The sequence below is a fragment of the Rhinolophus ferrumequinum genome, chromosome 12 (assembly GCF_004115265.2).
Source record: "Rhinolophus ferrumequinum isolate MPI-CBG mRhiFer1 chromosome 12, mRhiFer1_v1.p, whole genome shotgun sequence".
Classification (NCBI taxonomy): domain Eukaryota; kingdom Metazoa; phylum Chordata; class Mammalia; order Chiroptera; family Rhinolophidae; genus Rhinolophus; species Rhinolophus ferrumequinum.
In genome coordinates this window covers 9,860,619-10,004,797 of record NC_046295.1, presented here as the reverse complement: position 1 = coordinate 10,004,797, position 144,179 = coordinate 9,860,619, and the positions used below count along the sequence as shown (strand labels likewise).

The 144,179-nt window shown below is 41.1% G+C and overlaps 1 protein-coding gene and 2 pseudogenes across 1 annotated transcript; all 3 read left to right on the top strand.

The window, feature by feature from the left end:
* The window catches only part of LOC117032069 (28S ribosomal protein S15, mitochondrial-like), a 743-nt pseudogene extending 194 nt beyond the window's left edge, over window positions 1-549 (top strand).
* A 34,169-nt stretch (window positions 550-34,718) lies between these two features.
* Window positions 34,719-35,090, top strand: LOC117032322 (40S ribosomal protein S24-like; annotated as a pseudogene).
* A 46,682-nt stretch (window positions 35,091-81,772) lies between these two features.
* On the top strand, window positions 81,773-138,202 carry ACO1 (aconitase 1). Its single transcript, XM_033122310.1, has 21 exons — window positions 81,773-82,045; window positions 102,117-102,235; window positions 103,336-103,504; window positions 104,509-104,646; window positions 111,967-112,036; window positions 112,164-112,347; window positions 112,863-113,002; window positions 114,693-114,864; window positions 117,780-117,880; window positions 119,049-119,165; window positions 120,269-120,428; window positions 121,509-121,644; window positions 122,068-122,152; window positions 122,960-123,116; window positions 124,318-124,442; window positions 126,364-126,468; window positions 127,240-127,382; window positions 129,011-129,158; window positions 133,158-133,280; window positions 136,218-136,403; window positions 137,334-138,202. Exons 2-21 carry the CDS (start codon window positions 102,139-102,141, stop codon window positions 137,445-137,447), a joined length of 2,670 nt encoding a protein of 889 aa, XP_032978201.1. The 5' UTR covers window positions 81,773-82,045; window positions 102,117-102,138; the 3' UTR covers window positions 137,448-138,202.
* Window positions 138,203-144,179: the final 5,977 nt, after the last annotated feature.

Sequence of the window (144,179 nt, the reverse complement as noted above, 5' to 3'; positions counted from 1 at the left end):
AGAAAAGAACACACTCCCTCCCACGCTGCTCAGATAATCAGAACATCCTTGGAATAGAGAAAGCTGATGATGTGGTGAAAATGCTCGGGGCTTTGGAAATGGCCAACCGGAAGGAGAAGCTAAAAATCAAGCAAGAACAGCTGATGAACAAGGTCATGGCAAACCTAAGGACACCAGCACCCTGGAGGATGGAATTGTTTCCTTAACTGTCAAGATCCACAATTAGAAGAACACATGCTGAGACATGGAAAGGTCAAAGCCCAAAAGCGCTGTCTGCTGATGAGCAATGACCAGAGGAAAAAGATGCTCAAAAACCTCCATAAGACTAACTATAATGTCTTTGAGAAGACGTGCAAGGAGCTGGGGATTGAGTACACCTTTATCCCTGTGTACTACCACCTCCGCTGGGCGACCAAGAAGGCTCTGTGGATTCGTGTTTTCCAGGAGGCTCAAAAGCTAAAGAAGCAGAAAAGTGCCTTAAAAACCGTAGCAGCAGCCCATGCGAGTCATGCCAAAGACAGGCCAGAGGCAATCAAGGAAAATCAATAAATTTTGTTAAAGTTAAAAAAAAAAAATTTTAAAAAGGATGAGACTCCAAGATGATATATCTTTGCTTTAAGTTTCAACATGGTATGACTTTGGCAAATCACTAAATATTTTTTAAACCTATAAATGCTTATCACCAAAATAATATACTTATTCTCAAGAGCTGTGAAAATTAAATGATAATGCTTGTAAAAAAAATCACAGCACATAGTATATTATTAGTAGTAGTACAATGTAATCATTGCTGTTGTGATTACTTAAGTATCTTATGATTACTTAAGTATGATTACTTAAGTATGCTTACAAAACAATTCCTAGTTGTCCTATATTTCACAGAAACTTGTTGAAACCAAGGAATTATAATCATTCAGAACGTGCTTTGCCCAAATCCTAACCTTGAAAAATATAATTCTTCCCTCATGTGCAGTTACTTTCTAATTGTACATATTCTAAGCCTAGCTAATATTTCTTATTCCTGCTCTTAAGTGTATTAACCTCAATAAGGTTCATGAAATGCAAGTGAGAACATACAGATTTGTACCCTGTAGAAATACATACTTCTCAAATTTATTATTCAGAAAGATCTTTTTTTTTTTTTTGCACTGATGACGTTTAACAAACAGAAGAAAAAAAGATGTGTCAAGTACCACAGACACCAGACCATCTCAAAGGGGCAGGTAACCATCTGCTCAGACTCATAATAACACAGCCTTCCCTTCAGGACAGAGGAGTAGGACAGCTTGTTCTGGAAGGATGAGGACATTTGACTACAGATTCTGTCTCAGATGATGTCTTTTCTAGGCAGACTATATTGACAGTTGGGGGTGAGTGATAAAGAACTCTGTTTTAATCATAAAGATGATGAGATCCTGCCTGGTTCTTCCCTGCAGCTTTCTATTACGTGGAATGCAGCAGAATGTCTGAGATTCTAGACCCCTAAAATGAGTGGGGGAATGAGGAACTCTTGGCAAATGACTATAGCACCAAATTGTTGAATCGATGTTTACAGAACACCTTGTAGGAACTTACGTCTAAGAAGTCATAAGCTTCTCAGCCACGATAAGAACAGATAAGATTCCAAAGAAAATCAAACAGTGGAATTTGTCTCAATTGCATTTTCAGAAATAAGCAAAATACAGTAAGTATTTAGGGAATAACTAAAACTCCTGAACCAAACCTCCAAGTTAGTTGATTCTTCACTGTTTTTCCATCTAGATTCTCAACCCAGAGAGACAAAGGAAGACCAGAAAGACAGAAAGAGTGAAACACTTTAACTGCAGGATTCTATGCTCACTAGAAGTTTGAAAGCCTGCGTCATTGGAAGTATAATCGGTGCCTTTTACGGCAACACAATTCCACTTAGGACAGCTTTCTTTCTAAGTCCGTCTTGGCAAATGAATTTAACCCAAACAAATGCATTTGCTTACTATTCTCTTAAACAAGCAGATTGTTGGTGTGCTTTGGCATTCTGGAATAGTAACCCTAATTACATTCTCTGTTGTTAGCCACAAACTTTGACACTTTCCTGTCAGTAGCATTATACATGTAATTCATCAAAACTTCAGTTCCATCGTAAACTCCTAAACACACCTCGCTTGTGAAGTATTCTCGCTGGCTTTCTTCTGTTATATCACTTCGAGTTAACTTCCAGCTGACAGACCTAGATTTTTTTTCTTTTCTGTAACCATTAATCTTCACTGAAAAGCTGTTCAAATGCCTTCCAACAGCTTCAGGGGCAGAGCCTCCTGCTGGAGCTAGTAACTCTCATAAATATTATAGGGATTGTGCGTGTACGTCAGGCAGAGAATTTTAACCCCAAAGAACATGAAAGGAGCACCAGCAGTCTCATTCTGAGTTTGAGTTGTGCAACAGAGCACAGGAGAGAATGTGTGCAAAAAATTAGCTGTAGCAATTGAAAGGGCAAACAGGTGTTCCATGCAGGGTCTGCTCCTAGGGAAGAGTTAAGAATGTTGCAATATATTGTGTATTATTACTTAATACATCTTATCTCCTCCAGTAAATCATAAACTTCCTGCAAGAAACATCTCTGTATTATTTATGTAATACCTGGCTGATAGGCATTCAGAGGATATTTATTGAATAAATGAATGGGTGAGTGGGTAAAAAGGTGGATGGGTGAATAGCTTGTGAAATTACACTTATATTATTCACATGTCAAGAAAATAGTTACCAGTAAGAATATACTCCCCAATATCAAGATGAGCAAAACAGTCCAAGTTTCTTTTCAAAGAACTATCACATTATTTGTAGGGTGTATGTGTGTGATTATCCCTCAAAGCCATGTAATTTTTGCAACTGACTGTTTTAGAAATTAAAAACACTACTCTATTTTGAAAAATCTTGATGTTAGTTGCCTGGGCATGTACTAGATCCTTCGGAGCATTTTCTAAAAAAATACTGCTTACAGAAATTAGTGAGGGAAGATTATGACAGGGGGTAAAAAGAAACATTTTAAACGAATTGAGTCAAAAAAAAAACTATAACATCCTCCTTTAAAATCATAGTCAAAATTATATAAATTAATGCTCAGAACATTTATGTAAGAGCTAGAGGAGAGATAAAGCTCATGATGAGGAGATTATGAATTTAGATTCATGGAATTAGGCTTAGAACATTTGAGTATTCTAAATGAGAAAAATATTCTAACCGAGTTCCAGAGTGTTTCTTCTGTTTTGTTATTTCAATTTTACTCCCAACAAGCTGGCCAAGGGAGCTTGTTGGTCTGTGATGTTCTCTACAATAGAGACAAGCAACTCTGGGCACTGCTTAAAAAACTCTGCAAATTCTAGCTTCTGCCTCAGACATTGGAACCATTTGACAGAAAATTTAAAATAATTTTGATTAATATATTAAAAGTTCTAATTGAGAGGATAGAAGGCATCCAAGATCACATGGGTAACTGCATTAGAGAGATGCTAGAAATAAGTAAGACAGTAACAGAGATAAAGAATGTCTTCAACTGTTCATTAGTAGATTGGCACAACCAAGGAAAGATTAAGTAGACCTGAAAAAAATGTTGATAGCAATTACCCAAAATGAAACTGAAGAAGGAAAACAAAATGGAAAAGATTTTTTAAAATAGAACATCCAAGAGCTGTACAACAATACTCAGAGGACAAGAAAGAGACAAAGGGCTGGAAGAATATAGTTGAAGAAATAAGGGCCAAGAGTTTTCCAAAGTAACGATAGTCATGAAACAACAGATCCAAGAAGTTCAAACAACAGAAAGCATGATTTAAAAAAAAAAAAAAAATGCTCAACCTATTATAAACAAACTGTTAAGAACAAAGACTCAGAAATTCTTGAAGACAGCCAGATATAAAAGAAACATCATATACAGAGGAAGAAAGATAAAAATTACAGAAAACTTCTTATCAGAAACATCCAAACTAGAAGACAATACCATTAAAGTGGTGAAAGGAAAACTGTCAACCCAGAATTCTATATCCAGCAAAAATATCATTCAAAAAAATGAAGGAAAAATACTTTTCAGACAAAAACTAAGGAAATTTATTATTAACATACCTACTCTATAAAATAGGTTAGAAGTTCTTCAGGCAGAACTAATAATACTGAAAATTAGATCTACAAAAAGAAAAACAAAAAAAAATGGAATAAATGAAGGTAAAATTAATCTTTTCTTATTTTTAATTACTCTAAAGCAAAAACATAGTAGCAATGCTTTCTATGTTTATAACATATGAAATATTTTAAAGTATTACAACAGAATAAAGGATGGGAAGAAGGAATTGAGAAATTCAGTTGAAAGGTCCTTACACTACTCATGAAAGAGTATATCATTTGAAGAGATTATTAGTTAAACGTCAATATTATAAGACCTAGGTTAACCACTAAAACAAATTTTAAAAGAGGTATAAACAGTAAGTCAATAGAGGAAATAAAATAGAATCATAAAAAATGTCCTAAGCAGAAAAGGGAGATAGCAAAGGACAGAAGGAACGAATGGAAAATAACTAGAAAAATGATAGATTCTAATCCAACCATATCAATAATCACATTAATTATGAATGATTTAAATAGTTTAAAAAACAATAACTTTCAGATTGGATAAAAAAAGCAAGACGCAAATATATTTCATCTATAAGAAATCTACTCTAAATTTAAGGAAGTATATACCGTGTTTCCCCAAAAATAAGACCGGGTCTTATATTAAGTTGTGCTCCAAAAAACACATTAGAGCTTATGTTCAGGGGATGTCATCCTGGAAAATCATGCTAGGGTTTATCTTCCTGTTAGGTGTTATTTTCGGGGAAACACAGTAGATAAAAAGGAAAAGGATGGGGCCAGCCCGGTGGCTCAGGCGGTTAGAGCTCCATGCTCCTAACTCCGAAGGCTGCCGGTTCGATTCCCACATGGGCCAGTGGGCTCTCAACCACAAGGTTGCCAGTTCAATTCCTCGACTCCCGCAAGAGATGGTGGGCAGCGCCCCCTGCAACGAAGATAGAACACAACACCTTGAATTGAGCTGCTCCTGAGCTCCCGAATGGCTCAGTTGGTTGGAGCGCATCCTCTCTACCACAAGGTTGCCGGTTCGACTCCCGCAAGGGATGGTGGGCTCTGCACCTGCAACTAGAAAAGGGCAACTGGACCTGGAGCTGAACTGCGCCCTCCACAACTAAGACTGAAAGGACAACAACTTGAGTTGGAAAAAGAGTCCTGGAAGTACACACTCTTCCCCAATAAAGTCCCGTTCCCCTTCCCCCAATAAAATCTTTAAAAAAAAAAAAAAAAGGAAAAGGATGGAGAAAGATACACCATGCACACATTATACAAGTGAAAGCTGGACTAATTATATTCATATAATGTTAAGCACGCTTCAAAAAAATAATATTGGGGATAAAAAAGGACACTATATAATAAAAAGGTTAATCCTCCAAGAATGCATAACAATTTATGTACGAGCCAAACAACAAAGCTTTAAATATATGAGCCCCAAACCGAGGGAACTTAAAGAGGAAATTAACAAATCCACAATACTCTCCTCAGCAGTTGATAGACCAAGACACAAAACCATTAAAAATTATATCATAGAACCAAACAACACTATCAACCAACTAAACCTAAATAATATATAGAACTCTCCACCCAACAACAGCAAAATGTACTTTCTTTTCAAGTGCACATGGAACACACACCAAGATAGATCATATTCTGAGCCACAAACAAACTTCAACAAATTTAGAAGAATGCATATCATACAAAGCCTTATTATCACGAAATGAGAGTGGAAATTTAGGTTCCCTATTCAGTCTTTGCTAATGGGGATAGCAGGGTACCTGTGTTTTTCTATATTTTGTTGCAGTAAGGTAGTTATTGAAAAGTTTTCTGTCTTGCTAAATTCCCTCCTCCCAGTTCTTTAGAGAGGGCAGGCTTTTCTTTGGGCTTTTAATCTGTGCCCATTGATCTTTACCGGATGGAGGTCACTCCAGCACCCAATCTGGGATATATGGGAAGCAAAAAGAATTCTCAGGGAACTCACTACTGTGTCATTCCTTGGGTCCCAAGGTCTCTATAATTAATCGGCCTTTTTCTCTCCACCTTTCAGAGTCTTTTTTCTTATTTTTAAGATAATTATAGTACATTATAATATAAGACATACTACTTATATTATAAAAAGAGAGGATAAAGAGACATAAATGGAGGTTTCTACACTTCAAACTGAACCTACAAAAATGTTTACAGCAGTAGACTGATTATGTATGCATAACTGCAATCACTAAAAAATCTATATAGAGATCACTCTGTCAACTGTAATTGAAAAATAAAAAAAAATTTAAAAAGAGAAGTACTCAAAAATACTATACCTGAATCAAAATTAAAAATTACAAAATATGTTGAAGTAGCTCACTAAAGGCAAGCAAAAGAAAACAGAGAAATTAAAAACAGGGGAAAACAGAAAGCAATTAAATGGCAGGCTGAAGCCTATATCAAAAATTACATTAAATGTAAATAGTTTAAATATACAATTAAAAGACAAGAATTAACAGAATAGATTAAAACAAAAATGACCCTACTCTGTGCTACCTAAAAAAAAATCACTTTAATCATACCCAATTGAACATAAAATGATGGAAAAAGACATACCAAGCATTAAGGAATATAAGCGTACCTATATTAATATCAGATAAAGTAGACTTCAGAGCAAAGAAAATTTCCAGAAACAAAGAGGGATATTACATAATTATAAAAGGGTCAATTCACAGCAATCCTAAGAATGTATGCACCAAAAAACAAAGCTGTAAAATAAGTGAAACAAGAACTGGTGGGACTAAAATGAGAAATAAAAGAAATTCAGTTATAGTGGAGACTTCAAAACCCCTCTTGACGATTGACAGGTCTACTAACAGACAATCAGCCAGGACATAGAACTTAGCACCATCAACTATGAGGTTCTAATTGACATTTACAAAACACTCCACACACGAACAGCAGAATATATATTTTTTCAAGGAAATAAGGATATAGACATGCACTGAAGCATCTGCTACATACAATACACTTTCTTTGACATTTTTCCAACAGGAAAAGTAAAAAAATGATAATAACCAGAGAAATAATACAATGATATATAAAGATAAATCTAAATACAAAGATCATGTCAGGCCCACTCCTCTACAATTCCAGACCACATTGTTATTGTGCGTATGAATGATCAGTAATCAATGGAAAAGAATGAATGGTCTTAGCAGCCTCTACAGCAACAAAGAGAGAACGAGGGAGTCACTATAACATACTGAACAAAAGTACAGGCTTTAGCATCCAACATAACTGGGCTGAAGTCCCACTTCTGACATTTACTGGCTGCCTCTGATATTTACAAATTCTCAGATTCTCTAAGCCTCCATTCTCTCATCTGTATAATAGGTTAAGAATACCAGCTATAGGACCAATCCAAGATGGCAGAGTAGATAAATGCTGTGCTAACCTCATCCCGGGAACATGTCAAAATTATAACTAAATTATAGAGCAATCAACCTGGAGAACCATCTGAAGTCTGGCTGGACAGTAGTTTTATAACAAAGGATATAAAGAAGCCACGTTGAGACTTCTTTAAGAGGGACAGAGACACAAAACAGGCTGGCCCCAAACCTCCGTGTGGTAGATGAAACCTGGGAGAGATATCCCAACCACAGAGGTACCCCACAGAGGAGCAAGGGACGACGGCCTCACACTAGTTTCCCCAGCCAGGATTACTGGTGCCAGAAAGAGGAACCCCCACAACATCTGGCTGTGAAAAACAATGCAGATTCTGACCACCTGGACAGGACAGAAGGCTACAGGAAACCCAGGTGTCTGCTTCAAGAACCCACACAGACTCACTTGCTCGCAGGTACTCACTTAGGGCTCCATTGGAGGAACAGTGACTTGGGGGGCATCAGAGGCATACAGGGAGCTGAGGTGTGTGGCTGTGGGAGGAGGACTGGAGAATGGTTGTTATTTTCCCTGTGTGAGGTCCTCTCTGGTGCAGCCAGCAGGCAGGCACCATCTTTCCAGTGTTGAGCCCATCCCCACAGGCCAAATCTAAATCTGATTGGCCTGGTGAGCTCCATTGCGCCATACTGCTGACTCACTGAGACCTGGCCCCACCGAACTCCATACTGCAAGAGTCTTTATGGGCAGCTAAACCTTACCAGAGCCAGCAACCAGCAGCAGGTGGCAGCAGGCCTCGACGTGTCCTGGCTTTTTGCAGAACTACTCCAGATTTGGTAGTGGTGGCAACCATTCTCAGTTCACTGTATGGCCTCTTCGACATGCCTCCAGGTCCAGCTTAGGCAGTGACCAACCATGGATCACTTTGTAGCTCCTACCAGGCAGTCCCAGCTGGTCACAAGCAATGACTGACCTGGACCTGCACCAGAGCCCCTCTCAAGAGGACCCAGAACCACACTTGGTGGTTGACTTCAGACCACAGCAGAGCATCACCCAATTAGCCCCACAAGTGGCACACCCAAAGGGTGGTCTCAATAGGCATCAGAGCCCACTGGGGCGAATCCTGCTCCATGTGATAAGCCCTCCTCCCCTACCCCCTACCCCCACACACACAACAACCCATAAGCTGTGGACATGGCCAAACCTCACAGCCAGTAAATCCCTGAGAGTAAATCCCACCCACAGAGCCTGAGAGTAAATCCCACCCACTTACATGCCAATAGCAATCAAAGCTCAACTATAACAGGAGGGCACACACTATCCACAGATGGGACATTCCTGGAGCACCCAGCACAGGTGACGGGGAGACTGTGTCACTGGGCCCCACAGGGCACCTACTACATAAGGCTACCTGGCCAAGACTGGGAGACGTAGCAGATCTAAAACATAGAAACAAACACAGAGAGGCAGCTAAAATAAAGAAACAAAGAAATGTGTCTCAAATGGAAAGACACGAGAAAACTCCAGAAAAAGAACTAAATGAAATGGGGGCAAGCAACCTACCAGATACAGAGTTCAAAACAATGGTTATAAGGCTGCTCAAGGAACTCAATGAGAACTCCAACAAAGAGATAGCAAGCATAATAAAAAGACATAAAAACCATAAAAAAGAGCCAGTCAGAAGAGAAGAATACAATAATTGAAATGAAGAATGCACTAGAAGGAATCACCAGCAGACTAGACGAAGCAGAGGAGCGAATCAACGATTTGGAAGACAAAGTAGCATAAAACACCCAATCATAACAGCAAAAGGAAAAACTAATCCAAACAAATGAGGACAGTTTAAGAGACCATTGGAACACCACCAAGCATAACAACATTTGCATCATCATAGGATTACCAGAAGGAGAAGAGAGAAAGCAAGGGATTGAGAATGTGTTTGAAGAAATAATGACTGAAAACTTCCCTAATCTGGTGAAGGAAATGGATATACAAGCCCAGGAAGTGCAGTCTCAAACAAAATGAACCCAAACAGACCCACACAAAGACACACTGTAATTAAAATGGCAAAGGTTAAAAACAAAGAGAGAACCCTAAAAGCAGCAAGAGAAAGGCAACCAGTAACTTATAATGGAGCTCTCATAAGATTATTAGCTGATTTCTCAACAGAAACTTTGCGGCCAGAAGGGACTGGCAGGAAATATTCAAAGTGATGAAAAGCCAGGATCTACAACCAAGACTACTCTATCCAGCAAAGCTAACATTTAAAATCGAAGGACAGATAAAGAGCTTCCCAGACAAGAAAAAGCTAAAGGAGTTCATCATCACCAAATCAGTATTACAGGAATGTTAAAGGGACTTCTTTAAAATGGAAAAAAAAAAGCTCAAAAATATGAATAAAATGGCAATAGCTATATATCTATCAACAATTACTTTCAATGTAAACGAATCAAATGCTTCAATCAAAAACATAGGGTGGCTGAATGGATAAGAAAACAAAACCCTTATATATGCTACCTACAATAAACACACAAAGACTGAAAGTAAAGAGATGGAAAAAGTTATTTCATGGAAATGGAAATGGAAACGAAAAACAAGCTGGGGTAGCAATACTTATGAGATAAAATTGACTTTAAAACAAAGGCTATAACAAGAGACAAAGAAGGACCCAGTAATCCCACTTCTGTGTATTTATCTGAAGAAACCCAAAATGCTATTTCGAGGAGATGTGTGCATCCATATGTTCATTGCAGCATTGTTTACAATAACCAAGATATGGAGGCAGCCTGGGTCTTCATCAATAGATGAATGGATAAAGAGGAGGTGACATATATATATACATATATAATGAAATATTGCTGGCCATCGAAGGACATAGGTTCTTGCCCTCTGCCACAGTATGGATGGACCTGGAGGGTATTGTGCTCAGTGGAGTACACGTATGTCTGACAGAGAAAGGCAGATGCAATGTGATTTCACTTATATGTGGAATCTAAAAAAGAAAATAAACAAAAGAGAAACAAAGTCATAGATACACAGAACATTTTGATGGTTGCCAGATAGGAGAAGGATTGCGGGGGTCGTTGAAAAATGGGAAGGGACTAAGAAATACAAATTGGTTGTTACACAGTAGTTATGGAAATGTAGGGTGTAGCATAAAGAATATAGTCAATAATATTGTAATAACTATGTATGGTGTCAGATGGGTACTAGATTTATTGGGGTGATAGATGGGAGAGGGGTTGGGGGCAGGGTGAAAAAGGTGAAGGGATTAAGAAGTACAAATTGGTAGTTAAGAATAGTCATAGGGACGTAAAGTAAAACATAGGGAATATAGTCAATAATATGGTAATAGCTATGTAGAGTGCTAGGTGGGTACTAGACTAGTCAGGAAGATCACCTCTTAAATTACACAAATGTCCAATCATTATGATGTACACCTGAAATTGATACAAAATAATATTGAATGTTAACTGTAATCAAAAAACTAAAAACGGGGGAACATAAAGAAAAATAAGAGGTTCAAATTTCCAGGTATAAAACAAATTAGTCATGGGGATGTGATGTAAAGCATGGGGAATACAGTCAATAAATATTGTGATTGCATGGTACGGTGTCAGATGGTTGCGGGACTCATGGTGATGACTTCCTTAGGTATATAAATGTGAATAACTATGGTGTACACCTGAAACTGATATAATGTTGTATGTTAGTTACACTTTTTAACAAAAATCTTTTTAAAAAAAGAATACCAGCTACATTATAGGCATTCCTTGTATCTTTCTTAGAGACTTCACATTGTCTCGCATGTGCTTCCCTCTAGATTTGTTCTCTCTTCCCTCTGCAGACTAGAGAAAACAAAATGGGGAGGAACTTTTCCATACATCGTATGGCAAAGTTTGAGAGTTCTTACTACATAAATTTCAGTATGAAAAACATGAATATGACAATAAAAAGATTGACAAAGAACATTAACAGGCAATTCACAAAAGAGGACAAAGGGCCAAAAACGGTATAACATCCTCAATTTTATTCAAATATCTGAAATAAAAATACAAATAAAAAATTCACTCTAGTGACCAAAGAAATGAAAATTAAAACTATGATGTCAATTTTACTTATAAAATTAGCAAAAAATGAAAGTAGTACTGAACATGCAGCCCAATTTATATTTGCTTATACTATTGATAGGATAAGTTGATCCACACTTTCTACAAGGAATTTGGCAACATCTATTTACAAACCTTTAAAGTATTAATCCCCCTTCTTGATATTTGTATATCATTTTTACTTAATTTAAAGAATTATACTGCAGAAAACATCAGAGATTCACACAAAGATTTATATAGAAGATATTTACCAAGTTCTACCTATAGTCTAGTGAAAAACTAGAAACCTACATTTACAACAAGGGGAGTGACAATAAAATGAATTGTAATATGCACATATGACATAATACCAGCCATTAAAATCATGTTTTCTAAAATTATTTAATGATATGAGTAAATGAATACAATATAATATTAAGAAAAAAGCAGTATAAAAGTCATACATAAGTATATGTTAAAAAATACATGTATATGATTTAAAAAAATCAATATTGTGAAAAGTTATTTTGGGGAGGTGTGATTTTTTTTTTCTTTCCTTCTTTATGTTTTCATGTCTCTTAGACTTTTCTTATTTTTTAAAAAACTAATCTGTTCATCCCTCAGTATTTTCTACTGGACTGTGGGCTCCTTGTAGAGGAGCCGTATTGTCTTCATAGTGGTTCCTTCCATCAGAAACCATCACAGTACTGATACAAAATAGGAACTCCCAAACGTTAAATCAAGAAAGCAATTGCTTTTGTAACCAAAAAAAATACAATAAATTTTATTCATAAATTGGTTATAATTTATTCAAGGGAAAATTATTTTATGTAAATAGATTACAATCGATTAAACTTAATTGAGCATATGTCAGTTATTTCTGGAATTTCATATAAGTTGAAAATCATAAAAGAGGAAGACTATTAACATTATAATAAACTAAAGAAGGTTATATTTTTTAAATATTCTTATTTTATATATTAGCTCTCATTCCAAAAAGAATTTTAAGTGGGCTAAATAAGAATTTACAATAATAGTTCATATTTATTAAGGGCTTACTAAATGTCACATTTTCTTCTAAGTGCTCTAACTCTATTAAGTTATTTAATCTTCATGACAACCCTATTATTATTCCAATTTCACAAACGAAGAAACTGAGGCCCAGTGTTTAGTAAAATATATAAGATCACACACTAAGAAATGGACGAGTTACGATTAAACTCAGACCCAAAGAGAATTGACTCTGGGTGGTGAACACATGATGTATTACAGAATTGTACACCTGAAATCTATGTAGCTTTGTTAACAATTGTCAATCCAATAAATTTTAATTAAAAAAAAGAAAAAAAAATTAAATCCTCTGGCTCCAAAGCCCACACTCTCGGGGACTACAAAACTGTCTCTACGTAAGTAGAATTTTGAGACAGTCAGAATCAGCTATGTTCTGATTATTTTAAGCGCGATGTGACTTCTTCATATTCGATATTCAGCCATTAAGTACAACAAATTGAAGAATGAACCACACTGACCAAACACTGAGTTGGACAATGTTCCTATTTTTGGCCCAACCTTCTTTCAATCCTTAACCTCTCCCTTTGTCATAGCCTTCTCTTCCCAAACGAACACCTGTGTCCTCATGTCGTGCGGGGCGTCCGGTGGGGTCTCTGGTCCCACTCCCCACATAAGAACGCAGGACATGGTGAGGCCAAAAAGGAACACCCACGGAGCCATAGGTAGGGGAGTCATACCACTATACTCTCGCTGGCGGCTGGGTTGGAGAAACAGGAAATAGGAGCCACACAATTCTCAACCCTCACTGCGCCGCTTGCAGGCTCAGCCACCATCTTCTTGCTAGCTCCCCTTTTTTTCTGCTAGCACAGCCACGGCAGTTATATTAGTGCCCAATGGCTCACTGGCTACAGCCGACGGCCAACCAGCCACAGCTGATGGCCATCCGATCGCAGTCGATGGCCACCCACTACCCGAGCCAGCACCCCCCCACGTGAGGCCGAGAGCCTGGAAACTGCTTTTTGGGGCTCTGTCCCCACACTCCACCCCTACAGGGTCTCGCCTCACAATCTACGCGACAAGCGTCTTCCGCGAGGGGCCCTGTGCGAGGAGCCTGGAGGTGAATGCTATTTCCTGGACACGGCCAAGCTCTCTGGTCACAGCCAGGGTTTCTCAGGGCACCACCAGTACTTCTGGGCACAGCCAGACTTCCTGGACTTCTTAGGGTACCACTAGTCTCCCCGGGCACAGCCAGGGTTTCTCAGGGCACCACCAGTACTTCTGGGCACAGCCAGATTTCCTGGACTTCTTAGGGTACCACTAGTCTCCCCGGGCACAGCCAGGGTTTCTCAGGGCACCACCAGTACTTCTGGGCACAGCCAGATTTCCTGGACTTCTTAGGATACCACTAGTCTCCCCGGGCACACGAGGGCCTCTCAGGGCACTGCCACTCTCTCTGGACACAGCCAGACTTCCTGGACACAGCCAGGGCTCTCAAGGCACTGCCACTCTCTCTGGGCTCAGCCAGACTTTCTGGACTCAGCCAGGGCTCTCAGGGCACTGCCACTCTCTCTGGACACAGCCAGACTTCCTGGACTCAGCCAGGGCTCTCAGGGCACTGCCACTCTCTCTGGGTCTCTCATGGCACTGTGCTGGAACAACAGCGGCTCACAGTCAAGGTACTTACATATTCTCAATGGTGGCCGGTCAAGACACAAAAGCAAACATCCGCCAGTTCCACTACATGGTGGTATGTTCCCAAACAGTCAAGTGGTCCATTAAATTAAGGATGGAAGGCAATTCCCCATAGTCCATAGTCATTCGCCAGGGCTGTCCTGGGGGTGAGGGATGACCTTGAACTCACCCTTAGCTCCCACGGAGGACTCAGCAAGCGTTTCCTCCTGGGACTACAAGTCCTGCATCCGGGCTGCCTCAGCAAGCACTTCCCAGCTCACAGGGCCGCAACAACCTTCGCTTTCTCCGGCCTCTGCTGGTTGGGGAACCGTCCACGTCTTCCCACCCCTCCACGGGGGTCCAGCTCTCAGGCAGCTGCTCCTCCTGGTCTTCCTGCAACTGAGTGTTCATATGCACAAACTGCTCCACTGTCCTTCGGGGAGCTTTGGCCGACACCGTACCCTGCTTGCTGCGCCATGTGTAGTGCAGGGGATCCTGCCGACTACGCCAAGTGTCGTGCGGGGTGTCAGGCGGGGTCTCTGGTCCCACTCCCCACATAAGAACGCAGGACATGGTGAGGCCAAAAAGGAACACCCACGGAGCCATAGGTAGGGGAGTCATACCACTAAACTCTCGCTGGCGGTTGGGTTGGAGAAACAGGAAACAGGAGCCACACAATTCTCAACCCTCACTGCGCCGCTTGCAGGCTCAGCCACCATCTTCTTGCTAGCTCCCACCCTCCCCAGCGCAGCCACGGCAGTCATATTATTGCCCAATGGCTCACTGGCTACAGCCAACGGCCAACCAGCCACAGCTGATGGCCATCCGATCACAGTCGATGGCCACCCACTACCCGAGCCAGCACCCCCCCACGTGAGGCCGAGAGCCTGGAAACTGCTTTTTGGGGCTCTGTCCCCACACCTCATGTTCTCTCTGTCCTCAGCTCCATCAACATTTACAAACATGAAAAAAACCTTTCCAACTTGTTTGTTCGCAAGTATAAAATGACTGACACGACATTGTTACCCCTTCCAAAGAACTTTGGTTTTTAACAAGAAACAGGTTCTTAAATCAACAGACCAAATCTGTAACAGTGTAGGTTTCAAAGATTGGCAAAGCTATGAAGGAGATAGTTTAGATATACAGAATTTCCGGTAAATTATATCTACAGAAGAGACTGTCTGGGCTTCATGAGCTTTGGGGTCTACCATTTTCTACCTGTGTGAACATAGGAAATGTAGTTAATTGGGCCTTTATTTTAGTTCTTATAGGAAAACGCAGTACCTACTTTCCAGGGATGTGACAAGATTTAGTGATAATGCATGTAAATTAGCACCTGCAATGTCTGGTATAAGGTTAATAACCCATAAATTATTTAGTATTCATTTTGGTATTACTATAAGCATTAACGTTAGGGACATTAACATTAACATTAATTAACATTAATGAAAAAGTACTGAAGTTAGCATCAGAGAACCTGGATTTGAGCTTTAGCTTTGCCACTTACCAGCCTTGAAAGCCTGAAAACATCACTTAGTCGACGCTGATCTGTTAGGAAAGGCAATCCCCATGGACTCTGAACACCCTGCGTTCTTACTGGCTGTGCCAAGAATGGAAGACCCTGATGGCTCTTTATGGGGGGGGCCATTTCTCAGGGTTGTTAGTGCAAGAAGCAACCTTGAAAGATAAGGTAACCTTTCCACCCAGACCAAGAGCTGGTTGGCTTACTGCTTGCTATAAAAACAACAGATCCCTCTTCCATAGCACAACCCACTGCATGTGCAGCACCCATCTAGGCCCATCTGTGTCACCCCTCGGGGGCTGGAGGCCATGGGGAAATGGGGCCAACATCATGCTCAAGCTCTGTACTATGCTGCCGCCTTTGTCTCTGACCTAGGAGTTTTATGTCTTGTGCCAGCAGCATCCAGAGAACAGTAACATGCCAGCCTGATAGCTTACACACAGGGTAAAATCTCACAGCCTTCACAGGTCATGACAGACTCTGAATTTTCTCATTTACCATAGGAGAATAGTACCACCTGCCCTAGCTCCCTCACAGAAACACTGGAATAGCTAAATAAAACATGCAGATGGTCCATTTGTATGTAAGATGTGAGACTAGTATAACACAAGTGACTGCAGACCATAGGAGAACCTTGTGTCATAGCACTGGGAGACTCTCAAAATGTAGTAACACTTTATTGTTAATTACAAATCAGCAAGTGAATATTTTTAGGCTCTATCTTAAAAGCACCCCTTGTGGTCTTGGTATCAAGAGATCCCAAATACTGAGAATAATGGCCTATGAGTGATACACTCCAATCCATGCATAGGTAACTCATAAACTGAAACAAACCAAACGTCTCCAAGACACCAACCTTCCTCTGCTGAAACCACATCATCCCTTTTTATTATCATTTGGATATAAGAGCGAACATAGTCATTTTTCACTTAATAAAATGAGCTTTACACTGTGGGGATTCTGCATTGCTTTCTGGAAGTACTTCTCCTTTTCCTCTGGACGAAAGACCATGTTGATTCACACAGAAAGCCAGATTTACCCTGAGCTTCCTACCTCATATGCATCAAGGCTAAAGAAGAAAACATCTGCTCTGAGACTCAATGTCAACTGCAAAGACCATTGGAAAACCAGCGCCCTTGAGTGGTACAAACACTGGGAAGAGCTGGAATCTACCAAGTGATTGCTGGGTATGTAATGACCCGCATGCTGAATCTTCACATGGCCAGATGGGGCCTGCCCAAATTCAGAGAACCATGCAGGGTCATTCAAAATCACTATAACTAGTACCCTTGACATTTACCAAACCGTAAACCAAACCTGGCCCATGTGAAAAGTGATTAAGTGAAAAGTCATTAACACAGCTTTAATATTTCATGAGAAGCCCCTAATTCAACGGCAGCCTTTTGTTTCAACAGTAAACCAAAATGATCAGAAATCCATATGCATGTGAGCATGATGAATGTTTTATTAATAACAAATGGTCCAAATTGAGATCCAAACACATCTATCTGCAAATGTCTGCTAAAATAGTAGGAAGCCAAAAGGAAATAGTAATTTGCATGAATCAGTTTGCAAGTGAGCTTTTGGGTGTTTCTTGGTTTTGGTTTTGAGGGGTGAAACAAGGAGCTTTTGAGTGCCACTTTTAAAAAATCCAAGAAATGAGCAAGAGAATATAGTGCACGCATCTCCCCTTTGCCACTGGACCCGTGAGCACAGGCAAAAGCTCTGGGAAATATCAGAGCAGAAAGACTGTAGCTTTAATTCCAAGCAACAGAATGAAACCTTGAAACATGCAGTCTCCCTGGCAATCAGAAATTGTGTTTGATAGCTTCTGTTGCTGTAACACTAACATTTTAACCATGTGTCTGGTCTATTTGCTCTGGTTCAATGATCCTAGACAGTAGACTTTAATGTGAAAAACAAGTAAACTGCTCAGCATTACTAACTGAACACTACAATAATTTGTTCAAGGTTTGAGGGGCTTCTTTGCAGCCTGCATTTTCTCATAATAATAGCCAATCACTAGAGTGGAGAAAATGAAGGAAAAAATGAGAGGGAGGGAGAATGAGAGAAAGAAACAAAGACAGCAGTAGCTAAGAAATTAAATTCTTAAAGTACTGTTTTTCAGTTAGTCTTCATAAAGAGAGCCTTATTTTTCATTTCTTCTGTTTACCTTCAGTTTTTTACGTATTGATACTATCTTACATAGTCTTCTTTTACATAATTAATTTCCTCATAACTATAACAGGGCATATGTTGCTTCTAGTGTGGATCACTACTCCTCTGAGAAACAAAGTCACTTCCTCGTCTCCTGGCCTCTGGCACTGACTCGGCCCCCTCTCCCACCCACGAGACATTCAGGTACTCAGTAGATAAACTGCTCAAAAGTGAGGAGGGCAAGTCATGCTGTTACAGGAGGCTGTTCTTGCCAACGCAGTGAAGCATCAAAGGTCAGCAAGCTGATTAATATGCAAGTAGGGTTTATTAGTGATACGTTCTCAGGGAAGAGAACGGGCCTAGCCGAGATGGGGGCGGGGTGGGGGAGGAGAGGGAGAGAGGGAGAGAGAACGTGTGGGTGAGAGAGCTGGTGCACAAAAAAAGGGCAAGAGAGCTCCTGTCTGGAGGACTTACAGTTTGCTGGGTGGGGTTCGGGAGTTACATATTGATTTGGTGGGAAAAGGTGGTGCATGCTCTTCCACTGGGGGTAGAAGGGGGACCTCCTAAGATGGGTGAAGTTCTGTTGACTCAGATCCTTACCTCATTCAAGACCACCTCTTATCATCTGTTGTTGTAGAAACAGATACATGGCTGGATGCAGTTAATCAAAGCTAGTTACGAGCTTTTTCTGTAGGCACTATGGACCCCCTCCCACCGCTCCTCCTTCTCCTACATATTCTAACTTCTACCTAACAATGCCGTTCAGCCTCCAGGTCCCTCGGAGGATAAGAACTGTAACCTGCTCCACTGTAACCTGCAGTCTGATCACGCAGTTCAACCCTTCTAACGCTGGAGACGATTCTTCTGTTCCATAGAAGGTAAGTCTGGAATAAAGAGATCCGAGTCTTTTAACAAGGAAGGAGACCACTGGATGTCTGTTTTGTTCTCCATTGGTGCTTTCTTTAAAACGCACGTGCACTGCACTTAATTTCCATTCATAAGACTTGCGGTGTACCGGCTTAGTGAGTGGTCAGAAGTTTGTAGGCATGGATTTGTTGCTCTAATTCTTTTTTGTCATTTATATCTCTCATCTGTCACATACCAACATAACCCCAAACTATACTGTAAACCACCATTCCTAGGCCACGGGAACCTGAATATTCGATGAGGACTACGAAATGTGGTAAGAAATTCTCAGGCTCAGCCTTCCCCAGCAGCACCACTTCCCAGCCAATGGCACTCATCCCTTGTAGTAAAGGAAGTTGTAGTTGTCTGTCACTGCTCATCAAACGTGCTCCTCCTGACCCCATCCCTAAGTCCTCATTGCCTTTGGCCCTCAGAGAGTGTACTGCTTGATGCCGGTCATGCAATGTCTTTTCCACCAAAGTTCAGTAAAAATGACCAATGTTCTCTATACCTTGTCTCTGCCATGATTCACTGTGTTCTGCATGATCTACTTTAAAACCTCCCTCTAATAAATATTCTAAATATGATAACTTTCATTTCCTACTATAGCTCCCTTGAGTAGGGGGGATCAGAAAGTATGGCCAGTGAAATCACAGAAGCGGGGTTCAAGTCTGGGCCTGCCACTTTCCAGGTGAGGGATACTAAACAATAACTTTTCTCCATCCCAAGGTGTTCACCTATATGGGGTAATTATCTACATCAAAGGTAGTTGTCAGTGTTATTTGTTAAATTGTCAAATTCCCTCCAACACTGTAAAAGTCCTCTTACCTGACACATTTGGGACCAGAAGTTCATGGGTTAATCAAAAAAGACAGAAATATGGGGAAATCTTATGAATTAATAATATATATCATGATAAGCAAAACAGTCGTCTTCCAAAAATGTCCACCTCCTAATTCCCAGAACTTGTGAATATGTTATGTTACGTGACAAAAAGGAATCACGATTGAAGACATAATTAAGGTTGTTAATCAGATGATCTTAACACAGGAAGATTATCCTTGATTATCCTGGTTGACTCAGTGTAATCACGAGGTTCCTTAAAAATGGAAAAGGGAGGCAAAAGAAGAACAACCAGAGAGGTGAAAGCATAAGAAGAATTCAGCCTGATGTTGCTGTCTTTGAAGATAGAGGAATGAAGCCACAAGCCAACAGGTGCAGGAGTCCTCGAAAAGATGGAAAAAGCAAGGAAACGGTCTCTCCCCCCAGAGTCTCCAGAAGAAAAGCACCCTACTGATACTTTGATTTTGGCCCAGGGAGACCTATTTCAGACTTTTGACCTACAGACCTTTTAAGGTAATAAACGTGTGCTGTTTTATTTTATTTTTTTTTATTTATTTTTTTTTAGGGTCAAGTTTTTTTTTTTTTTTTAATTTATTGGGGTGACAATTGTTAGTAAAATTACATAGATTTCAGGTGTGCAATTCTGTATCACATCATCCATAAATCACACTGTGTGTTCACCACCCAGAGTCAGCTCCCCTTCCATCACCATACATTTGATCCCCCTCACCCTCATCCCCCACCCCCCAACCCCCTTACCCTCTGGTAACCACCAAATTACGTTCCCCAGATTAATTTTCAAACCCGTGGCCATCCTGTGGTCACCAACTGCCCTCCAATCCCCTCACCCTCCCCCCCACCCCCCACCCCTCCCGCCCATCTAGCAACCCTCAGTTTTTCCTCTTTGTTTCCAAAACTGTTTCTGTAAGTCACTGTGTTGTGTACCTCATCACAGCAGCAATAGGAAACTAGTACGTATATAGTTCAGATTAAAATATGCAATTGCTCATTCACATGCCAATCTTTTGATATGGTACCAAACCTTATATTGGAATGTACATCACAGATTGGAATTATATAAAGTTCTTCTTAATTAAGTCACACCCATATGTTTGGCTACAATATCCAGTTCAGTTTCATAAAGTGAAGCAGATATTTGCTAAAAGACTGCATCCAAATATAAAAATGACTCTTACAACTCAATAAGAAGAAAAACAATCCAGCAAAAATAGGCAAAATAGTTCCATGAACATTTCACAAAATAAGTTATAGGAATGGTCAATGAGCATATGAGAAGATGCTGAATATCATTAATCAGAAAAATGCAAATTAAAATCACAATGCGATACCATGACACACCCATTACAGTGACTAAAATTTAAAATACTGACAGTGGTAGCAAGATTAGACTTTTAATTATGCAGCATTTGAAATAATGTATTTTATCTTTTCTTAGAAGTTACATCAATATTTCAACTGACTCTACAATTTATTCAAGAAGCAAACTGATGGATTTTCCAAAAGAGATGTTACATAATTTTTAAGATTGAAATTATTTTAAGATGTATATTCAAAGAAAACAATATCAGACTAGGCATGAGACTTCTTTCTCAAAACAGTACTTCAGAAGACAAAGAAGCAAGATGAACAGAGTTTCAAGGAAAGAATTGCATGCATGACCCACCATTACTGTTCATGTGAAAGGGAAAAAATAAATAAATAAATCATTAAAGAAACGCTGGAGAGCCAGGTAACAAAGAAGAGGAGGAGGAGGGAGAGGGCAAGAAGGAGAAAAGAGATGGGAGGAGGAGGAAAGGGAAAGACAGGGATGAAGGAAGGAGAAAGGGACAGAGGATCCCGGGGAGCTGTGACAGTCACTCGTGAGCTGAAATAGGAGGATATTTGATATGCTTGTGGTTTGTGTTAGTCTGTGCTGACGTAGATAAATTACCAAGTTCTCTCATTTTATTTTTCTCTCACTTCTCCGTAGTCACAGAATGCCCTCGTCTGATGTTCATGTTCTGTGAGATGATTTCCGTCCAACAGGAGAACACTTTGTCAGTAGCTGCTTTTCTCCTTTTCAATAGTTTTCTCCAGATGGTGGGGACCAGGTGAGAGCTAATCCTGATGGCCTTGCTTGTACCTCATGTTCTTGATGTTTCATGTGCTTGTAAGAGGCACAAATCTGGCAAGATTTCAGTAATAACTACTTTTAAAGAAAAAATGTCTTTGTAACTAAATGAATGAAACAGTTCATTTTCTTTGTGCAGAAAATGACGAGCTCTCTCCCACTCCTCAATTCCCACAGAGAACCTCTAAGGCGTTTCCGTTCGCAATAAATATGTAGGCTTTGTTTACTTGGTCTGCTCTCATAGTCACAAATATTGATTTATATCAGTAGATTTATTTAAACAGCAAAAAAAGAGCTTCCCCAAATGAGCACTTCTAAGCCAAGTTTCTGGCCAGTGGGAATGTTTCCCTTTCACTTATAATTCTCTCCAAACAAGGTACTATCAGGTGAAGTCTAAGGAACAACAAGCGCAACTCAGCTCACTGTGGCTTTGTATCAAGCTTCAGCTCCAACAGGGGCTGACTCCCACAACACAGAACCAACAGAAACGAAAGGTTCCATTCCCATTGGAAAGAGTATCTCCCAGGTCTCAGTGAACAACAAAGAGAAACAGTACTTCTCGGAAAATGAGGCTTTTTCTACCCCCAGATTACCTTCATAGTGTTGCCACTCTGAGCTTTCTTACCATTTTAATCCTCTCGGCTCAAGGAAACCAAAATAAAAAGAATAGCCTGGTACGTTTGGTAGCTATCTTCTAGACTCTCCTGTTGAGTTGGTCACAGAAGACGGCCAGGCTCGATTAGGCTAGTGTGCCTCTGCAAAACTGGAGATCCTACACTCGGGACAGAGCTGGAGCTCAGCTGTGTCAGCCCAGAAATACAGAGACACTCGGGGCAAAGCAAGCCGGTCTGGGGATGCGTCCTGTACTGCGATCAGTGGCAGGGTTGGAGAATTCACTTTCTGCCGTTTTCCAGCCTTTTCCCATCCCCTGCTCCTGGACTCACAGGCATCTTCTCCAGTCCCTGGTCAGTTGGTCAGAGCAGCCCTTCCTTCTAGTTTCTAGGACATTATTCCATGACAGACCCTTCCAGGAAAAACTTCACAAGAGGTTGGTCCCTGCCTGTTTCTCTGATTTTGCCTTCCCCAGCTCTTCCCAAAGGAAACACCTGATGACCTATTTACATACAGCCCCAGATTGGATGTGGCAGGAACAGGAAGTACAGCAGCAGCTTTGGATTTCAAGGTGGTACCTGGACCTGATCCCATGGCCCACGGACTTAGGATCCGCCCTGGGTCAGCAGGTAAACCGCTTGTCACAGCTTCCCTGTCTGTCCCCACCCCAGCCCTGCCCCACTCATTCCCTGCCCTGCAGTGCTGATCCAGACTCTGGGACATAACTTCTTTGATGTTTCCTGTTATATTCCACTGCTCTTTAGGTCCACCTGAGCCCAAGGAAGCCTGATTAGGGCACAAAGGTCATGCCAGCCTCTTCTGGGAGACTAGGTACTATTTCAACTCCCTGTCACTGGCTAAGGACCTCATTTAAGTTAAATTGGCTTTATCCTTTCCAAAGTCAAGCCTTTCACATTTATTCTGAACGGAACCAGAGATTTCCAATCCTCTATTCTTCTTCAGAATATGTTGTACTGGCTGGGAAACAAAAATCAGATACTCTACAAACCTCAAGTCACTGACGTGATGTGATCATGTCACCATTAAAGGAGGGTACCTGTAATAAGAAATCAGTTCTCTGTGAATGATGAGTCTGAACCCGGTTTCCACCCCACGTTGAAACCGGGTTGGTAGTGTAGATGGCCCTCAATGAACAGGGAGCTCAAATACCTGAAACCAAATGCCTGCTTGGAAAATATCCACATGTCAATTGTGTGATTAAGCAGCTCCACATAAAGGTCACATTATAAATATCAGTATATATGCTAAAGTTCAAAAAAATATGGCCCCTTCTAATGTGGAGACTCACATCCTTTGCTGAATGTTAAATCATGATTTCAAAGGGCTCGCACTCCTTCTCCCTTTCCCGCCTCCCAGGATGGTTTTGAGAGTTACCCACTTGCCCTTGGCAGTGATGAATGGAGTGTTGTGCCAATGCTGCGGGCCACCATTATTCATGCCCCATCCTCTGCGCAGGACTTCCAGCTGCAGCATCCTAGAAGCAGAAGCAAAAACTGTATTACAGGAAGAAGAAACTTTCGTCTTCCTGATTATAATACCTGACAAAAGGCAGGCTTTTCTGTTAATCTCGGGTACCTTCCGTGATTGGAGGGGCGGCGGGGAAGCAGCCATTCACCCGTCATACACGTGCAAGGCCCACGTCCAGGCAGCGGCACACAGAAATGGAATGTGTGGTCCTTGGGATCTATAACTGCAGCCTGAAGAGGCTGAGCTGGTAATCATAACAGTCCACTGTCACATCCTCAATCGGGCTGTTATGGGTATAAATCAAGAATGTCACTGGACAGAATCTGTTTCCCAGAATTCCTCACTGCCAGGACCCAGGTGAGCTCGGCTGAATGTAAAGTATTCCAGCATATTCTACTTCTCTGATTTCAGCCTATTATAACCCAATTCACACTTATTCAGAAATGCACAAGATTTGTCAGAGTCATCTCTTTCTCCTTTTTTAGCTCTTAAGGCAATACCCAAAATAGGGTATTCAGTTACACAAATTATATCTGAAGGATATTGGCCAAAGATACATTGTTCAATATGTATAATTACAGCAACTTTTGTCATAATTAACAACGAGGCAGAACAAGTGACAAGCCCATCAGAGCACAATAAAAGCATCAATTTGGATTACAAGACAGTCCATTACTATAGTTGATCATGGTTTCTATTAAGTCTTAGAGCTGCAAAGGTTGTAACTTTGCCATCTGCCATTTCATCAAATGGTTTATAGGAAAGCTTCTGGCCTGGAGACAAATTGTAATGCAGCTGCAGGTTGCTTGCATCTCTCTTTTTAAATTGAGACCTTTCAAAAAGTCTAGGATCCAATCCAAACTGTAGGAAAAAGGTAAATGACTTTATGTAGCACAGTGCCCACAAACCCTGGAATTCACAATTGTAAAAGTTCGACCATGATTTATTTTGAACTTGCTGTACAGGCATACCTCATTTTACTGTGCTTTGCTTTATTGTGCTTTACAGATACTGTGTTTTTTATAAGACCCTTGACCAGCAAAGAGATTACGACTCACTGAAGGCTTACATGATGGCTAGCATACTTCAGCAAGGCAGTATTTTTAATTAAGGTCTGTACATTGTTTTTTTTAGACATAATGCTATTGCACACTTAATAGATTACAGTATAGTGTAAACATAACTTTTACGTACACCGGGAAACCAAAACTGTGTGGCTGGCTTTATTGCGATATTCACTTGATTGCATTGGTCTGGAACTGAACCTGTAATCTCCAAGGTATGCCTGTATACTGGGCACTGTCCTGGGCACTGGGGACACCTAGATAAAGGACCTATAGTGAGACCTGGCCCATTACCCTACTAAGAAGTCTTTGCAATCGCTCTCTCCACATAGACGCAGCAAACCTCTCGCCAGGTTGCCAACACTGGAAGCCACTACCCGACCTCTTTATAGCTGTGGAGACATTATGAGAGGAGGGTAGAGGCAGGATCTTTGCTCCTCCATCTGCCCTGGCTCTCCTCCGACTCCCACCCCTTTTCTGAGTCCACAGTAGAGTTAGTCCTGTTAGTCCAAGACTAACTCCTAGAGCATAGACAGATAGGAGAGAGTCATGGGCCCGTTCCCAGATTATATAAAGACCAGTGTCCCTAAACAGGCAACTTCAAGTTTCTTTAAGTGGCTTAGGTTTTACTAAGTAAAGCGTCTTTGGGGCGGCCAGTTAGCTCGTTGATTAGAGCCCAATGCTCTTAACAAGGTTGCCGGTTCGATCCCCACATGGGCCACTGTGAGCTGTGCCCTCCACAACTAGATTGAAACAACTATGTGACTTGGAGCTGACGGGTCCTGGAAAAACACACTTAAAATAAATAAAAGTTTAAAAAAAAAAGAGTCTTTGTAGCCCTAAGACTGAAGAGAAAATAATCAACTACAGCTTCAACTGATCTATTTAAAAAAGAGTCAGGGTCAGAGAGCAAACAGGGAATTACTTATCTATAGTGCCAGGAACTGGCCATTTTCTGACAATAGGCCCCCTTTTCTCAAGAGCTAAGGATGGATCCATTCCGTTGACATCTGAGGAAAAATTGGCTACACCACCTCATGGTGGGGCATCGTCAGAAGAGATCCCAGTTGGTGGAAATGGCCGATGAACTTTAACAGTGGCTTCCTACTCTATCCTTTGATCTCCTTCGCTATAAAAGCTACAGTGTGTGTGTGTGTGTGTGTGTGTGTGTGTGTGTGTGTACACAGAGGAGAGAAATTAAAACAAGCTTTTCGAGTCTCTATTCCTCCAATCTCGTAGTCCAATCAGTGAGATGGACAAGTAAATTGCAATAATTGCAAGAGTGTATTTAACTTCACACAGCAGACATGTCGTGTGGGCACTGAGGAGGGCATGGTAAACGCTGTCAGGTGAAGGCAGAGAAGGCTTCATGGAAGAGGTGATGACAAAATTGACTCCCGAAGGATGAATAGGAATTTCCAGATAGGGTGTCAAGGCCATTCCTGCTTTGCTTAGGTGAGTAGTCCTCAACCTTTAGTAATGGAGAGTTTGTTAAAGCACAGATCGCCGGGCCTCACTCCAGAGCTTCTGACTGAACAGGTCTGAAGTGGGCCCACGAATCTGCATTTCTCACAAGTTCACAAATGATGCTGATGCTGAGAACTGCAGCTTCGGTGCAGGGTGAGGAGAAGAATGGAAAGAGATATGCTGGGAAATAAAGGATCCTAAGGGATCCATTCACTATCTGGACGATAAGGACTCAGAGACAGGTCTTTAAGCTACAAAGCACAAAATCATATTTATGTTTGAGGAGGACAACTCTGGTGGAAGTGTAGAGGGGACAGGTAGTTCTAACATGGTTCCAGTCATCCATTCAGGAAATGATGAAGTTACAATAAAAGCCCAGGGGAGTGATGGGAACGTCAGGGATGGATCTGGGGTTACTTAGGTTAAAATGAGAACAAAAACCTGTTCTCTTGAGCAATCCTCTCAAAGAGGGAAATAAATCACTGTCTCCTTTGTCTCCAGAAACTGATATTTGCTCTCTTTCCTTATTAAAAAAATGCAGGATGTATCTTCTGGGAAAGGACACACAGATTTTAGTATTATTTACTTAACAGCCGAAAAAAACGTGTTCATTTTTTTTCCCAAGAAAAAGGGAAGCATCCTTATTTGGTGAAGTCAGAGCAGCCTATGGGTCTTCCACATGCATCTCTGTGACGTACAAAGCCCTGAGTTAAGGGTGCCTGGGAAATGAAAGGGGTAGGTTTGGGAGAGCCTGTATGTTCACCATTTGGGCAGAAGCAGACCAGAGAAGGCTGGAGTAGCACAGGCTAGTGATGTAGAGAAGGCAAGAGTGGCAGAAATACCAAAAGCTGGTGCTTCTACAAGGAACAGAATGGAGATTTCAAGGAAGCCTGAGAAACATTTGGTAGGTAACTGAAATTCCTGCAGAATATATATTAGATGAAGGAAATACAAAATATTAGCAGTGACATTAATAAAAGCTAACATTTATTGATGGTTACTGTCTTAGCCTGGGTTCCCCCAGAAGCAGAGCCTGAGACAGAGGCTTACATGCTGGTTGATTTAGGAATGGGACCCAAGGGAGCAGGAGTGTGGAAGACGGGAGTGGCTTAGGAGCCAGGAAAGCCAATCCCAGGCTGCGGGATAGAACCGACCACCACTCTGGGCCATTGCTCACTCCATCCCTTAGGATCTAGTTTGCAAAGTGCTTCTCAGGACCATCTACCCAGGGAAGAAAGGGGGCAGGATTCACCCATGGACTGCTTTCTAGTGGTCAAGGCTGACTCACAGGACATTAAATCTCTTGCACTTCTGAGTTGCACACACAGGAGTGCCCACACAGAGAAGCCCTGAGCAGAGAATGGTAAGGAGATTTCAGGATGCACCTGCACTGTGTGTCAGCATCAGAGGTGAGGCCAAGAGCATATGTGATGGTATGTGAAGTGCCCAGTACCCTCGCCAAGGGCCAGGTCCTGGGCCAAAGGCTTGGCGTGTGTTCTTTTATTTAACCCGTACAACAAACCTGTAAAGCAGGCATTGCTATCCCCACATTACAGATGAGGAAAAGAGGGTTAGAGGCCCAAATGAGAGAGCTGGAAGTGGCAGGGTCAGAATGTAAATCAACTTCTTCACACTTAACTACAACATTAGGGTGTACCCAATATATCAAACTAGATGACAACTTGGGAAGTCAGTTGAGGAAGCCATATCAACAGACTTTAAAATACTTATTAATGTTATTTCTATCCTAGAAATCTAACTTAAAGAAATAATCAGAAATGTCCACAGATCAATGTTTATCCCAAATTTATTTATAATGGATAAGATAAATAGATAGATAGATAGATAGATAGATAGATAGATAGATAGATAGATAGAAAGAAAGATAGATGATAGAGACAGACAGATGATAGACAGATATTCAGGTAGATGTATATAAATATATGGATAATGGAATATCATGCAATTATTTTAAATGGCTATGAAAAAACATAACAACATAGAGAAATACTTATGATATGAGGTTAAGAAAAATATATACCTACACAACATATAGTATGACCTTAACAACATACCAGATATAAATACATAGGAGAAAAGACTGAAAGGAAAAGCCAAGATAATACTAATAAAAATTTTTTTCTTCATACTTCTCAATATTTTTTCAATTTTCCACAAAAACACATATTACTTTTATGATCAGTGCCATTTTTATGTTATTTTAATATGGAGCAGGTGAAGTGACTATTACCCAGCAGGCGCTCCCCACTGATGCCCAAGGCCCCCTGTAGCACCCACTGAGTTGAGCAGTCTGTAGGCATCACAGCAGCTGCCGCCACTGCTGTCACTGAGGGAGCATCCTTTACGGCTGAGAGAAGACTACCTATGTGTCCTTCACAAAACATCTCCAAACACTGTGCTTGGAACCTAGGACTGCGCCTCTACTCCTAGGCTCCAGAAACATCTCCACCACCCCAAGCTAGGCATCCATGCAGCCTGGCCACTACTCTTTGCATCCACAGCAGGGCTAACACTCCTGGAATGCTTGTGTAGGAGAAGAACTGAAGTGGGGGCAGCCCGGCTGCAGGTCTGGCCTGTCAAGATGAGCTCTCTGTCCTTGGCAAGGCTAGAACTCCTGCCTTCCTTTAAGTTCCGGGACTCTTCCCGGTGCCTAGAGGAGATAAGAACGTGGGAGGGAAAGAGGGCATTGGGTCTGCACCTTCTCCCCCTTTACTAATTCCTCCAGTGGTCCTTCTACTTTCACACCCCAGCCCGCCCAATTTCTTCATTCCCCATGGAGAGCGTCTTATATCGATAGGATTTCCCACTTCTGAGCCTGCCAATTAATCTCTTCCTTTTTGTGCTCTTTTTAGGAATAGAGGTGCCCCTTGCTACATCTCTCCCATAATTGCTATGTGCCCATTTCCAACATTATTTGATCTTCTCTCTACTTCCCTTCTGGGAATAATTCCTGGAGACCCAAACCTAGGAGAGTACTGTACTCAGAATGGTCACAACCCAGTGCTTTACATTCACGTTTCAAAAGGCGACATGTTTACCTTTCGTCTTTTAATAAACAGTGGGAGCTATTTCAGGGAAAACAGAGTTGCTTGGCAGGGTGTCCAATGGAAGAGACACGGCTGTAAATTCTGGCTATAACCTGAAGAACATTTGCAGTTCTATCTCACTCTACATTATCAGACATCAAAAGACAGTTTAATGAGGGAGTCGTTTAGAGGAAAGCCTGAAAGGAACGGTTTGCTATTTTAGTGGCTATACAGCATACTTGTATTTTAAATAGCATTCCTATGTATCCACAGAATTTCACATATTATGGGGTCCACCTTCCCTAAAAAGATGTGAGACTAAAATACCCAGCATCCTTTGCAATGTCATGGTAGATGTTTCACAATCCGCTTTCCAGGGAGGTAAAAAGCCCTGATTTGTAGCAATTGCCAATTTCTATGGTGTGAATACTCCTACTATGCCTATTTCAAGTTACCAACAGTTTAAAAACTGGCCTATAAAATCATTGACACTTAACAGTCAGCTCTCATAAGCTGATTTGAGCTAGCTTCAACATACCACTGCACAGGCGTGTGACTTAGTAGATTCCATAATCTGGTGCACCTGCATGAAACAAGCTTTGAAGGGAGACGAGAGAAACATGAGGAAGCAGGATCCACATGGACTCAGTGCTTTTGCAGTGTGGCAGAGGAAGTGTCCTGTTTGGAGTGCAGAGGACACGGGGGTTCTAGTGTCCTGTCCTGGCACAGAAGGATGAGCTGCTATGTCTGTTTCCACAGCCGTGGCAGCAGGGCCATGCCTGGAGCAGATCCCAAGTGTGTTTGAGCATTGTTCCTGACTTCAGGATATCCCATCTGTGGGGACAGAGTCACAGAGAGCAGTTTCCAGGCTCTCGGCCTCACGTGGAGGGGTGCTGACTCGGGTAGTGGGTGGCCGTCAGCTGTGGCTGATTGACCGACAGCTGTAACCAGTTAGCCAATTAGCCACTGATATAACTGCCGCAGCTGCACTGGTTGGAGAGTCAAGTCGCAAGAGTCAGTCGAGTCGAGAGTCGAGTCGGTTGGTTGGCACGCAGAGAAGAGGACAGCAGGTTGCAGGTAGTGTGACTCAAGCCTCCAGTGAGACTATAGTGCCACCAGCGAGACTATAGTGGTATGATTCCTTATCTATGGCTCCGTGGGTATTCTTTTTGGCCTAGCCATATCCTGCGTTCTTATGTGGGGAGCAGGACTAGAGACCCCGCAGGCCGCCCCACACGACAAATGGCAGAGCAAGCAGGGTCTCCCACATGACACCATCCACCTGGAGATTCTGTGAATTTCCTTATATTCTTTAATAAATCCCTTTTGTGCTTTGACTGCATAGAGTGCATTCTTTCATTTGCAAATAAAAGCCCTCACAAAGTCTGTTTGAGGCAGAGATACTTGTAAGCAGAATTAAAGACGCTTCCATGAAATCTGTCTTTAGTTTGATTTTCCCCAGGGGGTGAGTTTCATTCAATCCCATGTGCTCCCAGATGGTAGCAGAGGTGGACAGAAACCACTGCAAACTTGGACCACTCTGCACCCCAAGATGTGGGAGGGGTGCAGCTATATTGCGCAAAGAAGCATCCAATAAGAGTCCTAAGAAGACTTGGGGAGAGCGAGGAATAATTCCCTCCACCTCAGCAGTGTCAGTTCTCACATTCACACACACACACACACACACACACACACACACACACAAAACCCACAAAATATATGAAAAACTCCTCTGACTAGCAACACAGGAACCATGACAATTATGCATCATGTACATTTTGATAACTTCTAACAAATAATTAATTCATCAAACTTAAAATATTGTTCTAACACTTTATGGATTACCTGCCTCCAGGATACCTAAAATTCTTGTTAAAAATTATTTCTGCTTTGCCAGATCTCCTGAATCAGAAATCAGAAATTTACATTTTCAACTTGTGCTCACAATGTTTGAGAACCAGACATTTTTGACCAACATCACAGAAAAGGGCACTCCCCCCCTAAAAAATATATATATTACAAACTGTAAGAGAAAATGCTAGGTATATGATACAAATTACTACTTGGACTGATACCAAAGCCCACATCGCTTCATAAACCATGTATTCATTAATTCCTTTATGCACAAGTCCCTTCAAATAACATTGCTTAGGCCTGTGCTTTTGCTTTGTGTATACGCATATTCAACAGGACACTGATAGGTGCAGGATGTAGGCATGTGTTATCAGGCCTGTGCTTGTTTTTTCTGCAAAAGCAGAGATGTCTACTGCCTAGCAATCTGGGCAGTCGAGCTCTCTCTTCCTCCATGCTCTTTATCTTTTTGCTCTAAAGCGCAAGAGCATGGCATCTTTTCACATAGGAATAAATGGGATGCAGAAAGTTTCTCTTCCATTCACAGTGTCCCTCCCATCCCTCTGCCATCTGTGCATTGGCTGTCTGGCTCTGTGTCTCTCCATATTGTGCTATCCTGAGACTCTGTCCAGAACAGAGAGCAGTAAATCAAGTCTCTCCAAAAGCCACAATGAAGAGTAAAACAGACTCAGATAAAAGACTGTGCCTTTGCTGACGACTGAGGACTGCCAGCCCCACCAGCTAAGGTAAGACTGATTGATGCCTTTCTAAAGAAATGCTGTATGGATTTCATTTCCCAGCTTGCCCTCAGTGCCCCCTCAAGTAAGCTTTTTTCATGCCTTTCTGACATTTATTCATAAGAATAAACGAATTGTTTGATCTTTCCAGATTTCCCTTTCAGTGACTAACCTAGAAAACAAAAGATTTAAATACATAATTTCCAGCCCTCAAACCACTGGTTGCAACTGCAAAGAATAAAAAATGAACAGACTCTATTCTGTATCCAACCAACGTGTTTACCATTTATTATTATGTCTTATATGCCTACCTACAAGCTTCCTGCCCTCAAATCTCATGGACTAGAGCAGGGCCTATCAACCTCAGTGCTACTGACATTTGGGGAGGGATAATTCTTTGTTGCGGGGAGCTGTTCTGTACATTGGAAGGTTTGGGTAATATCCATAGCTTCTAATCACTGGATGTCAGTAGCACTCCCCTCTACAGAGGTGCCAAACAAAAATATTTCAAACATTAGCAAATGTCACTTGGGGGACAAAATCGCCCCTGGTTGAGAACCACTGGGTAGACAGACACGTAAATAAATACCTATAATGAAATGAGAAGGTGGCGGAAGGCAAAAGTGTATCAAGTGCTACAGAAAGAAAAATTCATTCCACCAGGGAAAATGAGGAAAACAGAAGAGAGGACAAGTGAGTTAGAGTTAGAGCTTCTATTGTCAGAACTAACTCCGTATTTTGCACTCAAATTAGCCTGCTTACACAACTACTATGTTGGTCTAGCCTCTCTCATTTGATCCTTTGAAGTTAATAAATTCAAAAACCAGTCATCTATATAAGTATTTCCCAGGTCACAATGACACTGTCTGAATTCACTACTCTGGACTCTGGTCTTGAAAGAGAAGATGGGGACAACTTCACTGCTAGAGCCTCGGCCACGGTCAGTGAAGAGGAGGGCAAAGAAGAGAGCAGGTCCTGGGAGAAAACTTGAGAAAGCATCAGTGGATCCTCTATCGCTAAGCATAAGCCTCCAAATTCATATTAAAAACAGAACAAGGAATGTATAGATGATTTGTTATAGAATTGTACACTTGAAGCCTGTATAATTTTGTTAACCATTGTCACCCCAATAAATTTAACTGAAAAAAAAGTCTGGATAAGAACTTTAACAGTCTGATGTATTTTTCTACTGTGAAATCAAATGAAAGTGATCTGTAGCTATGGAATGTTTTTGAATGTCATAAGTTGGAGCCACTGCATTCAGCGCTTACCCAGAAACTCTACGCCTGCGACCACTGTTGTCAGCTAGTGGTATTCCCTTTGCTCTCATTCCAGGTTTTAACTGTTGGCTCCTCTCCAGGTTAAGAAAAGTTCCCACTGAAACGGCAGGTGCTCAGACACTCATTGCTGCAGGCCACGCATGCCAGGCAGCCACACAGCATTCACTTATTAATGTTAATAAGTGAACAAAATATAAATGAAGGGACTGGAGTGAAGGCCTTGGAGAATGGTGGAGTGAGAACCTCCAAAAATCCATTCCTCCATAAAAGCAATGAGAACATTGGCAAAAAACACATGCCCAGCGTCAGCCTGGTGGCTCCGGCGGTTGGAGCTCCGTGCTCCTAATGCCAAAGGCTGCCGGTTCAATTCCAACATGGGCCAGTGGGCTCTCAACCACAGGTTGCCGGTTGGATTCCTCGACTCCCGCAAGGGATGGTGGGCTCCATTCCCTGCAACTAAGATTGAACATGGCACCTTGAGCTGAGCTGCCACTGAACTTCCAGATGGCTCAGTTGGTTGGAGCGTGGGCTCTCAACTACAAGGTTGCTGTTTCGATTCCTCAACTCCAACAAGGGATAGTGGGCTGCACCCCCTGCAACTAACAACGGCAAATGGACCTGGAACTGAGCTGCACAACTAAGATTGAAAGGACAACAACTTGACTTGGAAAAAGTCCTAGAAGTACACACTGTTCCCCAATAAAGTCCTGTTCCCCTTCCCCAATAAAATCTTTTTAAAAAAAAGTAACTTTGTCAATAAGTCAACAAACAGCAAGTGTGGCAAGGATGTGGAGAAAAGAGAACCCTTGTGCACCATTGGTGGGAATGAAAAGCAGTGCAACCACTATGGAAAACAGGTTTCCAAAAAAAAAAAAAAACACACACACATGTCCAAGTAAAATTTTTCAGAGCTCTATAAATTAACTAAATTAATTAATGATCCAATAATTATTTATTCAAGAAAAGTGGCTGGATCTCGGTAAAAAGGGCACACGCTGTGTGTGGTGTTCGAACTTGTTCTATTACCATCCTGTTTCAAATCAGCAAGTTTGCACCATTATTTGTTGAACAAATGGATGCAGTTTGCTCTGATGGATTAAGCATGAACTGGTTTGTGTGGTGAGGTCAGCTTATAAGCACATAGGAATTTTTTTCATGTAATTATTCCTTTCCTTTTTCTCATAAAAACCCCTTGCTTTCATCCTGTAATCGGGACATTATTTGGGTTTCTGTCAGAATCTATGTTCCCCTAATTGCAATTCTTTGATCCCAAATAAGTGCTTGTTGTTGTTGCTACTCATTTTGACTTTTTAACTTTAGGTTAATATACCAAAAGATGCTCTTATCGTTTTCTCTCCCTGGCTGCTTGAAGGTCCGCCGCCATCATGAATGACATAGTAACTATTCAGACCAGGAAGTTCATGACCAATAGACTACTTCAATGGAAACATGGTCATCAATGTCCTTCACCCTGGGAAGGCAATAGTACCTAAGACAGAAATTCGGGAAAAACTAGCCAAAATGTATAAGACCACACCAGACGTCATCTTTGTATTTGGATTCAGAACCCATTTCAGTGGTGGCAAGACAACTGGCTTTGGCGTGATTTATGATTCCTTGGATTACGCAAAGAAAAATGAACCCAAACATAGACTTGCAAGGAAAAAGACCTCAAGAAAACAGCGAAAGGAATGCAAGAACAGAATGAAGAAAGTTAGGGGGCTGCAAAGGCTAATGTTGGTGCTGGCAAAAAGTGATGTGGAGATTAGATGACAGAAGGAGTAAAAGATTCGGCAGTGACTTTGTGGATTGACCAGATTTTTCATGAAAGGACTAATAAACTAAAAACTAAAAAAAAAAAAAAAAAAAAAAAAGATGCTCTTATCATCGCCCTCACTCAGAAAATTTCAAGTTTTAGAAGCTCTGTGCCAGGATCTAGGGACAAAGACCAAATATCTATTTCTTATTGTATCACAGTATCACAGAGGCACATTGATTCTTTCACTAAAGAGAGAACCAGTCTACCAAATGGATGTGAGTCTCACAAATGAACTCAGCTGCACCCAGTCCAGAACCCAAAGAGAACTCAGTGTGAAAGACTATAAATAGCTTCATCCCAACTAACAAGAGAGGAAGTTGGGGGAAAGTTTATAATCTCCCATGGAGCCAGGTCCTATTTCCTGTTGAAATTATTTTAGAAGTTCCTGAATAAAGTCCATGTTCCCTTTCTGTGTTGTGAAGAACTGCTGCCCAAAATGACAGGCTGGGATTTCCCATCCACTCATCCCACCCCACATCCACCACCATCTCTAGCTCAGTTGGACCCTTGACATGTAATACTTGCTAGTAACTTTAGGGCAGAGGTCCTGTCTTATTCATCCTTATATTGTAAGCACCTACCACAGAGCCTCAGCATAGAAAACTCTCAATTATGTTGGAATGAACGGTACTAAAATACTTGTTGAATGAGGTATGTGTGTCTGGGCTCACAATCATAAGAACTTGAAAGTAGCTACAGTGAGATATTTGAGGGAATAGGTCCACGTGCCCATCCCAGGCTGAGCCTGCTCAGTCTGATGGAAAGAAGGATAGCAGATCTGAGTAGAGTGGCCAAGAACCAGAACCTTCAGAGAAGTCAGAAGGCCACTGGCCAATCCACATAGTACCAAAGAGTTGAGATCATACACGAACGGCCTTTGCTACTGGTTTCAGGATGTAGACTTGATCCAATGTGCCCTGAATCTGTGTATTCTTTGATTCAACATGCAATAAACCCAGGTGCAAAACCCCCGTTTGAAAGACACAAAGAGAATTAGGGCCGTCCAGAGCCAGCAGAGATCCTTTGGAGATGCACTGAGATCGCCATAATACAAAGTCGAATGGGCACGTGCCATAAGAGGGAGATAAATGAAATTCTACTTGACAAGAGGTCTGTTAACAATCATCTTCCAAGACAATTTTGATAAGAGAAGTTCTTTCTCACTTGTGACTTGTAAATATATATGCACAGTAGAAAGGAATTATGAAGTGTTGTTCAGGCTGGTCCCTCTGCTTAGAACACTGGCCTCTCCCCCACCCCTCTCTCAGTTAACTTCGTTCATCTTTAGGTCTCAACTCAGAAATCAGTTCCTCCATAATATCTCCTTTCATCCCCCCAAGGTCTGTCCTACATGCTCTGGGGCACGTAGCATTTCCCTTATCAGACTATTTACTACACTGTATCCTAATTATTTGGTAATTTTCTGTCCTTCTGATTAAAGTCTGTGAAGACAGAACTGCACTTGGCCGGGTCACCCTGTATCTCTGCTCAGGGATTGGTGCATAGTAGGCACACAGTGAATGTTTGATACGATTTCAATGTTTGATTTTGTATCAGTCAATGCAGAGCACATTTAAAGAGCCTCAGCAAAAATCAAAGTGGAATAACACTGAGTGGCCCATCTCCTCATCAATTTAACTGGAAATGAAAATGAATTAATGCAAATTTTCCACACCAAATATATAATTCAAGGCTATAAGCCCTAACCTTCACATATGGAAAGGTGTTCATTGGTACTAGCAGTAAATCATAGAGGAAATGAAGGTAGAGAGATAATTGGAACCCCAAATTATCCAACATCCGTCTATTCCTACCATTAGTCTCCCCACCACAATACTTTTTAATACAACCACTAATAAAGAAGGAGGGAAACCATACTGGGAGTTTCTTCTCTTCCCTCTTCTGCCTTCTGCCATCCGGGAGCCTTGAGAACGAGCTAGCAATAAGCACAAGAAGAATGAGGAATAAAACGAGTGAATAATCCCTGCATCTCAGCTTTCAGTTGTCATGCACTGTCAGTTTCTGACAAAAGATCAGAGTCGTGTCCAGTATTCAGGATTCCGTGTCTCCCGTCCTGGATCCTCTGCTCAAGAGGCTGCCCCAGATATGCTGCCTGTGCACTAAGAACCAGGATACCCTGGGAAGTGGGTCCAACTCCCATCAGCATCACTGTCACACACTCCTGGACAGCCACTGAATGTGACCCTGAGCACTAGGATGCAAAAAACAACCCGCGTCACACTTTTCAATGTAAATGCTCCGGTTTGATCTGTATCCGTGCAGACTGCTTTTTCTATAAGCCTGTCGCTGCATGTGATGCCTCTATTACATACACAGCCTCTGGCACCACGGACAAGGCTGAATTGCTGCCCAAAATCAGAACGTGCTCAAGCAGATCGAAATATGAAACAGTGCTTAAGCTGAGGTGGAGAGCAATTCAGAGGCACAGACATCTAACCCTTAACTCTTTCTTTGCTTCTGTCATTAATTTCCAATTGGACTGCGGCCGCCTAACTGGATGCAACATCACCACCCTCCTCCCTGCTCCTCAAAACCATTATCACCACCAAAAATCACCCAGATTCCACTACGTCATACAATGTGATTCACTGGATTCTAGCAGAGAGGCAATGGAAACCAACATGCATCTTCCATTTCCAAACAGAGTCCGGGAAAGCATCCCTCCTCTAACAAATGCTTGTTTTCAGGCACTCCCAGCCATCCCCAGGGGGTTCCCATGCACACCCAGATGGAGAGTGGACTTTCCATGGGTCACCCCCAGAAGGTTACCTCAGCTAAACACCAATTGTTATAGCAATGCCCACAGATTAATAAAGCATGTACAAAGAGACAGCCCTCTAAATAATTAGACTTCCTATTGCAGATCATGGGAAGTCATGCCTGATCCAAGACTGCCTGCAATTCTGGCTCCTTTAACCAGCACAGCTGGGGGCAAATAATGGTCTTTTGTTACGAATTTCAGGTGACTTTCTTAAAGCACAGGTGAGAAGCGCAGGACAGAGTAACTTCCAGTTCTCACCCGAATGCAAATGTGTTTCTCGGTCTGAGCTGGAAGGCACGAGTTTGGTGCCCATCAAAGCTCCCAACTAGAATGAATCCACGTTTGGGGAGGGTGAGAACAAGGACTAATGTTAGACTTTCTTGAATCCATATTTGGGGTGGCATGAGAAAAAGAACTGATAATGGACCTTGTAGGCACTGATTCTTGCAGCAGTTTTAAAAAAATATTGCTTATTACAAAAGTTATTAATGTTCACTGTAGAAATATAGACAAGCATAGGAAAAAATGAATAAATTAACAAAAGTCCACTTCCCAAAAGTAAATCACTTTTAAGATTTCAGTACAATTCATCCTTTCCATTTATGTGAGTGTGTGTGTGTGTGTTGTTGTGAGTACTATTTTGCAATTCATGTTTTCACTCTATAAAACTGCTATATTAACAATATTTTTGTGCAGTTTTAGAGACCATACATATGGGTACTAAAAAAAGCTAACATTTATTGAGCTAGGAACCTTGTTGTATTATCTCTCATTAAAAGATGAACTGAGACATTTTAAAATGTTTAAGACTTTATTTGAACAAAAATCAATTCAAATCAGGCCATGCCAAACTGGAAAATTAGGAGCACTCCACCAACAGAAAGTAGGGGTGACTTTTACAGAGAAAAGGTGGAAGCAAAATAAGGAAATTACTGATTGGCTCTAGCTTAAAATCTAGTTGGCTGTGGTTGGTTGGTTGTCCTTAGGTTTCCATTTAACTTGAGGCATTTACAGGCTTAGATTTGGTTTGGTTACCTACGGGGCTAGAGTCACATCAGTCTAATGGCCTCTTTGTTTAATTACCTTAACACTCTCTTAATCTTCACAAGGACTCCAAGTTAGACACTATTACATTTTACCATTTTTGAAATGAGGAAGCAGAGTTGTAGAGATAAGCTTTGTGACATCTATCTTCTGCTCCTCCTTGGCTTCTCCTCTTTCCCCTACACGATCCTCACACAAAGCAGACAGAAGACAGTTCCCGTCCCCTTCTCATACCTCTCCAAAACAGCTACCCTTCGCCCTGTGAAACACGTCACCAGGCAGCTCTTCCAGGACCATCTCTGCTGGGGCAGAGCATACATGCAAGCAACACAGACCCCAGGCTCTCAGCCACAGCCTCCTGACACTTTTTTCCCTGCTTCCACCCAGTGTCAGACGTGGACTCAGTTCTATTACTAATGTGGGGGACACATAGCACCATTTTCTGTGCAGTGTTCCCTGTGTATCATTTGTAAGTCGTACTTCCTGGCCTCTACTTCTGTCTGGCTACTCCAGAAATTTTGTTTCTATCACCTATTATTAAAGAAGGTGTTGAATTTTGTTCTCCTCCTTTTTATCTCTTGTTTTGAATTCCTTTTCTTCCATTTCTCTTCTCTTTCACTCTATTCTCATTACCATTTAAGTGTTTGTAAGACTTTGTTCTCCCTTCTCCTTTTGTTTCGTATGTTCACTGCATCTCACCCTGATCCAGTCCCTTCCACCAACTAATGATTTCTCAACTTCATTTTCTGTAGATATCACTTTGGTGTAGAAGGTCCCCTTCCTTTTTCTGTTGCTGGTTTGCTCATTCAAGGCTGCTCTTGCCATATGGAGGAGCCAATGAGACCAAAATTGACAAATCCCGGCTGCATAAAATAAAAGGTGGTAGAAAATTATCCCATCCAGAAAAACCTGCTAGCTGTTGCCTAACACAAACACTCATTCCCTGATCAAGTGAAAACTGTTTCCCTGACTGTCAGTTTGTCTGCATTCCAGTTACCATTTGTTCCCAGTAGAACTAAAACAAATGTGATGTTTTTATGCTGAAGGGTCTTTCCTAGAGCCGCTCCTCTGGGTCAGCATTCTGCGTCACGACAGTTTACACCGCATTAATACAAATAGAGTAGAGTGCAGAAAGGTTACGATGCACCCACCGTGCCACGGAGTCAGCTCTGTTCAGCCTTCTAAGAAGGCCGAGTACTCCTGAGACAGTTCACTGCAGTCCAACCTGCTACTTAGAAACTGGGCTGCTTAATTTCACTTGTCACCGATAACTCAGCTTTAGGAGTTAGAACAGTGCAAGCAGTTTAGAGTGAGACGGGGGCAGCCTGAAACGCCATTCATTCTGCTTTGTGGGCTGACTCTCCAGCAGAGCATTGGAAGCACCTTTTCAGTTGGTTATATTCCTTTCCCACTCCACGGTCTCCAGTTCCTACTGTCTCTTCTCTGTGGTCCTGCCTGGCCCTCAATTTTCACATGCACGTGCACACACACGAAAATATACACCCAAGAGCCTGACTTTCAAATTGTACTCACTGACAGGAAACAAGTGCTGTTTAAACAGATCTTTTGTTGTTGTTGTTGTTTTTCATTTGTACCACAATAGAAAATAAAGAAGTAAAGAAAAATAGAGCTTATAAGGAGGACAACTCCCGACATATCTGCTAGACCTGACCACTGAAAATCTCAGACAACTGGACAGCCCCCATGGGACTGGTCTCCACAGGCCTGCTGCTTTAGGGTCCCAAGTGGTTGGCAACCTCACCTGAAAATAATGAACGATCCAAGGCTGCACGTTGTGGCCTGCTTTCTAGAAGTATATCCAATACTGACCTGTCCTCTAATAGTGACACTGGAGAGCCATTCCGTAGACATTAGTGTTGCAGTGACCAATAAAGAGGCTCCCATTTGAGTAATATTACTATAAGATCAAAATCATGTTGCTGCTTTATTTCAACATACAGTCTCTAAAGCAAAGCTAAGGGATAGGTGGTGCGACTCCACTTTTCACTGAGCTAGGAAAGAACTGGCATGATTTTCTCAAGGATGACAGAAACATGCAAAATATGTCAGGATACAGATATCTCACTTAAGACCAAGTGCACAGGATCAAGACAAAGTCTGTGGAGAAATAAGAAGAATCATTGCTTTGGGAAGATCTCAAGCAGGTAGGAGTGAGAGGCAAGATTTTAAATAGCTACTGCCAGCTGTAAAAATAAATGAACTGTAAATTCTTCTGACTGTGGTCTCCTAAAACCACAGAGACAGAAGTATTCCTAAGATCCTAATACAGGGAAAGATACTCAAATAAATACTTCTTAAGGGAATTGATGCATTAGGAGGAAGCATTTGCAGCCTAAAAGCCACATAATACACAGAGGTTGCATCCTGACAGGATACTTGTTAAAAGAATCCATTTGCGGCTCTAATATTCAGGGTCAGTAATTTCTCAGAAAAAGGTTAATGGAAACAAAACAGAATTCAGGGCACATTCTCCCAACAAGTGTGCAGAAACAAGCAAAAATACATCCTCGGGTATAGAATGCAAAATTATTGCAACATTCTACTGAGTACAATTTGTGATCAGTGCAGTGGACAATCGCGGGAGGCTGGATGCACGGAGGCATGTGTGTGTGACTGGGCAGGTGGACTAAGTGACCTCCGGTCACTTCTGGCCAGAGGTGGAAATGATCCCATGTTTGAAGGCAGAGAGTATGGACGTGAATAAACCAAGCAGTGACCGGATAGAGCTGGAGAATCTTTCTCAAATCAGCCTCCAGCCCAGATGCTGCTCTGAAAATGTTGTGAATGTGTCACAGATTCACAGAAACTAGGGAGTTGATTGAGAATGAAGCCATAAATCTGAATGGCTGTGGTCTAATCTTCCTGTCTTGAAAGAGAGGAAACCTGATCCGGGCATCAGTATTCTAGAAAGGTCGGGACAGTGCGAGTCTGGTTTGGGTTGCAGGTCTAGAGCAGCAGTGTTCTCTGGAACATCAAAACCAGTGAAGATCCCAACAGACCAAGAGAAGGATCAGCAAGAGAAGATGTCGAGAGGGAGTCTAGAAACACCAGCAGGACACAGGAGCCTTGGGCACAGAGGTTTGGAACAGGAAGAAGGAGTGACTATTAGGCTGGAGGGAATCCTTCCAGAAGGCGAAGTCAAGGCTATCTCAGTTCAATGACTTTTGAAAAATACACCATGGCATTTAACAGGCCACACAGGTATCCACACAAGTCAGCCACAGCGGGTATTTCCATCCTTTGGCTGAGAGCGGTGCATGGTCAGGCCTCCGTGGATGGCTTTTAGTGAGGCCTCACCACCTTCCAGGTGCAGAGCTAAGTGTTCTACATGCAACATATTAGTGAGTCTTCACAGCAGCCCTCCATCCTTACCAAACCCCTCAGAGAAGTAGTATTTATCAAGGATTGATGGATTCTAAATTGTAATCTTCAATAAATGAGAAAATCAGAAAGCTAAACTACAGGAATGTTTTGGGCACATGGTGTTTACCCTACCCCCTAACCTCAAAATCCTTTAACTGAATAACATTTCGGCATTACGGCTGATATTGTAAGAAGCAGTAGTGGGAAAGAAATTATTGTGCTTCATGTAAGGGTATCATCTATAGCAAATGCTTTTGATGAGTCCCCAAGGGACATACTCCTTAGAATTAGGAGGACTAATTCTTAGAAGGACTTTTATAGCTCTCTTAGCAGCTGGCTTGTTTTTATATATATAGACCCCAGATCATGCAATTGATCCTGTTTCCCTACTTGCTTTGGCTGCCAGGAAGCTCCAGGCCAGATCTGTGGCCCAAATCAAAGTATGCAAATACCCTAACTGCATTCCATCTTTCTTGTTCCACGTTTTCAATTTACTTATGTTTTATTTTTTTATTCTATAAAATTTTGCACATTGTTTAAAACACTTTTGTACAAACTCAGATATAAATACATACGTACATACATACATACATATGTACAGATCTAAAAGTGCTATGGCCAAATTGCAAATACAGTGCAGGTAATAATGGTTTCATGTATGTACCATTGAAGTTAGTGAAATTCCTGTCCCCTGTGAAAATTATTTGTTAATATTTATAAGTAACCCAGTTTTCCTACTTCACAGTTTTATTCCATTTTCAACTTGCCAGAAACCTGAATTTCTTAATTCCTCATATAGGAGCCAAGCCCTCTATTTTATATGGAACAACTTCTCCACCTATTGGCACAATTTAATATTGCAAATAATATCTTGAAAGCAAATGTTCCCACATTACTCTGAAAAGACTTTCCCCCCATTAAGCCTCTCAAAAAGTTCACACTGTCAAATATTAAATACATCTCCTCTGCATTAAGCTTTTTGCCTTCAGGGGTCAATAAACTTATAGAAATTAAATTCATGGCATGACCACTGACTGGGCTGTGAGGCTTCCTGGATCCCAATCTCTACCTCTTAAAGGAAGTCAAACCAAATTTTCCTATTTAAGAGATAAAGGAATGAAGAGGTAATAAGCACAGATAATCTACATCATGTTAAGATGTGATAATCACTTTTAAATCATGTTTAAAGGCTGAGTGAAACACTGGAAGTGCCTACATTGCAATCCTCATTGGGAATAGTTTATAAGTGACAAAATATATGGGCATTCAAAAGGGCCAATCTTATAAGTATTTATCGTAGCCCAATAATGAACATGAGATGGAATCAGTCTCACCACTCCTCACCTATCAACAAATCTCTACTTTTGAGTAAAGCATTCCCTTTATCTGACCAGGCAATCCCACTTTTCTTGTAAACAAAATACATCACTCTTGACATTTTTTAAAAGCATAAAATGTTCTCAAAAATCCCCATAACGTTGCAATCTCTATATGACTCTGTACATCTGCACTGAATTTATTTATGTGTACATCTCTTGTGTTATTACCCAACAGATCCGAGCTTAAAACCCACCTCTTCCATTTATACAAAGTGTGCAGCCTTGAGCAAGCTACTTTTACCTCTACAACCTTCTTTTCTCACGTGTACATGAAAATCATACTGATTACCTTATAGGACTGTTGCAAAGACTAAATGGTACTTTTTTAAATGTCTAGCACTTAGTAGACACTCAATAAATGGTAAGTTTTAGTGGTTGTTATAGTTGTCATTGTAGAAAGAAGAAGAGAAAGCTTTATTATGTTTTTTCTATAAATACCGTGACCTCTCAATCCTTCTCATATTGAATCTCTGGACTGAATAAACAACTTAAAGGATCTGAAAGTAGGGAGGTTCACAAACAATAAAAAATAAAGGCCTTGATGAAAACTATGAGATTTCAGACAGGAAGATGCAAATGGGAGAAGAAAAAATAAGAAGAATTAGAGCAAAAATCAATGGTATTGAAAAATAGGAAATCAACAGAAAAAAAATTAATAAAACCCAAGGTTAGCTCTTTGAAAAAAATCAGCCAAAACAGTAAGCCTCTAGCCAGGCTACGCAAAAAAGAGAGGACACCAGTTACTAACATCAGAAATGAAAAAGGTGATTATCACTGTAGCTCTCATGGACATTAAAAAGATAATAAAGAAATACTATGAAGAACTCTATGACCACAAATTTGATAACCTATATGAAATTGACCAATTCTTTGAATGACACACTCTGCCAAATCTCACACAAAAAGAAATAGAGTATGTGGATAAGTCTATAGCTAGACGGGTTCACAGGTGAATTCCACTAAACATTTAAGAAATAAATATCACCAATTTGTCTACAATATTTTTCAGGAAGTGGAAGCAGAGGAAATACTTCCTAACTTATTACATGAGGCCAGCATGATCCTAAAACCCAAACCAGACAAAGACATTACAAGAAAATTACAGACCAACATCTCTCATGAACACCGATGCAAAAATTCTCAACAAAACATTAGCAAATCAAATTCAACAACATATAAAAAGAATATGATTTCACTATATGTGGAATCTAAAGATCAAAATAAACAAATAAACAAAACAGACTCATAGATACAGAGTACATTTTGAGGGTTGCCAACTGGGAGGGGATTTGGGGAGTGGGTTAGAAAGGGGAAGGGATTAACTACAAATTGGTAGTCATGGGGATGTAAAGTATAGCATAAGGAGTATAGTCAACAATATATTGACTATAGTCAATATATTATTATACAGTCAATAATATTTTAATAACTATAATATGTATGGTGTCAAGTGGGTTTTAGATTTATCAAGGTGACCACTTCATAAGTTATATAAATGTCTAATCACTATGCAGTACACCTAAAATTAATATAATATTGTACATCAGCTGTAATAGAAAAATAAAACAATTACTTTTTTAAAAAAAGAAAAGAAGCAATGAACACTGAGGGCGGGAAAAGAACATCTACCTAAAAACCTATAGCTAATTTCATAATGAAAAACTCAAAGCTTTCCCCACTAAGATTAGGAACAAGGCAAGGATGGCCCTTCTCACCACTGTTTTTCACATCTTATTGGAAAGTCTAACTAATTCAATAAGAAAAGGAAATAGAAGGTATACAGACTGGGAAAGAAGAAATAAAATTGTCTTTGTTTTCAGATAACTTGACTGTCTATGCAAAAAATCCAAAGAACCAAAAAAAAACCTCCTAGAACTAGTAAGTTATTATAGCAAGGTTGCAGGATACAAAGTTAATACATGGAAGCCAATCACATTCCTATATGCCAGCAATGAACAAGTAAAATTTGAAATTAAAAACACATTACTATTTATTACATTAGCACTCAAAAAAATGAAATGCCTAGGTATAAATCTAACAATATATGTACAATGTCTATATGGGGAAAAGTACAAAACTCAGATGAAAGAAATCGAAGAAGTAAATAAACAGAGACATATTCCATGTTCATGGATAGTAAGAATCAATATTGTCATGGAGTCACTTCTTCCCAACTTGATCTTTAGATTCAACACAATCCAAATCAAAATCCCAGCAAGTTATTTTGTGGATATCAAAAAGCTGATTGTAAAGCTTACATGGATAAGCAAAAGAGTCGAAATAACCAATTCAATGTTGAAGGAGAAGAACAATGTCAGAGGACTGACTACCCAACTTCAAGACTTACTATGAAGCGACAGTAATCGAGACAGTGTGGTATTAATGAAAAAACAAATAGATCAACGGAACAGAATAAAGAGCCCAGAAGCAGGCCCATGTATCAGCAACTGATCTTTCACAAAGAAGCAAAAGTAATACAATGGAGCAAAAATAGTCTTTTCATGACAATCTCAAGAGATAAGTCAGACAAAAAAAGCCAAGAACCATATGATTTCATTAATATGTGGGAAATAAAAGAGAAAGCAACAAACAAACAAGACAAACAAACAAACAAAAACTCATAGACACAAACAACAGTTTAGTGGTTACCAGAGGGTAAGGGGGATGAGGGGTGGTAGAAGAGGGTAAAGGGGGTTAAATATATGGTGATTAAAAAACTGACTCTGGGTGGTGAACACACAATGCAACATACATAGATGATGTATTATAGAATTGTACGCTGGAAACCTATATAATTTTACCAACCAATGTCACCCCAATAAATTTAATAAAAATTTTTTTTAATTGTCTTTTCAACAAATGGTGTGAAACAACTGAATATCCATATGCAAAAAAAAAATGAATTAAGACATAGATCTTACACCCCTCACAAAAAAATTAACTCAAAATGAATCACAGACCAAATTGTAAAATAAAAACTATAAAACTCCTAGAAGATAACATTGAGAAACCTAGATAACTTTAGGTATGGCAATAACTTTTTAGCTACAACACCAGAGGCCTGATCCATGAAAGAAAGAAGTGATAAGCTGGACTTAATTAAAATTAAAAACTTCTGCTTTGTAAAGATAATGTGAAGAGAATGAGAAGATAAGCCACAAACTAGGAGAAAAATATTTGCAAAAGATAATTCTGATAAAGGAGTGCCATCCCAAATATACAAAGAACACTTAAAACTCAACAATAAGAAAATCAACAATCCAATTAAAATTTGGCAAAGGACTTGAGGAGACCTTTCACCAAAGATACACAAATGACAAGTAAGCACATGAAAAGATATTCAATACAAATGTCATTAGGGAACCGCAATTTTACACAGCAATGAGATACCACTGCATACCTATTAGAATGTCTAAAATCCAGAACATTGACAACACCAAGTGCTGGTGAGGATATGGAGCAACAGGAATGCTCATTCATTGATGTTGATAAGGCAAAATGCCACAGCCACTTTGAAAGACAGTTGGCAATTTCTTACAATTCTAAACATATCTTATCACACTTTTTTGTATTTACCCAAATGAATTAAAAACATGCCCACACAAAAACCTGCACAAAGATTTTTAAAGCAGCTTTATTCATCATTGCCAAAACTTAGAAGCAACCAAGTTGTCCATCAATAGGTGAATGATTCAATAAACTGGTACATCCAGACAATAGAATATTACTCAGCACTAAAAACAAATGAACTATCAAGCCATGAAAAGACATGGAAGAACTTTAAGTGCATATTACTAAGTGAAAGAAGCCAATCTGAAAAAGCTGCATATAGTATGATTCCAGTCACATAAAATTCCAGGAAACTCAACACTATAGAGATAGTAAATGGATCAGTGGTTGCCAAGGAAGAGAGAAGGATGAATAAGAGCACAAAGGATTTTTAGGGCAGTTAAACTATTCCGTGTGATACTACAATGGTTAATAATACATGTCCATATATATTTGCCAAAAGCAAGAAATATACACCAAGAGTACCCCTAATGAAAAGGATGGACTTGGGGTGATAATGATGTGTCGATGTAGTTCATCCACTGTAACAAAAGCACCACTCTGATATGATGTCAGCAGTGTGGAGTTTGCGTGTGTGGAGGTGGGAAGGAAGGATACACAGACGGTATATGGGAACTCTCTGTACTTTCCACTCAGTTTTGCTGTGAACCTAAAATGGCTCTAAAAATATATAGTGTACTAATTTTTTTAAGTTACCGTACATTTGCTAACAGGCAATAATCAATACAATACAAAAGATATTTTCATGTGGTAAATATGTGCTCTGAAGGAAATAACAAAGAGGTTATGTTACAGAACGAGACTGAGGGGAGGGTGTCTCAATATTTTTCCTTTATGATTTATGGTTTTAGTGTCATATCTAAGAAATCTATTCTAAATAAACATAAATATTTTCTCCTGTTTTCCTCTAGAACTTTTATAGTTTTAGATGTTAAATTTAGAGATCCGATCTGTTTTGAGTAATTTTTGACTATGATACAAGATATGGGTTGAAGTTGGTTTTCTTATATATGGATACCTAATTATTCCAACCTTTTTTCCATTGAATTGCCTTTGCACCTTTGTTGAAAATCATTTGTATTTGAAAAAAGACACACATACAAGTTTATACGCATGTTTATTTCCAGATCCTCTACTCTCTTGTATTGATCAAGGTGTCTACTCTTTTGCCAATACTACACTGTCTTAAATAATATAGTTTTACAGTAAGCCTTGAAATAAGGTAGAGTGAATGCTTCAGCTTAATTATTTTTCAAAATTGTTATGGCCATTCTATTTCGTGTGCTTTTCTACATAAATTTTAAAATAACCTTATCAATTTCTACCAAAAAAAAAATCCTGCTAGATTTGATTGGTATTGCATTGAATCTGCCATTCAATTTGGAAAGAACTGTCATCTTAACAATACTGACACTTCAAATCCATGAACACTGTATAGCTCTCCATTTATTTAGCTTTTCTTTGATTTCGTTCAACAGTGTTTTGTAGTTTTTGGCATGTAGATTCCACACATGTTTTTTGAGGTTTACAACTAAGTACTGTATAATTGTTGTAATTATTATTATAAATACTATTGGTTTATAATTTCAATTTCCAATTGTTCATTGCTAGTATATAAAAATAAAACTGAATTCTCTATATTGACGTTGTATCCTAAAATCCTGCCAAACGTATTCATCAGTTCTAGTAATCTTTTGTAAATTCTCTGGTATTTTCTACATCGTTGTTCATGTCATCTGCAAATAAAATAAGTTTTATTCCTTTCTTTCTAGTTTGTATGCCTTTTATCCTTTTTCCTGGCTTATTTTACTGGGTTGGACCTAGAACAAAATTGAATACGAGCGAGGACAATGGACATCCTTGCCTTGTTTCTGATCTTACAGGAAAAGTATTCAGTCTTTCACCATTAAGAATGACGTTAGCGGTAAATTTATTGTAGATGCCCTTTATCAGGTTGAGGAAGTTCCCTTCTGTTCGTAGTTTTCTAAAATTTTTATTATAAATGGATGCTGTATTTATCAGATGCTTTTTCTTCATCTATTGAGGTGATTATAGCTTTCCTTAGTTGATGATATGCTGCATTACTCTGGTTCATTTTCAAATGTTGAACCAGACTTGCTTTCCTGAGATAAACCTCTTTGTTCATGATACACTATCCTTTTGACATGTTGATAGATAATATTGGCTAATTTGAGGAAGATGTGCAGATAAATCTCTTTGTTCATGATATACTATCCTTTTTATATATTGATAGATTAGATAGGCGAATTTTTTGAGGATGTGCCTGTTCTGGGCAATTCATATAAATAGAATCATACAACATGCTGTCTTTTGTGGCTGGCTTCTTCCATTTAGTATAATGTTTTCAAGCTTCATCCATGGTGTAGCATGTATCAGTACTTCATTCCTTTTTATTGCCAAATAATATTCCATTATCTGGATATACTACTTTTTGTTTATACATTTATCAGTTGATGGACATTTGGGTTGTTTCTACTTTGGCCATTATAAATAATACTTGTACAAACATTCATGTACAAACTTTTATGTGGGTTTTCATTTGTCTTGAGTATATACCTAGAAGTGGAATAACTGGTTCAATTGGTAACTATACGCCTAACATTTTGAAAAACTTTCAAACTGTTTTCAAAGTGGCTGCACAGTTTGTCATTCTCACCAGCAATGTACAAGGGTTCCAATTTTTCCACATCCTCATCAATACTTGTTATGGTCTGTATTTTTTTTTATCATGTTTGGTTTTTAAATGCTTCTGCTTTAAACACCATATATTTCTACTATATAGCCCAGGTGTTTCCAAGAGAATATTTTATATAGTCTTGTTTAATTATAACAAAGTGAATAAAGCCATAATCAGTTAGTGAAATATTATAAAATTCAAATATAATTTGTCTATTACCTACATTCAATAAAATTTTCTGCTCCAAAGAAGTTTTTAAAAATGGTCTCAAGGTTAAAGATCAGTATGTTACTGAAGAACACCTTGCTAATGAACTAGCCAGATCCAAATCCATGATGATAAAAAAAAACAACTGTATATGAAAAATATGACTAGAACTTTGTTCTCCAACCTAATATTTATACTCTTTTTTCCCAAAGGGCTAAACCATTTTTTCCAGATTTACTGAGGTATAATTAACAAATAAAAATTGTATATATTTAAGGTATACAATGTTATGACTTGATATATGTATATATTGAGAAATTGTAACCACAATCAAGCTAATTAATATATCCATCACCTCAATAGCTACTCCTGTGTGTGTGTGTGTGTGTGTGTGTGTGTGTGTGTGTGTGTGTGGTGAGAGCATTTAACATCTACTCTCTAAGCAAATACAATTATAAGACACTGATGAAAGAAACTGAAGATGCAAATAAATGGAAATATATCCCATGCTTATGAATTAGAAGAATCAATATTTTTATAATGTCCATACTACCAAAAGTTATCTACAGATTCAATGCAATCCCTACCAAAGTTCCAATGGCATTTTTCACAGAAGCAGAAAAAGCAACCTTAAAATTCATGTGGAACCACAAAAGACTTCAAATAGCCAAAGCAATCTTGAGATAGAACAACAAAGCTGGAGACACCACACTTCCTGACTTCAAATTATATTACAAAACAATAGAAATCAAAACAGTATAGTAATGGCTAACATTTACACTTTAAAAAGTCAAGTTTTCAGTTTTTACCCTCATTTCCTTAATAGCATATAATGACTATCTCTGTGCTTTATACTTTCAAATCATGCATGTCAATAATTATTTTTCTTCTCAAGATTCCTGCTACTGAAATGTGTGGCCTTTGGTTTCAACTATAATTTCAATCAAGACTAAATCAGGAATACTTTGGTCTTATAATTTTATTTACAAATTAATGTTCAAAAAATATAAATTTTAATAAGTATCAATTATCAACTTCTCCCACCAAATTAACAAAAAAAAAATTAATAATATCCAGCATTGTGAAGGATCCTAGAAGACAGTTATTCTGCCTCAGCCAGTAGAAATTTAAACTAATACATGGTACCTCGGTTTTTGAATGTCTCCATTGATGGACATTTCAGTTTACAAACGCTGTAAATTTTATGGATCTATGGTATCATTAGATAGTAAAATTCATGCTAAATTTGCAGTTTTAGGGGTTGATTGTAAAGGTCTGGAACAGATTAATCCATTTTGCATTACTTTTTATGGGAAAACCGTGCCTTGGTTTTTGAACATTTCAGAACTCCAATGGTCTTCCGGAACGGATTACTTTAGAAAACCGAGGTACCACTATACAAGCTTTCTGGAGGACAACTTGGAAACATATTTTAAAAGTTTTAAAAATGTGCAAACCCTTTGACCTATCAATCCGTCTAAGAATTTGAGCTAAGGAAGGAAATAATTAGAAATCTGGTCAAAGTTTTATACATAAAAATGGAATAATAAGGAAATTTTCAAATAGCTTAAAAATGGGGGATAGTCAATAGTTAAACAAAATACAATCTATGTGTGTGAAGCAATATTAAGCAACAATACAAAGATCATGTTTCCCAATTACCTTTCAATGGCCTAAGAAAAGATTTTGATGTTATGTTCTAGAAAAAATGCAACATATAAAACTACCTACTGTGTTCTCCCCACTTATTGAATTAGGATAGAGACTGATGGAACTAAATATGTGAATGTGTGTGTGTGCATGCTTGTGCACAAATATGCGCAGATGCACATGGGTATATTTTCAAAGTTGTTTGCAGTTGTATGTGTTTTACTTTCGTAATAATAAAGTGGTGTACAGAAATGTTCTTAATTTCACCTTTGTTTAAAATCACTTTTTTATTTTACTGCACAATAAATGTCTCCTTTAAGAATAGCTCATTTTGCTCTCTCCAAAAGTTGTAAAAACAACTTAGATAATGAGCAGTTTATTTGAAGTAATAACATATTGGCTCTACTTAGGGAACTAGCTCACAGAACTTTTCCCTATGGCAAAACAAAAATGTCATACACAGAGGCATTACAGGGTTTATGCTAACTCTGACATTTTACATGCTTGAGCTCATTATTATTCTCATTAATTTTATGATTGTTAATAGCACTTCTATTTATATGATGACTTAACCTTTACAGATTTCAATCAAAGATTTCAAAACGCTGTGAAGAATGTGTCTAGAATATAAGAGGATATATCTCTGAGTGATTTTCCCCAGCAGGGAGCATATTTTGATCCTCAGTATATTTAAATGACAGGGATACCTAGCTAGAGAAAAGTCAAGAAACAATTGTTTTATCAGTAAAGCTATAAAAATTGTAAATGACTAAATGGCTTTCATAAAAATATGTATGGATGTCAAAAATATATATCAAATGAAAACTGCTAATAGGGGTATTTTGTAGATATTCCCTTTTACATAGATAATTTTACACTATGCAAGGAATAAGAACTTTTTTAAAAGGTGTCTTATTTTTATAGCAAAAGCTGTTCTAGAGTTAAATCTGAGTGGGATAAACCATAAAATTCAAAGGGATAAAAGTATAGAAGATTCTGTTTTAATTGCTCAGAACACAGCAGTGTCCCCACTGTTCACTTTTGCCAACAGATGTCTTCAGCTATCCTACACAGTCATTTTATCCTTAGTCACAGAGTTGTTCATTAGTCTGTGTCAGCCATGTTTCCGTACAATTGTGAAATGTTTACAAGCATTTTTAAAGCCATTATATATGATAAGCATAACACCAGTAGGAACTGTTATATCATCTATCTTTTTCTATACTTTAGAGCAGTTTACAAAGCATAATTACCTGTTGTTTAAAAGAACCATCTGATGGCAAAAATCTAAAAGTCTGACAAAGTACTCTGTTGCTGAAGCTGTGGTGAAAGACACTTGGTGGAAATGCTAACAGCACCGCCACACCTATGGAGACCGTACCACAGACATTATTAAATGGCTGCCTCTCAGCTCTAAATCTACCCTTTAATACTCCGCTTCTGGATGCTGGGACCAGGACTTTCAAACCATATTTCTGCTTTATCAAGTGGCTCTAGGTTAGGATGTGTCAACAGGGACACGAGAGGGAGTCTGAGAGGCTAGAGAAGGACGAAGGGACTTGCTCCTTCCTGTCTGTTTACTGGGGGCTTCCTGTCTGCTTGCAGTTCCCATGAGTCAGCCCTGCAGTGCTCTTTACCCTGACAACAGCAGTACGTTCCCACAGCAGTAGCCAAATACCGGTTTCCCATGCTTGCAAACTCCTGTCCCCCACAAAGACATCAGAATCAGCTGGCCACCTCCTTCTTCAAGATCTGGATGCCAGGCCCACAGGGCTCCCCGTTTCAAACTCAGAATCACCAGCACCAGTCAGGAAGTACCACCTCATCAGAGGTCTGAGTTGCAGTTCCACAGGATTCTTCCTCTAAGTTTCCTCTCCTGAGGGCTGAGAGCAGCTTCCTACACTTGCTGCCTTTTTGATACCTTAAAAGTTCTCTTTTTACCCTTTCAGTGGTTAATAACAACACTATACCTAGTAGTGAACAATTCTTTATATTAAATTCTGTTGGTTCAAATAACTTGTGTGGTTTCTGTTTCCAAATGACAGATTACCATAGAATGGGTGGTTTAAAAAACAAACATTGAGCCTTGACGTCATAGGAATGGCGGCAGCAGGGCGCACTATCTGAGTTCTCCTCCAGATCTTGTTGCAAACGGGAACTATAACCCATCGAGGAAATTTTCGCTCACCACACAATATTGTGGAGAGATTCGTGGATTGCTTGAAGCTAAGAAATTCTTGGGGATAAGCTAACTGGACGGAGCAAGGAGAGGAGGAGGAGAAGCGGCGTGGGAGCGCCCGGCCGGCAGCGGCGGGAGAGCCCAGCCCCCAGCGGAGCCTCAGCTGGCGGGGGCGAAAACCGAAAACCACGGAGCCGGGCAGGCGCGGGATCCCAGGCGGAGCGGAGAGCGCAGAGACCGGGGGTAGGCCCTTTCCCTGCGTCCCGCGGCTGATTTCTCCCGCCGGGAAGGCGGCGCGCCCTGCGGCGGACGGGGGGCGCAGTCTCCATACCTGGGCCCCTCCCCCCGCCCTGCCCTCCCAATCCTACCCCGCCCTTCCAGAGACTGGGACTGGAAACCGCGGTGCAGCCCCGCTGTGCCGGGCGCGCAGAGCGCAGAGACCGGGAGGCGGGCGCTTTCCCTGCGTCCCGCGGCTGATTTCTCCCGCCGGGAAGGCGGCGCGCCCTGCGGCGGACGGGGGGCGCAGTCTCCATACCTGGGCCCCTCCCCCCCGCCCTGCCCTCCCAATCTTACCCCGCCCTTCCAGAGACTTAAACCGGCCCCTGAACCGAGAAGTGGTATCTAAGGCTCACGCTTTGGGAAGCCTGACGGGCAGCCCTGACCCAGGCAGACTGGGCAGTGTGCGTGATTTTGGCTGCGCTAGGAGAGAAGAGACGCCTCCACCCCCAGCCACCACCTCTTCTGGCCTGCGGGAAGAGGGCGACGCACGGCTGGGCTGGGAGAGTGAAGACCCCTCCATCTCCAGCCCCCACCCTTCCTGGCTTGCCTAGGGTGGGGTGGGTGCAGCGGCCGAGACACACCCGGAGATCAGCAGTGAGGCAGGCGCAGCTCTGGGCTTTCAGCAGATCAGAAATCTTCTGCCCGCACTCACACACACACACTGAAGAGGTGCCTTAAGACTCAAGAGTTTTGGTCACATATCTGGTGGTGCCACTCTCAGTGTGCATTTGTGCAGGCAAGGGCAGAAACTGCACTGATATTGTAAAAACTATCATCCAGACCCCTCAGGCCCACGCTTTTAAGTCTGCAGTCCCAAAGTCTCTCTGGGCACCAGGTGACCGGCTCTGCCTGCGCAATAAGCAGGGGGCTCCTTGGTACAGCAGAGAACAACCTGGACATTGCTTGGTGGGCTTAGGCCGAGACTGTCGCTGCTTTTTGTATTGCTTTGTTTTGTCTTGTTTTGCTTTGTCTTTATATCTTTGATATCTTTGCCTCTGTCGAGTGGGGTTATCAGGTGGTTTTTGCATGTGAACGTATTTGATATTTTTCTTTGTTGTTGTTGTTGTTGTTGTGCTTGGTGATTTGCTTTGTTCTGAAACTGCCCTGCCAGGGCCCAGCTTGTGAGGCACGGTCAGCAGATCAGAAATCTCCCGCCCGCACCCATACACACACACTGAAGGAGTGCCCTAGGACTCACGAGCTCTGGACAAAGGACTGGTGGTGCTCCTCTCGGTGTGCATACGTGCGGACAAGGGCAGAAGCTGCACTGACTTTGTGGAGACTATCATCCAGACCCCTCAGGCCCACGCTTTTAAGTCTGCAGTCCCAAAGTCTCTCTGAGCACCAGGTGAACGGCTCTGCCTGCGCAATAAGCAGGGGGCTCTTTGGTACAGCAGAGGACAACCTGGTCATTGCTTGATGGGCTCAGGCCGAGACGGTCGCTGCTTTTTGTTTTGCTTTGTTTTGCTTTGCTTGGTTTTGTTTTGCTTTATCTTGTATCTTTGATATCTTTGCCTGTGTTGAGCGGGGGTTATCGGTTGTTTTTTTTTTTTTTTTTTTTTTTTTTTCTTTTCTTCTTCTTTGCTGTTGTCGTTGCTGCTGTGCTTGGTGATTTGCCTTGTTCTGGGACTTCCCTGCCGGGGCCCAGCTTGGGTGGCACGGGACTCGGCATATCTGGGGGCCAACTCCAGACCAAATCGGAGTGCAGCCGGGGTTGACCTACAGGTCACATACCTAGAGGGGGTTCTCGGCAGGCTCTGGAGCCCATAGAGGCCAAATCACATTGGGGTGGTCAACCCTCACGCAGCAGAGTGCCCTGCGGGGGGCAGAGCCAAGTCTCACGGCAGGTCAGCCCAGGAGTTGACCCCACCTGCTCATTAGCGGGAAGCAATTAAAGATCTTCTTGAACGGGACAGTGTACACAACACAAGACTCACCTTTGGAGCACACGCAGAGGAGGACGACGTGGTGCGAGTCAAATATAAAGGACACATACTACACAAGATAACCTAGCAAGAACTAAGAACTCTAGGGGATCTACCTAATATATCAAAATAAACACAGTCAGCCAGAATGGGGAAACAAAGATACACGTCCCAAATAAAAGAACAGAAGAAGCTTCCACAACTGGAACCAAATGAAGCAGACGTAACCAACCTCTCAGAGACTGAGTTCAGAACACTGGTGATAAGAATGTTTAAGGAGCTTAGAGAAGACATAAAGAAGGATGTAGAAATCATAACAAACGAGCTTAGAGAAAACATAAAGAAGGATGTAGAAATCATAACGAAAAACCAGTTGGAACTAAAGAACACAATTACCGAAATTAAGAACTCACTTGAAGGAATTACCAGCAGGCTAGATGAAGCAGAGGATCGAATCAGCGACTTAGAAGACAAGGTAGCAGAGATCACCCAAACGGAACAACAAAAAGAAAAAAGAATAAAAAACAATGAAGATGGCCTAAGAGACCTCTGGGATAACATCAAGCGCAACAACATGCGCATCATAGGAATACCAGAAGGTGAAGAGAGCAAGCAAGGGATTGAGAACATATTTGAAGTAATAATGTCTGAAAACTTCCCCAACCTGATGAAGGAAACCAACATACAAGTCCAGGAAGTGCAGAGAGTTCCAACCAGGATTAACCCAAACAGGTCCACACCAAGACACATTATAGTTAAAATGGCAAAGCTTAAAGACAAAGAGAGAATCCTAAAAGCAGCAAGAGAAAGACGGAGGGTTACATACAAGGGAACTCCCATAAGACTATCAAATGATTTTTCTACAGAAACATTGAAGGCCAGGAGGGAGTGGCAGGAGATACTTAAAGTGATGGAAAACAAAGGCCTACAACCTAGATTGCTTTATCCAGCAAGGCTATCATTTAAAGTGGATGGAGAGATAAAGAGCTTTCCAGAAAAAAATAAGCTAAAGGAATTTATTACCACCAAGCCAGCATTGCAAGAAATACTAAAAGGTCTTCTGTAAATAGGAGAAAGATCAAAACAACCTAACTACAAATTTAAAAATGGCAATATCTATGTACCTATCAATAATCACTTTAAATGTAAATGGATTAAATGCTCCAATCAAAAGACATAGGGTGGCTGACTGGATAAGACAGCAAGACCCTTGTATATGCTGTATACAAGAGACTCACCTCAGAACAAAAGACACACACAGGCTGAAAGTGAAGGGTTGGAGTAAGATATTTCATGCAAATGGAAACGAGAAAAAAGCTGGAGTTGCAATACTTATTTCTGACAAAATAGACTTTAAAATGAAGAACATACTAAAAGATAAAGATGGGCACTATATAATAATAAAGGGATCGATCCGACAAGAGGACATAACCCTAGTAAACATCTATGCACCCAACATAGGAGCACCTAAATATATAAAACAGGTACTGACTGACATAAAGGCAGAGATCAACAGTAACACTATTATAGTCGGGGACTTCAACACACCTCTGACCACAAGGGACAGGTCTTCCAGACAGAAAATCAATATGGAAACAACAGCCTTAAATGATACATTGGACCACTTGGATTTAATCGATATTTTCAGAACATTTCACCCCAATGCTGCAAAATACACCTTCTTCTCAAGCGCACATGGAACATTTTCCAAGATAGATCATATGTTAGGCCACAAAACAAGTCTTGATAAATTTAAGAAAATTGAAATCATACCAATTGTCTTCTCTGATCACAATGCTATGAAATTAGAAATGAACTACAGGAAAAAAACGGGAAGACACACCAATTCATGGAGGCTGAATAACTTATTACTAAATAATGAATGGGTCAAGCAGGAGATCAAGGAAGAAATCAAAAGATATTTCGAGATAAATGAAAATGAAAACACGACGACCCAAAATCTTTGGGATGCCGCGAAAGCAGTCCTAAGAGGGAAATTCATAGCTTTGCAGGCCTACCTAAAGAAACAAGAAACATCACTAATCAACAGTTTATCTTCACATTTAAGGGATCTGGAAAAAGAACAGCAAAATAAGCCCAAAGGGAACACAAGGAAGGAGATAATAAAGATCAGAGCAGAATTAAATGAAATAGAAACCAGAAAAACAATACAAAAGATCAATGAATCCAAGAGTTGGTTCTTAGAGAAGATAAACAAAATCGACAAACCATTAGCCAGACTCATTAAAAAAAAGAGAGAGAGGACCCAAATTAATAAAATCAGAAACGAAAGAGGAGAAGTGACAACGGACACTGCAGAAATACAAAGAGTTTTAAGAAGTTACTATGAGCAACTATATGCCAACAAATTCGACAATTTGGAAGAAATGGACAATTTTCTAGAGGCGTACAACCTTCCAAGGCTAACTCAAGAAGAAACAGAAAACCTGAATAGACTGATTACCACCACGGAAATTGAATCAGTAATCAACAGTCTCCCAACAAACAAAAGCCCTGGACCAGATGGCTTTACAGGTGAATTTTACAAAGCGTTCAAAAAAGAATTATCACCAATTCTCCTCAAGCTCTTCCAAAAATCCAGAAGGAGGGAAGACTCCCAAACACTTTTTACGAAGCCACTATCACCCTGATCCCAAAATTAGACAAAGACACCACAAAAAAAGAAAACTACAGGCCGATATCTTTAATGAACATAGATGCAAAAATCCTCAACAAAATATTAGCAAACAGAATTCAGCAATACATTAAAAAGATCATTCACCACGATCAAGTGGGATTCATTCCTGGTATGCAGGGGTGGTTCAACATCCGCAAATCTATTAATGTGATACACCACATTAACAAAATGAAAAATAAAAATCACATGATCATATCAATAGATGCAGAAAAAGCATTTGATAAAATTCAACAGCCATTTATGATAAAAACCCTTAAGAAAGTGGGAATAGAGGGATCTTATCTCAACATAATAAAGGCCATATATGACAAACCCACAGCTAACATCATACTCAATGGGGAAAAGCTAAAACCATTCCCCCTAAGATCAGGAACAAGGCAAGGATGCCCATTATCTCCGCTTCTATTCAACATAGTTCTGGAAGTTCTTGCCACAGCAATCAGACAAGAAAAAGAAATAAAAGGCATCCAGATTGGTAAGGAGGAAGTAAAGTTATCATTGTATGCAGATGATATGATACTATATATAGAGAACCCTAAAGACTCCACCAAGAAGCTATTAGAGCTGATAGATGAATTTAGTAAAGTGGCAGGATACAAAATTAATATTCAGAAATCAGTTGCATTTGTATATACCAATAATAAAACATCAGAAGGAGAAATTAAAAAAACAATCCCATTTACAATCGCTCCAAAGACTATAAAATACCTGGGAATAAATTTAACCAAAGAAGTAAAAGATCTATACTCAGAAAATTATAAGACACTGATGAAAGGAATGAAGGAAGATATAAATAGATGGAAACACATATCATGTTCATGGATAGGAAGAATTAATATAATTAAAATGTCCATACTGCCTAAGGCAATATACATATTCAATGCAATTCCTATCAAACTGCCAACGTCGTTTTTCACAGAAATAGAACATATAATCCTAAAATTTATATGGGACCATAAAAGACCCCGAATAGCAAAGGCAATCTTGAGAAATAAGAACAAAGTGGGAGGTATAACAATACCTGACTTCAAATTATACTACAAGGCTACAGTAATCAAAACAGCATGGTACTGGCATAAAAACAGACACATAGATCAATGGAACAGAATAGAGAGTCCAGAAATAAATCCACGCCTATATGGCCATTTAATCTACGACAATGGAAGCAAGAATGTACGATGGAGTAATGACAGTCTATTCAATAAATGGTGCTGGGAAACCTGGACAGACACATGCAAAAAAATGAAGTTGGACCACCTCCTTACACCATATACAAAAATAAATTCAAAATGGCTTAAAGACTTAAATGTAAGGTCTGAAACCATAAAATACCTAGAAGAAAATATAGGAAGAAACTTCTCAGACATTACCCGGAGTAAGATTTTTACTGATATACACCCTCGCGCGAGGGAACTAAGAGAAAGAATAAACATGTGGGATTATATCAAACTAAAAAGTTTTTTCACAGCAAAGGAAACCATCAATAAAACAAGAAGGGATCCTACTGAATGGGAAAAGATATTTGCCAGTGATATATCTGATAAGGGATTAATATCACAAATCTATGGAAAACTTACTCAACCCAACTCCAAAAAAACAAACGATCCAATTAAAAAATGGGCAGAGGACTTGAAGAGACATTTTTCTGAAAAGGACATTCAGATGGCAAACAGACATATGAAGAAATGCTCAACCTCACTAACCATCAGAGAAATGCAAATAAAAACCACAATGAGATACCACCTCACCCCAGTCAGAATGGCTATCATCAATAAATCAACAAACAACAAGTGCTGGCGCGGATGTGGAGAAAAGGGAACGCTTGTGCACTGTTGGTGGGATTGCAGACTGGTGCAGCCGCTATGGAAAACAGTATGGAGGTATCTCAAAATTCTGAAAATGGAACTACCTTATGATCCAGTAATTCCACTCCTAGGTATCTATCCGGAGAAATCCAGAACTTCAATTCAAAAATCTCTATGCACTCCTATGTTTATTGCAGCACTATACACAATAGCTAAGACATGGAAACAACCAAAATGCCCATCGGTAGATGATTGGATTAAGAAACTGTGGTACATTTATACAATGGAGTATTATGCAGCCATAAGGAAGAAAGAAATCTTACCATTTGCAACAACATGGATGGATCTAGAGAACATTATGTTAAGTGAAATAAGTCAGACAGAGAAAGATAAGTTCCATATGATCTCACTTATTTGCGGATTCTAAAGAAAAGAATAAGTGAATGAACTAATCAGAAACTGGGAGACAATGAGGAAAAACTGAGGGTTGCTAGATGGGCGGGGGGAGTGGGGGGTGGGGGGGAGGGTGAGGGGATTGGAGGGCAGTCGGTGACCACAGGATGGCCACGGGGTTTGAAAATTAATCTGGGGAACGTAATTTGGTGGTTACCAGAGCGTAAGGGGGATGGGGGGTGGGGGATGAGGGTGAGGGGGATCAAATGTACGGTGATGGAAGGGGAGCTGTCTCTGGGTGGTGAACACACAGTGTGATTTATGGATGATGTGATTCAGAATTGCACAACTGAAATCTATGTAATTCTACTAACAATTGTCACCCCAATAAATTTAAAAAAAAAAAAAAAAAAAAAAAAAAAAAACAAACATTTATTTCTCACAGTTCTAGAGGCTGGAAGTCCAAGGTGAAGGTTCCAGCATAGTCCCTCTTCTAGGTTGCAGACTGCTGATATATTATATCCTCACATGGCAGAAAGAGATCAGCTAGTTCTCAAGCCTCTTTAGAAGGCTAACCCCATTCATAAGGGCTCCACCCTCATGACCTAATTACTTCCCAAATGTCCCACCTCACAGTACCATCCCTTTGGGGGGTGGTCAGGATTTAAACACATGAATTTAGGGGAGACACATTCAGTCCATTGCAGACCCTAACTGATATACAAAAGAATTTGGCAACATCTAGCAAAAATGACATGGATTTACCCTTTAACCCATCAATAGTACTTCTAGTACTCTATGCAAAAAGATATATGGTCTAGGATTTTCTTTGATGTGCTACTTATGATAGCAAAGATTGAAAACAAAAATGTCTACCAATGATATATACACAAAATAGAGTATCATACAGTCATAAAAAGGAAAAGGCTCTATATATTGCTATGGAGTGACCTCTATGATACATGGTTAGGCAAAAAAAGGGGAGGGGAAGGAGGAAATGTGTGTAAGGCCCTGCTATTTGTCTATAAAACAGAAGAATAAAAGCATATTTACATATTTGCTTTTGTTAAATTAAATTGAAGAATAAACAAAAAAAAATAGGATACCTATTGGAAGTAAGAAAGGATAGGTTGAGTGAGATCAGCATCATGGCAGAGTCAGAAGGCTCCCCTATTTCTCCCCTTAAAGTTACAAATCAGACAACTATAACTCAACAAAAAACTCCCTGATTAACGCACAGACTCGCCATATTACCTAACACTATCTACAGATTTAATGCAATCCCTATCAAAATACCAATTGCATTTTTCACAGAAATAGAAAGTTCCTCAAATTTATATGGAACCAAAGACCCCCAAATGGCTGAAGCAATCCTCAGAAAAAAAGAACAAAGCCAGAAGTATCACACTCCCTGACTTCAAACTATATTACAGGCTACAATAATCAAAAGAGTATGTTATTGGCATAAAAAGACACACGGCCCAGCAGAACAGAACTGAGAGCCCAGAAAGAAACCCAAACATATATGGGTAACTAATTTTTGACAAAGGAGCCAAAAATATACAATAGAGGAAAGAAAGTCTCTTCGGAGGATTTCCAGTCAAGATGGTGCAGTAAGTAAATGCTGTGCTCACCTTCTCTCAGGACCACATCAATTACAACTAGACCCCAGAATTACCATTACTGAGACTCGCCTGAAGTCTAGCTGAATCAAAGCCCTACAACTGTGGACATACAGAAGAAGCCACCCCGATACTGGTAGGAAGCGCACAGACACGAAATAGGCTGGTCACATACCCACATGTGACTATTAAAAATTGGAAGAGATATCTCAGCTGCAGAGGTACCCCCCGAGGAGCAAGGAGTCCCAGCCCCTCCCCAGCCCAGGGTGTCAGTGCCAAGGAGAGAAGCCCCCATAACTTTTGGCTATGAAAACCAGCAGAGATTGTGGCTGAGTGAAATGAGGGCAGCTGCAATCCCAGGTGCTCCTCTTAAGGGGACCACACACGGACTTACTTGCTGATGGAGTCACTTACTCTGAGCTCTAGCACTGGGGCAGCAGCTCAAAAGGCACCAGGGACATATGTGAAGGAACTGAAGTGTCTAGCTGCAGGATGAGGGCTGGAGGAGCAGCTTTTTCTCAGACAGAGGAGCTGGCAGAAGCTATTGTTCTTTGTTGAGCCCTCCTCCTCCCTCCCTCCTAGAGCCCACCAGAGTGGGGCAGATGCAGGAAGACGCTACACCCAAGTCTTCATCAAATGGTCTATCACCTTTCATCTGCCCCACTCTAGTGATTCATGAGACCACACCCCACCCAACTTTCAGGCACACCCAAGGCTTTTCCAGTGGCTTTTCCATATAAATGGCCTGCCTTGGCTCATGCTATGGACTTTTCTTAAATCTTAAATCTTAAATCTTAAATCTCTCAAAGATTCACAAAATCAAAAAACAACAGCATTTGGCTTTGGCGTGTCCCATATCACTGGCTGAGCAGCCCTATGCCCGGCATTAGTGACAGCCACCCTTGGTTCATGGCTTGGCCTCTCAAGACACCTCCAAGCTCACAATGAGCAGCGGCCATCTCTGGACTGCTTTGTAGCTCATGTCAGGTGGCCCTGAGCAGGGCACAGACTGTGGCTAAACTTGGCCTGCAAGGGGTTCCCTCCCAGAGGCCCCTGGGGCTGGCAGGCCCAATGGCCAGCTTCAGACTGGGCCAGAGCATCACCCAGCCACCTCCAAAGATGACATACCCAAAGGGCAGACTGGGAAAGCACTCGACCCCCAATAAAATGAACCTGCTCTGTAGGGTCAGCCCTGCACAACAGCTCCTCTGGGTAGTCAGCCCTCAAATCCAATCAGCCTGAAGATCAATCCCTCCCATTGCCATGCAAAAAGCAACCAATTCTCAACTCCAACAGGAGGGCACACAAAACCCACACAAGGGACACACCTGGAGCACCGAGCTCTGGTGACCAGAGAGAGTGCACCACTGGGCTCCACAGGATACCTACTACATAAGGCCACTCTACTAAAACCAGGAAGCATAGCAGCCCTACATAGAAACAAAGGGAGGCAGCCAAAATGGGAGACAAAGAAATATTTCCCAAGTAAAAGAACAGAACAAAGCTACAGAAAAAGAACTAAACAAAATGGAGACAAGCAATCTACAAGATGCAGAGTTCCAAACACTGGTTATAAGGATGCTCAATGATCTCAGGGAAAACTTCACCAACAATGTGAAAATGGAGATAGAAGACATAAAAAAGAACCAGTTAGAAATAAAGATTACAATAACTAAAATGGAAACTACATTACAGGGAACCAACAGTAGATTAGATGAAGCAGAGGATCAAATCAGCGATTTAGAAGATGAGGTAGCAGAAAATACCCAATCAGAACAGAAAAAAAAAAATCCAAAACAATGAGGAGAGTTTAAGGGGCCTCTGGGACAACATCAAGTGTACCAACATGCGCAACATAGGATTACCAGAAGAAGAGAGACAGCAAGGAGTTGAAAACCTATTTGAAGAAATGATTGAAAACTTTCTTAACCTGGGGAAGGAAATAGATATACAAGCCCAGGAAGTGCACAGAGTCCCAAACAAGGGGAATCCAAAGAGGCCCACACCAAGACACATCATAATTAAAATGCCAAAGGTTAAAGACAAACAGAGAATCTTAAAAGCAGCAAAAGAAAAGCAATACATTACCTACAAGGGAGCTCCTATAAGACAGTCAACTGATTTCCCAACAGAAACTTTGCAGGCCAGAAGGAACTGACAGGAAATATTCAAAGTGATGAAAAAGTAAGGACATACAACCAAGATTACTCTACCCAGCAAAGCTATCATATAGAATCAAAGGACATAAAGAGCTTCCAAGACAAGAAAAGCTAAAAGAATTCCTCACCACCAAACCAGTATTACAAGGAGTGTTAGAGGGACTTAAGACCAAAAAACTAAAAAATAAATTATGAATAATAAAATGGTAAAAACTACATATCTAGCAACAATTTCTTTAAATGTAAATGCTTTAAATGCTCCAATCAAAAACACAGGGTGGCTGAATGGATGAAAAAACAAAACCCTTACATATGCTGCCTACAATAAACACACTTTAGATCAAAAGACACACATAGACGGAAAGTAAAGGGATGGGAAAAACATATTTCATGAAAATGGAAATTTTAAAAAAGCTATGGTAGCAATACTTATACCTGACAAAACAGACTTAAAACAAAGGCTATAACAAGTGACAAAGAAGGACCGTGTAACCTACTTCTGGGTAATTATCTGAAGAAACCCAAAACTTTACTTCAAAGGGACATGTACATCCATAAGTGCATTACAGCATTGTTTACAATGGCCAAGATGTGGAGGCAGCCTGGGTGTCCTTGAATGGATAAAGAGGAGGTGGTACATATATACAATGGAATATTGCTTGGCCATGGAAGGGAATGGGTTCTTGCCATCTGCAGTGGCACGGATGGACTTGGAGGGTACTGTGCTGAGTGGAATATGTCAGAGAAAGACAGATGCAATGTGATTTCACTTATATGTGGAATCTAAACACAAAATAAACAGACAAACAGAAACACACTCATACACCTAGAAAGAACATTTTGATGGTTGCCAGATAGAAGTGGGGTTGCAGGGGTCAGTGAAAAATGGGAAGGGATTAAGAAGTACAAATTGGTTGTTACAAAGTAGATATGGGGAGGTGGGGTATAGCATAAGGAATATAGTCAATAATATTGTAATAACTATGTATGGTGTCAGAGGGGTACTACACTTATTGCAGTGATACATGGGAGGGGATTTGGGAAACAGGGTGAAAAAGGTAAAGGCATTAAGAAGTACAAATTATTAGTTACAAAATAGTCATGGGAACATAAGATGAAGCACAGGGAATACAGTCAATAATATGGTAATAACTATGTATATTGCCAGGTAGGTACTAGACTAGTCAGGGGAAACACTTCTAAAATTATATAGATGTCTAACCACTATGTTGTACACCTGAAATTAACATATTAGATTGATGCAAAAGAAACTGCAGTTTAAAAAGTTAAAATTAATTGTAAAAACTGAAATTACTTTTGCACCAACCTAATAAAATAGTCTTGAATGTCATCTGCAATTGAAAAATTTTAAAAGAGGGAGAAAATTTGAAGGGAATAAGAGGTTCAAATTTCCAGGTATAAAACAAGTTAAGTCATGGGGATGTAATGTACAGCAAGGGGAATATAGTAAATAATATTGGGATAGCATAGCATGGTGTAAGATGGTTGCTGGACTTATGGTGATCACTTCTCTACATATATAGGGGTTGAATAACTAATGTAGACACCTGAAAGTAATATAATATTGTATGTTAGCTATATTTTAATAAAAATCTTGAAAATAATAAAAGAAAGTCTCTTCAATAAATGGAGCTGGGAAAACTGGAAAGCCACATGCAAAACAACGAAACTAGACTGCTATCTGACATCCTACACATAAATTAACTCAAAATGGATTACACGCTTGAATATAAGACGTGAAATAATAAAATAATAGAAGAAAAAAATAGGCACTAACCTTATGGACCTTGGACTCAGATGGGTTTTGTGAACTTGTCCCCAAAGGTGAAGGAAGTAAAGCAAAAATAAATGAATGGGTATAAATCAAACTAAAAAGCTTTTGCATGTCAAAAGAAACCAAAAACAAAACAAAAAGGCAACCAACCAAAAGGGAGAAGATATTTGCAAACGATACTAAAGGGCTGATATCCAAAATGTATGAAGAACTTATACAATTCAACAACAACAAAATCTGATTAAAAAATGGGCACAGGATCTGAATAGACAATTCTCCAAGGAAAACATACAGAAGGCCAAGAGATACATAAAAAGATGTTTGACATCACCAGTTATAAGGTAAATACAAATCAAAACCACAATGAGATACTACCTCACACCTGTTAGAATGGCTATTATCAATAAGTCAAGAAATAACAAGTGTTAGAGAGGATGTGGAGAAAAGTGAACCCTTGCACACTGCTGGTGGGAATGTAAATTGGTGCAGCCACTATGGAAAAACAGCATGGAGGTTCCTCAAAAAATTAAGAATAGAGCTATTATATGACCCAGCAATTCCTCTTCTAAGTAGCTACCCAAAATAATTTAAAAGCACTTATCCATAAAGATATATGACCTCTGTGTTCACTGAGGTGTTATTCACAATAACCAAGACATGGAAACAACCTAAATGTCTTTGACAGATAACTGGATAAAGAAGATGTGGCACATATATACAATGGAATACTACTCAATCATTAAAATAATGAAATATTGCCATTTGTGACAACATAGATAGATCTTGTGAGTATCATGCTAAGTGAAATAAGTCAGATAGAAAAGGACGAGAACCATATGATTTCACTCATATGTGGGATATAAAACAAAAAGCAACAAATGAACAACAACAAAAAAATCCCCAAACATACAAACAAAAAAACAGACTCATAGATACAGACAATAAAATGGTAGTTACCAGAGGGGAAGGGGGGTGAGAGAGGACAAAGAGGTAAAAGGGGTTGAATACAAGGTGACAGAAGGAGACTATTTTGGGTGGGGAGCACACAACAGAGTAAAAGTTTTCATATTATAAAGTTGTACACCTGAAATTTTTATGTCATTAACAAATGTTACCCCAATAAATTTAAGAAAAGAAAAGCATAGGTTGAAGAGGATTGGGGATAGAAGCTAGACTTCTGTAAATACTCCTTGTTCTACAGATTTGACTTTTAAAGTGTTACTGGAGAAACTGGGGGCTCTTAGTAAATTTCACAGGAAGGAATTCCAGGATGTACCAAACTATTGATCCTCACAAACAAAGCCAGGCAAGCCAAGCAAGTAGAGGACTTATTAAAAGAAAGAGAATACACTCGCAAAATGTGGGGGTGGACAGGCCCAGGAAAAAGGGCAACTGCACCAAAGAAAAAGAAATTTAGAATTATATTTGAATGAGGGTGAAATACTCAGGGGTGGTGTTACAGGCATTGCCAGGGTGGGCCTTTGCTGATCACTCCTTCCCGTGGGGAGGTGGGATTCCCTTGTAGGAACTGTCAAAGCAACACAGGGGTGAAGATTTCTCCCTGCCTGCAATGCTAATAGTGTTATAATCCATCACAATTAGCTGTGGCTGCACTTTTTCTTCAGAATGATCTAATCTTTTTGTTTCCCCCACTTCCTCCTTCCCTCCCTCTGCCCTCTCTCCCCCGCAGCCCTGTTTTCTGCCTATGGTAAACATGAGGTTTTAGTCACCAATTCAAATGTGGGGGGGTGCCCCTATACCACCAAGCAATTTTCTGACACCAGCTGGGTGTCCTACAATTTAACACAATTCTGACACTATCTACCCAAAAATAGCATCAAATCCCAGAGGATACGGACTCAGTCCTACAAGACTGCCACACACACACACACACACACACACACACACTTCAGACACTAGTCACAAGTCCAACTTATCATCCGGGTTTTTAACCAACTGACTATAGATTGGAGGTTCCAACAACCCTCTCCTGGATTCAGTTAATTTGCCAGAGTGGCTTACAGAACAGAGAAACATTTCACTTACTACAACATCCCCAGTTTATTAGAAAAGTACATAACTCAAGAACAGCAAGATGGAAGAGAGGCACAGGGCAAGGTAGGGGGAAGGGGCTTCCATACCTTCTCCAGGTGCACCATTCTCCCCAAATCTCCACATATTCACCAAGCCAGAAGCTCTCTAAACGCTGTCCTTTTGGGGTTTTATGGAGGCTTCATTACATAGGCACAAATGATTAAATCATTGGCTACTGGCAATTGATTCAACCTCTGCCCCTGCTCCCCTCCCCAGAGGTCAGGGGGTAGGACTTAAAGTTCCAACCCTAATCACATGGTTGGCTCCTCTGGCAACCAGCCTCATCCTTAGGTGCTTTCCAAAAGCCACCTCATTAAAATAAAAGATACCTTTATGGCTCTTAGCACTCAGGAAATGCAGAGGGTTTTAGGAGCTCTCCACCAGAAATGAGAGGAAAACCAAATACCTATTTCCTATTACAAATCATAACATCACAACTTTGAAATCATAACAATAATTTGCATAATCATAACTAAAATTAAATTGTAAAAAAAATGTTTTACAAACAAAAATGAAAACTCTATCCACTGAAAAGACATTGTTTCTACAAATACCAATCCAACACCCCTAGTGCCCAAATTATGTCTCTAGATACCATTTCCCACTAAGGGGAACCACCAGGGCTCCTTTGAAAAATGGCAAGTCTAGGTCTGGAGCAGAAAATGTACAAACTGAGTGAGGAACTTCCTGTTACACCAGAAAGCAAGGAAGCTATTAGGACAGCTGGCTTATGTCAAAAGGACTCAGGAGCCAACCCGAAGAGATTCCAATCTCTTCATTTCCAATCCCTAATGATTAATGAGTCTAGGCAAAGACCATCAATGTCTGCTCACGTCACAAAAAAAAAAAAAAAAAGAAGGATATTAGATACCTCCTGAAAAAAGTATATGACATCATCTATAAAGTATTCTTGTGCAAAATATGGAACCGTAATCAAGATTCAAAATACATGTACTGTACCTGTTTGCAGGGGACAGACGAACATACTAAATGACATCATGGAAATGCAATTAGCAAAATACAGGTGTTAGAACACTACAAAACAAACAATTATTTCTTCAACAAATAAAATTCAAGAAAAAAAGAAAGTGTATAAATCTATAAAATAACAGAGGAAAGGTTATGGGCCTAACTTAAGAAAAACAAATTGTAAGACAATTGGGGAAATTTGAACACAGATGGAATATATTATGATATTTTGGAATTATTTTTTTTTTTCTTTTAGATTTCATTGGGGAAGGGGAACAGGACTTTATTGGGGAACAGTGTGTACTTCCAGGCCTGTTTTTCCAAGTCAAGTTGTTGTCCTTTCAATCTTAGTTGTGGAGGGTGCCGTTCAGCTTCAAGTTGTTGTCCTTTCAGTCTTAGTTGTGTCGGGCACAGCTCAGCTCCAGGTCCAGTTGCCGTTGCTAGTTGCAGGGTCACAGCCCACCATCCCTTGCGGGAGTTGAACCGGCAACATTGTGGTTGAGAGGATGCACTCCAACCAACTGAGCCATCTGGGAGCTCAGCAGCAGCTCAGCTCAAGGTGCTGTGTTCAATCTTAGTTGCAGGGGGCAGAGCCCACCATCCCTTGAGGGAGTTGAGGAATCGAACTGGCAACCTTGTGGTTGAGAGCCCACTGGCCCATGTGGGAATCGAACCGGCAGCCTTCGGAGTTAGGAGCATGGAGCTCTAACCGCCTGAGCCACCCGGCTGGCCCCTGGAATTATTTTTAACTTTGTTAATGTGATGATACTATGGTTACATTTTTAAAACAAAATATACGATACATAAAGTTATATAAAGTTAAAGTATTTTCTTCAAAATTACCAGGTGTGGGAAAGAATTGAGTGAGGACATAGAAGTAACAATATTGTCTAAGACTTTATCCTCCTAGAATCTAAATCATAAGTACATGGGGGTTCATTATATAATTCTTTTACTTTTTTATATGTTTATATTTTCCATAACAGAAAGCCCATTTAAAAGACAAAATCATCTGAGTTAGTAGTTTAGGATGTAATTCTTTGATAACTTTTGTTATTACTTGCACCATTATTGCACTAGCCATATTTTCCATTTCTTCTAGTCAACTTTTGGTAATTTATATGTAATGCTGTGAAGAAGAAAAAAATGTATTAATTTATAATTTTTATTAGAGAATAAAATAAATAAGTCCGCTCTGTATAGAATGTAAGACTGTAAGCAAATCTGACGGTGGAAAGAATAATCATGCCTGGTTTTTTTCTAAAAAGTGAGTAATTTCTTGGTTACATCTGAAAGAAAATGAGGTGAGACAGAGAGTAGAGGTGAGAAAGAGAAAGATGATTACACAGTATATGATTAAACTGTTCCCCATTACTCTTGAAATGAACAGAAATAGTCTATATGAAATAAAAGCCTTCATAATAATATCTAACATCTAGTGAGCATTTACAATGTGCAGGTAAGCTTTGCTAAGCACTGTATACATATTCGTTCATTCAATCTTCATTACAACTCAGTGAGGTAAGAATTGTTATTATCACTGTTTTCAAAAATGAGGAAACTGAGGCACAGAGAAATTAAAGCTTTTCCCACGGGACATAACCACAGTAGTAAAAAGTGGAATAAGAATGAAAACCCAGGATCAAAGACAATATGGCTCTAGGGACTGCACTCTTTAACCATTATAATGTAAGGCGGGCAGAAAACTACTGCCCACAGGCCAAACACAGCCAGTAGCCTGTTTCTGTTCAGATTTTTTGCCTCCCGAGTGGGGGGCGCTGCCCTGCCCAGCTTGGGGTTGGTGGGCCGCTGGGTTGGGCGCCGCTCCTGCTCAGCAGCACGTGCCGCCCCAGCGATCACCGCACCAGACGTCCCCGGTGCGGGTTCACCTGCACCTCTTTGTGGGGCCTCGGGCCAAGGCCGGGACTCACCTGCGACAGGGGGGCCATGAGCTGTGCCCTGGTAGCTGTCGAAGTCCTCGGTGTCCATCAGCTGCCCGCATCCAGGGAAGGACTTCGAAACCACCCTGCGCTGAGCAGGACAAGGAAGGACGACGAGCAAGAAGAGGAGCAGGAGACCAGGAAGCGGGAAGGTAGGCCCCGCCCCTTACCCGGGAGGGTAGGGGGACAGACAGGTAAGAGTAACCGTTCAGAACCTCATCCCTCAGGGCAGCCAGAAGCGCAGCCGCACTTTTATTCTTGAGAACTAAGAAAAGTTTTTATATTTTTAAAAGGTTGTAAAAATAAGAAGAGGAAGAAGGATGATGAGGAGAAGGGGTAATATGTATATTTGCCTACGAAGACTAAAGTATTTGCTCTCTGGCCCATTACAGAAAAAGCTGACCAACCCATGCTCTAGGGCCCTGCCGTGTGATCCGATTGGTTTCCACTTGGAAAATGAAAACGGGGCGGGTTAACCATGTTAGATGCTGCGAATATAAGGACAGCCTACATGGATGTGTAAGTGTGCATGCTTGGAAAACTGCAAAGTCACAAAATCTCAAATCATGAGTAGATCTTTGGATTGTTGTCACAAACAAATACAAGTGGTATTTGAACCAAAATCAAATCTCTGAGGGGTGGAAACTACCAATACAGGTTTTATATATATTTGTCAGAAATTGTCTGTCTCTCTATGAGTTTCAAAATTATTTGCATACAGTAATTCATAGTATTGTATTAAATTATTTTAACATCCATATTTTAATTACATATCTCAACTTTTGCATATTTTACCTCATTTTTGATTTGTCAGAGATTTGTATATTTTATTTTTTCAAAGATACAGTTCTCAGAATTAGTCGTCTACATATTTTATAATTAATTAATATGTTGTTACTAATTTATATTTTCTTTAGTTTTTCTTTTTCTAACTTCATGAATTTCTTTTTTCAAAATAACTACAGAATTTATACATTTACCACTATATACAGCTTTGGTTGCTTCCTAAATATTTAAGGGGTGGGGAAAGAGAGAATTGCGATATATATTTTTTTTAATTATCATTAATGCACCAATAGAGCCTATGTTCACAAAATAGCCCTTGAGGAATACAAAGAATACAGGTAAAATAAGACAAAGCAAATGACTTTTAAAACAGGATATGTTACAAATGAAATTATATGATTTTATGAATGTGCTTCAGAGTAAGTGTGGGTGGAAGGCAGATAGAGAAATAACAAGCTTATCCATGAGTTGTTCATTATTGAAGCTGAGTGATGTCTACATGGGAGCTCATTAAACTAAACTCTTTACTTTTGTAAATGGCTGAGATTATTCATAATTTTTTTAAAAAAATTTTAACAAAGCCTAAAAGTGACTAAAGAGAAAAGTTCTAATGTTCCAGTTTAGCAAAGTTTGGTTGCAGCTGCAAGACAAGTTTAATCAATTGATTTTTTTTTTCAATGTATAAACAAAATTACACAACTAAATTTGTGCCTGGTGATTTCAACCAAACACCATAGCATCCACCAAGCCCCAGCCCCTGAGAAAACAACCAGATACCTATCAGGGTTTGGGATATTACCCTACTTACAAGCTAATAATAACGTTACTATTTTATGAATATTGGCAGAAGGCACAAGACTCCTAGGTCATAGGCACAGCAAACAGCATGAACATCAGTTCCATGTCACAGATCCCATGTTGGTGACATGCAGTGGCCCAGCGGATGTCATACATACAATGGCTTTGTGTTGCAGGCGAAGGAGGGCTGAGTTTGGGAATTCACCACTTTTACAGTGAACGGTAAGAAAGTCTGCACTTTGAACCTACATGTACCCATGGCCCTGACTCAACAATTACAAATTCTTAGATAATATTGTTTCATCTATACGCTCACTCAGTTCTTCTCCCTGTCCAATAATTTTAAAGCAAATGCCTGACTTCATAGCATTCCAGCCCTCAAGGTTGCTCACTATAAACACAGCCCTGAGGAATGGCGTGGGTAAGGAGCAGTCAGAACCTTGCATCCCCAGCAAAAACGTGCAGGGATGCTCAGGGCCCATGGAAAATTGCTTTCCCCATCAATTCACTCATTTCCTGACATGTCTGGGCTTCATGGCAAACTCACAAAAGCACATCAGTCTGTTGGACACTCTGATTAATTTAAACAACAGAGTTGTTCTGTCCAATCTGTTCAATTTGTCTTATAGAGCATTTAATTAAGGCTACTATCAGCAGGACTCCAAACAACAAGATGAAGTTAACCTGCAGTATTGACCTCAAATATGCCTTGCAGGGGCCTGGGCTCACACAACTGTCCTAGGGGAAACCAGGGGACTTCATTTCAGTCAGTCAGGATGTAGTCTAGTCTAAGGCCAGTCCGTTATCCATTACAACCCATGCAAGCGAGTTTACATTGACCTGCTGATCTTTGGTGTCACTGTCAGTAATTACAGGAGGCAATAGATGGGCCAAAAACAACCTCCATCCCCCAATGGAGAAACATTCTGTGGCCCATTTCCAGCCAGATGCAAACACGTAACCCAAACAGGCACAGTTAACTCCTATCAGTATGTGTCATTAAACTTGATTTAGATCAGCATTACGTTGGTTTGGTTAAGTTACACGGGCAGTGTCACCGAGTGGTCGTAGCCTCCTTTTCCATACATGGCATAACCCAAGACCTCTCAAGCATCAGAGAAGCGTGTGAATTTGTAACAGTCAGAATAAAACAAAGTTGTGCCAATACATGTGTTTGTACCTGTTTAAAGGGGGGTCCAAGTTAGCAACTGCTATTGATGGCACCAGGCACAGCAGAATAATTCAGGACCAACCATGTCCACAGATTGTCAGCTGCAGTTACTATTTGTCTCAAGTGGCAGTGTTGGATCTAGGCAACAATGAGACTATTAATTGCCCCCGTTCTTGTACAATTGGGGTTTAAGGGTTGTTTAATCTATCAGCCTGTAGTCTTCCAAGTGTCAGAATGATAGCAGACCAGACAACTAAATCATTGGCAATATGCCAAGAATCAGTAAAAAAAAATATGTACGTTTCATCATAGGGAGTATTAGGTAGAGTTATAAGAATGGCTTTCAGCTCTGCCCACTGAATGGACAGCCATACCCGTTTCCAGGAGGGCACATATGGAGCAGCAGTTGAATGGCTGCAGCAGCCCAGTGGACACCAATAGGTTTCAACTCAGCCAAACCATCAGTGACCCAGGCCCAGGCATTAAGTGGACCTCTGTGAATCAAGGGCTCATTGAGCCAATGGCTTTACTTGAGGCGGCATAATGCAAATAAAACTTCCCCAAATCAGTATCTGCCACGTTTTCATATACTAACTTGAGATGTTGCTGGGACCCGGCCACTGCATCCTTGAATATCCAATTTCCATTTGACAAGTGAGGAATATTGGGCATTTTCCTTATTAGTTGTCAAGTCTGAATTGACGCATCCCAAAATGGGGATATCAGACTATAGAGTTGCCCACAAGAAGGACTGGGCAACAGGTCAATAGCCTCCCCTTTTATTAAAGACATGTAGTTGGTGTCTGATTCCAGCAGGTGGCGATGTTGTACTAGGAAATTGCCTCCGCATTCTGCGACCTTAAGTCTTGAACTAAAGCTGTGATTTCCATTTCTTCTCAGATTTTATGTTCTTTTTGCTAGACTACCAGAAAGAAGACCGAGGTTGCCTCTCTACATGCCACAGTTCCTGAATGGAAGAAAATCTTCTGGACTCCATGAGCATTCACAGTACAAGCATGAATTATACAATCAGCACTGAAAGACTTTGAATCTACTCAAAAGGTCCTCTTTGCAAGGTCGCTTTAACTTTCCTTCTTCACAGAAAATGTTGCCCAAACCCCATCAGTTGAATTTGGGATGCTCCTCCTCCCCTACAGCGGGGTTTCTGAACTGTGGCATTATTGATGTTTTGGGCTGGATAATTATTTTTTGGGGGAAACATTCTGTGCACTGTAAGATGTTTAGCAGCATTCCTGCTTCTACCCACTGTCAGTAGGACACACACACCCTCTGGCTGTGGCAATCAAAGATGTGTCCAGACATTGCCAAATGTCCCTGGGGTGAGGGGTGGGGAGCCGGGGAAGGGAGGGACTAAATTGCCCTAGTTGAGAACCACTGCCCTATGGGAATATAAACCAATGGCCCATGTTCCAATGAACCAATAGACAAGAAGTCTTAACAGGTGTGTCAGTGGCTATTGCTATTGGAAATCCAGAAAGTAGAAGGGATGCAATGGTAGACAGGCAGAAGATAGGCGGCTGTGGAGGATGGCTTTTTGTCCTTTCTCTTCAAGCTGGGCTCAACACCAGTTTCCTTGCCCCCATTATTACAGCTTCCCCCACAGTCCTCAGTGGCTTTAGATACCCTTGCATCCAGCACCCCAGCATTCAGCACCCCGGCATCCAGCACCCCAGCATCCAGCCCCCCTTCCCCAACTAGCTGAGTAAGATTGTGAACTGAGCACTGGTATACCACAGCACTAAACAAATATTTGAGTTCCTCTCCTTCTTAAGTTCCCCAAGCATACTCAGCTTTTTTCCTGAAAGCGGCTGAAGTTGGGGTATGGGGTAAGGGAGGAGTCGGGAGATACAGAAACACTGAGCAAAACTTTGCATCGACTTCCAGTTTCAAGCAGCTGCCAGCAACTTGAGCTCATCCAAACAAATATCTGCTTTTGATCCACCTAAAGCTCTGTCTCCTTATTGGTAATGTGATTTATTTAAGTTTTGGAACTCCCTTGGTTGCCCCGCTTTTATCAGCCCTTTGTCATATAACATCCCTTTTTCTTCCTGCTCTTGAACACAGTGAGCAGCACAATCAGACATCATTTAGGTAGATTGTTTCAGCCCTGCCTCTTGCCACTTAGCCTCTAAAAATTCAGCAACAGGTAGGACAGCGGGGGACCCTTACTCACCTTGCTCACCACTTGAGTGAGAGCATCTGCTACTGGATCCTCAGGATATTCTCATGTTCACTAACAGCCCTGGGGTCTTCCAAAAAGGAATGTCTTCCAGTACCCCTCTTGTCACCAAAACTCTCAGGCTCATAGATGTTACCCTTCACAAGCTAATAATTTCACCTGTTGCTGTTTCATGGATGTGGGCAGAAGACACAAGATTCTTGGCTCGGAGATAAAGTACTTTATTACTCATATATAGCAAGTAGCATGAAAGTAATATTGCATCAGTTCTCCATAGGGACAACAGGTACAGGCCCAGGTGGATGCTATGCATATGAGTTTGTTTTACAGCTGAGAGAAAATGAGGAATCCACTGCTTTGATAGTAACTGAAAGGTCAGAAAGAAATACCTAGAATGAACAACGAAGAGCCTAAAGCATGGAAAAGAATGAAGACAGCATAAGAGACATAGAGACTGTAGTAAGACTTTAAAAAACTAGTCAAAGGAATATGTGAAAGCAGTCTCTTGATAAACTGGTAATAGGAATGCGTCCAATTAGTGACAAATGTGCAGTTTTTTTAAACTCTCATTTGTCAATGTTACCCAATCATTTTCTGGGGGGAAAATATTAAATCAGTAGCAGCAGCCTCAGGACATTGACATCACTGCTCCCGACTTCCGTCGCCCAGGACGAGGAGCATCTGTACCTGGTGCGGCTACCGGAAAGTACCGGGCTGTGGCAGGGATCTGTACTGTCATCAGGGAGAAGAAGCGCTAACCATAAAGTAATAAGGGATTATATGGTGACAGAGCAACATTCCCTCCTGGAATATTTGAGTTCCTCTTCTGCAAAGAATAAATAATTTATAACCTCAGGGTATCCGATGATTTCACTGAAATAAAATTATATTTGGTTGCACAGAGGTTAAAAGCACAAGCCCTGTAGGAGCACTGTACTATGAGTCTGAACAGCCTTTGCTCACACCCCAGCATCAGCATTTACAAGCTATGTGACCTAAAGCAAATTATCTAATCACTCTGAGTCTCCATGTCCTCATCTACAAAACAGCAACAATGTCACCAGCCTGAAAGGGCTGTTGTGAAGATTCAATAGGACCCTTAATCATATTTGGCTTTTATTATTAGCTATATTGAGAGGAGTGGTGATTGTAAAGCAAGTAGCCAAAGGATCCTGGTTTCCTGGGAAGGCAGCTCAGGGATTCAGGCACTTAGGCAGTAAGCAAGAGAGCCCAAAAATTAAGAATATGACAGACGTGGTGGGGGGTGGCACTTTGATATTTGTGGGGGGCCAAGATAAGGCTAAGAACTGCCTTATTATGAATATAGCATTTTTTTTAGAACAGAAAGCATTTATTTTAAACTTCCTCTGGTATGAGGAAGACATAAATTCAGTGATAAACTTAGGTATTCTAGAGACCCTTCAAACAAGAATGTCAGAAGGACCAACTTATACTTTATTTATTGCCTAACAGATGTCTCCCCTCTGGCTATGAGAACACTGAACAGCACAGAGGCCAACAGAGAGAAACAGACTAGAGGGCAGGTGAAATGACAGTAAGTCAGAGTCAACAAACTTGTATTGAGCACCTACTATGCTCCAGGCTCCATGTTAGGGGTGATAAACAAAGTGACATGGTCCCATCCTCATAGAGCGTATATTTCGAAGTACCAGCTCCCTGGTGCCAAAATGTGGACATGCTAGAGCAGAATCACCTGTAATATTTAGATTCCTCAAACACTGAGCACAATCGCACCCTGACCTAATGAATCAGACATTCTAGGAGATGGTGGACATAGGAGGCTGTATTTTTAATAAGTGCCCTCTGGTGATTCTAAGAAACACCCAATTTGGGACCCACCACTGCTTTTTCTCAAAGGACGGTTGGACCCTCAAACTCGGTCTCTCTAGAGGGCAGCATGGAAATGTGTGATTTTAATGCACCAAGAGGTGTGAGAACCATTGTAAACTGCCTTTCTCTTACACTTCCTGACTATTAAATACTATGTGTGAAAGCACATTATGCATTGCAAAGCTGTGGGGGAGAGACTGTTGTTCCACGACGGGACTGCTGCTTGGATCCTTGCGCTGGGCCTGGGCCAGAACGGAGATTGCTTACCCAAAACCCCCCTTAGAGACTAAGTGATTATAAAAGATGTTAATGCTGACATAAACCAGCACCCCTCCTCTGCCTCCTACTACCATGTGTCCCTGAAAATAAGACCTAGCTGGACAATCAGCTCTAATGCGTTTTTTGGAGTAAACATTAATTAATATAAGACCCCCAGCTAAAGTCAGTTGGAGTATAATGAGGCATTCCTAATTGCTTAACAGGTCTCCGACTGAATCCTCATGTTCTTCTTAAAGTAGCAGAAGCTTCTGGTAGTCAGGCTGCTCGAACAGTTATCTCAACCGAAGACCCTTCTGCCACTGGGAGCAGATCCGCGTGCGTGAACAGTTACCTCACCTGGACGGCTTCCTCACGGAAGATTCATAAAGTATACACACTCCTCTGGCCTACCTGCAGAATCTTTTGTGTTACAACAGACATATTTCCCAGGCAGACCCTGTATGAGCATAGTAATATGACTCTGAACCCCTTAGATGTTTAGCTTTTTCAACACATCGTGAGATCCAAATTTAAGATGCAGTTTATTCCTCATCCTGAATACCACATCTTAAAATGAGGAAGAAACTGCATGTAGGAGGCAACAGACAGGTGGTTTAGGGAAGATACTGAATTGCCATTTTAGATATGAAGAATGGCAGGTGACTTTGGAATATCTGGGTGGCGATGCCCCACAAATGTCTGGAAATAAAGAGTGCAGAGATTCGAAGAGGGTTAAGATCAATGAAAAAGATGTAGCGGGCTTCAGCTAGAGGTGGCAGGGAGTTTGCATAGACAGAAAATAAAGAAAACTCAGTAAATGGAGTCACGTGTAAAGTGAGAGAAGTGCAGTGAAAAAGCCTAAAAAGAGGGACCAAAGAGAGAAGAGATGAGTCATGAAAGCAGAGGGGTCTAAAGCCAGAAGGAGGTTAAAATTTCAAAGAAAGACTAGTCACCAGTGTCAAATACCACAGAGCAGTCAGCAAGGACAGGCACGGAAGGGAGGTCACTGGATTTGCAGTCAGCATGTCACTGGAGACATTCCCAAGAGCAACAGAGCAGAGTGATGTGGGAACTATTTCCTACATGGTTTTGGCCAGAGTATTTACGATAAATTTCAATTCCCTTTATACTTCAGATTTAACTATTTTCTGTCAAGGATTACCAGTTATATGCCTGTTAACATTTTACATTAAGAAATTTTGCTTTCTGAAGGGCTCCCTCAGAATCAAAATTTAGCTGAATGCATTCTCTCCCTACCCCCACAATCCTGCTGTCTCTATACTGTCCCTAATTTCCAAGAGGACTCTAGTATTATTTTTAAGAGTTTGTCGTGAATCTCTGGTATATGGTGGACACTCAAGGAAAGCTTGTTCAATGAATATGAATGGAAGGAATTTAGGGAGTGGGTGGGAAGAAAGTCTCCTCCCATGTTGGAAATATAGTTGTAAATATCCCCTCTTTCAAAATTAAATATAACCCTTTGTGGGGACAGAGCCCCAAAAAGCAGTTTCCAGGCTCTCGGCCTCACATAGAAAGGTGCTGGCTCAGGTAGTAAATGGCCATCGACTGTGATCAAATGGCCATCAGCTTTGGCTAGTTAGCCGTCAGCTGTAACCAGTGAGCCATTGGCCACGAATATAACTGCTGTGGCTAGGCTAGCAGAAAAAAGGGGGAGCTAGCAAGAAGATGGTGGCTGAGCCTGCAAGTGGAACAGTGAGGGTTGCGAACAGTGTGGCTCCTGTTTCCTGTGTCTCCAACCCAGCGGCCAGTGAGAGTATAGTGGTATGACTCCCCTACCTATGGCTCCGTGGGTGCTCCTTTTTGGCCTAGCCATATCCTGTGGTCTTGTGTGGGGAGCGGGACCAGAGACCCTGCAGGCTGTCCCGCATGACACCCTTTATATTTAAAAATTAAATATAACTAGGGGATAGCTGTAGTCTATAAAGTAACATGATAAAAAAAAAAAAAAGTGTGGGCTTCAGAGTCAAACAACCCTGAGAACTGAATCCCAGCTATGGGATGTCTCATATTTGCAAAATGGGGTAATATTCCTCACTTCATAGGGCAGTTGGGAGAGTTGAATTAAGTAACATATGTAAAGATTCAATTACAAGGCCCTACACAGAGTAAGAGCATGGTAACTGGTTGCTGTCTGTATTAGTATTAACTATTAGTTATTCATCTTAGTATGTTTATTCAGATACTCAACACAGAAAACTACAATAACTTCACAAGTAAGTTGGGCAGGAAAACCTCACCACCTTTCATCTAGAAAGATCTAATCACTTCTTTAGACTCACGTTTGCCTGAGTGGGTGCAACTCCAACCAAACTACCAAAAACAGGTCCCATGAAGAAAGTCCAACTCTCAGCCATTTCTCTGACTTCTGACCCAGCGAACAGCCTGCATTATAAAACGTTTGTTCACGTTAAAAAAAAATTACACATGGGGGCAGCCGGTTAGCTCAGTTGGTTAGAGCGTGGTGCTAATAACACCAAGGTTATCGGTTTGATCCCCACATGGGGTACTGTGAGCTGCGCCCTCCTTAAAAAAAAAAAAAAAAAAAAAAATTTACACACAGAAACTGCATTCGTAAGGAACCCGTGAAGTCCTCTCCTGTCAGCGTGACCCTGATGCACACATGGCACGCTTTGCAAGGAATTAAGGTGGGGGTTAGGCTGGGAGTGGGGGTGTGTTTGTGACAGAGAGGCGAGGCGAGGCGGTGGGAAGGAGCGAGGCCATCACTCCTATCCGCAGCAGCCAAAAAATGAAACCTTAGGGAAGCGTTATGGCCAAATCATTTTTAAAAACTGCATTTCTTCCCCTCCCTTTCGGCTCACTTCCTAGAGCGAGCTGCGCACTTACACTCCATGTCCCAAAGTGAGCGAAAGTCACGTGGGTCCCAGGCCCTGGGCACGCGAGAGTGGACCCGCGCCCAGGGAGGAGTCAGTCCGCTTGCTGCAACTGCCCGGTTGGCAAACCTCCCTCCCACCGATGGCGAAGTCACCCCAACGGGGGTGAAGGGGCGGGGGAGCCGGGACGGACTCCGCCCCGCGGCTCGGACCACAACCCCGGCGTCCCCGCCCCCGCTCCGCCCATCGGCCGGTGGCCCGGGGTTGAAGGGCGTGGAGCACGGAGGAGGTGGCGGCAACTGGAACCTCGCCGCTCACGGGAGCGCGCCCCGCAGCGCACGGGAGCGCGCTCAGCAGCTCGGTGTTCGCCTGCTCGCCGGAGCCCCGCGGTGCATGCAGTCCCCGGTGAGTACTCACTAGGCCGGCCCGACGTCCTCGGGCAGCAGCGCCGGCCACCCTGTCCCGGGGGAGTCGGTGCGAGCCTCTTCCGCGGCTCCCGGGGCACGTTCCCCTAGCGGGACTGCTGCGTGCAGAGCGACCCGAGGCGGGGGAGAGTCCGGGAAAGGCCGAAGGGAGAATCAGGGACTAGTTCCTGGGGACTGACCTCTCCATCTAGTCCCCAGCCCATGCAGCGCGGGGAACAGGGGTCAGGGACGTGAAATGGCTCTCCTCGCCCCTATTTGCCTTGGCTGCGCGTGCCACCCGGAGAATTCTCTGCGATGTCGTGCGGGCCTCACCGGGCAGTCCTCACCGAGGCTGTGCAGGCCGGCGAGCTGGGGAGTCCTAACTTCCAGAAGGGTGTGCTGGCCTCAGCGGGTAGGCCTCGCCGAGCCCAGGCCTGCTGGATGGGGAAATCCTCACTGAGGAGCCGGCAGATTGTGGAATCCACACCTAGTGATAAGGAGAAAATGGGGCGAGGGGGAAAAGACCCCCTTGGTGAAACGTGGAAAGTTTGGGCACAGAGCCCACCCTAATAGAGTCAGAGACCCAGGAAGGAGCTTGGGTTTCCTAACTCAGCCAGCACATCAGAATGGCATATCCTTCCTGCCACATACACAATCCTCCTGGGGGTACCCTAGGGGGCTGGGGTCACAGCCTCTAAGACAGTAGTCCTCCAACTATTGGGGAGGCCCAGACACCCCTTTACGCTCTTAAAAAATAGTATACTAAGGAGATTTTGTTTATGTGGATTACATATTTCAATATTTACCATATAACTGAGAATGTTTTACTATAGTTAATTCATTTAGAAATAATTGTGGACCTATTAAATGATAACATATTTTTATGAAAGTAATCGTATTTTCCGAAACAGAATGTTGCTGAGAAGAGTGGCATTGTTTTATATTTTTACAAATCTCTTTGATGTTAGATTTCATAGTAGGCAGTGGATTCTTAGATCTGCTTCTGCAATCAGTCTGTTGCAGTACCACTTCATGTAGCCTCAGAAAACTCCACTGTATATTCCTGAAAACATAAGAGTGAAAGAGGCAAATAGCATCCTGGTATTACTGTGGAAATGGTTTTGACCTTGTGGATCCCGAGAGTCCCCTGCACCGCACCACACTTTGAGAACCACTGGTGTAGGAAATGCTTTGGAGGGTTAAATGATGAGTCCTGCTTCTTGTTTGTGATCCTTCCTCTGAATGGGAACACATACCATCCCATGCCAGGGACAGTGTTAACCTCTGTTATTTGGCATCAACTTTGACTTCACTTTGGATACCAAGTGCTACGTCCCCACATAAGCGATGGTGAACCCTGCTGGCCTCCTGAAAACTCAGCAAGGCTCACAGGTGGCTTTGGTTGTTTCCGTGCCTGCAGAGCTGGACCCAACTGTGCATTTAAATTGCAGCAGTGATGTGGCAGACAGGATGGGAGTGTCAGAGAAGAACCCACGGGGAGTCAATGCCAAGTGTGTAGGGGTTTGTGTGAGAGTTACCAAGTGGTCAGTTAACTTCCAAAACAACAGGGATGCATGATTTTTGCCTTCCTTTCCTCCACGTTCATTTCTGTTTGTAGTTGTGTAGCCTTGAGTTTGTTGGAATCTGATTCCCCAGTCTTGGTGCTCTTGCACTTTCCACTTTCAGAGGGGTGTCACTGTGAGTGGCCGTTCTCAGCCCCTGCCAGAAAGGAATGTCCTGCATCCTGCTATGTGGTAGGTGGGATCCCTCACTGGATTATTTCCTTGATTTCATATTCTGTCAGCACAAGTTCCAGATGGAAATTACAAATGTATGTACATCAAAGGAAAATAATTCTCTAACTCTGCCCTCCCTTTTATTCCTCCATCCACAGAGCCTTTCATGCTCTGTCTGATGGAGCAGCTGGGACACTGCCGCCCATACTTTTGAAAGGTTGCAAGCAGATAATCATGTTGCATCTGCTGTTATACTGTGCACTGATGGGAGAAAGCAGTGGGATCTAGCTAACCTCTGAGCACCTGCTCTGTTCTTTGTATAAAGATACTTATTGGCCACCTACTTACCGTGTGCCCAGTTCTGCACTGGACACTGGGGAAAGCATTGAGCACAAACAGATATGATTCCTGTCTCTGGAGCTTACAGCCTGGTCACTCAGTTAACTGCTGACTAATTGAGACAGTGCACTGTCAGTGTTCACATGAAACGTAGTCCTATGTGGAGAACAATACACCTTCCAGATGTGTACATCAGAGCATGCGCTGAGGAAGCCAGAGTCCCAAACTGTGGAGTTAATAATAAAACTAACATTTATTATCATGTGCTTGGCAAAGAACTTCCTTTGCCTTCCTTCCTCCACTCTTCCTTTTATGGGGGAAGTCATTCTCTGTGAGGAAGTCAAACTCTGCACAGGGAATTGAGCTTCATGCTGGTCCCAGTCACCAGGCCAGTCTTGGACAAGATACCTTCTCGCTGTGGGCCGCAGTCTCTTCATCTTTAAAGTGAGGGCTTGGGACATTGCAAATGTCCCAAGGAGCTCGTTGGAGTTGGTTTGCACTAGCATTTGTATGCATTTCTTCCCATTTCCATGTTCAGTGGCATCACATTTTTTAGCTTGAAGTAAGCCGTTATGGGTATATTAGCACCCCACCTCCACACCCAGCAAGCTCTTAAAAGTTTACCAGCACATTATTGGCATTGTCAGAGCCCGGGTGATTTTTCTTTGCATTTTAATAGAAAACAAATTCTTTAGCCAGGACAGAAACACTGAATATGGGGTGTGTGATTCAAGTTCACCAAAACTTTTGATAGGGAAAATACGAGGTTGGACAATTACGTTCGCGAATTCATCTTAGAAAAGTGCTACACACCTCATTGCTGAATATCACTACAGTCACCTTCGAAGTACTCCCCTTAAGAAGCTATGCACCAATGCCAGCACCTAGTCCACCCTTCAAAGCAATTTTGGAACTCTTTTTCTGGATTGGCCATCAGAGCTATAGTCAAATTACCCTTGATGTCCTGAATGTCATCAAAATGTCTTCCTTTCAACATTTCCTTTTATCTTCGGGTAAAGAAAGAAGTCATTGGGGGCCAGATCAGGTGAGTAGGGAGGGTGCTGCAATACAATTATTTGTTTACTAGCTGAAAACTCCTTCAAAACAGTGCCATGTGAGCTGGTGCATTGTCGTCATGCAAGAGCCAAGAATTGTTGGCGAAAAGTTCAGGTCGTTTTTGTCTAACTTTTTCAAGCAGCCTTTTCAGCACTTCCAAATAGTAAACTTGGTTAACTGTTTGTCCAATTGGTACAAATTCATAATGAATAAGCCCTCTGATATCAAAAAAGGTTAGCAACATCATTGCAATATGTTCACAAACTCAATTGTTAGACCTAGTACAGTCTGTTTTCCCTATATCCTAGAACACTGGTCAGCAAACTTTTCCATAAATGGGAAAATAGTATTTTAGACTTCGTGGGCTATACAGTCTCTGTTGCAGCTATTCAGCTCTACTGTTGTAGTATGAAAGGAACCCTAGGCAATACGTAAATAATTCGTACAACTGGGTTCCAGTAAAACTTTATTTACAAAAACAGGTGCTAGGCCGCAGTTTGCAGACCCCTGTCCTAGCATGTGAGAGCAGGAGCCATGCTTCAAGGAGGTAGTTTCATGGAAAAGGAAATTCTTCAGGACTTGATTCATGAAAACCAGGGACTTGATACTCCAAGATAGAGATAGCTGGAGTGGCAACTGCAAAGGATTTGGAATCAACTGAAGAAGAATCCATAGTAGGTTGTTTGAAGGAAAGCCAAGTATGTTCAAGTTTTGGATGCAAGCAGGGCGTGTCTTTATTCCCAACTGCCTCTCTGGAGCAATGTCAGACATGCTTGGATGGATGGACCTGCAGTCTAACCCAGTGTGCAAATTTTGGGTGTTCTTATGCAAAAATCAGTAGTGTCTCTAACAGCTATCCTAATTCCAGGGGCAGGGACAAAGGAAATGTTAAGGAAGGAAAATCCTCATTAGAAGTGTGTCTATTATTCACTGTATGTGTACATTGTGTGTATGTTCATGTATGTGTCTATGGGTATTTGTATATAGGTACCTAAATTTTTGTGTGTATGTGGGATTACATATTCCATGTATTTAAAATAGCCTTATAAATGTTGGGAAGACAGACATACCAAACTATTAACTGTAGCCAGTTCTAGGCAGTGGAATGGGGTGGAAGGAAGGCAGGGGATTTTTACTGGTTGCTTTTTGTAATGACCATATGTCTGCATAACCTGCAACATTCACGTATTGCTTTTACAACCCAAACACCAAGAAAACAAAAAACTAAGTTCCCAACAACCTATACTTTTAAAAGGAAGAGTAATTTCTCTAGTAAGAATGTTACTACCACCTCCTCTCTCCCCAATAAAACAAATTACCAGAATTGTCATATCGCAGTTCTGAACAAGTGTATTCAACATTAGTGTATATAGTGTAGATGAACTCAAAACAATGGTGAGAGAGAGCCCTCTCAGATCAAAACGTTTTGTTAAACAGGACTGTTTGATTTAAGCACCTGTCCAAGATTAGATCAAAGTGTTCTTTAATGAGCTATCATGCAGCCCTTAAACTGGTGTTGTAAAATGCTGTTTTACGAGATATCCTGAAGTACAGTTTTTAAGTTTAAAAATGTGTTACCCAAGACCGCTTCCCTGTGATCCTATTTTTATGCAGAGAGAAAGCCTGTGCACGAATGTATGGGTGTGCCTGTGCATGGACAGAGGCAAAGATCTGCCAAACTCTCAGTGCTTTTCTCTTGGTGGTGGGGTACAGTTGGATTTTAAATTGTCTTCACTTTGCGTATCAATATTTTCTAGCAAGTATTAAACCAGGATTAAATTTGATGCGGCACGTATTAAATGTGATGAGACCAAAAATACCCGCTACAGTTATTGGTGCCCATAGTACATTGAGAACAACAGGGTTGCCTTCATTTTTCTTTGATAGACGTAGCATCAACTTGCCTTTGTGCAAATCCCTGCTGCTTTCTTTCTCCCAGTGAGAAGTGGAAAAACAAGTGCAGAGTGAGAATAATGGGGAACCGAAAGTGGGCACGCTGTCAGACTGCAGTCACGTTGTGCTGTGCTACTTCCCCGTAGCGTGGGCTCCAACCTCGGCCCCCGCTGTCCCTCCAGCTGACCCAGAGGTTAGAAAGTTCTTCATCAGGTTAGCAACCATCACCTGAGAAGCCATCAACTGACCATCTCCCTAGATCAACGGGCCTTCATTTCTTCCTCAACTATTTTAAATGGGAAATTTCAGACATACAAAGTGGAGTAGAAGCCCTCAGCTTCTCAACTAGGAACATTAACATTTGACCAATCTTGTTTCACCTATACCTTCCCTCAAACTCACTTGTTTTTTCCTCTGCGGGTAGTTAGTATCTCCACTTTCAACTGTGTAAATTAACAACAACAACAAATCATTCTTGTTGTGCCTTTTTAGTAACAAGCACGTTCTGACTGCTGTAGCAAAACCTTAAAACTACCCCACCCTGACGTCCGCCCACCCGAACCACGGAACGGACCTCGAATGCTTGCTACATACAGTGTCCTGGTTCTCTCTGCTGCTGCATTTGCTCTTCTCTCTGTCTTAATCGGTCTTCCCTTTTTCCTTCTCCCACTTCTCCTCTGTAAAGCCTTTCTGAAGTCCCCTAATTACAGCTGTCTCTTTCCTGTGACCTTTCTGATGATCCTTATCATACTGTCGTGATTTGTGTGCTTAGTCTCCCGGGTAGATTGTACTCTGTGTAAAGGCAAGGAGTTTTCCTGATCTCCTGTATTACTTAGCAATGCTTACTGCAAAGAAGATGCTCAAGAAATAGATACTAAATTAATTTATATTAAGTTCACTGGAGGAAAACTTTTATTATAAAAGAAATGTATCACGTTAAAAGAAAAACTTACACATAACTGCCTGGGACCAGGAACTCACCTGCAAGAATTTTATAGGATTTTAAAGAATGGTGACGAAAAGACTGTTCTAAAAAGGCAAATTTTTTGAAGAAAATATTTTTCTTTATGGTCTGTTGTCATTTTTTTTTTTCAAATATATGTCTGGAGGCTTTAGGTCTTCTCGGATTTTAGAATGTTTTTCCCCCCAGTAGATAAGAGTGACTCTGGCTATATTCTAGAATATGTTTTAAAATGTAGATTCAAATCTTCAGTAAAAGAAATAAGCTACATTTAGGGCCCTCATGCCCCATGAAGTAAGTTGATGCCAATCTCATGAATAATGGTAGTTCACAGGCAGAGAGTTCCCAGTGTACACTGTACGTTCACCCGGTACTTTGTTTAGTTATCACAGCAGCCGTTGTGAGCTGGGCAGAGCAGTGTTACCTTAAATCTGCAAAGAAGTAAACAGGTTTAGGGAGATAAAGTGAATCTTGTCTATGGCAGAAGATGGCAGAGTGATTATAGTATAGGTTGCAAACCGAAGGGCTTTGGGATTAGATGTTGCAAACATGCAAAGACAGGAAACCCTCTTTCTCAGCATTTTATGTCTTTGGGAAACAGACCAGGTTCTTGAGGTAAGTATGTATCCCTGAATGCCATGGAAGTAATAAAGTGATATCACACTCTGAAACAATCGTTTCTCACAGTCTGCTTTAGTCTTGGTTGTAAAAATTAATCTGCCTTCTTATGTAATTAACAAGGCTGCGGTGCATGAGTGCTGGCGTGGTTCTCTCGAAGTCTCCTTCTTGACCTAAGGAGAACTCTGGGCCTGCTCGTCTTTGAATAGCGTGACTTGCCCAGGCTATTGCTCAAACAGACATTTATGGAGGACTTAATTATCTTTATTCCCATCAGCCTTTTATGACCACTATTGTAAAATTACCGAGCATAGTACATGTTGTGGCATAGTTCATGAAGAAAGTATGTCAGTCTAAGAAAGTATCCCCGCTACGTGATCACCAGGTTTGAAATTTTGGTTGCGAAGAGGTGACTCAATCTTTGCTGACAGCTGTTACAAACAAGAGCTGTGCTGGAGCAGACATAGCAAAAGTGCCATTCTGTGGTAGTGGTGGGATCAAGACCAGCCGCAGGATTGGTTTTAAGGATGATATGTTTCATAAAACCTTTGTTTGCTCAGATAAGGAATCAGTCACATTGTAAGTGCTGATGGTGTCTATATTAACACCAACCCATCCTTTAAAAGTTATCTATCATACACATTTTGCCAAAATCAAGGATATTTTAGGGGAAACAGAGGTTAACAGGCTAGTCCTCACATATGTACCTCAGAGTGTGACCATTGTTTTAAAGTGAGATCTAGTTGTTTGAAGTCCATTTGGTTAACTTGGGTCTTTGTTGAGAAGTGATGATAAAATGCTATCACTTGTGCTGCCTACTGGGAGGTAGTGTGGTGCAAGGGAGTGGGCCCTGGCCTTAGGGGGCCATGCGCCAGCCACAAGACCTTGGCAAGTTACTTAACCCTTCTGATCCTCAGTCTTCCTGCCTGTAAAATGGGGTGGTAATGCCTTTCTCACAGAGTTGCTGAGGGACCACATTAGACAACGTGGGTGAGATGCCTGGCATTTCACAGACACTTGGCACATGTCACCAGGCTCCAGTGCTTATAGAGTGATATAGCACTCATGGCATAATGCCTAATAATTGCTGCTTTTGAACTTAAGTCCCAACCCAGACCTGAGCTCCAGACCCACATGTGCTGTTGGACGTTGTCATCCCAAATTCACCAGATCTAAAACCAGCATCCTAGTGCCCATCCTGGGCATTGGCTCTGCCACGTTGCCCAAACGAGGGACATAGGAGCCATCCTAGACCTCTCTTTCTTCAATACTCACCCTCAGTCCATTCTGCAGCCTTAACTCATCCTAGGATCTATATCCTCTACTTCTTTTTCTGACTTGACTGTAATAGCAGCATAACCTGCCTCCCTGACACCAGTTCAGCATCCTTCCCCGGAGTCAGTGCCCACCACTGCCAGAGTGATTTCTGAAAGCCCGATCAGCTCTTGAAGATGCCAGCGTAGAATCCTTTAATGGTGCATCCTTGTCTTCAGGATAAATCCGAACCTTTCTGCATGTGCCGTTTTTCTGCCCAGAATATTCTTTCCCTGACTCCCTCCCTCTGTGTCCTTCTGGAAGACTTGTGCATGGTATTGCCTGTAGCTGGAGGCTTTCCTGACCCCGCTGATGCTGGATTAGGGGCTGTCTCTGGAGGCTTCTTTGTCACCCTCCCTCCACCACTTCTGTAGCATGAACTGCACGATGCTGTCATTACCTCCTGCCCGGTCTGTGTGTGACTGAAGAGCAGGGGGACTTTTATCCCTTTATCCTGGTGGTCCATAAATGTCAAAGGTATAAATGAACCTATGTCAGACCCTTCTCTTAGACAATCCAGAGAAACCCAGGTACAGATGTGTCATGGTTTAACACAACTCTATTACTTGTCACATCTTTGACCCAATGAAATGCCGTTGCATAGAGATGTCATGCCACTGTGCGAGCCACTGAGATGGGACTAGAGCATAGTTGCTTAAGGTCTGAGCTCTAGAGTCTGATTGGGTTTGAGTTCCAGTTCTCCCTTTCGATGCACCAGCAGTCTGGCTTTTCATTTCCAGCTCCTAAGCACATAGCTGTACCGCTTGGGGAAAGGATGTGTTGGTCCAAAAACAGGAGCATTGGGTCCTCCTGGCAGTTGACTTTCTTCTGGAAAATCAATAAATATATGGGTGTATACCTCAGGTTTCTGGGGACTTTACTATCATGAGTCATCGTTCTTGAGTCCGAGCAGTTCTGAGGCGGGTGGGGGTCGATGACCTCAGAAACTTGTGATTTCATGGAGATAAATGCTGCCCTGAGAGACCTCTGGCAGCCTGACACACACCCTTTTGTGGTGACACTCTTCTTTCTAATTCCTAAAATTTGATTCAGACAAGTTCATGACCAAGAATCTACAAAATGAGTTCAGGAGCTGGAGGAAATCATGCAGCTTCTTAAAGAGTGGATATCCACAGGGCCTGCTCTGTAACGCTTTACCAAACTGCGCTTGCCTGCCCCCTTCAACCTCTGCTCGCAAGACGGAAGTGCAGTAGGATTTGATTGGGGTTTCTGCAGTTGATGAGGGGTTGTTGCAGGGTAGGGGTCCCACATTCCAAAAAGGGGCTGAGGAGTGACCTCAAGGAAGAAAGGAGGCGGTCAGGCGCAGGGCTCGGGCTGGGTCAGGATGCATGGTTCCGAGGCGGCTCTGCCCTGCTTCTTCCTTTACTTCCTGGCCAAATGTTTCATGACCCCACAATGCCTTTCTTTTCTCTCTGCATCTCTGGAATTATTGTCAAGTTCACCAAGACTTTTTTTTTAAACTGTTTATATTAGCCCACAGTGATACCAGAAACTAAAAATGACTATTTCTGTTCTTTGGAGTTTGTGCTAATGCAATTAATACAAAATGAGCTTAAAGGTTGTGTTGGGTTAGCCTTTGGGAATGGCACATGATATTGTGCTGTCCTGGGCCAGCGAGCCTAGATTCAGGGCTTAAAGAGGCAGGGGCTTTGCTTTCTGGCCAGAAAGTCAAGAGCGGGGGCTGCTCGATCAGACAGTGCAGTGGCTGTGACCCCGGTCCCCCAAATGCTGACCCCTGCCTTTAGCAGTGGCTGTGCACACAGCTGAGTGAGTCATGATCATTTTTATGGTACATCCTGGAAATGTCCAGTGTTACTTAATGAAGTTCAGGGAAATAGAGGGATTAGATTTAAGGAAGTAGCCACTTTTTAAAGGCAATCTAATTATTTTCATATTATGAGTTAATGTCTTATCAAACTTTAACAAATTCCTGAGATTTCATTGTTAGTACATAGGAATGCAATGGACTTTTGTACGTTGATTTTGTAGCCAGCAACTTTACTGTATTCGTTGATTGTTTCTAATAGCTTTTTGGTGGAGTCTTTAGGGTTTTCTATATATAGTATCATGTCATCTGCAAAGAGTGACAATTTAACTTCTTCATTCCCAATTTGGATGCCTTTTATTTCTTTCTCTTGCCTGATTGCTCTGGCAAGGACTTCCAACACTATGTTGAAAAGCAGAGGTGATAGGGGACAGCCCTGTCGTGTTCCTGAACGTAGAGCAAAGGATTTCAGTTTTTCACCATTAATTATGAGACTAGCTGAGGGTTTGTCATATATGGCCTTTATTATGTTAAGGTATTTTCCTTCTATACCTATTTTATTAAGTGTTTTAATCATAAATGGATGTTGTATCTTGTCAAATGCTTTTTCTGCATCAATTGATATAATCATATGATTCTTGTCCTTTATTTTGTTTATGTGATGTATCACATTGATGGATTTGCGGATGTTGAGCCATCCTTGTGCTTCAGGGATGAACCCCACTTGGTCGTGATGAATAATCTTTTTAATGCATTGTTGTATTCGATTTGCTAGAATTTTTTTAGGATTTTTGCATCTGTATTTATCAGAGATATTGGTCTGTAGTTTTCTTTTTTATGTTGTCCTTACCAGGTTTTGGTATCAGGGTAACGTTGGCCTCATAAAATGAGTTACGGAGTACTGTCTCTTCTTCAATTTTTTGGAAGAGTTTGAGCAGGATTGGTATTAGATCCTCTTTGAAGGTTTGGTAGAATTCACTAGTGAAGCCATCTGGACCCGGACTTTTGCTTTTGGGAAGGTTTTGGATGACTGATTCAATTTTGTTACTGGTGATCGGTCTGTTTAGATTTTCCAGTTCTTCATGGTTCAGCCTAGGAAGGCTATATGTTCTAAGAACTTGTTCATTTCTTCTAGGTTATTGAATTTTGTGGCATATAGTCCTTCATAGTATTCTTGGATGATCCTTTGTATTTCTGTGGTGTCCGTGGTAACTTTCCCTTTTTCATTTCTGATTTTGTTAATTGGTGTCTTCTCTCTTTTTATCTTAGTGAGCCTAGCCAAGGGTTTGTCAATTTTGTTAATCAAACTTTAACAAATTCCAATGTTGGAAATCTATAATTTAAACCGTGTGTGACGCTAGGAGAGTACTTTGTAGTTTGTCTTTCAAACTACAAACTACAAATCCCAAGAGTGGCCTTCTCTGCTACCTCCCACCTCGTCTCCTCATTTTCTGCACTCTCTCACAACGCGCTGGCCTCCGTGCCTTCTCAGACCAACCCCATGGCCTTTGTGCATAACCCTACCCCTCCTCCAGATTGCACATAGCTGGTTCCCTGACTTCTTCAAGGCTCTGCTCGAGTGACTCCGTATGGATGAGGCCTCCGTCAATCTCCTGACGCCCTCAAGGCCTCCGCACTCCCTACTGCTCTTGTCCTGCTTTGTCCACAGAGCTGGTCACCTTCTGACTTTCTGTTTGTATATTTATTTATTTGTTTAATGTGTCTCCCTCCACTAAAACGGAAGCACCGTGCAACCAGCGAGTTTGGCAGTTTTGTTCCTGGGTCTGTCTCCGATGCCTAAAACGGTTCCTGGCACATATTATTATAGGTAGTTAACATAAATATGTCTTGTGTAAGTGAATGAATGCATCATAGAATTTTTCACTCCGAAGGAACTTCTTAGATCATTGACTAGCCTTCTGTTACAGATTAGGAAACTGAGGCAGAGAGGGTTATGTGGTTTGTAAACCATGTAAGAATGACATGGAACTGAATCTACAGGTACAGGGAAATCCTGGGCTTGGTTGTAGGACCCACTCATATTTATGCCTCTTTCTGCATCGTAAGACAACCTAAGAGGAGGATTCAACTCTTGACAGCAAAAGCAGCTAAATCTTGGATTTACGTACTACAAAAGCTGGAAAGAGACCCAAAGAAGTGAATCTTATTTCATCTGAACACTGGCATTTACCTAAAGTCAGTCAGCAGTTCCAAACATCTCAACAGATCTGGCTGTGCCAGATAAGCATCATTACATGTAGGTGGCATTCACTGTCAGCTGGGTGTAGGGTCTGAGATGGGCTTGTAGCAGGAGTGATGGTTTTAGCAGTGCACTTCCCATACATTGTACTCAGGCTCCCTCATAAAACCCATTTGCAAGATTGCTGGAAGTTCAGTCTGGGTTACAGATAGCAAAGCTCAGCGGCCCAAATGGGGATTTTGCCCATGATTTACGCTAACTTTGCTGTAGCCACCTAGATTCACGATGTACCCAAGCATGGGATGAAACTGTGCATGATTTTAGTGCTGCCAAAAGATTTTAGGGCTCCCATCAGATTTTAGGGCTCCGTTCATGTAAAGGGGAGTCCTGTAGACTACAAGTCTCAAGATCAGCTAGAGCCCAAGGACAGCCCTTGCCTCTCCAGGGTTACAGAGTCTTACCCACATTAATAGCTCGGTCAAGTCCCCTCAGAGATGAGAACATTTGGTCACCAGAGACCAGCTTAGTGTCACTACATTTGGCCTGTCTGGCAGACAGGCAGCTTACAAAAGAAATTCAGATGTCTGACAGATGGAAAAGTATGCATCTTCACTACCAATTAAAGAAACACCCAAGATTAGCTTTTTAATATCTCATTTTGGCAAAAGCTGAAGATGAAATTACGTTGCCTGGTTTAGGCAACTCCAATCATTGTTTCAGAGGAGAATCATACAACTGGTACAGCCTTTCCCAGGCAACCTGGTGCTATGTAACAAAGTGGAGACAGGCAAATCCTTTTACCCAGCTGTCGTACTTCTAGGAATTGAAAGCTAGGAATTTATGTCAAGGAAATGGATTAGGCACCCACTCAAAGAAGTGTGTACAAAGGTTGCCACATTGTTTGAAGGTTAATATTTGGGAACAACCTAGTAGAGATGGTCTCCAACTTATGATGGTTCAACTTAAGATTGTTTTACTTGACTGTGATGTGAAAGCGATCCACATTCAGTAGAAGCCATACTTCGAATGTTTTATTTTGATCTTTTCCCAGGCTAGCAGTATGCGGTATGATACCCTCTGATAATGCTGGGTGTCTCCAGCGAAGTGATTTTGCCCAACTGGAGGCTAATTTTAAGTGTTCTGAGCATATTTAAGGTAGACCAGGCTAAGCTATGATGTTCTGTGGGTTAGATGTATTAAGTGCATTGTTGACTTCTGATATTTTCAACTTGATGATGGGTTTATCAGGATGTAACCCCATCATAAGTTGAGGAACATGGGTATTTTATTTAGTAAGGATGTAAATACTGAGCACCTGTTTCTTTGTGTAATGTTTTTAAAGTTATCACCACCCAAGAAAATGTGGTTCAGCAACAAGCTTGGTATCCTGCTGGGATTGCGGAAGGAGGAAAGAGAGCTGGGGGTGGGGGGTGAGAAGGGAGGGTTCCAGATCGGTGTTTTTGACTCGTATGAGAATAGAGCTGTCCATCTAAAGTTAAATATGAACCATTCGTGGATTTTCTTCAGAACCATTTCACTGCATTGGTGGATAACGGAGGACATATTTTGGGGAGCAAGGTGGGTTTATCTAAAGAATAATACAAATTTACTTTCACATAAATCGTCATCAGACATTATTAAAGAAAGAACTGCATATTGTAGTTCCAAAAACTTTGTGAACTGCTCTATCTTCCTTTCAAAAAACATTGCTGAAGATGTCAAGTTCTCAATTTACAGACACTATGCCCCTTCCTAGTGTATGAAATATCCTCTAAAGGTATTTATGTAAAAATTTTAAATGATTGCTCCAGCTTTTTAAAAAGTAAATAATAAATGAATCCATGCTTATGGGAAATTGAATTTGGATTATATTCAGAGGTATAGAACATAAAAAGTTAAAGCCCTCCCCCACTTTAAGCAATGTATTCTTCTACTTAGAGATAATCAATGTTAACTTTATTCTATATCTTTTTTGTATGAAAAACAAGTTGCTGAAAATATAGATACTAGAATCTAATCTAATAGTCTTGAAGGTTTTTAAATTAGATTCTAGTATCTATATTTTCAGCACCTTGTTTTATTTCACTTACTATCAAATAACGTGAGTCTTTGCTCGGGTTTCTTATGTTGAATCTGAGTGAGGAACAGTATGTTTGATACTCAATGTCGATAAAAGTGATTTGCCCGTACTCTTCTGCTTCTCTTGGAATCAACTGGCCTCCCAGGGCAGATAGTCAAAACTTAACCATAAGTTGTTTTCCCAAAGTTTAACTATCAGTCAGTTCTCTGAAAATCTGAACCACATGGGAGGTTCGGTAAATGACTACAGAACCAACTCATAAAAGTGCCAGAAGACTGATATGCCTAAGTAGTACTTTTTTCAACTCTACTTGTGAAAGACTTTAAGTAGTTTATTTTTTTCCTGACGGAAATTTGCATTTCATTAGAGAGGAAATCAGCAATATTTTCTTCTATTTTCCTGTGTCCCCAGGCAGTCATTTTTTTTCAGAGCCTCTCTTTTCCTCACTGGGGAACTTACATGGTCTCAGGGTTCTTTACAGAAGGCTCAATATTCTCTGATTCCCTCTCATCGCCTCCTTATCATCTAAGGCGAACATGTCCCTAAGGCAAGGTGACGGTTACAGCCATGCCAATTATGCACACATGAAGGTGCCTCTACAAGTCCCCTGCAGGTGTCCTAACTTGAGGCCAAAAGGTCAGTTGGCAGCAAGACTGTCTGTGGTTGGGGAAGAACCCCAGCTTTGCACTCTCCCCACCATCTAAGATCTGCCTGCCTGTGCCTAATATTTAGTATTTTTAGTGATTTGATCTAAAAATCTGATGTTCGACATTCCTTTCCCCACCCCCATTCCTCCCTGTACAGAGTGTGCCTGTGAGGATCATGACATTGTCCAAGTTACCCAGCTGGTATTTCGGGAAGGGTTAGCTCTGAAAGACTAGGTGTAGTGTAGGTATCTCTTTTTGGATTCTTTTTGTATAAGAATTATGCACGTGTCCGATGTGATTGACTGGTCAGCATGCCAAGCTTTCTTGTTGGACAGGTTCTGCATGAGCTCCAACCTCGCTGCTAAAAAGATAGCATTGCCCCTGCTCTCTTTTTCTTTAAATGGCTTTTCTCGTTTCCTTTTTCCTTTTTTTCTTTGTCTCTTTTATTTATTTTTTTCCTTCCTGGCAGCACCATCTCAGTCCCTGGAACAGAAAAGGCAGCAACCCAGACATATTTCCATGCATACTAACTCTTCCCCCTCCCCAAAAAGAAAAAAGATAGGATAACACTCCACATTCTCCTCCAAAATCTACATTGACTCTCTCTTTTGTTAGTATTGAATGGGGATTAGATAAAACAGGAAAAAAAAATGTTGGAACAAAGCACAGCAAGGGCCTGATGGGAGAGAAGAAAAGAAAGGAATTGAAACAGGGTCTGTGCTTTATGTGAATGTGGGAAGTAGGCAGGGCTCCCTAGCCAGTTGGTAAGATTCCTAGGCAAAATCCGAATCTTGGGATAATTTTGGAGTTGGCAGGAGCCTGTTTTTACCCAAGGTTTCGGGATGGGGTAGGATGCTAACCAGGGTAAGGCAGACCCGGGAAGCACTCATGATGCCCAGAGTCCACTTTGGATCTGGACCATTCCCAGGCCAGACGTCTTTCCCCTCATACCCTCCTTGGAAGACTGTTGTTGTGGCTTTCTCTTGAGATAACGAAGCGGGAACTCCTGTACACGGATTTGAAACAAGGGAGATAGTATGAAAAGAACCTTGGAGTAGCTCTGATTTCCAGAGCCCTCCAGGCTCACATGGAGGGGCTGTTTCCCAGCTACCAAGCAAATCCACTTTCTGGGTTGCCAAAACACACCTGCTGGCTCAGTAAAGGCTCAGTAAAGGGTGGCAGGGACGTGTATAATATTAGGTTGTTGCAAAATAATTGCAGTTTAAAAGGTTAAAAATAATTGCAAAAACCGCAGTTATTTTTCAGCAACCTAATAACAATGCCTGGTTCAAACCAAGGTGCTACGGTAGGTGACCCCCAAAAAGAAGTGACTCCAGTTTCAAAACTGAGTCTTATGGGAGGATTTCTCAGGCCTGTGAGTCACTTCTGGCCTTTTTCGGCTCTTGGGATTGGTTGGTGACCTCCAGCCAGCGTCCTCTTCAGCACGGGAGCTGCTGCTTCCAGAGAGGCAGTGGGGTGGGTGGAAAGAGCCAGAGTTCAAAACCTAGCTCTGCCTCTTACCAGATACATCATATGCCCTTAGGCAACTTTTTCCTTCCCTCTGCGCTACAGTTTCCTCGGCTGTCAAGTGGGAATAATGACACGCTCTCATTTACGGAGATGTGACCAAAGTTAAGAAGATCGCATAGAGAACTCTGTGTGTGCTGGTGGTACTTAGTAGTAACTGGCCCCTCTCTTCCTTAACTTCTGCGAGTAGAATTTGCTTAGTTAATGTAGAGAAACCAGACAGTGATCGAGTTTCTAAGGAAAAGGGGAGGCAGACAATAGAGCACTCGACACAAGCCATTTTCTACTAGAGTCATAACTATATGCATCCTGAAATAGCAGCTGGCTTTGTAGGGTGGTGGGAACAGCAAGAATTGTGTGAGGCTTCCAAAATTATGCCCAGGGCATTTGTAAACCACAGAGGGGTTAAGTTGACACATTTTGTCTTTGCTGTAGTATGGCAGTTACGGGTACAACTTAGCACCTGGTTTAACCATAGACTTTTGGCAAACTTGGGGCCCCTGGCCCCTTCACGACTTGACACAGAGATAGGGATGATTCAGAGACTTAAGTCTTTTTAAAGATGTGAGTGGCCCTCCCTGCCTGGTTCTACAAGGATTTCCCACCACTTCTCCTGGCTTGGGTTTATCTAAAGAGTAAAAGTCACAAATTTACTTTTAAATAAATCCTCATGACCTATAGCCTCTGTGGAGACAAACTTCTGTTTGATCCATTTTCCAGGCAGACAAAACAACAGTTTTACCATTTCAGTTGCTACTGTTTGGGTGGAAAAGTTAAGTCTGCGGCAATAGCATCAATGACAAAAGGGAAAGTTGCATTTTTGCCTTTTAAAATTTATATCTCCTTCAGAATTCCAGTCAGTGGGATGATTAGTTTCATTTTCTGAGCCCACAGATTTGTAAACTTCTGCAGACAAGCTGGTCTGTTTCTTACTAAAAAGTGTATCTATATGGGCTTTTTCCCTCCTGATTGGCTCCTCATTTAGTGGGGATGAAGAACAAATTTTTTGCATCTGTGTGACACTTCATCTTAAATGCACTCTCCCCTCAAAAACTAAAGCCCCCGTCTTCCCTCCCAAAGCTGTTGTAACATTCTTCAACCCTCCACACCCGGAGTTCATTTGTATTTCTTCTCCCCCTTAGTAATTCCCCATTCACTCAGCAGCAATTTTCTGTAAATTTTGCCTTTGTAAATTTTGCCTCTTCGGCTTTTAACCACCCACTACTTTTTTTTTTTTTTTTTTTAAGGGGAACAGGACTTTATTGGGGAACAGTGTGTACTTCCAGGACATTTTTCCAAGTCAAGTTGTTGTCCTTTCAGTCTTAGTTGTGGAGGGCGCAGCTCAGCTCCAGGTCCAGTTGCCGTTGCTAGTTGCAACAACCAACTGAGCCATCCAGGAGCTCAGTGGCAGCTCAGCTCAAGGTGCCGTGTTCAATCTTAGTTGCGGGGGGGTGGGGGGTGGGGGGTGGGGGGAGCCCACCATCCCTTGCGGGACTCGAGGAATTGAATTGGCAACCTTGTGGTTGAGAGCCCACTGGCCCATGTAGGAATCGAACCGGCAGACTTCGGAGTTAGGAGCACGGAGCTCTAACCGCCTGAGCCACCGGGCAGACCCCACTACTTTTTTTCCATTTCAACTGCTTCCTTCCTATTGCCTGCCCAGGTTCCCTCTCACTTCCACCCTTTCCCTAGTTTCCTACCTGAGTTTTCTCTCTCTGGTTACCCTACCATTCCTCTGCCAGGTTAGGTTGGGACACAGGCCACCAGTCAAATAGGGTCCACACATGTGTTTGGTTTGGCCATCTTGCTACAGGCCCACACAGTAGTTTAGAAAAATTTAGTTACCAACATTTATAAATCAAGAGAGCGCATATAAAAATCCAGATGACCAGCCTCACTTGAAAAATTGGATGTGTCAACATTGGTATTTCTGTATGCAGACCTTGACTGGAGCTAAATGGCTGCCGCTCCCTTAGACAGGCACACCCTACCCAGGCCGCCTTGTCCCTCTGCAGCCTCCTTCACTTATGTAGGTTCCCTTCCTGAACCGGGGAGACATTTGGGTTGTGACCCCCTCTCCCTTTTAGACATGGCCTCCCTTTTTCATACACCTTCCACGATACCTCACTTCCTCCTGAATTAAGAGTAAGTTCCTTACCTCTCACTCTGCAGTGGCCAGCATTGACTCTCAAACTGAACATGTGTAAGACACACTTGGGATTGGAGACTGATTCCTGCCGCCTTCCCCCAATCAATTCTGACTTGATAATTCAGGGGAGAACACTCAGAAATCTGGACTTTAACAAGAAAGATCCCCAGGTAATTCTAATGCAGGGCGTCTAGGGCACACACTTTTATAAACACAGTTCCGGTATGTTCTAGCATCCCTGGCTAGCCTTTCTTTAATTTCAGTTCCAGAATTCCTCAAGAAGGAAGTCAATTGGCTCAAATTGAGTCAGATACCTTCCCTCTCCCCACAAATGGCAGCCCCTGCAAAGACCACATGGGACTGGGGGAAAGGCAATCCCAGCACAGAGGCCCTGCCACACCACCATACTCTTTCCTCGGGATTCTCTTGTACCTGTTACAGGTGTCTGGCTTGTCCTCCCGCACTAGTGACTCCAGGAAGTCACAGGCCACTTCTCAAACAGCTGCCTCTCCCCAAAACTAACTAGGACTGGACTTTAGACAAAGTAGAGGTACAAATACCTATTTCTCTTTAACTTTTAACGAGTTTTCAAACGTTATGTGTGTACACAGTTAAAAATGCAAAACAATACAAAAGGATATACAGTGAAATCTGAGTCTTCCCCCAGTCCTGATTTAAGGCCCCTGTCCCTCTTAAAGGAACCAGTCCCTTTTATGCCTTAATGAAGATATGGGCCTGTCTGTGGAAACAAGGCCCATTCTTAATTCTTTATCTCTTCAAATAGTTGTTTCCTATACATGTTGGGTTGTTTTTCTTTTTTTTCATTTTGCAGTAATATGTTGGTCATCCCAAAATTATGTTGAATATTTAAATATTTGCTCATAAAAACCCTGGATTAAGTAGGGAAATGTTACTATTTTTATTTAAAACGAAGACTATTGGGGAATGGATTGATGAAAGGATTAGTGCCCAAGAGGCAGGACTAGAAAGCATGTTTTATGACTCCCACCCCAATGTGTTCTGCTCTAAGTTGTATAGTTACTTGAAATCGCTGTGTATCTGTGTGGAGGCCAGGTACAGTGTCCCCCCTTGTTCACTGCTCATAATTTATAAAAAGATACCTGAGAAGTCCTGCCTGGAGCTGGGGTAGAGAGTCCCCTGCAGACATATCTGGGGAGTTTGGGCCTTAATGCCAACACAGTGTTCCTTAAAGATTCCCTGATATGAACACACTGTTACTACTACGTGCAAAAGGGAGACTTCTAACCCGTTTAACTTAAAATGCTTCACAGACTGTGAAAACAGAATACAGCTGCTTTCAAGTCTTCACTTCCAAAGTTCAAGTTCTATGCAGTTGCGTAATGTCACCTGCCCTGCACCTCTTATCTCCTGTCGAGAGAGGCATGAGTCCAGCCCTGTTCAGAAAGGTCTGTTCAGATATTCAAGATTTACCATGAGGCGCATCCTTCATTTCCCTTCTTCCTATTTCTATCAGTGGAAGAATGTTGGGAAGTTGTAGAAATAAAACAAAAGAAGTTGTGTATTTTAAGCTCTCTTGCTCACTTTCACGATAGCTTCACAGAAGCCTATTTTCTTAGCCAAGGATATCGTTCTTATATTCATTTATGTCCCACATGCCCCCTCCTTTGAAAAGATAATGAGTGATTTCTTGAAGTGAGTCTGGACCCTAATTGTTAAAGAGGGTAAAGACTCATCAGAATAAACGAGGTCCAGGGTAGAAATCAAATGTCCTCGTTCTTTTGCAGGGACACGTGACTGTCAGGAACCATGAGCAACCCATTTGCATACCTCGCTGAGCCTTTGGATCCTGCACAACCAGGAAAGAAATTCTTCAATTTGAAGAAATTGGACGATTCAAGATATGGTAGGTACCACATACTAACAATTGTCACCCTAATAAACTTTAATTGGAAAAAAAAGACATGGTAGGTACATGGCTCTATGATATAATTGCTCTGACAGCAATTGGAATCTCATTTGCATAATAATTATGCTTTGTAAGTAGCTTTTAGGGGAGTTGAAAGAGAGACCAACAGAGAATGTCTGAATGGTCTTGAATTAAGCTTTACACACACACACACACACACACACAGAGCTTTCTTACATTGCTCATTTTTAAGTAGATAATAATGATTATGTACACGTAGCATTTATATAACGTTTTATAGTATATAGACTATGTGTGCATATGTATATAATTTAATCTGAATAACAATCCTAGAGGTCATGTTTATAAAATTTAAGAAGTCCTGAGGAAGTTGACGCCCCAAGAGGGTCAATGACGTGATAACAACTGTGTGCGTAGCAGAAGAGGACAAAAACACGTCTTTTATTATTCCAAAACCTATGCTTTTCTACCTTTATACTCATGTCTTTTCCTGATAATATTGGTGAATAATTTTTGTATATTAGGATGGAACACTTTCTTTCTAAATAAACAAAGTAATTTTTCTTATGAATTACCATTGTTTTATCCGAGGAACCCCAGTTACCAGTGGCCACACTACATGCTGTGACTATACTTTGGTTTTTGCTACAATAATTCTAAAGGAGTTATTTTCTCATTTTTTAGACACGAGTTTTCATGAGAATTATTACTCTGTGTTTGTATTTTTGTTATTGGCTAGCACAGAACACAGTAAATATCTATACTGATTTCTTTTATGACGACTTACGGGAAACCCTGTTATTGGAATCCAAGGCAAGGCAACCATTTATCATGAAAGAATTTTAATACTTTATTTTTGCCGAATCTGTGGGTATTTCTAGTACTGAATGTGACCTAAACCCATTCAGTATCTTCATATTTTAAACATTTGAGATCAGTTCATATTCTCTTTTCCTGTTGGAAGAATAGTGTGATGCCTTGTAACAAGTTTACATAGAGATTGACTTTAAAGAGCTCTTATAATAAGGTGTCTCATGGTTTTTGTTTGTTTCGTTATGCTTTCTCCCTTATCTTAGGACGCTTGCCATTTTCTATCAGAGTTCTCCTGGAGGCAGCCATTCGAAACTGTGATCAATTTTTGGTGAAGAAAAATGACATTGAAAATATCCTAAATTGGAGTGTCATGCAGCATCAGAACATAGAAGTGCCATTTAAACCTGCCCGTGTCATCCTGCAGGACTTTACGTGAGCCTCCTGTCACTTCACTCTTCTTCTCTGCCTCCCTTGTCAGCCTTTAAAGAAAGCTTAAACACCCACAGATACATACACACACAACCACGATGACTATATAACTTATCAACCAATATCCAGACAACTGTTGAAAACAAAAGGGGGCTACTCATCCCAGACAGCAAGAGATTGTCACAGGCAAATCGGAATGTGTAATCACTCTGCCTTTTCCAGTGGCAGAGGTCACTGTCTTTCGTGTTGAGCTCATAGTTCTAAGTATACTGGTGAAAGGTGAAAGATGGAGCTGTCTTGGAATCTTTTCTCCCCCATGCCCTATCACCCAGGGAGCCAGATTTCAAACAGCTGTCCTTTGAACACGGACGTGACGTGTAGTTCACAAGGCCTGATCCATTGCTTTTAAGCCTCGGTTTGCATCCTGCTATTTCCAGGAATCGTTGTTCCCCATGAGGCCTCTTTTTTGAGACAATACTATCTTTCCCTTTTTAAATGATGTTATTTTATTCCTTCTAGAGACCAAATTTCATTTTTCTAGAGAAAATCACCCAAATGTTATACTCTGATATAATAAAAAGGAAGGATTCACTTATAAATTTGATTGACAGCCTGCTTTTCTGAATTATATCCATTTCTTTAAATTTGGTCTGAAGTTGAAGTATGTCTTCTCCTGGTCATTGTCAACCGACAATGGGAAACTGTCATGGCAGTAAAAGTTCCAGAGTTTTTAAGCACCAGCTTTCCTATAGTTTCTCTCTTTCAACCATATAAATTGTTAACTTTAATGTAGTGATAAAGTTGCATATAGAGCTATCGCTCAGTTATGGCATATTTCTACCTATGTGATTTCTGCTCAAGAAATGTGTTTAGAAACTTTCATTTTTCTAAGCCATTCATTGTTAGCTCCTCCCATTGCTAATTTTATCGATGGAGACCAAAATCTGAAAAACTCAGTTACACCTGTTTAACAGATTTATTTTCCCCTTGATTCCTTCTTTTCTTAGGGGTGTGCCGGCTGTGGTTGACTTTGCTGCAATGCGTGATGCTGTGAAAAAGTTAGGAGGAGATCCCGAAAAAATAAACCCTGTCTGTCCTGCTGATCTTGTAATTGATCATTCCATCCAGGTTGATTTCAACAGAAGGTGAGAGATTAAGATGAATACCTGGGTTTTCTGCTTTGTTCAAAATTGTGGAGTGCAAGTCTTTTTCTGTGTGTATGTAGTTAATGTAAAAGAAGAAAATCTTTGAACAGTATATTTAGGAAAACTCAAACTTAATGTAGATGTTCCAGTGAAGATTTTTTAGGGGGTAAATTAAAAAAAAAACTTTCTCTGTTTACTTCTTGAGTGGGAACAGCCTATATTTAAATTCAGCTTGAAGTCTGGGTAAAAAAACACATGAATTTCTGCCGTGAAAGCTTTTCAATACAAGTATGTGTTTGACTTCAAAAGAGTTTTGGGGTTTTTTTAACCACTGGAGCCTTATTCCTGTTTTGATCCCAAGTAACTATTTCAAATCTGTCTATCTCTGTCTCTCTATGTGGGTGGGTTTCCATAATGCCTATCCCTTTCTTTTCCTTGGTTCATTTTCTTCTATTGTTTGGGATACCTGCTTCTCTCTCCCTGCCAAAATCCTACCAATAACCCTAAAATCTCAGTGACAGTCAACAATAAGAATTTATTTCTTGCACATCTACAAGTTGGTTGGGAGATCCACTGATTTCAGCTGAGCTCAGTGGGGCAGCTCTGCCTCGTCCAGCCCTAGCTGTGTTGGCTGTTTACACTGCACTGCACATCTGCTGGGCGGCTGCGACAGTGCCATTCCATGTGTGTTGCTTTTGGGGGCCCAGGCTAAAGGAGAAAGCAGCTATCTGGTGATCACAGAGGCTTAAGAGGGTAAGCGGGAACCCACAATATATTGAGGCCTAACATAGGATCACTTCTAGTCACAATGACGATAATCAAAGCAAGTCACACAGTTAAGCCCAGAGTCAGAGGGGAGAGAGTATATACTGCATCTTTGTAGAAGTAACTGCAAGATTACACACAAGGGAGGGCAACCAGGGTCTGCCACAAGGCTGGTACGTTACCCTAGAAGAATAACTAGATAAAGTTATTATTACCAGTGCTCCGTGAAGAAAGAAATAATGATTCTGCATAAAATGCTGGGAAAATTAATTACTTGATAGAGGGAGCAAGCAGTTCATATGAATTAAAGTATTAATATTTAAAAAATTAAATCATCAAAAATTTGAAAGAAAATTTAGGAATATAAGTGTCAAATGTCTTGAGAAAGACCTTTCTAGGTTTAGAAACCAGGGGGAAAACATCTATGGAATTAAGAACTTCAAAGTTAACAGGAAATAACTTTTTTTTTTAAGCTTTATAACAACCTTTTATTTTAATTACATCTATTCATTCTTTTTTTTTTATTAGTTTCAGGTGTACAAAACAATGTAATAGTTAGACATTTATAACCACAAGATTGCCACGGGGATACAAAAGACAGTTTGGGGAATATAATCAATAATGTTGTAAAGATTTTATAGGGTATCCGATGGACACTTGTCTAATTAGGGAGACCACCTCAGGCAGTGTAGATGCCTGACCACTGCGCTGTACACCTGAAGCTGAAGCTGAATAACAGGAAATAACTTGAAAAATATTTCCAACAAATATGACAAAGGGTTAATATCCTTAATATATAAAGAGTATGTAGTAAAAATAGTAAAACCCAGCAGATGCATGGGCAAAGAAAGTGGACATTTTACAATAAAAGAAAATGCGAACGGTAAACAGTATATAAAGTCTTTTCAGCCTTACAAGTCATAAAAAAGTAAATTAAATCCTTGAGATACCGTTTTCTCTTATCAATATAGTTAAGATTAGAAAATAAACATTATTAGTTATAAAGGTGTCAGGAAGGAGACATTTTTACACAGTGCTGATAGTACTGTAAATTAGAAATGATGAAAGCAATATGTATTAAGATCCTTACAAATTACGATATCCTTTGTCCTGGAATTTCTACTTCCAAATTTACCCTTAATAGTTATATGAAATTTTAGAAAAAGCTTGATGATAAATAGTGTTCATTAAATTATTATTTATAATAATGAAAACCTAGAAGCATTCTAAATGTCCAACAGAGGAGAATGATTTATTAAATTATGGTATATCATTAAAGTGAATTATTAGGTGACTTTTACAGTTATATTTATAATGGGCTACATAACACTTGGATCGTGCTCATGTCAGCTCAGTGAGCCAGGTGTAAAGTGCATGTATAGAGTGACCTCAGCTAGATGAAAGTTATGTAGAGATTAAAAGACTGGAAAGAGAGGTGGTAAACTGGGGTTGTTTCTGGGATTTTAATTGTTCTTTATTTTCACAATTAAAAGCTATTGCTTTACAATAAAACATCATTTAAGAATGCAAAACAAACCGTTCCAAAGGGAAAAGGGAAACCATTATTTGCTTCCTTGGGGATTTACGTGGGTTCCATATAGCCTCCAGAGAAATGTAGAAACTGGGCATTCTCAAATGAATGTTGCCAATATCCAAACCAGATAAATTCAGGATAAAGAGAGATCTGCTTAGTCTTTAATTGACGGTTCTTGGAACAAACAGACTGGATACTTGCCAGTTCTTTCCTTTCCTTTGGACTCTAAACCCATCCTTAGTGAACGTGTCTTTTTTTTTTTGTTTGTCTTAAATTACATGAGCTCAATTGAATGTTTTGATTTCAAAGGGAAGAGTTAAATATATATATATATATATATATATATACACACACACACACACACACAGTGTTATCCTATTTGAGATTTAGGATGTTTCTTAAAGTTCCACTTCAGAAGTTATAAAAAGTAGCCTCAGAAAATCATAGCCAGTTTTCTCTTTCTCAGAGATTCTCATTGGTGTGGATGGATTTACCTCATTTTGCTGACCTGGAAGGTGAAAATACTGGTAGACACAGAATCATAATTGTTTTCATGTCTAAAGTCTTTGTACTCACAATTCAAATTGCTCCTGATGATTAAGTAGTTAATGATTCTGGGTCATCACCAAGTTCACTGTGATTTTTTTTTCTTCTTTAACCTTGACATCTAACAACTTTGGTTTCAAATTTTTGTGGACATTTTTCATTTATACTGTAGTACTGAAAATAGCAAAGTTCAGGCGTGAACTTTGATTCCAAATTGATGTCCAAATCTAACACTTTTTTTTTTGTAATTAAAGAGAACATTTAACATTTCTGTTAGAAATGTTTTCAGTGGTGGTGTTATGTTTTTATTTCTTGAGTTTGGTTTTGCAATTTGACCTCCCAGCCTCTGCCGTCATGTTTGTAAGAAATTAAATGTGATATTTCTTAACCTTTGTGAAACTGTGTGCTGTGGGCTTGTTTCCAGCTATTTCCAGAAATGAAATAGAAAAACTGGTTTAGGGGTGGTAGGATGGTAAATTTTCTCAGTTAAATATTTCTAAGCTCCTTGCCTGGTTTGAATAATGTTAACTGGCCTCACACCATCTTTAGGAATTAAGGATGTAACTAACACATTATTGTAATGTTTTACAAAGTTATCTCAGAAATAACCTTTTTTTAAAAATCCCAACAAGAGTATCATAACAATTTCCTATTAGATTTCATGAATGTGAAAACTGTCTCCTCAGTAAATACTGTTTGTGAATTTCTAGAGTACCATTAAATATAATACTTAAAAACTTTGAAGTACGTCCAAATCTGAATTCCCATTATGTAACTAAGGAGAAGCTTGCTCTTTAGTCCGTGAGGCCATTCACATTCAGAGACCTTATTAAAAGCTCACTAGATTGGGTGAATTTAGGAAAGTTCTGAATGGTGCAAAAATCTGAATTCTAGGTCTGTTTATTCATGCCAATAACTAGAACTAAGTTAATTGAGCCAAGGTTAGCATAATCGATGTTTTGTTTTCATGAGTAAATAGATTTTTACCTGGAATTAACATATTACAAAACAGCCTAAGCATTTCTGGCTTCTGCTTGTCCTGTAAATATGTTGTTTATATCAAATGGATGTTCCCAGCATTCTCTGCGGGTAAATGCCCCTCTTCCAACCCTACTTCTGCTATGAGAAGCTGTGATACCCTTTTCGTGCTGCAGGCAAGGGGACAAAAGATAATGACTGGTGCTCAGCCTACAGCAGAAGGGATGGGGGCACCAGAGCAGGGACCACATATGACTAAGAATACTGTTCCAAAAAATAGAAGAGAAAAAACAAGGAAAAAAACAGAAAGGTGTTAAAAAAAAAAAAAAATGAAAAAGAAAAAACAAAAATAAAAACAAAAAATATCATTTAAAAAAAAAGAAACAAAGAATAATATTCCAAGATATTCCAAGATGCTTCCTTTTTTTAAATGAAATCTATTTAACAGAACTACTGTGTGCCAGTATTTGCTCGAGATACAGGTTAGCTTAGAAGAGGAAAGAGATTGGTGACACACAATTTGAATGCAGTGGGTACAAGTGGTGACCACAGGGAAGGGGCACATTGTGCTGACTCAGACCATCAGAGGGTCCTTCAACCAGTGTCACTGATCTGGGTCCTGAAGGGTGCTTACTTAACCGCAGGGAGAAGAGCCGGAAAAGGCATTCTACATGGAGAGAAGAGAGCATGCAAAGGAATGAGGAAAGGGGTGTGGGGAGAATATGAAGTTTACAGTGTGTCTGAAGCTGAAGTTTGTTTTTTTTGTTGTTTTTTTTAAGGAGGGTGCAGCTCACAGTGGCCCATGTGGGGATCGAACTGGCAACCTTGGTGTTATTAGCACCATGCTCTAACCAACTGAGCTACCCAGGCACCCCTGAAGCTGAAAGTTTGAATGGGAGGCCAGGAGAGGGCTTATAAAGGAAGCCTGAGGACAGAGAGAAGGGCTGTTTTTTTAAAGCAGAGTATTTGTGCTTTTATTCAGAAAATGGGGAGCCGTTTGGCAGATTCAAGATGGGTCATGATGATTTGTATTTTAGAAAACTGATTCTGGTGACAGTACAAAAGATAGGTTGAATAGACTGACAGTGAAACCAGTCAGGAGGCTCTTTCTGGAATAAAGACTTTGACAGCTGTCTGCTCAGTGGTAGGACAGGAGGTCATGAGACGAGCTATGGATAAACAGTGACAAGGATGGGCTTTAGGAAAGAAGGCCAAGCATTAGGGTTTATCTGTTGAGTTTATAGTGCCCGAGGCACTCCTGGGATAGGGTACTTTGTGAATGTGCATCTGGACGTGAGGAGACAGGTAGGAACTGGAGGGATGAAGCCCTCCATGTCCTGGTGAGAAGGTGAAGACGAGTACCTTGGAGATTAGCTGCCCCTCATCCAGAGGGTCCAGAGGGTCTGCTGACCTGGGGCTCAGCCATGGTGTCCTGCCTTGTTCTGCTATACCAGAGTCTCTCCTTTCTCTGTTTCTTCTTTTCGCGTTTTTCTAACACATACACACATTCACAGACATTCATTCTGTACATCAGGGATCAGCAAACTTTTTCTGTAAAGGGTCAGTCAAAAATACTTTAGGCTTTGCTGGCCACGTACTGTTTCTGTTTACATGTTCTTCTTCTTGAATCTTTAAAATGTAAAATTATTCTTTGAGGACCAAACGTACACAGGTGTTGGGCCTCATTTGGCCTGTGGGCTACAGTTTGTGGACTGCTGCTGTAAGGCACGTTCAGGGATTGATTCCATTAAAACAACAAGTGACACTATTCCTGGGGAATATTCACATCAAGAGAAAAAGGAGGGGAAAATCAGCATGGTAACTGAACATGTCTTTTTTAGAGTAAATAATAATCGCATCCAGTTCTTTTCTTCCCAAAGACTGCCTGCCCGTTTTCATCTGGCTGACTCCCCCTCACCCTTCAGACTACATCAATGTCATTTCCTTTCGGAAAGCGTTCCCGGTCTGAGTTTATGTCCCTTTTGAGGACATGTCATCCTGTACTTCCGGTATCGTGACACTGATAGTCACACTCTCATAATTGCCTGGTGAGTTCTGTACCTCTCACCAGGCTCTGAGCATGTGACACAGGTAGGCTCTGTAAATCAGTGAAGGAAAAGGGTGGATATGGCAGAGTATAGTGGTTAAAGTAGAGCTCTCAGGGCCGTCAGACCTGGGTTCAGATGACAGCTCTGTAATTTACAAGCATCTGACCTTGGACAAGCTATCTAACCCTTATGTGCCTCAGCTTCCTCTTCTACACATGGGGTAGTAATAGTACCTATGTGAAGGGTGGTTGTGGTGAATGAGTTCGTGTGTGTAAAGCACTTAGAGCCTGTGACAGTCTTGCACTTCAGTTCCTGCTGTTACTATTACTGTGGTGGTGGTGGTTATTACCCCCACTGTCATTACAGCTACTACAGGGAGGCAATACAACACAGGGATTTAGAGCATCAACACTGGAGGCAGACCGCCTGGGTTTCTGTTCCAATTCCACCATCTCCTAGCTGTGTGGTTCTGAGCACGTTTCTCTGTGTTTCAGTTTCCTCTTTTGAAAAATGTGGGTATTAGTTGCACCTAACTCTAAGTGTCATTATGGAGACTAAATGAGAAAATAAATGTAAAGCATTTAGAATAGCGGATGGTTCCTAGCAATGTCAGTAAGTGTTGGCTATTAAAGAAGTCTGACTTGGGTCGTTCATAGCCGTTGATTTGACTATCCTTTCCTGTGTTCTCTCAATCCATTATGAGCTCCTTCTATGTGCTAAATCTACAAAGCTGCGACTATGGCTTATTCTGCATTGACTCAAAACAGTGTAGTTTGATTATAAAAATCCTGGGGAAGCTTCTTTTTTTTTTAATTAAAGTTTATTGGGGTGACAATTGTTAGTAAAGGGAAGCTTCTTGATGCCCTGTATTGCCAGTGTCATTCCCGATGTACTGAATGACTTGGAGTAAACCTCAGCATAGAGTCTGGGCTTTCCAGACGTTCTTCGGTGCCCCCATCCTCATGAGCCTCTGTCTGAGAGATAGGAGACTGGGATTCTACAAATGCCTGTCCTCCTGGCTTCGCTTGTTCCCTGTCTCCCAACATAAACTGCCAGCCCAGACATGGCTCAGCCCGGAGAGTTGTTACAACGAGCTTGTGGATGAGAAAGGCGTATAAAAACAAGGGTTCTGTAAATATCTAAGCTTCTCTTGTCATCATAAATGTCTTGAGTCTGTTCCTGTGAGTCAAATATTATGATTAAATTAGCTTTCACTTAAATTCAGTTAGTGTTTTCTACCTACCACGTTTACAGGTTTTGTAGGAATCACTTGAACAAATTATTATTTTTACTTTCGCTGATTACCTCTCCTGTCCCGTGTGAATGGTTGTATAATACACCCAACAGGCCTGCAGATGAAATTACCATTTTGTTTATTCATCACCAATAAATTTAACGACTCACATTTTAAGCCTTAAAATTTATACATTTAGTTTTTCTCTCTGGCAGGGCGGACAGTTTACAGAAGAATCAAGACCTGGAATTTGAAAGAAATAGAGAACGATTTGAATTTTTAAAGGTACGAGAGTTTGGTACCATTGGTTGATTCTTTATGTGTGTGGGGTACAAGGGAGAAATGCCAAGGACGTGGGCTGCACAGAGGTACATCAGGCATTCATAGTGTTCTTTCCATTTTTCAATCCTAGTGGGGTTCCCAGGCTTTTCGCAACATGCGAATTATTCCCCCCGGCTCAGGAATCATCCACCAGGTGAATTTGGAGTATTTGGCCAGAGTGGTATTTGATCAGGATGGATATTATTACCCAGACAGCCTCGTAGGCACGGACTCGCACACGACCATGATTGATGGTTTGGGTGTTCTCGGTTGGGGTGAGTTCTCTTCCCTATATGTTGTCCTATAGCATGTACCTTAATTTACTTTGGTGCCGTTACATCCCAGTAGCATGGATTTGCATGACCAAGTATCAGAGAGGTATTTTTGTCTGTTTTGCTCACTGCTGTATCTCCCGTGCCCAGAAAAGTGCCTCGTGCCTATGTTTGGAAGAATGAACTGGAATAAGGGGTTAGGGACATTTAGAGGAAATGAAAATCACCCAGAGTGTTTGTTAAAAATGGAGATTCCTGAACCCTAGTCCACTTGGTGTGCAGTCAAGGGGATTTTGTTTGATACAGGGGATTTTGTTTGGGGAATACACTTGGAGAAACACTTATTAAAAATTCTATAGAGGGAAATACAAGAAAGGTAACTGCTCTTTACAGAAACATAACTCTGTACTAGTACAACATTGTACCTGGGTTTATTACCTGTTAATAGCACTGACTTATGCCGGAGGGATATAGTGAGAAATAATGAAAGCGTTATTTTATCATGCCACTCCTTGCAGGTGTGGGTGGTATTGAAGCAGAAGCTGTCATGCTGGGCCAGCCAATCAGCATGGTGCTTCCCCAGGTGATTGGCTACAGGCTTATTGGAAATCCCCACCCTCTGGTAACATCCACTGACATCGTGCTAACCATCACCAAGGTAACATATGCTGCCTCTTCTCTGGTCTTGGAGTCATGGTGACAAACAGGGAGGAAATACATGATAGAGTGCCTCTTGGTTTCCATGTGCTCTGGGAATGCTAGAAAACAGTATGTTGATGACTTTAAAAAGAGATGGGATAAGGGAGAATTCAATGGTTACGTTTTAGATAATTATGTTCATTTTACTCTTCTGCATGGATCTTTTTCTTTTAAAAAAAACTGTTTTAAAATTGTGAAATAGTTCAAATACACAGAAGTGAAAAGGACATTCAATGCCTAAATCTGTAGATTTAATAGAGGATAACATTTTGCCATGTTTGCTTCAGAGCTCTCTCTATAATGTATACTTTTGAAGAAATAAAATGTAATATTTATGGCTAAAACCATCTGCCCCTCCCTAGAAATATATCCTGAGGTTGTAACAATCATTCCCATGCATGTGCTTACACTTTTACTACATTTTCCCCCATGGTTCTTCTTGATATGTAAATAACAAACTCTTTTTATGAATGATGTTTGACTTTTTTCATCCCCTTCTCTGTATTGTAAGTTATATTATTATAACAGATCTTTCTCCAAGATGGAAAATATTTTTTTCTTTTTCTTTAGCACTTTTAGGAAATAATCTTTTTTGTGATTTGCTTGCCTTGCAAAAAGAGGGCAGTTTCATTTTGAAAGATTATTAGAAAAGTAATTTTTTTTTATTATCACAAGTATAATGTATTTTCTGGTTGTATAGTTTGGAGACTTGGGGTATTTGGCATGGCCAAAAACAGTTTCTCTTTCACTTAATCTACGTGGAATTTGGAATTGGATTATTTGAACACTGTAGTTTATCGTAGATGTCTGTGCATTGTTCTTCAAATGTAGAATAATAGGACTTGCTCACATGATTTGGCAAATTCCACATAACCCAAAGAGCCTGTCCATGTAATTGTCCACAGTTCCTGGAACTGACTTCATGTAAGGCCAAGTCAGTCACGGAGGCCCAGCCCTTGCCAGTGGCTTCCATGGAAAAGATACGGGAATCAGACTGTCGGATCTTTTGGTTACATTAGACTTGTACCTGTGTTCAGGAAATTTGTTCATTATAGCCTTGAAAGCAGCCATTTACTTACTTAGTGCAAGTCATTATTTATTTGGGTTGAAAGAATTTAATTTTTAGCTCTTCTAGGTACTTCCAGTAATCTCATTAGAGAGAAAGAGTGTTTCTCATTTTGAAAAATGTTTCTTAATGTTATTTGTATTTTTGGCATTACCTCTTTATCTTGTTTTGGAAGAACTGTTTTGACATAATGTTAGATTTACATTTTTTTGAGAGAGTTTGTGTAAAGATAATACAGACTTCCTGTTACCTTTCTCCAGGCTTCCCCAAATGTTACGTTACATAACCGTGGTACGTTTATCAAAATGAAGACGTTAACATTGTTATGACACTATTAACTAAGAAGCTTCACCAATTTTTTTCAGTAATATCCCTTTTCTGTTCCAGTATCCAATCAAGGATATCATGTTATATTTAGTTGGCATTACTTTTTAAGCTCTACTTTTTAAAGTCATCAAAAATATGTTGAGCTAACTTATGGTTTGTATTTACTCACAAGATTAGTTTATAAGAATTACAAGGTGATAGTTCTTCATGTTAGATATGGTCTGTCAACTCAGAAACTTTCTATTCCGCTGCTCAGCACCTCCGCCAGGTTGGGGTAGTAGGCAAATTTGTTGAGTTCTTCGGGCCAGGAGTAGCCCAGTTGTCCATCGCTGACCGAGCTACGATTGCCAACATGTGTCCAGAGTATGGAGCAACTGCTGCCTTTTTCCCGGTTGATGAAGTTAGTATCAGGTACCTGGTACAGACAGGTAAGTGCAGAACTGTGAAAGAAGAAGGTAAAGTTTGGCAGAACGCTGAAAATTGGAGCAATGCCTTCTGCCTCTGCCCCTTGGAGTGCATTGGGTCAGATTTACAGATTTTTTTTCTTCTCTCTGTGGAGTCAAAATAGTTGTTGGGATTTCAGAAAATAGGAAGTAGACATGGTATGGCCAATAGAAAGAGCTCAGATACGCTGGAAGCCTAGATATTTGTACTGGTCCTCTACTACTAGTTATTTGACATGAAACAAGTAATGGTGACTGCTGTCTGTGGGGCATCTGCTGTGTGCCAGGCACTTGGTATGCATTTTCTCTCATCCTTTTAATGGATCTGTCAGGTAGATTGATTGATTAGTTAATTAACTGACAGGAGAGAAAACCCAGGATAAGACAGGTGGAGTAAATATCCAGAGCCAATAAATAATGGAGCTAGAATCCAAACCTGAGGCCACCTAGCTCCAAACAGGGACAGCACTCCATGAACCCCCTCTCAGGGCTGGCCAAAAGGTAAAATGAAAGACTGCATCTGAAGCCATTTTGAAATGTCAGTGATTCTTGTACTCTGTATATATTTGTTTAGAAATTTGACTTTAACTTTGAATGGAGTTTTTTTTTCCCTCAAGTTTATTTTTTAAAATTAGTCATTCATTTAATACATTATCAGGATCCAGTCTGAGTCCCAGAGATACAGAGTGAACAAGATGGAGTCTCTGTCCTCATGGAGTTTACATTCCAGTGAGGGAGACAATCAGTGAACAAGTAAACAAATAAATACATGAGTATTTATATGGTATTATATTTACAAGGTGATGAAGAAGAAAGTTGAATAACCTGAGGGTGCTGTTTTATACATAGGAAGATTAGCAAAGGGCTCTTGGAAGTGCAATTTCAACGGGTGTCTGAGTGATGTGGGAGGACAAACCATGGGAAGTGGTGGAGGAGGCATTCTCCAGGCAGAAGAAACCACAGATGCAAAGGCCTGAGAGAGAGAGAGAGACAGGCGCGGTGTGTTCAGGGGACAGCAGAGAGACCTGTGTCCCCAGAGCCGAGGGTCGAGGCCATGGCAGGTGAGGTCAGGGAGGGACCAGGCCGGGGACAGATCCACACAGTAGGCCACTGTGAGCAGTTAGGATTTATTCTAAACATTCGAAGAAGCCACTGGGTCATTTTGAGTGAGAAGGTAACGTGAAATAATTCTATTTTTAATAACTCATTCTATGTAACAAAGATGGAGACCGTTTGTTTTCCAAGTGACTCTTAAAATTATAACTAAGTTATTAAGGAGAAAAGAACAAACTTGGGCCTTCTCATCTATATCCAGTGTTTACCATTGAAGGATTCCAATGGCCGGTGTTTCTTTTGAAATATTAGTAGTAGTGGGCATTTAAGATAAGAGCTGGGCCAAGTTATTTTGGCAAAACTGAGAAGGATAGGGGCAAGTGCACATCTCTTAATAAGGTTTCCTAAGAATCTTACAGACTCCAAGTAAACCCAAATCTTCTCCCTGATTTTTCTGAGGAAAATCCTTTTGAGTAGTTAAGGTTGTGATGAAAAAGTTTCTTTTAAAAAATGTTTTTATTACATGTAACCACATTGAAATTGATTAATTGATATACCTCCCTTGATCCCCAAAGGATTTGAAGTGAAAAAGATACAGAAATTAAAGAACAGAATAAATAGTTGAGAGAATCAACCTAAAGAAGAGAAAGGAAGGGATGCGCAGAAGGAGAAAGCTGCAAAATGTATCCAGAGCTAAGATTAGTTTTTATGGCTCTGGTGGGGGCACTAACCTTCTTAGCGATCTGGCACCAAATCTGAAGCATCTATTAAACTGAACCAAACATACCACTTCAGAGAGGTAGAACCCTTTCTCATACGTAAGAGAAATTCCTCCTGTGCATCTTCATGAAGAGATGGCAGGGGACGTAACGAACAGTGAGCTCAACAACAGGTCATGACAGATATGTTAATGAACCTCAGACAGTCAGCTTTCATGAGGCCCATGTTGAAAGCTGATGACCTTTACAATTCAGTTAAAAGAAACAGGCAAACAAAAAATGCTAAAAAGAAACAGGCAAACAAAAAATGCTAATCTCTTGTGGGTCCACAAATTAAGCTTTCAAACTGTCTTATCCATCTGTCAGAGGAATGGGTGGACTGTGTGTCCATTGGGCATACATCATGAGTATTATCTCCTATAACCAGGGTCTTGAAAAAAATTAAAAGCAGAGTGTTCAGGGTCACATTCCTGGTGATACAACATTACGAGTTACTTTGCACTTTGGAGTCAAGCTCAGGTGCGGATCCTGGTCCTATCATTTACTGGCTATCTTCCATGGCAAAGTTACTTCATCTTCTTGAGCCACTATTTTTCTCATCTATAAATGAGAATAATAACAGGACTTGTCCCATAAGGTCGTGAAAGGATTAGAGACTGAGATAATGCATTCAAAACATTTCGCACACAGTGTCGGACACACAGGAAGCGCTCATAGCTGGTAGTTTGAGGTGGGAGTCGGGTGGATTATTATTTTTAACAGTGACAACGTGGATTGCTGAGTCTGGCCAGTTGAAGGCAGAGGCATAGGTGTGCTTGGACAATGAACTAAAGCTTAGGATCCTCCTAGTTAAACAGCATAATAAAGAGAAGGGGAGTGTTTACAGGTGAGACTAGAATCTTATAGGCTCTTCGGTAGGAACAACAGGGCAGTTAATGGCCCCTAATAAACAGCAGCATCAGTTAGAAAGTCAGCCTATTAGCCTGCACACTAAAGTATCAGCAGATCTGTTGTGTGTAAGTGAAATGCATAGTACTAGTATAATTGCTGATGAAGGAAGTAGTTTATCGTCTTTAACCAGGAACGACTAATATCTATCACTTGTTACCTGTTAAAATGCCCATTTAGGTCGTGATGAAGAAAAGGTAAAGCGCATTAAAAAGTATCTTCAGGCTGTAGGAATGTTTCGAGATTTCAATGACTCCGCTCAAGACCCAGACTTTGCCCAGGTAGGAGAGCCCCTTCGCTGAACATGTGTTCTTCCTCAAGTCTGTGATTTTAGTTGTGTGTGGTTTTTTTGGAGGGTGTAGTTGTAGAAAATTGGTCATTGCCAAGTCTTTGCTGGATAACGGGGTGTTCAAAGGCTGAAAAATCAAAAGCTAAGGAACTGTGAACATAAAACTATATAACTTCTTCCATTCTTCCTGGACATTAGGTTGGGCTGGGTGTTCTCCCCTTTTTTGAACTACTGATTTACACCTCTTATGTAGAAGACCTTGGAAGAAAGACTTCACTGGAAGCAATAGAGCTATTTAAAGGCTAATAAGTTCATCATTATTATACATGGGGAAAGAAATGGAGGTGCAATTACTGTGTTTCCCCGAAAATAAGACCTAGCCGGACCATCAGCTCTAATGTGTCTTTTGGAGCAAAAATTAATATAAGATCCAGTTTTATTTTACTATAATATAATATCGGGTCTTATAGAATTAATATAATTTAATATAATATAATACAATACAATACCAGGTCTTATGTTAATTTTTGCTCCAAAAGAAGCATTAGAGCTGATTGTCCAGTCTAGCTAGGTCTTATTTTCGGGGATACTGGGTAGCTCCGACTTATCCAGCGACTTACCTTCCTTCATTTTCTAGGGTGCAAACTAAATCCACATTTTTCCTCGCAGCCAAGATTAGAGGGTGTACTAGACGTGAGACCCTTGTTTTCTTTCATTACACTGAGGGAAGGAAATATTCCATTAGACTAAGGCCCATTTCCTAATATTGATGACTCAATGACTGCATCCCTCCCTAATCATCTTTAAAAAGTATAATGGTTTATGCATCACTTCAATAGAAAACCCATCTCAGATTAAGTTAAAATAAAACGAAAAGGATATATGAGCTGCACTGCAAAGATGGACGAGTGGCAGACACTGAGCAGCAGCTGCACTGGCCACCCTGGTCTTCCTGAGAGGTGACAAGGCTTCCTGCCTGTTCCATGCAACCCAAGTGACTCTGCAAATTCATCCCTTACATGTTAAACATCTACTTCCTTGGTTTTGAATGTAGTGATTTAGTTTGTTTTTATTGTTGTGGTGTTTTAAATTCTCTGGCAGGGCTTGAGTTTTTTCTTTGTGGGTATAATGTCGATTCTACTTTTCTTCTGGGGGGACAGGTTGTGGAATTAGATCTGAAAACAGTGGTGCCTTGCTGCAGTGGACCCAAAAGGCCTCAGGACAAAGTTGCCGTGTCAGACATGAAAAAGGACTTTGAGAGCTGCCTTGGAGCCAAGGTAGGGGCCCAGGAGAGGCAGTAGAAATCAGCCTCAACCCCGCCCCACCTGGCTTCTTATTGCCAGGCTTCTTCTCACCTCCCTCAATGATGAATCTCCCTGAAGCTTGGCAATGAAGGCATGTCTTCTCCACCCTGAAGTCCCAATGCCTCTCCCATTAGCCGGGAGCCAAGCAGCTTCCTCAGAGCACTTGACTATGTACAAACACAGCTCAACCCACCATTTTAAAAGCATATCTCCTTTGCACTTAACTCTCACCACATTGTTCATTCTGCTTGTCCAAGCTTTTCTGTCCATTGTACTTTTGTTCATGTCATTTCCTGCTTGCAGGTCTCTTCCCTACCTGTATATCTTAATCTATCAGCTCCTCCACCATGTGCCTTCAGATATCACAGCAGAAAGTCATTCTCCTGCATTTGAACCTTCATGGCACTTGGTCCGAAATCCTTTGATAATGGCATTCCATATTCCTTAACTTACATTTTTGGTACTTTATATTATTTGCATGTCTGATTTCCCTTACTGGGTTATATTTGAGGATGGCATTTATGTCAGAATCACTTCTATATCCTACAAAGTACCTAGCATAATATCCTGTATACAGTAGATTATCCATGAAAATGTCCCAAATGAATGATTAAGGTGTGTGATTGTGTATACCGAATGTTCTGATGTACTTTTGTTTGCCTTATTAAATATGATTAGTTGAATCCGACCAAAATGGTTCCTTTTTCTAAATTTCTATCAAGTTAAAATCAGTGGCCTCAGTCTGTATCCATTAAACTACAGTAATGTCATTGAGTTCCAATTAGATTAACTTTGACCTAAGTTTATAGTTTTAGTATTTCCATTTTTTAGATAGGAAGGAAGGAATTGTTCATTTCAAAGTAGAGTAAGATTCAGAATCATGACTGCCTTTTGTAAAGATTTTAAAAGACAAAAGAGAACTTTAATTTTTCTGTAGCACTTCACAGTTTACTGGCCAAGATATTTATGTTTTGCTATTTATCTTTTGTGTGTACATATACACACATATATATGGGAATTATAATTTGAAAGGGATATGTATATATATTTTTCCCCCCTTCCCTTCCTTTCTATAGCAAGGGTTTAAAGGATTCCAGGTTGTTCCGGAGCATCATAACAACCAAACGACGTTTATCTATGATAACAGCGAATTCACCCTTGCTCATGGTTCTGTGGTGATCGCCGCCATTACCAGCTGCACTAACACGAGTAATCCCTCTGTGATGTTAGGAGCCGGTAAGTGCATTTGAAACCTGCCTCATGGCCATGTGGATATGTGAGTGGTGCCCCAGTTGCTTAACTGAGTTCTACATGTAGTTCCCGGAACCTTGTCTTCTCCAGATACAGAGATTTATTAGCCCAGAAATGTTTACACAATAAATAGTGTGCAAAGCAAGGTATGTAAAGTAGAATACATAATGTATAATAGTCTTTAGAATTAACACTGAAACTAAGTAGAAGAAAGTCAAAACAAACGGGTGAATTTCTGGAAAAGCCTAGAATTTTATGTCAGACTAGAGGAAAAATAACTCTTCTCCTGTCACAGACTGTTTTCTGTAAGACCCGATAGAGCTTTCTATACAGTGGAACTTAGACTGTCTTAGATGTATTGTCAAGTGCCTCTGAGTTAGGGCGCAGGGTACTGGTTGGTTTAACACTCACCTGCCTATTACGCAACTCTGGTTAAGTAGTTAATATTTACATGCACAGTTTCATTACTATAAGGTCTCTTTAGTTTCCTTAAGACAGGTCGCCAGCTTGTCTGTAGCTTTTTGTCTCTTTATACCCTTACTCCTCATTTCTTTTCTACTTCTGTAATACATCCTGATACAGAGCACCCAGTGTCACTGTCATAGTCTCTGTATTTGCTGAAAGTCCAATGGTCCGGGAGCTCTTGATCTTTCACTTGAAGAAATATCGGAGGACTAGATTTTTATTTCTAGACTGACTGTACACAATTCATATACTTGAAGAAAGGGCCCGTCCAATTATAATTTTCATCCAAATAAAACATAATTAGAAAGGTTGCTTTCCCTCCAAAAATTAAAAACTCAGGTTTATCTCTTTGAAAAAAAAAAAAAAGCACGTCTCTTTCTTCATTTCCATGACAAATTTTGAGTTTACTGCATGCATGTGAATGAGTTTGGGCCAGTAAGCTTTTGATTTCTATTAGGCAGCAGAAAGTGCCAACATGAATGGAGCATCATGAGGCCGTGGCAGGAAACGCAGACTGAAAAGTCAGCTTCCTTCCCAAACTGTTCCAGGCCCCTGTAGTAGGCGGCCCCCCACACCATGTCTGTGTTTACCATTTCACAGGATTGTTAGCAAAGAAAGCTGTGGATGCTGGCCTGAGGGTGAAGCCTTACATCAAAACCAGCCTGTCTCCTGGGAGTGGTGTGGTCACCTACTACCTGCGAGAAAGCGGAGTCATGCCTTATCTGTCTCAGCTTGGGTGAGGGGGAATTTTCTTTTACACCATTGCTTTTGTTGTATTTTATTCTACATGTTTCCTGCTATGTCACCTTGTTATAAATGTAAGCTTATATGAGGATATCTAATGGCGCGCAGTCTTTTGTTAGAGAGTGAGTAGACTGAAACCCTTGCATTCCGACAGAGTAGGGCACTTTTAAAAACTTAGGTCATTCTATTAGACTCATTTTTATAATTTACTCAAGAAGGAGTCTAATAGAATGATCTTGAATGGATGAATAATATATCAAAATGCTCCCAAGAATGAAAGCTTCATAGAAACAGCGTTGTACTAAACTGACTGTCTGCTCTGCTGTTCTGTTTAAATCGGTGGTCTCTAGGAACTGTTACCGCAGAAGGGCTCACTGAGAATCACCTCTATCTGTGCTTGTTTTTCTGCACCTAGGTTTGACGTGGTGGGCTACGGATGCATGACCTGCATTGGCAACAGTGGGCCCTTGCCTGAACCTGTGGTAGAAGCCATCACACAGGTAATTACAGAGGAGCCCGTGGGTCTTCAGAGATGTTGTCTCTTTTCATATGATATGTGACCAAAATGCTGGTAATGTCAAGAAGGTCCAGGGAAGCAGGGGACGTGGTTAGATGTATGGTCTTCGGAGTCAAGCAGTATAACCTCAGGCAAGTAAATTAACCTCTTTGTGCCTGAGTTTTCCCAACTGTAAATTGGAGATGATACTAGGACCTGTTTCATGGAGTTGTGAGTTGAGCACTGAGGTGATAATGGACATGAAAAACTTAGTGTGGTGCCTGGATACAGGTGCTTAATAAATGCAGGTTTTGACTACAGAGGGCTCCAGAATGGTCTCTTCCTGGTAATCTGAAAACTTGGTCAAAACCAGAGAAGTCTCCACACAAATGAATGTAAACTACATTGCATTGATTTGATTTTTGTCCCACAAATTCTGTGGCGTTGAGAAATACTATTTGGTTAGCTTTGTATGAATTTTGGAATCCATGTAAGTCAATGTGGCTTCCTTGAGCTTCCAACTTTTAAACTTTCCCACCTGTTCTTGGGCCCCAGGCGGCAAAATAACCAGGAGATTGCCTTCTGACCTACCTGGTATTTTCTCATGAGCAGAAACTACTGAACATGTCGCTCTGTGTCTTCTGACCCAGAGTATCTCCCACAGGGACACCCTATAGGGGACATGACCAGGTGAAAGGGAAGCTTAAAGAGCCACATCCAGGTGGTGGGAAAACTTTCGCAAATGGCCAAAAATGTGTGGCCTGGGCGATATCTTTTCTTTCTGACCTGATTTTACTCTTGCCTTACACAGGGAGACCTTATAGCTGTTGGAGTACTATCTGGGAACAGGAATTTTGAAGGTCGAGTCCACCCCAACACCCGGGCCAACTATTTAGCGTCTCCGCCCTTAGTAATAGCGTATGCAATTGCTGGCACCATCAAAATTGACTTTGAGAAAGAGCCATTGGGTAAGATTTTGTTTGTGTGGCTACAATTTTTTTCCCAATGAATTTGAAAATATTATTGGAAGAAAATGTTTTTCTTCATAGATAATGAAGCCTAGAACTTCCAGAGATAAGATGAGAAGGAAAGTCTTTTCTTTATTCCCCAGTATACAACTAAGACATAACTGAAATAAGCAAGAATTTACTAAAAGGCAAGGGATAACAAAAGGGAAATAAATTTGAAAAGTTATAGCTTTCTATTCTGGCTTCTTCTCCAGTTCCTCTCTTTCTAACTCCTGCTTTAATCTAATGATAGGCATTGTTTTAATTTATCCTCTGTAGGAACACATTCCAGATAGTTTCACTTCTCAAAGTTCAGCAGATGCTTTGTCTCCTTTCCTCTGGTCTTATTTTTTTGTATCCCTTCCTCAATCCATTCTAAGCAGATTAGCTAATATGAAAACAATGCCCCTTTAAAATTTACTTTTAGGAAATTATAACTTCAGAGATACAATTGTTCCTCATTGTATGTGGACTCCATATTTGCATATTTGCCTATTCCCTAAAATGTATTTTAACCCCCAAATCAGTGCTCATTATGCTTCCATGGTCATTCACAGACATGCACGGAGTGGGGGAACTTGGAGTCATTCAACGTGCACGTTCTCAGCTGAAATCAAATGAGGCAGTGCTCTGCCTTCTTATTTCAGCTGTCATATTATACATGAGTATCCTGTTCGTGGTCTCTTTGGTGCCATTTTGTTCACATTTTTGTGCTTTCTGTTGGAGATTACACCATTAAAAATGGCCCTGCGTGTAGTGCTGAAGTGCTGGCTAGTGTTCCTAAACCCAATAAGCCTGTCAAGTGCTTCGTGTCAGATAGGCTCCATTCAGGCACGAGTTATAGTGCTGTTGGTGGTGATTTTAATGTTAACGCATCAACAATTATAATAAATAATTATATTAAAGAAGGTGTGTGTAAACACACCTAACACACACAAAGTAAGGTTATATGTGGATCGGTTGACAAAAATGTTATAACCAGAGGGCTTTCAGAAACCTAACCCTGTATTTCCGCTGGGGACAGTGATTCAGTATTCACAACTGGAGTATGTGCGTGGACTTCAGAGAACTTAACTACCTTGAAGAATGAGGCTTGACTATGTAATAATGAAAAAGGGGTATTCAATGAAGTTTTTCTCATTAATAAACATTTTTCCCCCAGGGGTAAATGCAAAGGGACAACAGGTATTTCTGAAGGATATCTGGCCAACTAGAGAGGAGATCCAGGCAGTGGAGCGTCAGTACGTCATCCCTGGGATGTTCAAGGAGGTCTATCAGAAAATAGAGGTGAGATCCCGCCCAACCCGCCCCCAAGTAGCTAAGGGAAAGCCACTCCTTTGTGTCATCTCTGAAGATCTTGAGGCTAGTGGGGGTGTAAACTATAGAATGTGGCATGTATTTCTTCAGAGAACTAAGGGAATGGTTCTCAGTCGTTTTTCTCCTGTGACTCACATTTTTACAAATCCCCCACACCCCAGATGTTCCCAGATCTGGACAAGTGGGTGGCAGCCTCAAGTTGAAAGGCCTCGGGTTGTGTGTGATTCCTGGGCGGCACTCCATAACTCTCCTTTTCTCACCTAGGGTGTTGCATCAACTGTGGTTGAAGATCACTTAGGTTACTATCATGTGTCACTGAGGTGGAGTCAATTAGTGGAATGCACGTCTCAGAATTATTTGGATGCTTTAGAATGAATGAATGAATGAATGCCACTCAGTAAGAAGCACCAAACTGTAAAATAAATAAAACTTTCTGTGCAGTTTACAAATAGGGAGAAAATATATGGGGCTCAGTATTATTTTCTGAGACCCTTGGGTGTTACTTCTTTCCCTGCTTTCTGTGTTTGGCTGACCCAAGGGCAGCTGACTGGAGCTTGGGTTTGAAATAAAAGAGCAGATTGGGGAGAGGGGTCAAACAGGGATCATATCCAAGTACTGTGCCCTCCCACAAGTGGCTCTTTGGGAAATGGTCTGAGAGAGTGTGGTGGGCATTGGATTAAATGCATTCCTTCAAAGGCTGAGTTAATGGACCCATAGAAAGAATTCAAGCTAATTTTAGTGCATACCATGTTTCCCCGAAAATAAGAATGGGTCTTATGTTAAGTTTTGCTCCAAAAGACACATTAGGGCTTATGTTCTTCCTGAAAAATCATGCTAGGGCTTATTTTCCGGTTAGGTCTTATTTTCAGGGAAACACAGTAGCAGCTGTCATTTGCTATCCAATGAACATGTGACCTGGAAGTCTACTTCCCCAAATCTTCAGAGAGTAAATAATTTCCCCTTTAGTATAGTCTGGATTATTATTTAAGTTACATTTGTAAGTATATGGATTAGTTATCTATATAACAACTTGTATAACAAGTTACCCCAAAACTTAGTGGGTTAAAACAGCAAGCATTTATTATCTCACAGTTTCTGTGGATCAGAAATGCAAGTACAGCTTAACTGGGTGCCTCTGCCTTCACAAGGCTCCAGTCGAGGTGTCATCTGGGGCTACAGCTTATCTGAAGGCTCAACTGGGGAAAGATGTACTTCTGAAAGATGTACTTACGTGATTGTTGGCAGGACGAAGTGCCTCACAGGCTGTTGAACTGAGGTAGGTAAGGGCCTCAGTTCCTCAATGACTGTTAGCCAGAGGCCTCCCGCAGTGACTTGCTGGTGGGTCTCTTCACAGCTCACAACTTGGCAGCTGGCTTCCATCAGGGCAAGCAAGCGAGACAGCAAGAGGGGCTGAGAGAGACAGAAGGCAGAGTCTCTTTATAACCTAATCTTGGAAACAAGTCACGAGATTCAGCCCACATTCAGCAGGAAGGGCTCACTTTAGGGTGTGAATCCCAGGGGATGGGGGTTCTTGAGGACCATCTTAGAGGCTGCCTGTCACAGTACGTATGCATTTTTAAGTTATTTAACATGGCATTGTCTTAGAATAAAGGGACTCTTGTGTATGACTAAAAGAAGAAAAATTTGTATTATACTCTTAGCTTATACCGTGTTTCCCTGAGAAGAAGACCTCACCGGAAAATAAGCCCTAGCATGATTTGTCAGGATGACAGCCCCTGAACATGAGCCCTAATGTGTCTTTTGGAGCAAACCTTAATATAAGACCCAGTCTTATTTTCGGGGAAACGTAGTATATGTTTTATGTTTATGTGTTTAATTTTCCTTAGAATAGAATATAATTATAACAGGTTGGCCGTTTCTTTTTTTTTAGACTGTGAACGAAAGCTGGAATGCCTTAGCAGCCCCTTCAGATAAGCTGTATTACTGGAATCCCAAATCTACATATATTAAGTCACCACCATTCTTTGAAAACCTGGTATGACTTTTTATTTTTTAACAAAATGAGTTCTTCAAAAGGCTTCTTTCCTTGTAAAATCTACACTATTATCCCATACCCTTGCTTTGACTACCCATTTCATTAAAACCTCTACAAACCTAAGCAAGTAATAGTGGATGGGGAGAGTTTTGGGAAGCTGGGATATTTGGCTAGTGGGCCTACATTTTCCCTGGCCAGGGGTGCCGTGTGGCTGTGCAGAGACACTCTGGAGATCAGGTGCCACCTGGACATAAACGCAGTGAAGTCTGAGGGATGTTCCAGGAAAGCATTCCCAGGGCCTGCCATATTGAAAACACACCCGTAAAACCAAGGAAGTCTTCCTGAAACTGATGATTAAGGAGTCCATGCTCCCCTGGGTGGGTGCCTGTGGCAAGGGGATGGGAGTAGAAGTCAGAATTCCAGTCGTCCTCAGCATCTGAGGTGTTCTGTGGATGTGGAGAAAGAGAATGTCACTTCTGTGGACATGAAGAAAGAGAAGGTCATTGGCAGCTGCAGCCTTGTTGCTTTTGAGGGGACAATGCCAATACTTTGCCTTCCTTTCAAGGGTGAGATGAATGTTTTGAGTAAATTAATTTTACTTTTCTAAGCACCCCTGATAAAACTGGGGCGGGGGGAGAAAAAACTAGACTTTTCTATGCATTGATGTAGGGCTGTCATCTGGTTCAGGTCCATGGACCACTTCTGTTGAGACTTCCCTGGTGACTTGTTGGAGAAAACCTGGGCAAACACTGTTGTTGTGTTCTTTGCTAGACTTTGGATCTTCAGTCCCCTAAATCTATCGTGGATGCTTATGTGCTATTAAATTTGGGAGATTCAGTAACAACTGACCACATCTCTCCGGCTGGAAATATTGCAAGAAACAGCCCTGCCGCTCGCTACTTAACTAACAGAGGGTAAGTATGTGTGAGATGAGGATGTGCTAAAGGCAAACATGGAGACAATAGACCAGTTTCTCTTTCACGTGGTCTCTTTGGAGTCAGTCTTTGGTTTTTCACTGAACTCTGGAGCTCCAGTCCGTCTTTCTGTTTGCTGCTTCGAAGCTTCCATGGGAGAATCTAGCAATATGTGAACCCCATCAGAGGGAGGGAGGACCTTCTTTTTGAGCAAGTATTGTACTCATTAGACTCAGCTGTCATTCTTGCCCCCAGCTTGGCTAATTATTAAAGTGCAAGGCTCTGCTCTTAACCTGTGGCAGACGGAGCCTGGTTACACGTGAAACATACAGCAGGAAAATGACCTGAAATGCATTACCTCTTCTGGTTGAGAGACACAGTCTTTACAGACAACTGTTTTGAGGATTTATAGTTCATATATCCATTCATCCTTCAGTCATATACCGATTTTAACAGTTATCAAACCAGTATTATCTACTGTTTTCTAATATACCCATATTAATCAAAGTTCCAAATCTGACTTAAAATTCCTGGTTCCCATCCCCACCTCCTGAATCAGCTTCTCAGGGATGGGACCCAGAGCCAATTTGAGGAACAAAATCGAACCCCTTTTTTTGATTGATGATTGTTGACCGCTTTTGAGACATGGACTCTTTAGGGAATTGAATGAAAGCAAATATAATACCTTCCCCCCAAAATGCACATATCTACAACATTTTGGATATAATTTCACTTGCTTCTGAAGCCTACTCATAGACTCTCAATCCTCAAATTAGATCTGACCTTTACATCATATTAACACTCACACACACCTAGCATTTTAAGAAACAGCCCAGTGAACTGGTCACCATGTTCATTGTAAGATGTTGCTCCTCACTTCCCAAAGTTCCTTTTTACTGGGGCCCACAGACAAGAGTTTTCTCTGATTTCAGGACCAGGAATAGCTCTACCTCTTTGGCACTGCTGTGATTTTTATCTTATGAAGTTGTAAACCACGCTGCCAGTTGTGTGGCTTCCCTTTACACTGAGTTCCTGATAACCGGGGACAGATTCGAACCTCCTTCTGGCTAGTTTATGGAACCTGTTTTCTGTTTCCCCCATTCTTGGCACCACCTCACTGGCTTACCCTGATTATTATCTTTGCTCCCTTTTTCTTACCCATTTTTTTAATATTTTATCTTGTGTGAAACTTTATAGGTTTTCCTACTGAATAAATAAAATCAATACTCTTACTAGAGTTCCTCCTGCTTTTTCTACCCAAATTGGTAAGACGGAAAGTAGACCCTGGGAACATTTTTTATTATTATTAAATTTATTGGGGTGATAATGGTTAGTAAAGTTACATAGGTTTCAAGTGTATGTGTCTATAATACATCATCTATATATCCCATTGTGTGTCACCACGACCCTGGGAGAATATTGATTTTTCTGCCTTTTACCACCCCACTTCTCACCTCACACTCTGCCCTCAGTTGAAGCTACGGAAACAGCTTGTCTGCTTTGGAGAACAATGCTTGGTAGACTAAGAGAAATATCTGGATTTATGGTTTTTCTCTTTTCTTGGTAGAAGCTAAGTTTAAGCTTCATGCAGTTCACTAAACTAGCCCTTGTCCTGCTTGTATTGTTAGCCTGACTCCACGAGAATTCAACTCCTATGGCTCCCGCCGAGGTAACGATGCCATCATGGCGCGAGGGACATTTGCCAACATTCGCTTATTGAATAAATTTTTGAATAAGCAGGCACCACAGACTATACATCTGCCTTCCGGAGAAATTGTGAGTATTGGGTCTTCTGCTTCCTTGAGAAGCCAGCATGTATCAGGCTCTGGGTGGCTGTATATTTGCATGGTCACTCTCCTTTCGGTCTTATTTTGTCTTCACAACCCCATCCTGCCTCTTGCTTCCTGTAGCCCTCTTGCCAAGTGTCCATGTACGTAGAGGTCATCACTGATGGAGATGCCCTTTAAACTGTAAAATCTTCTCTCCCTGCTTAGAGATTCTGCTTTGTGGTTTCACTAAATCTGGTTTCCTGGGAGTTGAGCTTAAAAAGCCTATGAGTGAAATTTCATCAGTACTTGAGGGGAAAATTTCAGGTTAAAGTAGAGGATACTTATCAAGAAGTGCTATTGTATGACTTTATGAGCATTTGATTTAATTCACCGTACCATTAGGAAAAGAAGGAATGTAGAGGCTTGTTGGAGGCCTGCTCGGGTCCTAAAGGGAACCATTTGGTTAGCATATTACAACTGCAGTTGTCTGTTCACAGATGTGAGAGGTTGGGAAAGCCTGTGCTTTGTTTGAGTCAGACAAGCCTGGGTTCAAGTCCCAGCTCCACCTCATACCAGCAAGCTTTTTCCCTCTCTGAGCCTCATTTTTCTTACCTGTGGAGTAGAAATAATATCTGCCTTGTCAGGCTCTGAGGCTGAAATTTAAATGGAATGAGATGTAAAACAGCTAGCTTAGTGTTTGGCACATATGAGTATAATAGGTCCTTGGTGTCACTTCCTTTCCCAGAGAATGCTGTAAAACTGCTTGAAAATAATATAGACTACTTGAGAAATAACCTTCCCAACTTATTTTAAAATAATAGTAACTAATATTTAGGTAGAACTTACTATGTTCCAGGTACTGTTCTAAGATGTTTGCATATATTGACTTACCAAATCTTCATAACAAGCCTTTGAGATTGGTACCATCACTGTCGTTGTTTTAAATTGGGAACCTGAGGCACAGAGAGCTCGTATAACTCCCTAAGATCAAAAATGGAGAAGCTGAGATTAAAATCCAAGAAGTCGGGCTTCGAAATCAGTGCTGTTTATCACCACCAAGCTGCCTCACTTGTAACTGATTACATTTTTATAAAGTGAACTCTTCATAGATAATCATCGATCACAGGGCCCAGCACCAAGTCAATGCCCAGTAGATATTTGTCCAGTGAAGACAGGGATAATAAACAAACTATTAAATGAAGAAGATACAATTAAATGGTGGAATGCCCAAGAGCCCAAGGGGAGGGCTGTTATAGACGTTGGGGGCGGGCTACTGACTATCTCAGTGAGCCTCACGTATTTACTGCCATGACATAGAACTGCCATGACATAGAACTTCTAGTCAGATGCTTAGTGCCTCTTCTTAAATAAGGAGACAGAATCAGAGATGAACAGACATTTGAGCCAATCCTTGAACTTGAAGATAGACCTAGACCAAGAACGGGGGAAACAGAAAGGAAACAGAAATAATGCAATGAATAGAAAGAACTGTAAGAAAAAAACTGTTTCCTCAGAGTGATGAAATGAGTTTCTGTAGTTGTAAAGTAATCAGAGGACAAGAAAGTGCTCTTTAAATTAAAAAAAAAAAAAAAAAAAAGTTCCCTCAAAAATTTTTCAGAGAAAGTCAGAATATAGAACAGAAAGATAAAGGAAAAATTAGAGAGAAAATGTAAGAAAATTAAAGACTGAATTGAGGAGGCCCAACATCTGACTCAATAGACATGCTAAAAAGAGAAGAAAGAAAATTACCAAGAAAGTAACACAAGGAAAACTCCCCGACTACAAGATCGAAGACTCCAGATTGAAAAGTCCACTGAATGCCCAGGGCCAGCAAAATGATTAAAGATGGCCCACTCCAAGTCATAATCATTGTGAAGTTGAGAACAGCAGAGATGAGATGATCTAGAAATTTCTGGAGAGGGAAAAACAGCTTACGTACAATATGCTGGGGATCAGAAATGCTGAAAGCAACACTGGAAACTTAGACTGATTTACATCCTAAAATTCTGTGTCCCTCAGACTACCAGTCAAGTGATATTAAAGTCGTAACACATTCAGATATTCAAAAACTTTAAAAATGCCCCGCAATCCATGTCTCAGGAAGCTATTTGGTGAATGAATGTGTTCCACCAAAACGAGGGAACAAACCAAAAAGGAGAAAGAGGTTGGATTCAGGAAAAGGAAATGCCAGGAACCCCCAGGGTGTTGGTAGGGGAAGATTCCTGGACCACAGGAATGTCCCATGTCTACAGAGCAATCAATCCAAATTGGAGCAGGACCGGGGGCTCCAGGAATGATGGCTCCATGAAAAAAATTGTTTAATGATAGATTGCCTGACAGGACTGAATATCTTTAGGGAAGCTTAATACTTTAGGCAGAGCGTTTGGGGACTAATTAATAAGTAAGGACATGGAAACCAGTGAGCACAAACACAAAAAAAAATGATAATTATTAATTCCAGTGGAAATTGTTTTTAAGTTGCCAAGAAGGGAAATTATATTATATTACATGACTCAGCTGTAAATAGCATTTACATAATCATAATGCAAACACCAAATACTGACTTTGCAAAACGTATGACATATCCAAAGGTCGGGGAGAGGGAAGATATAGGGGAAACTCTTGGGAGTGGTGGTTAAAAGAACCAAATCCTCAGCAAAGTAGGAAATGGATAAGTGATAAAACTGGAGAAAGGAAGAACTGGCAGTTTAAACATAATACCTAGAAGATAAAGAGGCACAATCACAGAAGCAATTAAATTTATGTTCTCTTCTTTAGAAGAGAGGGAGTGTGCAGAGAGCTCTTGCTTTATGAGTGGTTTAGTACGCAGCATGGCTCATGGAATAGAAGAGTCAGAACACTGGCATTTTAGACCTGCTCAGTCCCTCTGCGCTTGGTTCCATGGTTGCTTGGCTTCCATGGTTGCTTGACCGTGGGGTTGCCAGCTTTGCAATAGTTTTGAAAGCACTTTAAAACACGCACTGCCACATTCTTAATACCCAAAGGAAGTAATAGGTATCTCTGAAAATATCAGATAGGTTGTTTCTTTCTGGTCTTTGAAAGGATCTAGACTATTTAGTTGGACAGAGAAGGCTTTTACTGTTTTTGTAACAGTTTCTGTATTCATGAGCTCTGTCCAGCTGAAGACCTGTAGATCCTAGCCAGATTTAGCTAATGCCACGTAAAATTCACCACAGGCTCCATCAGTCCACCAAAATAGTAATTTGTAAAAGCCTACTTTAAAGATTTACTAAACACCTTTCTAGAGTTCCTTTCAAATGAACCACTCTAGAGGGATTTTATTTTCTGACTTACGTAGCCAGGGAAAACAATTTTTTCATTACTTTACCATCAGCAATGATATCAGATGTTTTTGTGAAGTCCCAGCTCAGCAGAATATTCAGACGTCCTGTGAGAAACAAATGAATCTATTTGTGTGTGATATACTAAAATATTAAACATTTCCTGCCCTTTATTGATTGGCGCTTCCATCACTGTTTGTTTTCTCTCTACTTTGACCTCCACGTAGAAGGGTGACCAATAAATTTGCATTTTATATAATTTCAGGGCACATTACCCTCTTTGTGTTTTGCTACCCTTCACAATTGACCATCACTGAGTCTCTGATACCAAGTCGAAATCCAAGTTTAGGTGGGATTCTCTGTTTTATAAGCTTTAAAATAGTTTCATCAATGGAAGAGGGGGAAAAAATCTATTTTCCTTTTTCTCCTGATGCCCTAGGATTTGAATGTTTTTCTAAAACCAGGACAACAATTAGGTGTTTCAGTTAAAACAATATAAAATACAACTTGGTAGGGGTGGATAGATGGAGGTAATCGGGAATCTATAGACCAGGCATCCGATTGGTTAAGTTTTCTGTTGACTTGGCATTGACTTGGCCCACTGCAGACCCTGTGACCCTGCCCGTCACACCAGGTCTCACTGACCTGTGTGTGCACTCTGTGCCTTTACTGCACCTGTAAAACCTTCCTTTTCTCTTCCTCAGCTTGATGTGTTTGATGCCGCTGAGCGGTACCAGCAGGCAGGCCTTCCCCTGATCATTCTGGCCGGCAAAGAGTATGGCTCGGGCAGCTCCCGGGACTGGGCAGCCAAGGGCCCTTTCCTCCTGGTGAGTATGCCATCGGGACATCTATCTCAGTAGGCAGCTGCCCCTCTGCACCAGGGGGTAGCTGGGAAGGGGCCCAGGGATCAATTCTGTTGCTTTCCTTGCCAAGGAGATGTTGTGAAGGAGCAAGCTCAGAAAATCATGTGATGTTTGTTCCCCTCGTACTTCTTGGTAGATCTGGCTTCATTTCACTCAGTGAAGGATAATCTAGACTTGAACTGGTTCCCTCAGATCAGGCATATCCCGGGAGCCATGGCTCTTTGGGGGTGTCTATGGAACAGTTGGCAGGGAGGCATGGGGTGGGCGGTCTGTGAAGTCGCTCAAATTATATCAGAAGCGTGTGTATGTCTTTTATATGGGGAAAAATTTCATTATTTTCATAATGTCGTCAGTTTAAGGACCCAAAATGTAATTAAGACCATTGTCCGAGGTGAACATGAGTAATAAGCCAGGGCTACTACTACTGACGTGTCTGCCAGGTTTCACAGATGGGAAAAAGTCAGGAGCCAGAACTTTAGATAAGCTCAGGGAAAGTATTTTTTACAGTTTCTTTTCACTGCCTGTGAAATCTCCTTATCGACTCAGTGGAGAAGGATGCTCTCTGTGTACATAGACAGGCAGCTCTTTAGAACCTTCAGCCATATCAGGGCCTCCCCATGGGCGAGACCACGCAGAGAGCAGGGAACTTTCATCTCCTGAGCATTTGTTTGCCCCCAAAGCAGGGAAGAATCCTGCTGCTTACCCTGCTTTAATCCTCAGGGTAGGGTAAAAGGGATTAACTGATGTCAATTTAAATAATGTGTGGCTCAAGCCAGTTAATGCACTTGGGAAACACTAAGTAAGTTGATTTCCACAAGTACAGTAAAAAATGTGGCTGTCTGGCAGGCAGCCCTCCAGACATCCAGGCTTCTGAAAATGTCTTTGAACATCACACACCTGTTCTTTTGGGGTTTTTTATCAATCATTTTGCTCTGTAGAAAAAAGAAAACAAGTTCTTTGATTACTTGGTAATATGTCAAAGGCTTGCTTTTTCCAGAAACTGCTGGAAAGAACCAGAGAACAGAAGGAGGGAATCTTAGGAAGGGGCGTCGACAGTTGTATTGAGAGCAGCACGCAGTTGGGTGGGAAACTGAAAGATCTGTGTGAGGGGAACTGACACCCAGGGGGCGCTCCAGAGCCTAGACTTCTCTACAGAGGGGCTCTGAGTACTGGCTGCCCAGACACCATCCACTTCATTCTGTACCTACCCGGCCTGGGCCCTCAGTAGTCCTGGGCTGGACTCAGGAAGATTGAGAGAGGGATAACCAACTGTGATCTGTGGCATCAGCAGCCCTCCACAGCCATTTACACAGAGCTAGGGATGTGAATAGCATGCGCTTACAAAGAATTCCACTTCCCCCCAAAATAAATACATAGTTATCCATAAATCCATACAAAATATCCACCATCCTGAAGAATCTGCTTTTCCCCTATAACTTTGTTTTTAAATTTGGAAACACACGTGGGATTTTTAAAAATACCTGTGTCTGCATCTCATGCCCTGGTTTGATTGGTAAGGAGGAAGGCCTGGATATCGGGATTTTAAGCCTGTCCTGTGATTCAGACATGCAGTGAAGTTTGGGAACCTCTGCTCCACAGCCATGGTTCTCAGAACTTGCAAGAATCACTGTCCTCCTCCTCCTGCGCCACACTCTCTGCATGAGATTCTGACGCAGTCGATCTGGGGTAGTGCCCAAGAAGCCACTTTTTAAACAAGGTCCCCAAGTGACCCTGATGCAGGGGGTATTAAAAGTGTACCCTAAATATCAAGAGACCTGTTAGGAGTATCTTAATATTATATTACAGTTGGAGCAGACCGGTGGCTCAGTTGGTTAGAGCGTGAGCTCTGGGTAATGGGGCTGCCGGTTCAATTCCCACATGGGCCAGTGAGCTGCACCCTCTGCAAATAGAATGAAGTCAATGAGCTGCCGTTCAGCTCCCCAGGGGCCAGATGGCTCAGTTGGTTGGAGCATGGGCTCTCAACCACAAGGTTGCCGGTTTGACTCCTCGACTCCCACAAGGGATAATGGGCTGCACCCCCTGCAAGTAAGATTGAAAGGACAACAACTTGACTCGGAAAAGCCCCAGAAGTACACACTGTTCCCCAATAAAGTCCTGTTCCCCTTCCCCAATAACATCTTTAAAAAAAAAAATGTGTGTGTGTGTGTATGTATATATATATATATATATATATTACAGTTAACTAATATTTGAGAATGGGGTGTTCTAGTTAATCGAGTATCCTCGTCTATGAATCGCTGCTATGTGTTGCCAGTTGTAGATCACCAAAAAAATGTACTTGATAGTAAGCTTAATATCAAGATTATATTCAATACAACTTGATCCTTGAAACAGGAAGTATAAAAGCAGCACACAGTAAGTAGTCACTTACTTTCTCTGTGGTATATTCCGATTGCTTTGATTAAATCTTCTGTACCTGCCGATGCACCTGCAATAATAACAGAATTCAGGGGAAAGCAGTGAATTTCCTTTATGTTGTTTTGTGACATGAATTCCAGTTACAGTGGAAGTTTGCTAAAAGATGTTGTATCACAGAATGGCCAAGTGCATGATCGGACTATATAGGTTCAAATATCAGATATACCAGTGGGACCACCTGGTAAAGAGGACAGTAATAGCATCTACCTCCCAGGGTTGGTGGAGGAGGAATGAGAGAATTCGTTTAAGTGCTTATATGGTGCATGTACTTCGTAGTCAATCAGTTATGACTGGCAACTGTGTTATTTATAAGTAGAGGCAAGCATTTTGTGTAAACAATTAATTGGTACTTATAAAGAATATAGGTTTGACAAGAGTTTTGACTTAAGAAGCCTTTTGTAAAGTTTTGGGGGATCTGAAAAAAATTGGAACTGTGTCCAAGCTCCTCTTTTGGCTCATCAGGGAATCAAAGCTGTGCTGGCTGAGAGTTACGAGCGAATTCACCGTAGTAACTTAGTCGGAATGGGGGTGATTCCCCTCGAATATCTCCCTGGGGAGACTGCAGATACCCTGAGACTCACAGGGCGGGAACGATACACTATCAACATTCCAGAAAACCTCAAACCACGAATGAAAGTCCAGGTCAAGGTAAGCCAGAGCCTCCCCATGCTAGGGCCAGCTAAGAGGGACCCTTGTGTTTGTAATCAATATTGTTAGAAGGAAATCAGTGGGATTTGGGATGGGCGGTGGAGGGGACACTCAGTAGGACTGCATTAGACTTAAGAGTTCCACCAGCACCTTTTCTATCTGTCTTCAGAACATAGAGAAGATGATACCTATTGATTTACTATTTATTTGTTTATTCGTGAAGTTATTTTCAGTTGCATTCTTACCTCCCAGCGCCAACCAGCCACACTGTCTCCTAGTCCTCCCAATTTCACTTAGCCCAGAGAATAATGATGAAAGCTGAGGAATAGTCCATTACCTACAAATATATCTTTTTAGTATAAAAATGTGAACAACGGACACATCCCCATCCCTGAGCCTCACCCCAAATGGCAGCTCCCTGGGCGAGGTAAGGATGAAGTGGCCAGCACCAAAGTCCCAGGGGGATTTAGACACCCAACCAGAGGCCAGCCGCTGAGGTCTGTGTCCCAGGGTGAGCGGCTGGGCCAGCTGCCTAAGGGACAACCTTAAGGAAACCTCTGCTGACCCAAGACACTTCAACCTGCGGAGAGCTCCCAAAGAGGGAAAAGTCACCAGTGAACGCTGCCCAGAGAGGCCGTTTCTGATTCTTAGATGTCTCTCACTTCCATCATGCATACTGTATGCTTCCCCATGCAGCTAAGTCTGCTGGGGTTGTTGTTAGCAATGTAGCTTCTGATTCAGCATGTCTGGGCTGGGGCTAGAGACTAGCCATGTTTCCAAGCACGGCTGGTGACTCTCACATGCTGGTGCTGCCGGCTGCCCACCACACTCTTGAGTGGCCGGCCTGAGGGCAGGCAGGGCAGAAGCTCCTCCTGCCTGAGCTGTCTTGCCTCCTCCCTCAGTGACTTCTCTACTTCCCTGTCATTGCAGCTGGATACTGGGAAGACTTTCCAGGCGGTCATGAGGTTTGACACCGACGTGGAGCTCACTTATTTCCTCAACGGGGGCATCCTCAACTACATGATTCGCAAGATGGCCAAGTAGGCCCTCGTTTCTTAGGAGACCTGCACTTGGAGCTGCACCCGGAGCATGGGCAGCGCCACCAGACAGCTGAGCCCCTGGTGCAGAAGCGTCCCCCGCCTTCACACAGGGCGCTGCCTCACAGATGGAGCACGTGAACACTGGCATCCTGGTGCCATTCCTCCAGTCACAAAATCAGCAGTTCCTACGTTCTCTATTTTTATTAATCTTTGTACCTTTTTCTAGACTTTGGAAGCAAGAATGGTGTGACTGTCAGTCGTGCCAGAAAGAACTGAGCTCATCTTTAAAGTTACTGATCACAGAATGTTGATTTTTCACTCTTAGCCTGTTAATGTTCAGCTGAACATAAGTCTTCTCAGAAGTGTCTCCTATCCTCTTTTTGGTTCCTCTGTTATCCTCAGCTCAGTGAAATCTTGCCCGTGAGGGTCATTTGCCTCTGCATATTATACCAGTGTTAACTGACATGGGTAGATAAGAACTTTTTCACACTTCAAATCACAATGGTGACTGTGATTCTCCAATTCTCCCCCTCTCCCTTGTTCGGAATGAATGATCTAGATACCTTGTGGACAGATCAGATGTTGAAACCTTTTGATTTTGTACCTTTTGATGGATCGACATTAAAGAAATGTGATGTTTTCTTTCACTATCTTCAAAATTTTCATTTGTCCAGAAGATAACTTTGTTTGAAGGTGGTTTTGGAGAGAGACACAGAACATTTCTAATTTGAATAAAATTAAATCTATTTTCAAGGAAAACTTTCTGACTTTGGAATTGAACTCTGCTGTGTGTGTGGCTGTAGTTTTGGCCTGTTTAGAGCAGAACGAATTTCAGACTGCAGCTCCCTGAAACCTGGATGACCTTAAATTCTTTTTTTTACAACCACTACATTTGCAGGTAAAATGGAAGTGCTGAGGAATCAACATACTCTCTGCCTTGTTTGGGAGCAGACAAGAAGGTAGCAGTAGTAATAATGTAAGTGTAGTGAGCAGATCATCATTTTTTTATTTTCGTGTCCTATAGCGTATCTGCTCATTTTCACCACTGAAGTTGTTTCAGGGCATGTCTTAGTCTGTTCCAGCTGCCATAACAAAATATAGAGTAGGTGGCTCAAACATTGAAAATTTATTTTTCTCATAGTTCTGGAGGCTAGAAGTTCAAGATCAAGGTTCCAGCTGTTTCATTTTCCAGTGAGAGCTCTCTTCCTGGCTCGCAGACAGCCACTTTCTCACTGTGTTCTCACATGGCCCTTCCTCAGTAGAGGGGATAAAAATTATATCAAGAGGATTGAAGCTAATATGGTTTTGAAGACTTTATTGGCAACATCCCCATATCCTACAAAATGGAGAGATGGCTCAGTGAAAAAAACCCTATCCTCAGTAAAAGTAAGGAGGAAAATTAAGAGGATCTAAACTATTTCCCTGTAATTCTCATTGAAAATGTGGAAGAAGTGTTTTAAAATATCTTCATCTCCACACTTCAGGAAGAAATGTTTTTTTAAATGAGTAAACCCTGATATAAACTTGTAATTTTGTCCTAAAATGAGTGTTAATTTACTTTAAATCACTGCTTCTCCATACTTTTTGAGCACAGAGATTGACTTTTTAAAATGATGTACACTATGGAATTCTACTGAATAATAAGATTCATCTTTTTGAAGTTCAAGTGTGCCTTACACCTCTGTCCAACAATAACTCTCATTTTTGAGCACTTATTTTATACCAGACACTGTGCATGCATCTCATTTTATCCCCAAAACTGCCCTGTGAGGTAGATACCATTATTTTCCCAACTTTACAAATGAGACTGATGATTTAAAAGACAGAGTAACTGCCTGAGGTCACATATCTTGTAAGCAGCAGAATTAGTATTGAAATCACTGATTTTTTTTTTTTAAGTGTGTTTTTCCAGGACCCATCAGCTCCAAGTCAAGTAGTTGTTTCTATCTAGTTGTGGAGCGCACAGCTCACAGTGACCCATGTGGGGATCGAACCGGCAACCTTGTTGTTAAGAGCACCGCATTCTTAACCAACTGAGCTAACTGGCCATCCCTGGAATCACTGATCTTAATGTTAGAGATCTCTACCAGCCTTGTAGTGTTAAATGCTTCTGGGGATTCTGAGATTAAAATCTCTGCAAACAGTCTGGAGAAAGCATGGGTGTGGATGCGTGTGTGTGTCTGTGTCTGTGTGTCTGTCCTGACTTTCCTCAATCTGGTTCCATGCGTCTGTGTTATAAAGAAAATTACAATAAAAATTAAAACGAAGGTCACTACCAAGAGGCTGAACTGAACAGGTATGCCATTTCCAAAGTATACATTATTATCCATACTTATAATTAGGCATTCCAACACCTGCACAATGCAACGGGAGCTTTTCTCTGAGGACTCCAGATGTTAGAGAGAGGGCATTTATTTTGAGAAAGACAGCCAGACAGACTACTTACCATGTAGTCCTCAAAATGAATTGTCAACTTAAGAACAATTCTAGCTATTTGTCTTTTAGATCTAAAAACGTAATTCAGGTAATAGCACTAATAAAATATTTTTTAATCTCATTGAGACTTAAAAGCAGAATAAATTTGATGTTCACTGAAGTGCAAAATTTTAAGCTTAAACTTAACTGTTCTAATGCAACACTCAGAACAATATGATAAAAGCTATCAACAACCGTGCTCACATTCCCTATCTGATACTTAACGGTCAGCTTCTGATAGAGCAACACAAAAAAAGACATTTTCTTTAAATATTGCTTCATTGCATGTCTAAGGTTTAAAATGGAGTTATTCATCAATTTGTACATGTTTATTTTTATCTTTCAATTACATTATTATTACTAGTCAAAAGGAAGGACTTGCTACTTCTTGCTCTTCCTCTGCCTATCAGAATGCAAATATTTTATTTGGTGTTTTGACTTAAAACTAATAAATCTGGGTGGCCAGATGGCTCAGTTGGTTAGAGCGCGAGCTCTTAACAACAAGGTCGCTGGTTCAATTCCCGCCTGGGATAGTGGACTGCAACCCCCACCACTAGATTGAAAATGGCGACTGGACTTGTTGCTGATGAGTCCTGGGAAAAACACAATGTTACCCAATAAAATTTAAAAAAACAAAAAACGAATAAATCTGAGAATAGGTAAACAAAAGGCTAGGGAATATTCCTAAAATTCAACTTTGGTTCACTGCATCCTGCTTCCTAGGGAAGCCGAGCTGTGAAAACGTGGACTCAAATGCAGGGTGCACTTACCACTAAACATGTAGATAAACTAGGTTTCACCTTAGACTGGCCTCCTTGGAGTATCCACGGTGCAGTGTTGTGATTGGACAGCCAAATTATCAGAAACACTGCTTTAAACCCTCAGGATAACACTGAGCGCTCTAAGATGAATAATAAACAGATCCTTGCTCAAGAGTCTTCTGTTGAAATAGGGACATAATATGTTCACAACCACCAGAATATAGGGTGAAATTGACAAGTGCTACAAAGAAGGTAGATATAAAGAGTTATAGGCATTCAAACGAGATTGTTGCCAGCTGGAGGGATTAGGGAAAGGTGATATGGAGGCAGCGGAAGAGGCGAAACAAACGATCAGCAGTAGCAGTACATGAGCAATTCCTTCAACAAGGAAAAAATGATGGAGTCAGGTTGGCTGAAATGAATAATGAACAAAGGGAAAGGTTGGAAAGATAAGTGGGTGCTCGATTTGAAAACTCTTTTAACATCATGAGAATTGGGGAACCGCTGGTGTTTCCATAACGGAAGTGACGTGCTCAGAGCTGTTTTCCAGGAAAAGTAATGTGGCAGCTGTTGTTCAAGTGGGACAGAAGAGCTCCTTGGAATATCACTTCTGGAATATGAAGGGCCCATCAGCACTACAAGCACAACCATGAAAAGTCCACCTGTTGACCGCCAAAGCCTCAATCCAGTGGGAATTATCCTTCTATAAATATGTCAGTCAATGTCAATTAAGATATACAGTATTCATTGTGAACAAGAATTAAAATAGGATATGTGTTAATGGACAAAACTGTAGCCACCCAATCCTGACCAAATAAGCCACCTTTAGGGCCAATGATACCAGAGTCCGTTGTGCCGTTGGTCACACACCCAACTGTTTCGGTAAAGGAGAAAGGCCAAAATGACAGACACATTCACAAATCAGACAAATTGGCAGCCAATTAAGAATGGCATCAAAGCTCTCACCTCTGGTTTGGATCATTTTGATGACTTTGCCCACATACTCATACAGGAGGACCAGATCGCACTGAATGGTATCGATGCCTTCAGCAATCGAGGTGGCCATCAGAATCTTGTTATCTCCCTTGGTTCTGAATGCATCCAATACACACTTCTGTCCTGGGAGAGTCATTCCTGTATCTGAGTCAGATTAACAGTAATTACCTTTACGAAAAGAAATTTGAGAGAGGGAGAAGACACTTCTCATTTAATATCTTTCTATATTTTTCCTAACATGAGGGATGTGGGATTATGGGCCATTTGGGTTTTCTTCTTTATATAAAAGTATATATAAATGATAGTCTTTTGATATCATTAAAATACATTTTTGTAGTTTTAAACCTTCCGTAGTCTGGGTTCTGTGTGTGGTGCTGAGGATAAAAAGATGAGGAAGACACAGCCCTGTTCTCAAGCAGCTCAGTCTGTGAGTTACTCGAGGATCAGTTTTCCAGGGCTCCTTTGGAAGAGTGCAGTACAATAAAATTCACAGGTGAGAGCTAGATTTCTGGGTTACATTGCTTCTCTTTTTAAATAAGAGGAACAAAGGAGGCTACCCAGATAAGTGACATTGACATGCTTCTTTCCCAGCTCCAACTACAAACAGAGGTGGGCAGCAGTAAACTAGATGAATCAACAAGTATTTATTGAACTTGAATAAGTGTGAAAATAAGGTAAGCAATCTGGAAATGAGCAGTTGACAGGATTTGAACTGGGGAAAAGGGGGAGGTATTACAGGTGGAAGGAATAAGAAGAGAGAAATTCATGTCTCTCTATCTCTGCCACCTCCCCAATTCAAACCACATCATAATGTTCCTGGATAACATGACGGCCTCCTAACTGGTCTCCCTACGTCTTGTCTTGTTCTCTCCAATCCATTCCTCACTCAGCAGCTAGAGGGAGTTTCCGAAATTGAAGATGAGAAACTATGCCATTCCACTTCATAAAAGCCGTTAGTGGATCTCTCCGCCAAACTCCCACCCTGCTTCACAGGGTCCTCTGTGGTCTACCCTCCACCGGCTTCTCATCCTCATCTCTAGATACTCCCCTTCCTAATGGATGTCCCTCTGTCCCTATTTTCCCTCTACTCTCCTGGCCTTTGTACACGCTGTTCCCTCTGCCTAAAACACGCCTTAACACCACCACTCACCTAACCTCAACACCTACTGCTTTATTATTACTTATCTCATTTTGGTTTTACCGTCAGACTGGAAATGCCATGAGGGTAGGAGCCGTGGCTCAGGGTCCATGCTGTATTCCCATCACCTCGCACACTGCCTAGCATGAATGAGGATGTTCAAGGAATTGCTAAATCGAAGGTTTCAAGGAAGGAAGGAGTGAAAGGTAAAACTGGAAAGATAATTAGAACCAGATTGTGCGGGCAGGACTCAGACTGTCAAGTTCAAGACTTAGGGAGCTTTGCGTATAAGGCAAAGGGATTCAAGCATGACATTGACATGGTAAAACTGGTGTTTCAGGAAGATTAACCAGGTAATCGGGTTGGATGGAAAAGAGAGTGAAGGTAGGCAAACCACCTAGAAGACTGTTAGAATAAGTCCTAAATCAAGCTGTGAAAGAAAGAGAAAAGCAAACTAAGGGTGAGAGAAGGTGAGACACCATGAGGTATCTTGCAGACATCACAAAATCACATCTCCAAAGCTCTAAATTCACCTTGTACATGCCAGAGCTGCTCCAACTTCTCCAACGAGTACCACCCACTGATTAAGAAAGTCTGTTTTCCTTTCCTCCTCCTTCTTCTTATTTATCAATTCTTTACTTTTTTTCAGTGGTATATTTCTGAATCTGTTACTCATGGAAATGACAGAAGTTCACTGTAAAAAGCTGAAATCATACAGCAAAAGAGAAACTGCCCAGTTTAGCCCTCCCAGACAGGACAAGTATGAAATCTTGAAATTCCTCTCATCTCCCTTGCTCAGGGCCTTCCCTGACCCCCAGAGGGCGCCAAGGCCCCGCATAATGCTCTTATTGTCCTTTGGTCCCCCTCTGGTCAGCCCTCAACCAGTGCTGCAGTGGCACATGAATGGGTGTCATGTTTTGATTTGCTAAGTCCCCCTATGGGCATGTCAGCTCCACAGGGAGGGACTTTGATGATTTGCCTCATTCTTTTGTCCCCAAACAGCACAGCGATGCTGGGTTAAAGGTGCCCAATATGCTTGTTGTAAGAATAAATGAAGAAAAAAAAAAACTTAGATATTGAACTATGTAGTACTGGGGGGAAAGAAGATGGAGCAGATATTTTTACTTTTTTTTTTTCAGTTTGGGGAATTTTTTTCATGTTGCATTATGGCAATCATAAAATTTAGTGTAGTCTCCAAAGCACGAAAAGCATGAAATGATTAAGCAGTAGAACCAAGAGTTGCTAATGATTGGACTATGGGTTAAACCAAATGAGTCAGTGCAGTGAGAAAGCTTAGTGGTTAAAACTTAGAGGTTTTTGAGCCCGATTGCCTGGGTTGAGATCTTTGCAGCTAAGTTGATCTTAG

Coding starts and splice junctions, on each gene's coding strand:
- ACO1 (XM_033122310.1), top strand. CDS start 102,139: ATGAGCAACCCATTTGCATACCTCGCTGAGCCTTTGGATCCTGCACAA. Junction 102,236..103,335: donor ATTGGACGATTCAAGATATG/GTAGGTACCACA, acceptor CCCTTATCTTAG/GACGCTTGCCATTTTCTATC. Junction 136,404..137,333: donor GAATGAAAGTCCAGGTCAAG/GTAAGCCAGAGC, acceptor CTGTCATTGCAG/CTGGATACTGGGAAGACTTT.